The sequence below is a fragment of the Oncorhynchus mykiss genome, chromosome 11, assembly GCF_057628025.1.
Source record: "Oncorhynchus mykiss isolate SJ-2025 chromosome 11, ASM5762802v1, whole genome shotgun sequence".
Taxonomy (NCBI): Eukaryota; Metazoa; Chordata; class Actinopteri; order Salmoniformes; family Salmonidae; genus Oncorhynchus; species Oncorhynchus mykiss.
The window spans coordinates 84,273,723-84,417,901 of record NC_143032.1 but is presented as its reverse complement, the minus strand read 5'-3'; the positions used below and the strand labels follow the sequence as shown (position 1 = coordinate 84,417,901).

The following is a 144,179-nucleotide window of genomic DNA, read 5'->3' as shown; positions in this document are numbered from 1 at the left end:
AACAGTAGTATAACAGTAGTATAACAGTAGTATTACAGTAGTATAACAGTAGTAGTATTACAGTAGTATTACAGTAGTATAACAATAGTATAACAGTATTATTACATTATTATTACAGTAGTATAAGCGTAGTATAACAGTATTACAGTAGTATAACAGTAGTATTACAGTAGTATTACAGTAGTATAAAAATAGTATTACAGTAGTATAACAGTAGTATTACAGCAGTAGTATTACAGCAGTAGTATTACAGTAGTATAACAGTAGTATTACAGTAGTATAAAAATAGTATAACAGTAGTATTACAGTAGTATTACAGTAGTATACCAGTAGTATTACAGTAGTATTACAGTAGTATAACAGTAGTATTACAGTAGTATTACAGCAGTGGTATTACAGTAGTATTACAGCAGTTGTATTACAGTAGTATTACAGCAGTAGTATTACAGTAGTGTTACAGTAGTATTACAACAGTAGTATTACAGCAGTAGTATTACAACAGTAGTAGTATTACAGTAGTGTTACAGTAGTATAACAGTAGTATAACAGTAGTATTACAGTAGTATAACTTCTTATGGCTGCAATCCCGTTAACGGGAGCGATATGACACCAGCCAGTGAAAGTGCAGGGCGCCAATTTCAAAACATCACAAATCTCATAGTTAAAATTCCTCAAACATACATGTATCTCATACCATTTTAAAGCTATTCTCGTTGTTAATCCCACCACAGTGTCCGATTTCAAATATGCTTTACAGCAAAAGCACCTCAAACGATTATGTTAGGTCACCACATAGCAACAGAAAAACACAGCCATTTTTCCAGCCAAAGATTTTCCAGACAGAGTCACAAAAACCACAAATAGAGATAAAATTAATCACTAACCTTTGATCACCTTCATCAGATGACACTCATAGGACTTCATGTTGCACAATACATGCATGTTTTGTTTGATAAAGTTAATATTTATGAAAATCTGAGTTTACATTGGCGCGTTACTACATTCACTAGTTCCAAAAACATCCAGTGATTTTGCATAGCCACATCATTCAACAGAAATACTCATCATAAATGTAGATGATAATACAAGTTATACACATGGAATTATAGATTTACCTCTCCTTAATGCAACCGCTGTGTCAGATTTCAAAAAAACTTTACGGAAAAAGAAACCCATGCAATAATCTGAGACGGCGCTCAGAAGTAAAAATCACAATAGCCGCAACGATGGCGTCAACATAAACAAGAAATGACATGATAAATATTCCCTTACCTTTGATGATCTACATCAGAAAGCACTCCAGGAGTCCCAGGTCCACAATAAATGTTTGATTTGTTCGATAATATCCGTTATTTATGTCCAAATAACTTCTTTTGTTAGTATACATATAGTATACATATCCAAACGCTAATTCTGGTCAGCGTTACATCGGACAAAAACGTCAAAGAGTTATATTACAGGTCGAAGAAACATTTCAAACTAAGTACAGAATCAATCATTAGGATGTTTTTAACATATAGCTTCAATACAGTTCCAACCGGAGTGTAAGCGTGATCAGAAAATGGCTGCTTGATAGACACCTGATACATTCTGCTCTCATTCATTCCCACAACAACTTCATTGGGGTGAATACATACAAAGCTCAGATTTCTCACTTCCTGTTTTGATTTCTCCTCAGGATTTTGCCTGCCATATGAGTTCTGTTATACTCACAGACATCATTCAAACAGTTTTAGAAACTTTAGAATGTTTTCTATCCAATACTAATAATATTATGCATATATTAGCAGCTGAGACTGAGGAGCAGGCCGTTTACTTTGGGCAACTTATTCATCCAAGCTACTCAATACTGCCCCCCAGCAATAAGAAGATAACAGTAGTATAACAGTAGTATTACAGTAGTATAACATTAGTATAACAGTAGTATAACATTAGTATAACAGTAGTATAACAGTAGTATAACAGTAGTATTACAGTAGTATTACAGTAGTATAACAGTAGTATTACAGTAGTGTTACAGTGGTATAACAGTAGTATAACAGTAGTATTACAGTAGCATAACATTAGTATAACAGTAGTGTTACAGTAGTATAACAGTAGTATTACAGTAGTATTACAGTAGTATAACATTAGTATAACAGTAGTATTACAGTAGTATTACAGTAGTACAGTACATGTTTTAAAAACAAAACAAACAAAAAATATTTTGAAAATGTGTCATGAAAGATATGGAGTAAGTAATGAGAAACCTAGAGTAAACAAATGTTTTTGTCTCTATTCAATGTTGAACAATTCATTACTCACCCACTCCACTTACAATCAATCCAATCCCTTGAGATAGATTGGAGTGCCTAGTGTGTAGGGGCTAGGAGTTGATTTGGGATTTAACTTCCCTTCTTAACTCTCCCACTTACCTCTGTTTGGGGCAGGTCCATCGGGTGTTCTCTAAAGGCGTGGCCGGCCTGGAAGGAACCATTCAGCGGGGGGACAGTATCCTGTCCATCAACGGCAGCAGCTTGGAGGGGACGTCCCACGTAGAAGCCGTGTCCTGTCTCCACCAGGCTAGACTGTCCTCTCAGGTCCTGGTGGTTATTCGCAGGGGAAAGGACAGTGAAGGACAGATGTCCCCGAGACAACATGACCTGGCCCACCACACCGGAAGAAGCTACTCCCTGGGATGCAGAGAGAACCGGCCTGAGACGACTAGATCTGTTATGGGACTGGGAGGTACAGGATAGGAAACGTTAACATACTGCAAAGCCGGAGTGATCTGCACATTTTTTTTTGTAGCTTTCAAATAGGCACATTCTTCTCCTATACCCTGCAACTCTTCCCTGAGTCCTTGGTGTACAGGAGATGTGTTTTTTTGCAAACGGGTAAACTAATGGTTAATAAACAACTCTTAAGGGCTCATAACATTATATTTTCCAGAATTACGTTCTGTCTGTTTTATTTGTTCCCTGGTTTTAGATCTAGTAGGACTTGTTTACTCTCGGTATGGTTGTTCTAAGTCCGTGTAATGCCATTAATCACATCATAAGACCAATTTTTAAGTCTTAAACAAAGAAAACGAACAAGTTTAGATTTAATAGCATATTTAGAAAGAGAGGAGTGAATTGGTCTAGTAATGTTTCTGCCTAGTGCTACAGCACGCCATGGCAGAGTTCACTAAACAACTGACACCCAATGACATAACATACATTACATACATAACATACATTACATACATAACATACATTACATACATAACATACATAACATACATAACATACATAACATACATAACATACATAACATACATTACATACATAACATACATAACATACATTACATACATAACATACATTACATACATAACATACATTACATACATAACATACATAACATACATAACATACATAACATACATAACATACATAACATACATAACATACATAACATACATTACATACATAACATACATAACATACATAACATACATAACATACATTACATACATAACATACATTACATACATAACATACATTACATACATTACATACATTACATACATAACATACATAACATACATAACATACATAACATACATAACATACATAACATACATAACATACATAACATACATTACATACATAACATACATAACATACATTACATACATAACATACATTACATACATAACATACATTACATACATTACATACATTACATACATTACATACATTACATACATTACATACATTACATACATAACATACATAACATACATAACATACATAACATACATAACATACATTACATACATAACATACATAACATACATTACATACATAACATACATTACATACATAACATACATTACATACATAACATACATAACATACATAACATACATTACATACATAACATACATTACATACATAACATACATAACATACATAACATACATAACATACATAACATACATAACATACATAACATACATTACATACATAACATACATTACATACATTACATACATTACATACATAACATACATAACATACATTACATACATAACATACATAACATACATAACATACATAACATACATAACATACATAACATACATTACATACATAACATACATAACATACATTACATACATTACATACATAACATACATAACATACATAACATACATTACATACATAACATACATAACATACATTACATACATAACATACATAACATACATAACATACATTACATACATAACATACATAACATACATAACATACATAACATACATTACATACATTACATACATAACATACATAACATACATTACATACATAACATACATAACATACATTACATACATTACATACATAACATACATAACATACATAACATACATAACATACATAACATACATAACATACATTACATACATAACATACATAACATACATAACATACATTACATACATAACATACATAACATACATTACATACATAACATACATAACATACATAACATACATTACATACATAACATACATAACATACATAACATACATTACATACATAACATACATAACATACATTACATACATAACATACATAACATACATAACATACATTACATACATTACATACATTACATACATAACATACATAACATACATAACATACATTACGTTACATACAAACAATTACATTTACATTAATCATGATATCTTTCTGTGCAGATATATTGAAGCAACATCTCAAGACATCAGACAGGATGTTAAAGCTTGGTCACAAATGGATCTTCCAAAGCTGAAATAAATAATTCTCTTTACTAATTTTTTTAAATTGGGTATGACCCTACAAGCTTGGCACACCTGTATTTGGGAGTTTCTACCATTCTTCTCTGCAGATCCACTCAAGCTCTGTCAGGTTGGAATGGGGAGCGTCGCTGCACAGCTATTTTCAGGTCTCCCCAGAGCTGTTAGATTGGGTTAATGTCTGGTCTCTGGCTGGGCCATTCAAGGACATTCAGAGACTTGTCTCGAAGCCACTCCTGTGTAGTCTTGGCTGTGTACTTAGGGTCATTGTCTTGTTGGAAAGTGAACCTTTGCCCCAGTCTGAGGTCCTGTGTGCTCTGGATCTCTCTGTTCTCTGCTCCGTTCATCTTTCCCCTCGATCCTAACTAGTCTCTCAGTCCCTACCGCTGAAAAACATCCCAACAGCATGATGCTGCCATCACCATGCTTCACCGTAGGGATGGTGCCAGGTTTCCTCCAGACGTGACGCTTGGCATTCAAGCCAAAGAGTTCAATCTTGGTTTCATCAGACCAGAGAATCTTGTTTCTCATGGTCTGAGACCTTTAGGTGCTTTTTAGCAAACTCCAAGCGAGCCTTTTACTGAGTAGTGGCTTCCGTCTGGCCACTCTACCATTAAGTCCTGATTGGTGGAGTGCTGCGAAAATGGTTGTCCTTCTTGAAGGTTCTCCCATCTCCACAGATGAACTCTGGAGCTCCGTCAGAGTGACCGTTGGGCTCTTGGTCACCACTCTGACCAAGGTCCTTCTTTCCCAATTGCTCAGTTTGGCCGGGCGGCCAGCTCTAGGAAAATTCTTATATTTAAGAATGATGGAGGCCACTGTGTTCTTGGGGACCTTCAATGCTGCAGAAATGTTTTGGTACCTTACCCCAGATCTGTGTCTCGGAGCTCTACGGACAATTCCTTTGACCTCATTTTTGCTCTGACATGCACTGTCAGCTGTGGGACCTTATATAGACAGGTGTGTGCCTTTCCAAATCATGTCCAATCAATTAAATTTACCACAGGTTGACTCCAATCAAGTAGTAGAAACATCTCAAGGATGATCAATGGAAACAGGATGCACCTGAGTTCAATTTTGTGTCTCAGAAAATTTCAATAAAAAAAATTAAAACCTGTTTTCGTTTTGTAATTATGGGGTATTGTTTGAAGATTGCTGAGCATTTAAAAAAAATTGTCATCCATTTTAGAATAAGGCTGTAATGTAACAAAATGTTGAAAAAGTCAAGGAGTCTGAAAACTTTCTGAATGCACTGTATGCCGGACTCTGACATTGCTTGTTCTGATATTTCTTTCATTCTTTATTTTTACTTCATGGATTATGTGTGCATTGTTTTTGTATTGCTAGGTATTACTGCACTGTTGGAGCTACAAACACAAGCATTAGGTATTACTGTACTGTTGGAGCTACAAACACAAGCATTAGGTATTACTGTACTGTTGGAGCTAGAAACACAAGCATTAGGTATTACTGCACTGTTGGAGCTACAAACACAAGCATTAGGTATTACTGCACTGTTGGAGCTACAAACACAAGCATTAGGTATTACTGCACTGTTGGAGCTAGAAACACAAGCATTAGGTATTACTGTACTGTTGGAGCTACAAACACAAGCATTAGGTATTACTGTACTGTTGGAGCTAGAAACACAAGCATTAGGTATTACTGCGCTGTTGGAGCTAGAAACACAAGCATTAGGTATTACTGCGCTGTTGGAGCTAGAAACACAAGCATTAGGTAATACTGCACTGTTGGAGCTAGAAACACAAGCATTAGGTATTACTGTACTGTTGGAGCTAGAAACACAAGCATTAGGTATTACTGTACTGTTGGAGCTAGAAACACAAGCATTAGGTATTACTGTACTGTTGGAGCTAGAAACACAAGCATTAGGTATTACTGTACTGTTGGAGCTACAAACACAAGCATTAGGTATTACTGTACTGTTTGAGCTACAAACACAAGCATTAGGTATTACTGCACTGTTGGAGCTAGAAACACAAGCATTAGGTATTACTGTACTGTTTGAGCTACAAACACAAGCATTAGGTATTACTGCACTGTTGGAGCTAGAAACACAAGCATTAGGTATTACTGCACTGTTGGAGCTAGAAACACAAGCATTAGGTATTACTGCACTGTTGGAGCTAGAAACACAAGCATTTAGTTAGATATTACTGCACTGTTGGAGCTAGAAACACAAGCATTAGGTATTACTGCACTGTTGGAGCTAGAAACACAAGCATTAGGTAATACTGCACTGTTGGAGCTAGAAACACAAGCATTATGTATTACTGCACTGTTGGAGCTAGAAACACAAGCATTAGGTATTACTGCACTGTTGGAGCTAGAAACACAAGCATTAGGTAATACTGCACTGTTGGAGCTAGAAACACAAGCGTTAGGTATTACTGTACTGTTGGAGCCAGAAACACAAGCATTAGGTATTACTGCACTGTTGGAGCTAGAAACACAAGCATTAGGTATTACTGCACTGTTGGAGCTAGAAACACAAGCATTAGGTATTACTGCACTGTTGGAGCCAGAAACACAAGCATTAGGCATTACTGCACTGTTGGAGCCAGAAACACAAGCATTAGGTATTACTGCACTGTTGGAGCCAGAAACACAAGCATTAGGTATTACTGCACTGTTGGAGCTAGAAACACAAGCATTAGGTATTACTGTACTGTTGGAGCTAGAAACACAAGCATTAGGTATTACTGCACTGTTTGAGCTAGAAACACAAGCATTAGGTATTACTGTACTGTTGGAGCTACAAACACAAGCATTAGGTATTACTGTACTGTTGGAGCTAGAAACACAAGCATTAGGTATTACTGTACTGTTGGAGCTACAAACACAAGCATTAGGTATTACTGTACTGTTGGAGCTAGAAACACAAGCATTAGGTATTACTGCACTGTTGGAGCCAGAAACACAAGCATTAGGTATTACTGTACTGTTGGAGCTACAAACACAAGCATTAGGTATTACTGTACTGTTGGAGCCAGAAACACAAGCATTAGGTATTACTGTACTGTTGGAGCCAGAAACACAAGCATTAGGTATTACTGCACTGTTGGAGCCAGAAACACAAGCATTAGGTATTACTGTACTGTTGGAGCCAGAAACACAAGCATTAGGTATTACTGCACTGTTGGAGCCAGAAACACAAGCATTAGGTATTACTGTACTGTTGGAGCTACAAACACAAGCATTAGGTATTACTGCACTGTTGGAGCTAGAAACACAAGCATTAGGTATTACTGCACTGTTGGAGCTACAAACACAAGCATTAGGTATTACTGTACTGTTGGAGCTAGAAACACAAGCATTAGATATTACTGTACTGTTGGAGCTAGAAACACAAGCATTAGGTATTACTGTACTGTTGGAGCCAGAAACACAAGCATTAGGTATTACTGTACTGTTGGAGCTAGAAACACAATCATTAGGTATTACTGCACTGTTGGAGCTAGAAACACAAGCATTAGATATTACTGTACTGTTGGAGCTAGAAACACAAGCATTAGGTATTACTGTACTGTTGGAGCCAGAAACACAAGCATTAGGTATTACTGTACTGTTGGAGCTAGAAACACAAGCATTAGGTATTACTGTACTGTTGGAGCTAGAAACACAAGCATTAGGTATTACTGTACTGTTGGAGCTACAAACACAAGCATTAGGTATTACTGCACTGTTGGAGCCAGAAACACAAGCATTAGGTATTACTGCACTGTTGGAGCTAGAAACACAAGCATTAGGTATTACTGCACTGTTGGAGCTAGAAACACAAGCATTAGGTATTACTGCACTGTTGGAGCTACAAACACAAGCATTAGGTATTACTGCACTGTTGGAGCTAGAAACACAAGCATTAGGTATTACTGTACTGTTGGAGCTAGAAACACAAGCATTAGGTATTACTGTACTGTTGGAGCTAGAAACACAAGCATTAGGTATTACTGTACTGTTGGAGCTAGAAACACAAGCATTAGGTATTACTGTACTGTTGGAGCTAGAAACACAAGCATTAGGTATTACTGTACTGTTGGAGCTAGAAACACAAGCATTAGGTATTACTGTACTGTTGGAGCTACAAACACAAGCATTAGGTATTACTGTACTGTTGGAGCTAGAAACACAAGCATTAGGTATTACTGTACTGTTGGAGCTACAAACACAAGCATTAGGTATTACTGCACTGTTGGAGCCAGAAACACAAGCATTAGGTATTACTGCACTGTTGGAGCTACAAACACAAGCATTAGGTATTACTGCACTGTTGGAGCCAGAAACACAAGCATTAGGTATTACTGCACTGTTGGAGCTACAAACACAAGCATTAGGTATTACTGTACTGTTGGAGCCAGAAACACAAGCATTAGGTATTACTGTACTGTTTGAGCTAGAAACACAAGCATTAGGTATTACTGTACTGTTGGAGCTAGAAACACAAGCATTAGGTATTACTGTACTGTTGGAGCTAGAAACACAAGCATTAGGTATTACTGTACTGTTGGAGCTAGAAACACAAGCATTAGGTATTACTGCACTGTTGGAGCTAGAAACACAAGCATTAGGTATTACTGTACTGTTGGAGCTAGAAACACAAGCATTAGGTATTACTGCACTGTTGGAGCTAGAAACACAAGCATTAGGTATTACTGCACTGTTGGAGCTAGAAACACAAGCATTAGGTATTACTGTACTGTTGGAGCTAGAAACACAAGCATTAGGTATTACTGTACTGTTGGAGCTAGAAACACAAGCATTAGGTATTACTGTACTGTTGGAGCTAGAAACACAAGCATTAGGTATTACTGCACTGTTGGAGCTAGAAACACAAGCATTAGGTATTACTGTACTGTTGGAGCTACAAACACAAGCATTAGGTATTACTGTACTGTTGGAGCTAGAAACACAAGCATTAGGTATTACTGTACTGTTGGAGCTACAAACACAAGCATTAGGTATTACTGCACTGTTGGAGCTAGAAACACAAGCATTAGGTATTACTGTACTGTTGGAGCTAGAAACACAAGCATTAGGTATTACTGTACTGTTGGAGCTACAAACACAAGCATTAGGTATTACTGTACTGTTGGAGCTACAAACACAAGCATTACGCTGCACCTGAAATAACATCTGCAAATCAATGTACGCGACCAATAAACGTTGATTTGATTTGATTTAGAGGACGGTTGTCCTGCAAACAGAGAAGTAATGAACTTCTCTGCCATTTTGTTTGATATAGATGTTAACCAATCAGCATTCAACATTAGACCCACCCGTTGTATAATATTGTATCAATAACCATGTTTGATAGAGACGTTAATCAAAACTCATTTTCTCATTAACCATTATCAGAAAAGGTTTTTTGTTTCATAACCACACGTCAAATCATATGTTATTTGTCACGTACACATGGTTAGCAGATGTTAATGGTTACATACACATGGTTAGCAGATGTTAATGGTTACATACACATGGTTAGCAGATGTTATTGGTCACATGGTTAGCAGATGTTATTGGTCACATGGTTAGCAGATGTTATTGGTCACATGGTTAGCAGATGTTATTGGTCACATGGTTAGCAGATGTTAATGGTTACATACACATGGTTAGCAGATGTTATTGGTCACATGGTTAGCAGATATTATTGGTCACATGGTTAGCAGATGTTATTGGTCACATGGTCAACAGATGTTAATGGTCACATGGTTAGCAGATGTTATTGGTCACATGGTTAGCAGATGTTAATGGTCACATGGTTAGCAGATGTTAATGGTCACATGGCTAGCAGATGTTATTGGTCACATGGTTAGCAAATGTTATTGGTCACATGGTTAGCAGATGTTATTGGTCACATGGTTAGCAGATGTTATTGGTCACATGGTTAGCAGATGTTATTGGTCACATGGTTAGCAGATGTTAATGGTCACATGGTTAGCAGATGTTAATGGTCACATGGTTAGCAGATGTTAATGGTCACATGGTTAGCAGATGTCATTGGTCACATGGTTAGCAGATGTTATTGGTCACATGGTTAGCAGATGTTAATGGTCACATGGTTAGCAGATGTTAATGGTCACATGGTTAGCAGATGTTATTGGTCACATGGTTAGCAGATGTTAATGGTCACATACACATGGTTAGCAGATGTTAATGGTCACATACACATGGTTAGCAGATGTTAATGGTCACATACACATGGTTAGCAGATGTTAATGCGAGTGTAGCGAAATGCTTGTGCTTCTAGTTCTGACAATGCAGTAATAACCAACGAGTAATCTAACCTAACAATTCCAAAACTACTACCTTATACACAAGTGTAAGGGGATAAAGAATATGTACATAAAGATATATGAATGAGTGATGGTACAGAACGGCATAGGCAAGATGCAGTAGATCGTATCGAGTGCAGTATATACATATGAGATGAGTATGTAAACAAAGTGGCATAGTTAAAGTGGCTAGTGATACATGTATTACATAAAGATGCAGTAGATGATATAGAGTACAGTATATACATATACATATGAGATAAATAATGTTGGGTATGTAAACATTATATTAAGTAGCATTGTTTAAAGTGGCTAGTGATATATTTTACATCAATTCCCATTATTAAAGTGGCTGGAGTTGAGTCAGTGTGTTGGCAGCAGCCACTCAATGTTAGTGGTGGCTTAACAGTCTGATGGCCTTGAGATAGAAGCTGTTTTTCAGTCTCTCGGTCCCAGCTTTGATGCACCTGTACTGACCTCGCCTTCTGGATGGTAACGGGGTGAACAGGCAGTGGCTTCAGTTCCTAAAACCAAAGCGCTATTTGCATAGAGCTGACATGATTCCTGCGGGACTGGGTGCTCACTGTGCCTCTGTGTGTTCCCATAGTGGTGGAGGTGGGTCCTGACGGGGCTCTGAGGGTGGAGCTGCTGAAGACGTCAGCTGGTCTGGGCTTCAGTCTGGAGGGGGGCAAAGCCTCGGCACACGGAGACCTACCCCTCAACGTTAAACGAGTCTTCAAAGGTCAGCCAACACACACACACACAAAGGAACACACACACAGGAACGTAAGTATACACACACCCAATACCTTGGTCTTTATTCCTATGGTGGTATGGCAGTGTGGCCACCAGAGGGGGCATTTCCCCAGCATGGCAGTCAAAACAGACACGGTCAGTGAGTTTGTCTGCCAATACAGACTTTCCAGAGAGGAGAGGAGAGGAGAGGAGAGGAGAGGAGAGGAGAGGAGAGGAGAGGAGAGGAGAGGAGAGGAGGGGGAGAGGAGGAGAGTAGGGGGAGAGGAGGAGAGGAGAGGGAAAGGAGGGGGAGAGGAGGAGAGGAGAGAAAAGATGAGAGGGAGAGGAGGAGAAGAGGAGAGGAGGGGGAGAGGAGGAGAGGGGGAGAGGAGGAGAGGAGGCGAAGAGGGAGAGGAGAGATCCTGTGTAGACAGCTGGGTTGGGTTACATGTAGGGGAGAGATTCCATGGCGTAAGAGAGCTTTCAGAATCCTACACTATCTATTACAACAAGGTTTTATAGATCCAACATTTAAGTACTCAGGTATCATGCATTATGATACAGTTATAATTCATTATGATAGTTATCATGCATTATGATAGTTATAATGCATTATGATACAGTTATGATGCATTATGATACAGGTATAATGCATTATGATACTGTTATAATGCATTATGATACAGGTATAATGCATTATGATACAGGTATAATGCGTTGTAATACTTGTCATGACCATTTATGACCCATTATAACGTCTGATCATAATGAACCCCAACCTCCTCTAGGTGGTGCTGCGGAGCTTTCGAGGGTGGTGGACGTGGGGGACGAGGTACTGGAGGTCAACGGACGCTCGCTGCAGGGCCTCATGCATTACGACGCCTGGAGCATCATCAAGGCTGTCAGCGAAGGCCCCGTGCAGCTGGTCATCAGGAAACCGCGGACCTCTGTATGACCGTCACACAACAGACATATAGAACTAAAATGAAGAACCAGACGTACCTCGTAGAACACGAATGTCAGCTCGAGGTGACATAATATATAATCCAGGATTTTTGTACGACAGACATACAACAGACATATCTCAGAGAACTATACATATAGCTACGGTGGCTGAAATTTTATTATCATGACATATTCTGATGAAACGGACAGACATTGCCAAGTGGTTATTTTGTTAAAGCAGACTGCAATTAGGTCCGGAATGTCAAATGGAGTGTCAAAACCAGATCGTGGAGCATGAGGCATTCTTTCTTTTATTATAGTGTTTTATACAGGAGGACAAGAGGCTATTATGGTGTCTTATACAGGAGGACGAGATACTATTATAGTGTCTTATACAGGAGGACGAGACACTATTATAGTGTTTCATACAGGAGGACAAGAGGCTATTATGGTGTCTTATACAGGAGGACGAGATACTATTATAGTGTTTTATACAGGAGGATGTTAGACTATTATAGTGTTTTATACAGGAGGACAAGAGGCTATTATGGTGTCTTATACAGGAGGACGAGATACTATTATAGTGTCTTATACAGGAGGACAAGAGGCTATTATGGTGTCTTATACAGGAGGACAAGACACTATTATAGTGTTTTATACAGGAGGACAAGAGGCTATTATGTTGTCTTATACAGGAGGACGAGATACTATTATAGTGTCTTATACAGGAGGACAAGACACTATTATAGTGTTTTATACAGGAGGATATTAGACTATTATAGTGTTTTATACAGGAGGATATTAGACTATTATAGTGTCTTAAACAGGAGGATATTAGACTATTATAGTGTTTTATACAGGAGGACAAGAGGCTATTATAGTGTCTTATACAGGATGATATTAGACTATTATAGTGTTTTTATACAGGAGGACAAGAGAGACTAGTATAGTGTTTTATACAGGAGGATATTAGACTATTATAGTGGTTTATACAGGAGGATATTAGACTATTATAGTGTTTTATACAGGAAGACGAGAGGCTAATATAGTGTGTTTTACAGGAGGATAAGAGAGTGTCTTTATGGTGACATCTTGGAATATCTCTACAAGGTGTGGAAAGCGTTCCACAGGGATGCTGGCCCATGTTGACTCTACAAGGTGTCGTTCCACAGGGATGCTGGCCCATGTTGACTCCAATGCTTTCCCACAGTTGTGTCAAGTTGGCTGGATGTCCTTTGGTTGGTGGACCATTCTTGATACACACGGGAAACTGTTGAGCGTGAAAAACCCAGCAGCGTTGCAGTTCTTGACACAAACTGGTGCGCGTGGCACCTACTACCATACCCTGTTCAAAGGGACTTAAATCTGCTGTCTTGCCTATTCACCCTCTGAATGGCAATCACACACAATCCATGTCTCAAAGGCTTAAAAAGTCCTTCTTCAACCGGTCTCCTCCTCTTCATCTACACTGATTGAAGTGGATTTAACAAGTGACATCAATAAGGATCATAGATTTCACCTGGATTCACCTCGTCAGTCTATGTCATGTAAAGAGCAGGTGTTCCTAATGTTTTGTACACTCAGTGTTGTATACTAGTATAACTGCTGTTGTTTATAATCAACTGCCGTTTGTGTGCAATCAGCTCAATCAGACTTCACTACAGCAAAAGTTTTATCTTTTTCTCTCTTAAAATGTGATTATTTTATGAATAAAATTAAATTGTCACTTTGCCTTTAAAACCTTTACCTCTTATTTGAACCAACCTTATTTTATGTCAAGGTATCGGTCAGTGTACCCTGTAGGTATCCGTCAGTTTACCCTGTAGGTATCCGTCAGTGTACCCTGTAGGTATCCTCTCAGTTTACCCTGTAGGTATCGGTCAGTTTACCCTGTAGGTATCCGTCAGTTTACCCTGTAGGTATCATCTCAGTTTACCCTGTAGGTATCCGTCAGTGTACCCTGTAGGTATCCTCTCAGTTTACCCTGTAGGTATCCGTCAGTTTACCCTGTAGGTATCCTCTCAGTTTACCCTGTAGGTATCGGTCAGTTTACCCTGTAGGTATCCTCTCAGTTTACCCTGTAGGTATCATCTCAGTGTACCCTGTAGGTATCCATCAGTTTACCCTGTAGGTATCCTCTCAGTTTACCCTGTAGGTATCATCTCAGTGTACCCTGTAGGTATCGGTCAGTTTACCCTGTAGGTATCATCTCAGTTTACCCTGTAGGTATCGGTCAGTTTACCCTGTAGGTATCCATCAGTGTACCCTGTAGGTATCCTCTCAGTGTACCCTGTAGGTATCCTCCCAGTTTACCCTGTAGGTATCCTCTCAGTTTACCCTGTAGGTATCACCTCAGTGTACCCTGTAGGTATCCATCAGTTTACCCTGTAGGTATCCTCTCAGTGTACCCTGTAGGTATCCTCTCAGTTTACCCTGTAGGTATCATCTCAGTGTACCCTGTAGGTATCCGTCAGTTTACCCTGTAGGTATCCTCTCAGTTTACCCTGTAGGTATCCTCTCAGTGTACCCTGTAGGTATCCTCCCAGTTTACCCTGTAGGTATCCTCTCAGTTTACCCTGTAGGTATCGGTCAGTTTACCCTGTAGGTATCGGTCAGTTTACCCTGTAGGTATCCGTCAGTTTACCCTGTAGGTATCGGTCAGTTTACCCTGTAGGTATCCTCTCAGTGTACCCTGTAGGTATCGGTCAGTTTACCCTGTAGGTATCCTCTCAGTTTACCCTGTAGGTATCCTCTCAGTGTACCCTGTAGGTATCCTCTCAGTGTACCCTGTAGGTATCGGTCAGTTTACCCTGTAGGTATCCGTCAGTTTACCCTGTAGGTATCGGTCAGTTTACCCTGTAGGTATCCTCTCAGTGTACCCTGTAGGTATCGGTCAGTTTACCCTGTAGGTATCCTCTCAGTTTACCCTGTAGGTATCCTCTCAGTGTACCCTGTAGGTATCGGTCAGTTTACCCTGTAGGTATCATCTCAGTTTACCCTGTAGGTATCCATCAGTGTACCCTGTAGGTATCCTCTCAGTTTACCCTGTAGGTATCCTCTCAGTTTACCCTGTAGGTATCATCTCAGTTTACCCTGTAGGTATCCTCTCAGTTTACCCTGTAGGTATCCTCTCAGTTTACCCTGTAGGTATCCGTCAGTTTACCCTGTAGGTATCCTCTCAGTTTACCCTGTAGGTATCCATCAGTTTACCCTGTAGGTATCCGTCAGTTTACCCTGTAGGTAGCCTCTCAGTTTACCCTGTAGGTATCCGTCAGTTTACCCTGTAGGTATCCGTCAGTGTACCCTGTAGGTATCCTCTCATTTTACCCTGTAGGTATCCGTCAGTGTACCCTGTAGGTATCCGTCAGTTTACCCTGTAGGTATCCTCTCAGTTTACCCTGTAGGTATCGGTCAGTTTACCCTGTAGGTATCCTCTCAGTTTACCCTGTAGGTATCCATCAGTTTACCCTGTAGGTATCCGTCAGTTTACCCTGTAGGTATCCGTCAGTGTACCCTGTAGGTATCGGTCAGTTTACCCTGTAGGTATCCTCTCAGTTTACCCTGTAGGTATCCGTCAGTTTACCCTGTAGGTATCCTCTCAGTTTACCCTGTAGGTATCCTCTCAGTTTACCCTGTAGGTATCCTCTCAGTTTACCCTGTAGGTATCCGTCAGTTTACCCTGTAGGTATCCGTCAGTTTACCCTGTAGGTATCCGTCAGTTTACCCTGTAGGCATCCGTCAGTTTACCCTGTAGGTATCCTCTCAGTTTACCCTGTAGGTATCCTCTCAGTTTACCCTGTAGGTATCCTCCCAGTTTACCCTGTAGGTATCCTCTCAGTTTACCCTGTAGGTATCATCTCAGTGTACCCTGTAGGTATCCATCAGTTTACCCTGTAGGTATCCTCTCAGTGTACCCTGTAGGTATCCTCTCAGTTTACCCTGTAGGTATCATCTCAGTGTACCCTGTAGGTATCCGTCAGTTTACCCTGTAGGTATCCTCTCAGTTTACCCTGTAGGTATCCTCTCAGTGTACCCTGTAGGTATCCTCCCAGTTTACCCTGTAGGTATCCTCTCAGTTTACCCTGTAGGTATCGGTCAGTTTACCCTGTAGGTATCGGTCAGTTTACCCTGTAGGTATCCGTCAGTTTACCCTGTAGGTATCGGTCAGTTTACCCTGTAGGTATCCTCTCAGTGTACCCTGTAGGTATCGGTCAGTTTACCCTGTAGGTATCCTCTCAGTTTACCCTGTAGGTATCCTCTCAGTGTACCCTGTAGGTATCCTCTCAGTGTACCCTGTAGGTATCGGTCAGTTTACCCTGTAGGTATCCGTCAGTTTACCCTGTAGGTATCGGTCAGTTTACCCTGTAGGTATCCTCTCAGTGTACCCTGTAGGTATCGGTCAGTTTACCCTGTAGGTATCCTCTCAGTTTACCCTGTAGGTATCCTCTCAGTGTACCCTGTAGGTATCGGTCAGTTTACCCTGTAGGTATCATCTCAGTTTACCCTGTAGGTATCCATCAGTGTACCCTGTAGGTATCCTCTCAGTTTACCCTGTAGGTATCCTCTCAGTTTACCCTGTAGGTATCATCTCAGTTTACCCTGTAGGTATCCTCTCAGTTTACCCTGTAGGTATCCTCTCAGTTTACCCTGTAGGTATCCTCTCAGTTTACCCTGTAGGTATCCGTCAGTTTACCCTGTAGGTATCCTCTCAGTTTACCCTGTAGGTATCCATCAGTTTACCCTGTAGGTATCCGTCAGTTTACCCTGTAGGTAGCCTCTCAGTTTACCCTGTAGGTATCCGTCAGTTTACCCTGTAGGTATCCGTCAGTGTACCCTGTAGGTATCCTCTCATTTTACCCTGTAGGTATCCGTCAGTGTACCCTGTAGGTATCCGTCAGTTTACCCTGTAGGTATCCTCTCAGTTTACCCTGTAGGTATCGGTCAGTTTACCCTGTAGGTATCCTCTCAGTTTACCCTGTAGGTATCCATCAGTTTACCCTGTAGGTATCCGTCAGTTTACCCTGTAGGTATCCGTCAGTGTACCCTGTAGGTATCGGTCAGTTTACCCTGTAGGTATCCTCTCAGTTTACCCTGTAGGTATCCGTCAGTTTACCCTGTAGGTATCCTCTCAGTTTACCCTGTAGGTATCCTCTCAGTTTACCCTGTAGGTATCCTCTCAGTTTACCCTGTAGGTATCCGTCAGTTTACCCTGTAGGTATCCGTCAGTTTACCCTGTAGGTATCCGTCAGTTTACCCTGTAGGCATCCGTCAGTTTACCCTGTAGGTATCCTCTCAGTTTACCCTGTAGGTATCCTCTCAGTTTACCCTGTAGGTATCCTCTCAGTTTACCCTGTAGGTATCCATCAGTGTACCCTGTAGGTATCGGTCAGTTTACCCTGTCGGTATCCATCAGTTTACCCTGTAGGTATCCATCAGTGTACCCTGTAGGTATCCGTCAGTTTACCCTGTAGGTATCCTCTCAGTTTACCCTGTAGGTATCCTCTCAGTTTACCCTGTAGGTATCCGTCAGTTTACCCTGTAGGTATCCTCTCAGTTTACCCTGTAGGTATCCTCTCAGTTTACCCTGTAGGTATCCTCTCAGTGTACCCTGTAGGTATCCATCAGTTTACCCTGTAGGTATCCTCTCAGTTTACCCTGTAGGTATCCATCAGTTTACCCTGTAGGTATCCTCTCAGTTTACCCTGTAGGTATCGGTCAGTTTACCCTGTAGGTATCCTCTCAGTTTACCCTGTAGGTATCGGTCAGTTTACCCTGTAGGTATCCATCAGTTTACCCTGTAGGTATCCTCTCAGTTTACCCTGTAGGTATCGGTCAGTTTACCCTGTAGGTATCCTCTCAGTTTACCCTGTAGGTATCGGTCAGTTTACCCTGTAGGTATCCATCAGTTTACCCTGTATCTTGTCACCTAAATCCTCACACTGACCCAATGTGACACCTACAGTACCTGTGTCAGAGACTCACCTCTTTCTGCATCGTTGGAAGATAACTCTATTTGAAAGCTGAGTTGGATTAGAGCTACGGCGTTACGCTACTGGAGTTGAGTTGGATTAGAGCTACGGCCTTACGCTACTGGAGTTGAGTTGGATTAGAGCTACGGCCTTACGCTACTGGAGTTGAGTTGGATTAGAGCTACGGCCTTACGCTACTGGAGTTGCATTGTACGGTACTTAATGTGCGTGCATGGTGTGAATATCGGGTTCCAATCCAATGCTCTAAACCTGATATTTGAAAACAAGACATTTTAGAAATGAATTGAAATTATTCATTTTAATGATTAAGTATAGAGTGTGTTGAAGTTTCTACTTTATCCATATTTATAACATGTTTTTTATCTCCTGAAATTCCACACCATTGATTTAACGTGTCTTGCTGTTAAAGATGTTGAAAGATATACAGTACAGAGTAACCACATGTGATTTCCGTTTTTAGTTCTCTCTCTGAAATACAACAGAACCTGATGTCCCACCATTCATGTGACATGTCTGGTAGGTTACTGTAAATGTGACATGTCTGGTAGGTTACTGTAAATGTGACATGTATGGTAGGTTACTGTAAATGTGACATGTATGGTAGGTTACTGTAAATGTGACAAGTATGTTACTGTAAATGTTACATGTATGGTATGTTACTGTAAATGTGACATGTATGGTATGTTACTGTAAATGTGACATGTCTGGTAGGTTACTGTAAATGTGACATGTCTGGTAGGTTACTGTAAATGTGACATGCATGGTAGGTTACTGTAAATGTCACATGTATGGTAGGTTACTGTAAATGTCACATGTATGGTAGGTTACTATAAACGTCACATGTATGGTAGGTTACTGTAAATGTGACATGTCTGGTAGGTTACTGTAAATGTGACATGTCTGGTAGGTTACTGTAAATGTGACATGTCTGGTAGGTTACTGTAAATGTGACATGTATGGTAGGTTACTGTATCTGGCAGGGTTCAAACCGTGTATTACAATACCCACAGCTCTTACATTCTGAAGCACAACTCTTGTTTCAGAACGCTGGTTGTAAATACTGTCTCGTGTTTCTGTACATTTGAATTAGGCTGACTTGATCGTCTTTCCATTGGTTTAGTGTCAATTTAAACTGTCATTTTGAATTGTATGACTGCAAGGTATGTTTAGATTTTTGTTGGTGTACGTATGATCATTAACGCATATTGTCGTGCAGCACGATATACACTTGGAGAATTTGTACATTACAGGGCTATTTTAACGGCAATGGTTGAAAAATATGACATTGCTCAGAATATCGCTCTAATCTTGGGTTTTAATGCGGTTGATTTAATAAAATAAATGATATTCTGTTGCTGTAAAAGGAACTGATCTGCTGTTGAATATCTTCTGATAATGGTGGTTAACAAAAAGCTACAACAAACTTTTGGTCAATTCAGGTTTTTCTTCTACTTTGTTCGTGTTCTTTTAATGTGTACATTATTATTATTATTATATATTTTTTTTTTGCGTTTGGTTTTGATATTACATACAGACAGGAAATCCAAGTTTGCTCACTTACATGAGTGGTCAAAAGTAGCGCACTACATAGGGAATAGGATGCCATTTTGAACTAAATTAGAGTAGATTAATACGTTGTGTGTGTGTGGCAAGGAACATAGTCCCTGTGGTGCAGGGTAGGCAACCCTGTTCCTAAAGGGCCTCAGGTACAGCAGGATATGGTTCCAACTACGCGCCACATCTGACCAACTGAACTAATTGATCAGTTCAGTGATTGCCTAAATTCATCACACCTGGTCTTCTAGGTTGGTTAAATCCAAACATGAAGTGCCTGCGGGAGGGTTGCCTTACCCTACTGTGGTGCTATGATAAAGGCCCTATTCAGGAAGTTTCTCATAAATGGCTAATACAGTCTTGTGACCGCTGACCTGGATTTGAATGCTAGTCGGTGTCACCTTTCACACAGCACCAGGACCTGTAGTATTAAAGCATCTCACAGTAGGAGTGCTGATCTAGAATCAGTGTATGCTTTTACATCATAATAAGTAAGATTACAGTATATGGACAGGATCGATCTGATCCTAGATCAGCACTTATATTCTAGTTTCTTGGATGTGGTATTTCTGTAAAAAAAAAAAAAAAAATGTACTTGGGAATATTTTTGTACAAATCTGAATCGGTAATGTACACATTTTCAGTGTCATTAAAGCGTGTTCAATTGTCTAATTTAACTGTGCACTGTCTGTGTAATGGTTTTCTTCCGTTGAAGGAGAGGACCAAAGCGCAGCGTGGTAAGTGTCCATGGTATTTATTTAAACACATAGTGCCTTGCGAAAGTATTCGGCCCCCTTGAACTTTGTGACCTTTTGCCACATTTCAGGCTTCAAACATAAAGATATAAAACTGTATTTTTTTGTGAAGAATCAACAACAAGTGGGACACAATCATGAAGTGGAACGACATTTATTGGATATTTCTAACTTTTTTAACAAATCAAAAACTGAAAAATTGGGCGTGCAAAATTATTCAGCCCCTTTACTTTCAGTGCAGCAAACTCTCTCCAGAAGTTCAGTGAGGATCTCTGAATGATCCAATGTTGACCTAAATGACTAATGATGATAAATACAATCCACCTGTGTGTAATCAAGTCTCCGTATAAATGCACCTGCACTGTGATAGTCTCAGAGGTCCGTTAAAAGCGCAGAGAGCATCATGAAGAACAAGGAACACACCAGGCAGGTCCGAGATACTGTTGTGAAGAAGTTTAAAGCCGGATTTGGATACAAAAAGATTTCCCAAGCTTTAAACATCCCAAGGAGCACTGTGCAAGCGATAATATTGAAATGGAAGGAGTATCAGACCACTGCAAATCTACCAAGACCTGGCCGTCCCTCTAAACTTTCAGCTCACACAAGGAGAAGACTGATCAGAGATGCAGCCAAGAGGCCCATGATCACTCTGGATGAACTGCAGAGATCTACAGCTGAGGTGGGAGACTCTGTCCATAGGACAACAATCAGTCGTATATTGCACAAATCTGGCCTTTATGGAAGAGTGGCAAGAAGAAAGCCATTTCTTAAAGATATCCATAAAAAGTGTTGTTTAAAGTTTGCCACAAGCCACCTGGGAGACACACCAAACATGTGGAAGAAGGTGCTCTGGTCAGATGAAACCAAAATTGAACTTTTTGGCAACAATGCAAAACGTTATGTTTGGCGTAAAAGCAACACAGCTGAACACACCATCCCCACTGTCAAACATGGTGGTGGCAGCATCATGGTTTGGGCCTGCTTTTCTTCAGCAGGGACAGGGAAGATGGTTAAAATTGATGGGAAGATGGATGGAGCCAAATACAGGACCATTCTGGAAGAAAACCTGATGGAGTCTGCAAAAGACCTGAGACTGGGACGGAGATTTGTCTTCCAACAAGACAATGATCCAAAACATAAAGCAAAATCTACAATGGATGGTTCAAAAATAAACATATCCAGGTGTTAGAATGGCCAAGTCAAAGTCCAGACCTGAATCCAATCGAGAATCTGTGGAAAGAACTGAAAACTGCTGTTCACAAATGCTCTCCATCCAACCTCACTGAGCTCGAGCTGTTTTGCAAGGAGGAATGGGAAAAAATTTCAGTCTCTCGATGTGCAGAACTGATAGACATACCCCAAGCGACTTACAGCTGTAATCGCAGCAAAAGGTGGCGCTACAAAGTATTAACTTAAGGGGGCTGAATAATTTTGCACGCCCAATTTTTCAGTTTTTGATTTGTTAAAAAAGTTTGAAATATCCAATAAATGTCGTTCCACTTCATGATTGTGTCCCACTTGTTGTTGATTCTTCACAAAAAAATACAGTTTTATATTTTTATGTTTGAAGCCTGAAATGTGGCAAAAGGTCGCAAAGTTCAAGGGGGCCGAATACTTTCGCAAGGCACTGTAAACTGAACACTCCATACAAAAACAACAAACGTAACGTGAATAACCAAAACTGAAAACAGTACAGTGTGGTGTGAAACACAGACACGGAAACAATCACCCACAAACAAACAGTGAAACCCAGGCTACCTAAATATGATTCTCAATCAGAGACAACTAACGACACCTGCCTCTGATTGAGAACCATACTAGGCCGAACACAGAAAAACAACCTAGACACACAAAACATAGAATGCCCACCCAGCTCATGTCCTGACCAACACTAAAACAAGGAAAACACAAAAGAACTATGGTCAGAACGTGACAGTCTGGAGGTATGTGTTCAATTAACATGTTAAAACTTTCAGTTCAAGTCTTCTTTTTCCTTGAAATCACCTTTTCTAAACTCAGTTTATTATTCTAGAAGTAAATTTTTCTAGAAATAGATTTTTCTAGAAGTAGATTTCAAGAGAGTGAAGACTTGTTAGAGTAAGCACGTCATTCAGCCTTCAGGTCATTCAGCCTTCACGTCATTCAGCCTTCACGTCATTCAGCCTTCACGTCATTCAGCCTTCAGGTCATTCAGCCTTCACGTCATTCAGCCTTCACGTCATTCAGCCTTCACGTCATTCAGCCTTCACGTCATTCAGCCTTCACGTCATTCAGCCTTCAGGTCATTCAGCCTTCACGTCATTCAGCCTTCAGGTCATTCAGCCTTCACGTCATTCAGCCTTCAGGTCATTCAGCCTTCACGTCATTCAGCCTTCACGTCATTCAGCCTTCACGTCATTCAGCCTTCATGTCATTCAGCCTTCAGGTCATTCAGCCTTCACGTCATTCAGCCTTCAGGTCATTCAGCCTTCAGGTCATTCAGCCTTCAGGTCATTCAGCCTTCACGTCATTCAGCCTTCAGGTCATTCAGCCTTCAGGTCATTCAGCCTTTACGTCATTCAGCCTTCAGGTCATTCAGCCTTCACGTCATTCAGCCTTCAGGTCATTCAGCCTTCACGTCATTCAGCCTTCACGTCATTCAGCCTTCAGGTCATTCAGCCTTCAGGTCATTCAGCCTTCACGTCATTCAGCCTTCAGGTCATTCAGCCTTCAGGTCATTCAGCCTTCAGGTCATTCAGCCTTTATTTAACCAAGACAGAGCCTGGACTTTAGAAACCAATTTAATTTAGCAGATCCTCTCATCCTCTTGGGCTCCCGAGTAGCGCAACGGTCTAAGGCACTGCATCTCGGTGCTTGGGGTGTCATTACTGGTTCGATTCCAGGCTGTATCACAACTAGCCGTGATTGGGGTGCACAATTGGCCCAGCGTCGTCCTGGTTCTGGTTTGGCCGGGGTAGGCCGTCTTGGTAAATAAGAATTTCTTAACTGACTTGCCTAGTTAAATAAAGGTAAAATCAAATCCATAGTGACTGAAATTTAGGAGGGATGGAAGGGCCAAGAGACCAGAGGTGGCAGAGTGGAGTACTTGGGTTGGGGTGTAAGGGTTTGAGCACAGCCTTAAAGTAGGGAGGGGAAGTTCTTCTTGCTGCTCTGTAGGCAAATACCATGGTCTTGTAGTGAATACGAGCTTTGCCTGGAAGCCAGTGAAGTGTGCGGAGGAACAGGGTGACTTAGAGAAAACTTAGGAAGGTTGAACACCAGGCGGGCTGTGGTGTTCTGGATAAGTTACAGGGGTTTGATGGTAGAAGCGGGGAAACCAGCAAATCAGCGAGATGCAGTAGTCTAGACTGGAGATGACAAGTGCCTGGATTAGGAATTGCACCGCTTCGTGTGTGAGGAAAGGTGATACTCTATGGCTGTTGTAGAGCATGAACCGGCAGGGGCGAGTCACTTGTTTGAGTTGTTCTGTGTGGGTGGGACCCGTGGACTCAATAGACTTGAGTGAATGAGGAGTGGATGTCGTCAACCTTCTTTTCAAAGGGGTTGACAAAGTAATCCGCAGAGAGGGAGGAGGCGGGGGTGGAGGATTAAGGAGGGAGAAGAAGTTGGAAAAGAGTTTCCTAGGTTTAGAGGCAGAAGCTTGAAATTTAGAGCGATAGGAAGTGGCTTTAACAGTGGATACAGAGGAAGAGAAGGTAGAGAGGTGGGAGTGAAAGGATGAAAAGGCCTCCAGAAGTTTAGTTTTCCTCCATTTTTGCTCAGCTGACCACAGCCCTGTTTGGTAAGCTCCCCATGAGTCACTCGGCCACGGAGCAGGAGGGGAGGGCCCAGTCAGCCGGGAAGAAAGGGTACAGTGCAAGTCATAGGATGTAGAAAAGGAGGAGAGTAGGGTCAAAGAGGCAGAATCAGGAGACCGGAGCGAGAAGGATTTAGCAAAAGGGAGCGATAATAGGATAGAAGAGGAGAGAGTAGTGGGAGAGAGAGAAGAGTGCGACTAAATTTAGACAGTACTAAATACTAACACTAATTTCTAATTGCCTTGCAGAGATGAAACCACTCCCCCTCCATAAAAGCTACTAATTATTAAAACAACAACAATCACAAATTGCACTGCCCCTTGATCCTGGTTGATGTGTCAACAATCAGCTGCAAGTTATGAGCAGTTAGCAGTTCACACCAAGTAGGGTACTGGGAAGACAGTCAGCAGTTCACACACCACGTAGGCTACTGGGAAGACAGTCAGCAGTTCACACACCATGTAGGATTCTGGGAAGACAGTCAGCAGTTCATAAAGTAGATTGTCCTAGCTAGCTTGCAAAAAGACAGTGCTAGACAACAACAGATTAAGACAAAAATGATATCAGGAGTCCTTTAGCCTATAGAATGAACCCCTGCCAGTTAATTCAATACTGTAGACAATTTGACTGAGATTATTAATAATGGCGCCGAAGGGGACGGCTGCCGTTTTACGGGCTCCTAACCGACTGTTCTACTGTGTGTTTTTCTGCATTGTTTTTAACTTATTTTGTACATAATGTTGCTGCTACCGTCTCTTATGACCGAAAAGAGCTTCTGGATTCAGAACAGCGATTACTCACCTCGAACTGGACGAAGAACCAAATCCCTGTCAACGTGCCATCACTGGAAAATAAACTGGATGATCTCCACTCGAAACTATCCTACCAACGGGACATTAAAAAATCTAATATATTATGTTGACGCGTGGCGTGACACTTGGCATTCAGACCAGAGAATCTCGTTTCTCATGGTCTTAGAGTCTTTAGATGCCTTTTGGCAAACTCCAAGCAGGCTGTCATTTGCCTTTTACAGAGGAGTGGCTTCCGTCTGGCCACTCTACCGTGAAGGCCTGATGCTGCCGAGATGGTTGTTCTTCTGGAAGATTCTCCCATCTCCACAAAGGAACTCTGGAGCTCTGTCGGAGTGACCATCAGGTTCTTGGTCACCTCCCTGACCAAGGCCCTTCTCCCCCGATTTCTCGGTTTAGCCGGGCGGCCACCTCTAGGAAGAGTCTTGGTGGTTCCAAACTTCTTCAAATTAAGAATGATTGAGGCCACTGTGTTCTTGGGGACCTTCAATATGGCAGAAATGTTTTGGTACCCTTCCCCAGATCTGTGCCTCGACACAATCCTGTCTCTGAGCTCTATGGACAATTCCTTCGACATCACGGTTTGGTTTTTGCTCTGACATGGGCTGCATTTCAAACTTATTAAAGACACACCCTCGTCCACTTATCCTCTCGCCTTATGCCCTTGGGGGTGTTGGGGTAGGGTCCTTGTTCCTTGTCAATCATTGGCTTATTGGTGAAATCAGCAGTCAGATAATATATTCTTTAAGTAAATCAATCAAACCTTTATTAATGCAATTGCAGACAGAAGTTGACAACAGAAACACAGCACGTATGTTTCAGAGTAAATTCTGCAAAATAAAAAAAGGTCAAAGTTGCTTTAATATACTTGCAGTCGAGTGATGTAACTGCCTACATCAACACCTTCTACTCATGAGACGAAGCCCATGCATATACAGTTATACATACTCGCATGAGAAAGCAATAGTCCAGTGTTTTCTAAGGGCTCAGCAGTAATGTTATATTCCCGTGTGGCTTACAGTGAGTGGTATGTTTGATTTATCTCTTATCTATTTACTCCCCTGCAGAGGTCTGTGTCTATGTATCGCTTTTAGCCTTGAGGCGCTTTCTCACAGACACCCTGTTTTGACTGCACACACATCCCCCAGACCGTTTCTTATAAGAGGCAGAGACTAGAAAATAACTGTGGAACAATATTAAACCTTATACTGCTTAAATTGTTAATCTGTAGTCCAGGACCCTATAAATGTAGTGTCGGAGGGTCTTATAACCATTTCCCTTCTATTAATACAACACAAGCATAATCAATTATTATAATACATCAATCATTTGTTGCAGCCCCTATCATGACCCCAAGGTGACCCACATCAGGGGAATCCCTGTCACCATCTTGGATGTCGGTCCAAAGGAAAACAAGGGAAGTTTGTAACGTAAGCCCCTCAACCCTCGTTTTTTGATCTAGCTTGCGAGTGTACAATTATTTTCACTCCGTGGCCTGAAACGCCCCATAATTCAATTCGCATTGTTTGTACATTCGCTAAGAAAAGTCAGCCGAAACTTTGAATCTCAACTTCAATATGGATAAGTCGACATACAAGTGTAAGTGAAAATTGTGCTACTAATGCACATGACGGCACATACACGTCTCGCAAAAAGTAAATATGTTTTTGTTTGGTTATCTTTTGGAGATTGTACAAATAAAACATTTTCCTTCTTCAGAAGTTCCAGCTAATTAATTAGCTAGCTATCATACAGTAGGCAGGTTAACGTTAGTTAGCTAATTATTTTGCGAGCTATCATACAGTAGGCAGGCTAACATTAGTTAGCTAATTAATTATCTAGCTATCATACAGTAGGCAGGCTAACATTAGTTAGCTAATTAATTAGCTAGCTATCATACAGTAGTCAGGCTAACGTTAGTTAGCTAATTAATTAGCTAGCTATCATACAGTAGGCAGGCTAACGTTAGTTAGCTAATTAATTAGCTAGCTATCATACAGTAGGCAGGCTAACGTTAGTTAGCTAATTAATCAGCTAGCTATCATACAGTAGGCAGGCTAACGTTAGTTAGCTAATTAATTTTGCTAGCTATCATACAGTAGGCAGGCTAACGTTAGTTAGCTAATTAATCAGCTAGCTATCATACAGTAGGCAGGCTAACGTTAGTTAGCTAATTAATTAGCTAGCTATCATACAGTAGTCAGGCTAACGTTAGTTAGCTAATTAATTAGCTAGCTATCATACAGTAGGCAGGCTAACGTTAGTTAGCTAATTAATTAGCTAGCTATCATACAGTAGGCAGGCTAACGTTAGTTAGCTAATTAATTTTGCTAGCTATCATACAGTAGGCAGGCTAACGTTAGTTAGCTAATTAATTAGCCAGCTATCATACAGTAGGCGTATATTAATAATGATATATTTAATATAAGTAGACATGCACTCGTAATTGACTGTAGCCCATATCAAGCACCCACAAGCTCCCGGCGGCTGGAAACACAATCATCACGGGATGAACGAGTGATGACTTTCCGGGCAAGTGCAGTCCATCTATAAAAATCATTCCTTCCTCCCTCGTTCTGCAAGTGTCCACTTCACTTGAGGGCTGAGGGGATGGTCTTTTAAGTGTTTGGAATGCAGCCATGCACTGTCAACTGTGGGACCTTGTATAGACAGGTGTCTGCCTTTCCAAATCATGTCCAGCCTATTGAATTTACCACAGGTGGACTCCAATCAAGTTGTAGAAACAGCTCAAGGATGATCAATGGAAACAGAATGCACCTGAGCTCGATTTCGAGTCTCATAAAACTTGCTTTGTGGTCTAAATGTAAGATGATGATTAGGCATAAGGTTAGCAGTGTGGTTAAGGTTAGGTTTCAAATCTGGTTTTAAAAAGAGCAGTGGTGGAAATAGGCGGGGTTTATGACTTTGTGGCTGTGGTAACTAGCGACGACCTTAGTTGGAGTTAAAGCGATGTTGGTTTCACTTTAAGACTAGCAGTCGGCTCATAGTTTTAGCACAGATGGAACAATGAGCCAGATATTTCACCGGATATATAAATATGAATCATCCGGTTGGCGTTTCCAAATATGGCAATAAATGGAAGCCCAGTGTCCGGTTAGTTGAAGAACATATCGCGAGATATTATTTTGGCCGAAATTCTGCACATTTTCTCATCACTGAAACATTTGATCTCTTACCGGTTATCGATTTACAAAATGTGAATCTGTAACAAACCGAGTGGAATGCTTTTTGCAGACTTTACCCTTTGCCAGAAGTTTTTTTCTTTCTCTCCATTTTAATTGAATGCACACGCCAACATCACAGAGTAGGCGTTCCCCATCGGAAAAATCCAAATAAATGCCAGAGGATCTCACTAACTGGCGTTTGTTCGGCCCGTTATGATTCATTTGCCTTCATTGGAAACGACAGGCTCAGGTCTATCTTGGTTAATAACAATCTTTGATCTTAGCTTTACAGATCGCCATTATTGGGTTTAGCAGTGGAATAGCGATTAAGAGTGCAGACTGGGGCTTTAGGAGTAAAAGTGGAACAGGCTATTTTAATGAAATCCATCGAAGTGCGGAACTACTACTACTGCCGACTCCTGCTGTATAATAGTATCATCATCGGTTGTTATTCGAGATGATATCCGCTACGAGCTGAAACGAAACGGTACGAAGATCGGACACCTGGAATACAACCAAAGCAGAATCAACCAGCCAGCCCAGCTCCATCGAACATTCAGTTTACTGGAAATACATCAGTCCTTTGATGGGATCTTATTTTGCCTTTATTAGAGAAGAGAAGCCATTCCCGTGGGGTTTATTTCATGGGGATGTGTTCAAGACAAGAGAGAATACAAAAAGACGTCAACATCGTAATTCAAAGGTGCAAGGCAGAGAAAGACTGCCTTTTCTCTGGTGAGTGTGTCTGTGTACAGTAGTGGAACGGTACGTGTTCCACCCAGGTTAATAAAGCCGTATGTTGATACACACACACACACACTCATCCGTTTCGTTCTTGTCCTCGATAGCAAAAAAACATCAAAAGCATCTTCTAGACACAGTTGTCAACATCACAAATGAATCTAATTATTGACCGACATTTTATTTGATAGGTGTGTGCGGTGATTAAATTGGTCAAGCCTAAAGTGTCTTGAGTTATCATTACATTTTGGTGTGGCAAAATATTAGACCATGGTACGGAAAGTTTTTATTTTTTAAATGTGACTAATTATTTGAAACATTTTAAAATAGAATGGAGTAGAAAAACAACATTAATATGCTTGTCATGATGACACGGCTTTGGTTCAACATCCCTACAGATTGACGGACAGCCATAATATTGATGACACCAGCCGTAGCTAGTCTATTCGCCTATCGACGTTAGTTGTACCGGACGTAGGCTAACGGTTGTGTAAACTTATACTGACACATATTAACGCAACAAATAAAGTGTTGGTCCCATGTTTCATGAGCTGAAATAAAATATCCCAGAAATGTTTCTAATGCACTAAAATCTTATTTCTCTCAAATGTTGTGCACAAATTATTTTTTACATCCATGTTAGTGAGTATTTATCCTTTGCCAAGATAATCCATCCACCTGACAGATGTCGCATATCAAGAAGCTGATTTAACAGCATGATCATTATACAGGTGCACCTTGTGCTGGGGACAAGTTGTGGGAGCGTGCATATTGGCAGGCTGACAGCAAGAATGTCCACCAGAGAATTAAATGTTAATTTCTCTATCATAAGCTGCCTCTAATGTCTTTTTAGAGAATTTGTCAGTATGTCCAACAGTTCGGTGTCGTAACCAACTTCAGTGGGTCAATGCTTACCTTCGATGGCCACTGGCCTCGCTGGAGAAGTGTCCTCTTCACGGATGAATCCTGGTTTCAACTGTACCGGGAAGATGGCAGACAGCGTGCGTGTATGACATCATGTGGGTGACGTCAACGTTGTGAAGTGTGCCCCATGGTGGGGTGGTATGGGCAGGCAGAAGCTACGGTCAACAAACAGTTGCATTTTATCGATGGCTATTTGAATGCACAGAGATACCGTGACGAGATCCTGAGGCCCGTTGTCATGCCATTCAGCCACCGCCATCACCTCATGTTTCAGCATAATGCACGGCCCCATGTAACGCAAGGATCTGTACACAATTCCTGGAAGCTGAAAATGTCCCAGTTCTTCTATGGCCTGCATACTCACCAGATATGTCACCCGTTGAGCATGTTTGGGATGCTCTGGAGTTTCCGCCAATATCTAGCGTCTTCACAGTCATTTGAGGAGTGGGACAACATTCCACAGCCTGATCAACTCTATATGAATGAGATGTGTCGTGCTACATGAGGCATAGTTAAATAAAGGTGTTGTGCTCCATAGCCTAGTTAAATAAAAACAAAATGGTGGTCACATCAGATACTGACCACACCCTTACCTTTAAAAAAAAAAAAAGTATCTTTGACCCGTAATGCATATCTGTATTCCTAGTCACGTGACATCCATAGATTAGGGCCTAATTCATTCATTTATATGAACCGTAACTCTTAGTAAAAACGTTGAAATTGTTGCATGTTGTGATTTATATTTTTGTTGAGCCAACAATTTTTTTACCTCCTTTTTATATATTTTGTCCATCAGTGGGCACCCCCTTTCAATGTTTCCATGGAAACTGCATTTGTTGAAAGGGGACTTTCCTCCCCCCTTTCTTCTCCCTGTGGCCTGGCATAGCAGTGGCTTGGTTAATAACCCTCTTTGGTTTCTGTTCTGACCGGTTCTGTTTCCCCTGTTATTTATTTCAGATTTCAGATACTCTGACGCCACCTTCACCTTCACCTATTCCAAAGGCTCCAGAAGGTACAGTACAACGTTCAGAGAATTACACTTCCTGTATCTTACTGGGTCATGGCTTGTCTACTGGTTGTCATCAGGGCTGGTTGTTTACACTTCCTGTATCTTACTGGGCTTGTCTCCTGGTTGTCATCAGGGCTGGTTGTTTACACTTCCTGTATCTTACTGGGCTTGTCTACTGGTTGTCATCAGGGCTGGTTGTTTACACTTCCTGTATCTTACTGGGCTTGTCTACTGGTTGTCATCAGGGCTGGTTGTTTACACGTTCTGTATCTTACTGGGCTTGTCTACTGGTTGTCATCAGGGCTGGTTGTTTACACTTCCTGTATCTTACTGGGCTTGTCTCCTGGTTGTCATCAGGGCTGGTTGTTTACACTTCCTGTATCTTACTGGGCTTGTCTACTGGTTGTCATCAGGGCTGGTTGTTTACACTTCCTGTATCTTACTGGGTCATGGCTTGTCTACTGGTTGTCATCAGGGCTGGTTGTTTACACGTTCTGTATCTTACTGGGCTTGTCTACTGTTTGTCATCAGGGCTGGTTGTTTACACTTCCTGTATCTTACTGGGCTTGTCTACTGGTTGTCATCAGGGCTGGTTGTTTACACGTTCTGTATCTTACTGGGCTTGTCTACTGGTTGTCATCAGGGCTGGTTGTTTACACGTTCTGTATCTTACTGGGCTTGTCTACTGGTTGTCATCAGGGCTGGTTGTTTACACGTTCTGTATCTTACTGGGCTTGTCTACTGGTTGTCATCAGGGCTGGTTGTTTACACTTCCTGTATCTTACCTGGCTTGTCTACTGGTTGTCATCAGGGCTGGTTGTTTACACTTCCTGTATCTTACTGGGCTTGTCTACTGTTTGTCATCAGGGCTGGTTGTTTACACTTCCTGTATCTTACTGGGCTTGTCTACTGGTTGTCATCAGGGCTGGTTGTTTACACTTCCTGTATCTTACTGGGTCATGGCTTGTCTACTGGTTGTCATCAGGGCTGGTTGTTTACACGTTCTGTATCTTACTGGGCTTGTCTACTGTTTGTCATCAGGGCTGGTTGTTTACACTTCCTGTATCTTACTGGGCTTGTCTACTGGTTGTCATCAGGGCTGGTTGTTTACACGTTCTGTATCTTACTGGGCTTGTCTACTGGTTGTCATCAGGGCTGGTTGTTTACACGTTCTGTATCTTACTGGGCTTGTCTACTGGTTGTCATCAGGGCTGGTTGTTTACACTTCCTGTATCTTACCTGGCTTGTCTACTGGTTGTCATCAGGGCTGGTTGTTTACACTTCCTGTATCTTACTGGGCTTGTCTACTGGTTGTCATCAGGGCTGGTTGTTCAGCTGGGTTTTTCATATGAATGATGTGTGTTTGCTGGGGTGAGGGGGGCTGGACCGTTGGACCTACCTTTAAATCCACTTGACAGTCCCCCTGTGAGGCACAAATTAACTACCAGGACTGCCCTCCTTCAGGCCTGTAATTCATTGGATATATATGCTAATTTTAAATGATGCTGTTGAGGTCTGAACCTACAGTACCTAACTGTTGCTCACTGGAACAGCACCATTATCGATGAGACTGGTCCCAGGCCCTGATAGATTTAGGTATGTCTGGTATATGATAAGACTTCATTTTCGTGAAGTCTTCTAATATAGTTGACTGTAGTCGTTATTACATCCTAGACTTGGGTAGAGTTGATTCTGTAGTCGTTATTACATCCTAGACTTGGGTAGGGTTGACTCTGTAGTCGTTACTATATCCTGGACTTGGGTAGGGTTGACTCTGTAGTCATTACTATATCCTGGACTTGGGTAGGGTTGACTCTGTAGACATTATTATGTCCTGGACTTGGGTAGGGTTGACTCTGTAGACATTACTATATCCTGGACTTGGGTAGGGTTGACTCTGTAGTCATTACTATATCCTGGACTTGGGTAGGGTTGACTCTGTAGACATTATTATGTCCTGGACTTGGGTAGGGTTGACTCTGTAGTCATTACTATATCCTGGACTTGGGTAAGGTTGACTGTAGTCGTTACTATATCCTGGACTTAGGTAGGGTTGACTGTAGTCGTTACTATATCCTGGACTTGGGTAGGGTTGACTCTGTAGTCATTACTATATCCTGGACTTGGGTAGGGTTGACTCTGTAGTCATTTAAAAAATGTCTTCCTGATCTGAAACTCGTGCTAGATGTTAATAAAACCACAGTTGTGTCATTCTCTAGGTTTCGTAATACTGACCCTGGGTACCTGCGTATTTTGCACATTTTAAATGGAGTCCAAATTGAGCAAGTTACCCATCTTTTAAATTTTTATAATGACTTATTAATGACTATTTTTGATTGACGATAAGCTCTCTCTTTTTTAAAACGCACATTGAAATGCTGAGCATATAGTTTGGTTTCTTTTTTTGTAGAAAGAATTCCTGCCTCACTTTGAAAAGTAGAAGGAAGATTGTTCAAGCAAACTCTTCTCCCAGTAGTTGATTATGGTGATCTAATCTCCATGCATTCTGCAGTCTCTGTTTTTAAAACCTTCAGACTCAGTCCATCACTCAGCATTGTGGTTTACCACTGGGGACAGTTTTTTCTCATTCACATCACTGCATTTTGTATAGTTCTGTTGGCTGGCAGTCTGACTTCCAGAAGGGCATTTTGTATGTGAAGCACTTCTTCAGAGACTCCCCCCACTACCTCAGCTCCCATATTAATTGGAGATCCAGCCCTCCCCCTGGCTGGTTCTGGGTGTCCTGCGGGTCTCCACTGAGCTGGGGGGGGGGGGGGGGGGAATACTTGTTTTTATTCCCCCTGCTCGTGGAATAGCCTTTAGGCCACCTTGAAGCTGGACTCGCTGATCTCCATTGGCCAGTTTAGATCCATTCTGAGGGACATAATGTGATCGTTTTTTTTGATTCATCTTGTTTTTATTGTGTTGTTGTTGTCCCCCCCCCCCCCCCCCCCCCCGGTAGGGTCAACTCTGTAGTTACCCAGAATGTGATATGGTTGAAATGGGAAATCTCTCTGTATGGTGACGCAAGTCTTTTAGATGTTGTACACACAAACTTTATCTTCAATGTTATATTCCATTTTGTTGCAAGTGATACCTCTCTGGCCATTCCACAGGTAGCTGCCAAAATAAAGGAAACACTTGTGTAAACAAGGGATACAAAGTATATTGAAAGCAGGTGCTTCCACACAGGAAGTTCCAGACACTTGTATAATCTATGCCAAGGTGCCAAGGTGAAGGAGGATGTGTTCAACCCTCAGTTCCCGAAGCTTCTCTATTCCGTGTGTTTTGTAGCCTGATAGAGTTTACCCAGGATCGGATCCACTCTTTGCGTCCGTGAACTTACACCTCTCTGTTCTTCGTGGCCTTTCTCTGCTGGAGATCTGTTGGCGGATTGGATTGTCTGACTGACCGACTGACTACCACCTTTTTGTATACGGTATTTCATTTGTTTTGATATGACATATACGGTGATGATTTGTGTAGTTAGTTGTAGTTGAGGACTTAGTAAGAGTTGATACGCTTTAAAGTTCTGTGGTAAAATAATTGTTTTATTGATTGTATGGTTTAATACCGGGTTTACGCTACACGGAATGAACGGACAAACATTGCGTGACTAAGGTCACGGGAGTTCCCTGAACTCCTTTACCGGGCTGGACTCCTTTTTTAAATTTTTAAATTCAAAATTTTTATTTTTTTAGGCCCGAGGTACAGGACATTTCTGGAGGAACCAGAACTCATTGTGTTATATTATGTGTGTGTGTGTAATAATTTATGTTGGTAATACAACCCACTCAAAAGAATATAGTTGTTTTTGAAGTTCTTTCTAATGTTTTAAGGGTTTCTGAAAAGTTTATTTCCATCCTGACTTTTGCATAAGTCCTTTGTATTGGTGTAGACTTGACGGACCAGATGGGACTCATTCCCTCCCAAACCAAAAGGAGAAACCAATGTTTTCTGGCACCCCTATAAATAATAACCTCAAGTCAAAACCCTTACAAGACGGGTGTGTTTATGAGAGTGAGGGAGACCGACAGGGGTGTGTTTATGAGAGTGAGGGAGACCGACAGGGGTGTGTTTATGAGAGTGAGGGAGACCGAGAGAGAGGTGTGTTTATGAGAGTGAGTGAGAGAAGTGTTTTTATGAGAGTGAGGGAGGGAGACAGAGAGAGGTGTGTTTGAGAGTGAGACAGAGTGTGAGGAAGGGAGGGTGTGTGTTTGAGTGAGACAGAGAGTGAGAAAGAGAGGGTGTGTGTTTATGAGAGTGAGTGAGAGAGGTGTGTTTGAGAGTGAGTGAGAGAGGTGTTTATGAGAGTGAGGGAGACAGAGAGAGAGGTGTGTTTATGAGAGTGAGACAGAGTGTGAGGAAGGGAGGGTGTGTGTTTATGAGAGTGAGACAGTGTGAGGAAGGGAGGGTGTGTGTTTAAGAGAGTGAGACAGTGTGGAAGGGAGGGTGTGTGTTTATGAGAGTGAGGAAGGGAGGGTGTGTGTATGAGAGTGAGACAGAGAGTGAGGAAGAGAGGGTGTGTGTTTATGAGAGTGAGACAGAGAGTGAGGAAGAGAGGGTGTGTGTTTATGAGAGTGAGACAGAGTGTGAGGAAGGGAGGGTGTGTGTTTATGAGAGTGAGACAGTGTGGAAGGGAGGGTGTGTGTTTATGAGAGTGAGGAAGGGAGGGTGTGTGTATGAGAGTGAGACAGAGAGTGAGGAAGAGAGGGTGTGTGTTTATGAGAGTGAGGAAGGGAGGGTGTGTGTTTATGAGAGTGAGACAGAGAGTGAGGAAGAGAGGGTGTGTTTATGAGAGTGAGACAGTGTGGAAGGAAGGGTGTGTGTTTATGAGAGTGAGGAAGGGAGGGTGTGTGTTTGAGTGTGAGGAAGGGAGGGTTTGTGTGAGAGAGAGTGAGGAAGAGAGGGTTTGTGTGTATGAGTGAGACAGTGTGAGGAAGGGAGCGTGTGTTTATGAGTGTGAGGAAGGGAGCGTGTGTTTATGAGTGTGAGGAAGGGAGGGTGTTTATGAGTGTGAGGAAGGGAGGGTGTGTGTGAGACAGTGTGTGAGGAAGGGAGGGTGCGTGTGAGACAGTGTGTGAGGAAGGGAGGGTGTGTGTGAGACAGTGTGTGAGGAAGGGAGGGTGTGTGTGAGACCGTGTGTGAGGAAGGGAGGGTGTGTGTTTATGAGAGTGAGGAAGGGAGGGTGTGTGTATGAGTGTGAGGAAGGGAGGGTGTGTGTGAGACAGTGTGTGAGGAAGGGAGGGTGTGTGTGAGACAGTGTGTGAGGAAGGGAGGGTGTGTGTGACAGTGTGTGAGGAAGGGAGGGTGTGTGTGAGACAGTGTGTGAGGAAGGGAGGGTGTGTGTGAGGAAGGGAGGGTGTGTGTGAGACAGTGTGTGAGGAAGGGAGGGTTTGTGTGTATGAGAGTGAGACAGAGAGTGAGGAAGAGAGGTGTGTGTTTATGAGTGTGAGGAAGGGAGGGTGTGTGTGAGACAGTGTGTGAGGAAGGGAGGGTGTGTGTGAGACAGTGTGTGAGGAAGGGAGGGTGTGTGTGAGACAGTGTGTGAGGAAGGGAGGGTGTGTGTGAGACGGTGTGCGAGGAAGGGAGGGTGTGTGTGAGACAGTGTGCGAGGAAGGGAGGGTGTGTGTGAGACAGTGTGTGAGGAAGGGAGGGTGTGTGTGAGACAGTGTGTGAGGAAGGGAGGGTGTGTGTGAGACAGTGTGTGAGGAAGGGAGGGTGTGTGTGAGACAGTGTGTGAGGAAGGGAGGGTGTGTGTGAGACAGTGTGTGAGGAAGGGAGGGTGTGTGTGAGGAAGTGTGTGAGGAAGGGAGGGTGTGTGTGAGGAAGGGAGGGTGTGTGTTTATGAGTGTGAGGAAGGGAGGGTGTGTGTGAGGAAGGGAGGGTGTGTGTGAGGAAGGGAGGGTGTGTGTGAGACAGTGTGTGAGGAAGGGAGGGTGTGTGTGAGACAGTGTGTGAGGAAGGGAGGGTGTGTGTGAGGAAGGGAGGGTGTGTGTGAGGAAGGGAGGGTGTGTGTGTGTATGAGAGTGAGACAGTGTGTGGAAGGGAGGGTGTGTGTGAGGAAGGGAGGGTGTGTGTGATGAAGGGAGGGTGTGTGAGACAGTGTGTGAGGAAGGGAGGGTGTGTGTGAGGAAGGGAGGGTGTGTGTGAGGAAGGGAGGGTGTGTGTGAGGAAGGGAGGGTGTGTGTGAGACAGTGTGTGAGGAAGGGAGGGTGTGTGTGAGACTGTGTGTGAGGAAGGGAGGGTGTGTGTGAGACAGTGTGTGAGGAAGGGAGGGTGTGTGTGTGAGGAAGGGAGGGTGTGTGTGAGGGAGGGTGTGTGTGAGACAGTGTGTGAGGAAGGGAGGGTGTGTGTGAGACAGTGTGTGAGGAAGGGAGGGTGTGTGTGAGACTGTGAGGAAGGCAGGGTGTGTGTGAGACAGTGTGTGAGGAAGGGAGGGTGTGTGTGAGACAGTGTGTGAGGAAGGGAGGGTGTGTGTGAGACAGTGTGTGAGGAAGGGAGGGTGTGTGTGAGACAGTGTGTGAGGAAGGGAGGGTGTGTGTGAGGAAGGGAGGGTGTGTGTGAGGAAGGGAGGGTGTGTGTGAGGAAGGGAGGGTGTGTGTGAGACAGTGTGTGAGGAAGGGAGGGTGTGTGTGAGGAAGGGAGGGTGTGTGTGAGGAAGGGAGGGTGTGTGTTTATGAGTGTGAGGAAGGGAGGGTGTGTGTGAGGAAGGGAGGGTGTGTGTGAGGAAGGGAGGGTGTGTGTGTGAGGAAGGGAGGGTGTGTGTGTGAGGAAGGGAGGGTGTGTGTGTGAGGAAGGGAGGGTGTGTGTGAGGAAGGGAGGGTGTGTGTGAGGAAGGGAGGGTGTGTTTCTGCGTTAATTGAAGAGTAAAGTTTAATGTAGTGTTTTCCCTTGCTGATATAATGACATGCCTGTGTCATGCCTGTGTCATGCCTGTGTCATGCCTGTGTCATGCCTGTGTCATGCCTGTGTCTCACAGGAGGTTGGTGGCACCTTAAATGGGGAGGACTGGCTCGTGGTAATGGCTGGAGCGGAGTCAGTGGAATGGTATTAGACACACGGATTCTAAAAGTACACTACCTGGGTAGTACAATGTCTCAGATAGGGTTCCACATGGCCTCAGGTTCTAAGAAGGGTGATGACTGGCAGGAACCGTCAAGCTGTTTAAAATAAAATAAAAACCACAATGCTTGTTGTCTTGTCGTTCATCTGGCAGTACTTTATTTCAAAAGGACCTGTAAGGGCCGGTTGACAGACATCAGTCACTCTGAAGCAGACAGTTTTTCCAAAGTGCATCGAAAGCAATGAGGCCTTTTTTTTTGTTTCTCAACCAAGACTCTTCTTCCTGTCGTGTGTGTGTGTGTGTGTGTGGACTCTGTGTCATTATGGTAGAACAGGGAAGTCACATGTTTCCTGTCTACTGTAACATTCAGACACTTGTGAGAAACATCTGAAGTCTACTCTGAAAAGAAGGTTCTTTAATTGGCTTGTCCCCGAGAGCCGTTGTCTTTTTTTAAAATGTGTATTTTTTCCCATATATAGACACACCCTATGTGTTTTAATAAAAAATCAACTATATGTATTGAACTTGTCTTTTTTTTAAGCACACAGTTTGATTAAATAATTAAGAGGGAGCCAGAGATCAAGATAACCTGACCCCTCCTCATGCTGCTGGCCTTCGCTGATTCTGCCTGCCTACCATTTCTACTGATCTCTGTGCCAGTTATAATTTATAATAGTCTATCTCAAAATCATTATCATGTGGTTAGCCTACATTCAATTAAGAATTATACGAATCTAAACGTAACTGTGTAAAAATAGCATACATAAAGCCAACAAATAGAAACATTGCACCCTGTGGGTAGAAAATATCCTGATTTAAAATAAATATGTATGGGATATACATCACATTGGCTATGCATGGCCTGTCTGCAATCAACTTGAAACATTGTATCAACTGTGTCTGGCCTGAACGCTAGCAAACTTGCAGCATTTTATAAAATATTCTGTGCCCTCAGTTTCCTTTGCCAGTGAGCTCGGGACAGACACAGCTGTGGACTATTTGTGGAAAGGGATAAGAAGTAATCAGGTATTCTGTGACGTTTCCACTGGATCAGAGCAGTAACTGTTTTTAAATACGTTTGAGGAACCTTAGTCACTGGGGGTGCCTGTGTTTTGCGACAGCAGTGCCTACTACTACGATTTCGAAATCGACGTCGGCAACCGGATCCTGTGAAGCGCGGGAGTGGGCGGATTTCCTCGTCCTTCTCGCCAGCCGTGATTTTGGACAGCTTCACGGTAAGAAATGTGACCGTTCCTGGTGAAAAAACAATGTCCTATATCCCAGAGCTGGAGTAAATGACATTACTAAGCTGCTCCTGAATGGACTACGTCAGGACATGGACATTGATTCTATCGTAGTCCATTTGGGTTCTAATGACATAATGAAGGGCAGCTCTGAACAGTTGAAACTGGATTTTCAAAAGAGCTTATTGACTTCTCTGCTAGACACTAATAAAAGACCCATCACATCTGGCCCTGTGCCCTTCTCTGAATCGTGGCATTGAACGCTTTAGCAGGATTCTTTCTCTTCACTAATTGGCTACGTGATTATTGCAGCTCCATGGGTTTAACGTTTGTTGAAATAATGTAATCAAACATTGTACATTAACCGTTAATTTCCATTACCTCTAATGTAGGCTACTACTGGTGATCTGAGGAATTGATCAACACTAACAATCAAAGGGCAAACAATTCACGTTCTGGAGAAACAGACCGGTGTCTCCTGTGCCATGATTCATTTATTTTGTTGTCTATTTGCATGACTAAATACTTCTCGGTCAACCAACAGCCTATTGACCAAACAATCGACCGCTTGACTAAATGAGGGGTCAGTCCTAGTTCTTAAATGGTTCTTCCTCTGGTCTTAAAGGTAAACTCTCAATTATTTTATTTATTATTTAAAAACATTATTATTATTATTTTTTAAGAACCTTTAGTTAAACGTGGGGTTCTTGACGTGGCCTCTACGGTTTTCCAGAATAACCCTTTTCATGGCACACAGCAAATTGACCAGTGTTAACTAGTGTTGATTTTGCTGTGTAGCATTTCTAGTGTTGATTGAAGAGTTAAATTTAACACTCAGTGGTGTAAAAAATAACCCCAGTGTTGGTGTTAATAACCAGAGTTCAACCAAAACCATGCTCGGTGTTATCTTGCAGGTTGATATCCTTTCTTACATTTTCTAGATATTGAAACAAAATTTAAAAAAAAATTGCATTGATTTTAATCTTATTCTACTCATATATATAAATGACATGCATTTTTCTAAACTATTTCAATCTGTTACTTGGACTTATTGCAACCGTAACCGAAATGTTTGTCTTTGTTTAGATGTTTTAAGGGCTGGGAGGGGTTATAGGGCAGTGTTATAGGGCTGGGGGATAGGACTGGGCTGGGCTATAGGGCTGCTCTCATATCATAGTCTTCCCAACCCTGGCAGTCATTGTGAATAAAAAAATATATATCCAAATGTTGGATTTTCTCAGGCTGGATTCCAATAGGAATTACACATCACTTTGCCATCCAGAGTAATGTGACGTGCAGGGATAAGAAGTAATAATATATTTAATATTGATTAATTATTGTAATAATGGAGCTGGTCATCGACCAGTGATCTTTGCGAACGCGAATAATACTGAAACTCGAGGTGTTTATATAGAAACCCCCAAAAACGTCTTATTCATGGTTGGTTCCACCCCTCCCCGGCAGATCTGGGCATCATAAGCTCCCTTGTTTTCTTCTCGTGGCTCTGTGTATGGGGTGTGTGAGGTCATAGTGTACAAACAAACTATAGCGTTACTCCTTTCTGCTGATTGACTTGTCAATGACGCTCAAGCTCAGTCTCTGTTCACTTCATATCACTACACAGCTGTGCCCGTGGAAGATAGCAAAAAGAACAGGATGGACTGAAGAACTGTGGTCACTCTGAGAGGCTCTTCGTCTTTATGCCGTGTGACCAAGTTACTCAAAAGCAAAGACGATTGGAACATTACAGGTCCATCCTGTTCCTCAAGTTTATCTCTATCCCATGGCCTTGACCATAAGCCCAGACCAGCGGCAGGGAGTGAACATTGAAAAGGGGAACCATATTTAATCAAAACAACAGCATTGGTAGAATATACATGTCTTACTATTGTTAATATTAATAGTTAACAATTATATGCTTAAACAAATCAGGTAAATATGTAATTTTACACACACAGAGAGGGACTACGCTAGCATCTGTCTATAGTATACACTACGCCGATGTCTGAGGAACGTATGTCATCGTTGGATTAAGACATTAGCTGCTGACTGAGTTGTCATTTCATCAAGTCAAATTCTGTCACTCCAAACTTTCAGAGTTTTTGATTAGCAGCAATCAACGGGTCCTGTCACTTCGAAGATTAACAGGGTCCCACTGGCTCCCTAGCCAGATCTAGTGTTTTTAAAATGCCCTTCAGATGGTCTCTGCTGGCTTTAGCCTCCCAGGTAGACAACAAACGGCCCAGACTTCAACAGTGCTTTGGCCCTGCGAATGTGAGGGAGGCAAGGGAGCAGTGTCTGTTGTGGTCAGACAACTGATTTTTAAGACGCTGGGACAACAAACTGAAGAAAGCAGTAATGTGGAACAGGAACAGTAGGTTGTTCTGGGTGACAAGACTAAATCAGATCCTACATTTATCTACAGCACACAGACACAACCTCTTCTCCTGGAAGCGTGCATCAATAGCCTTTTCAGTCCAACCCTCTTCCTGGAGATCTACAGTCCTGTAGGTTTTCAGTCCAACCCTCTTCCTGGAGATCTACAGTCCTGTGGGTTTTCAGTCCAACCCTCTTCCCGGAGATCTACAGTCCTGTAGGTTTTCAGTCCAACCCTCTTCCTGGAGATCTACAGTCCTGTGGGTTTTCAGTCCAAGCATTGCCTTTAAATTGTTTATCTTGGGTCAAGCGTTTTGGGTAGCCTTCCACAAGCTTCCCACAATAAGTTGGGTGAATTTTGGCTCATTCCTCCTGACAGAGCTGGTGTAACTGAGTCAGGTTTGAAGGCCTCCTTGCTCGCACACACTTTTTCAGTTCTGCCCACAAATTTTCTATGGAATTGAGGTCAGGGCTTTGTGATGGCCACTCCAATACCTTGCCTTTGTTGTCCTTAAGCCATTTTGCCACAACTTTGGAAGTATGCTCGGGGTCATTGTCCATTTGGAAGACCCATTTGCGACCAAGCTTTAACTTCCTGACTGATGTCTTGAGATGTTGCTTCAATACATCCACATAATTTCCCTTTCTGATGATGCCATCTATTTTGTGAAGTGCACCAGTCCCTTCTGCAGCAAGGCACCCCCACAACATGATGCTGCCACCCCCGTGCGGTTCACGGTTGGGATGGTGTTCTTTGGCTTGCAAGCCTCCCCCTTTTTCCTCCAAACATAACAATGGTCGTTATGGCCAAACAGGTCTATTTTTGTTTCATCAGACCAGAGGACATTTCTCCAAAAAGTATGATCTTTGTCCTCATGTGCAGTTGCAAACCGTAGTCTGGCTTTTTTATGGCGGTTTTGGAGCAGTGGTTTCTTCCATGCTGAGCGGCCTTTCAGGTTAGGTCGCTATAGTACTCGTTTTACTGTGGATATAGATACTTTTGTACCTGTTTCCTCCAGCATCTTCACAAGGTTCTTTGCTGTTGTTCTGGGATTGAGTTGCACTTTTCACACCAAAGTACGTTCATCTCTAGGAGACAGAACGCATCTCCTTCCTGAGCAGTATGACAGCTGCGTGGTCCCATGGTGTTTATACTGTACTATTGTTTGTACAGATGAACGTGGTACCTTCAGGCGTTTGGAAATTGCTCCCAAGGATGAACCAGACTCGTCTGATTGGCTGATTTCTTTTGATTTTCCCATGTTGTCAAGCAAAGTGTCACTGAGTTTGAAGGTAGCCCTTGAAAAACATCCACAGGTACCCCTCCAATTGACTCAAATGATGTCAATTAGCCTATCAGAAGCTTCTGAAGCCATGACATGCTTTTCTGGAATTTCCCAAGCTTTTTAAAGGCACAGTCGACTTAGTGTATGTCAACTTCTGACCCACTGGAATTGTGATACAGTGAATTATAAGTGAAATAATCTGTCCGTAAACAATTGTTGGAAAAATGACTTGTGTCATGCACAAAGTAGATGTCCTAACCGACTTGCCAAAACTATAGTTTGTTAACAAGAAATGTGTTGAGTGGTTGAAATGCTTATGTTGGAGTCATTAAAACTCGTTCATGTAAACCTCTGACTTCAACTGTATTTAACCAGTGTATTGGGCCATGGGATGGTTTTTCAATACCGTTGAGACCATTTTCATTTCAGTTTTTTTAATACATGTAAATATTTGTAGCTACTTTTTTTAAGTAAATACCCGAGGTCACTCTTCATTTTAAGGAGATAAAGAAGGTTGTGTTCTTCATTTCACCTGTCCTCAGCCCTGTGGTGTTTTGTTTACAACAAATAACAATAACGATGTGAGCCGTTCCATCACTTGCTGTGGTGCGCATCAGGTGATCTAGTTACATTATAGGAATTCGCAACTAAATAGCTAGAGACCTTTTTTATAACTATTTAGTTAACTGTTTGAAATGTGGTAAATGCTCTGCAGTGGTGCATTTGGTTTGCTAATGTGTAATGAGCATAACAAGATGCATTTTAGTGGTTAGCTTCTTCCATTTATTAATCTTCTCTTGGTAACAGCAGAGAATCCCCTCCTGGATCAAGAGCCTTGTTGTCTAATTATTTGTTTTGTGCGTGCAGCAAACTGTGAGTGACATTTTGTATAGTTTTGGTCAGAGACGATAAAATGTTGGCAATGCGTTCGTTAGCTTTTAGTTATCATTCTCTATAGGATTTTACATGTACTTGTTAGCATTGCTAACCTTCGGATTACAGAGCCTCAGTGGTGTTTGAAAACAGCGCCCCTTGTGTTGATTGTTTTTTATAAGATAAGTTTAATGCTAGCTAGCAACTTACCTTGGCTCCTTGCTGCACTCGCATAACAGGTGGTCAGCCTGCCGCACAGTTTCCTCGTGGATTGCAATGGTAATCAGCTATAATCGGCATCCAAAAAATACAGATTATAGATTGTTATGAAACTAGAAATCGGCCCTAATTAATCGGCCATGCCGGTCGACCTCTAGTCTGAGCACTGATAAAGGGATTGTGCGTTCCTGCTGTAACTCGGGCAGTTGTTGTTGCCATCCTGTACCTGTCCCGCAGGTGTGATGTTCGGACGTACCGATCCTGTGCAGGTGTTGTTACATGTGGTCTGCCACTGCGAGGATGATCAGCTGTCCGTCCTGTCTCTCTGTAGTGCTGTATTAAGCATCTCACAGTACGAACATTGCAATTTATTGCCCTGGCCACATCTGCAGTCCTCATGCCTCCTTAGGCATGCTGCAAGGCACGTTCACGCAGATGAGCAAGGACCCTGTGCATCTTTCTTTTGGTGTTTTTCAGAGTCAGTAGAAAGGCCTCTTTAGTGTCCTAAGTTTTCATAACTGTGATCTTAATTGCCTACCGTGTGTAAGCTGTTAGTGTCTTAATGACCGTTCCACAGTTCATTAATTGTTTATGGTTCATTTTTACAAATTATCTTTGAAAGACAGGGTCCTGAAAAAGGGACGTTTCTTTTTTTGCTGAGTTTAGTTAGCTGCTGGCTAGCTAGTTAATCAATGTTCCGAGTCAGAGCAAGCTTAGCTAGCTAGTTATTCAATGTTCTGAGTCAGAGCAAGCGTAGCTAGCTAGTTAATCAATGCTCTGAGTCAGAGCAAGCGTAGCTAGCTAGTTAATCAATGCTCTGAGTCAGAGCAAGCGTAGCTAGCTAGTTAATCAATGCACTGAGTCAGAGCAAGCGTAGCTAGCTATACAGCCTGATACCAGTGATGGTGTAGGCCTTAATCTGCATGTTGTTTGTGCAACATAATCTTCTAAATCAAACCGAAATAGGCAAAGAATGAATATGTTAGCAACATGAAGTAGCTAAGAGATTAATGTACTGCACTGTGACCATCAGCCAGCCATCGCTGGCTTGCATCCGGTACTGCAGTATGTCACCGTCAGCCAGACATCGCTGGGTCGTGGAGTATGGGGGTGGGGGTGGGGGTGGGGTGGGAGTGAGGAAATGGGCCAAAGGGGGGCTGGCTGCCAATGCGCCTGATGATCCATTGAGCCACACAGAGCCGCTCAGGCTTCCAGTTTCACCGGCTCCAGTGTTAAGTCAACCAGGAACTATTGCGTCAGGTTCATTTAGGATCTTATTGAAGCCTACACACTCAAATCACAGGAGAGATACAGTAATACAGTAATGCACTGGTTTATAAGCCCAACTGGTTTCTGGGTATTTTTTTTCTTCCGTTTACTGTAACTCCTGATATCTACTGTTCACACCTGCCTCGTTCTGTCACTCTGACAACTGTTGACGTGAAAGGGGGCTTTTGTAAAGGAATTTGATGGATGATAACGGTGATATTATGTGGTAATGTTTCCTCTCTTCTCCCTCAGGGTGTCGTACTCTGTGCACGTCTCTGATGACTACCCAGGTAAGAGACTGCGTCTTCACTGTCTCGACATGAGCTCACTGTGTGTCTCTGCATGGCTGTCGTCCATTATACTACCACGAGATGTAATGACAGTCTTATGAAGGATTCATAGAAACAAATAAGTTGACTAGCGTTTTTTTTTTTAAGTGCCCAGTGTGAGAAGTCTTGTCATATTCACAGAGATGTACCCAGCTCACCATCTAGGTATGATGTGATCATATTATCATGTCTTATATTATATCCTGAGCTGCCATCATGCATGATATTAGTTGACTGACCCCTGACCTCTAACCTCAGGCTTGAGTGACTCACATCGGGACTCAGTGCTTGGGAGCGTCCAATAAGACCATGGCACTTGTTGTACAAGGCCTCCGTAGAGTCTAAAACTATAGAGTATCCATCCGCTCTGGCACCCTATTCCCTATATATTGCTCCTAGGACTCTGGCACCCTATTCCCTATGTAGTGCCCCTAGGACTCTGGCACCCTATTCCCTATATATTGCTCCTAGGACTCTGGCACCCTATTCCCTATGTAGTGCCCCTAGGACTCTGGCACCCTATTCCCTATATATTGCCCCTAGGACTCTGGCACCCTATTCCCTATGTAGTGCCCCTAGGAATCTGGCACCCTATTCCCTATGTAGTGCCCCTAGGACTCTGGCACCCTATTCCCTATGTAGTGCCCCTAGGAATCTGGCACCCTATTCCCTATGTAGTGCCCCTAGGACTCTGGCACCCTATTCCCTATATATTGCCCCTAGGACTCTGGCACCCTATTCCCTATGTAGTGCCCCTAGGACTCTGGCACCCTATTCCCTATATAGTGCCCCTAGGACTCTGGCACCCTATTCCCTATATATTGCCCCTAGGACTCTGGCACCCTATTCCCTATGTAGTGCCCCTAGGACTCTGGCACCCTATTCCCTATGTAGTGCCCCTAGGACTCTGGCACCCTATTCCCTATGTAGTGCCCCTAGGACTCTGGCACCCTATTCCCTATATAGTGCCCCTAGGACTCTGGCACCCTATTCCCTATATATTGCCCCTAGGACTCTGGCACCCTATTCCCTATGTAGTGCCCCTAGGACTCTGGCACCCTATTCCCTATATAGTGCACCTAGGAATCTGGCACCCTATTCCCTATGTAGTGCACCTAGGAATCTGGCACCCTATTCCCTATGTAGTGCCCCTAGGACTCTGGCACCCTATTCCCTATATAGTGCCCCTAGGACTCTGGCACCCTATTCCCTATATAGTGCCCCTAGGACTCTGGCACCCTATTCCCTATGTAGTGCACCTAGGAATCTGGCACCCTATTCCCTATGTAGTGCCCCTAGGACTCTGGCACCCTATTCCCTATGTAGTGCCCCTAGGACTCTGGCACCCTATTCCCTATGTAGTGCCCCTAGGACTCTGGCACCCTATTCCCTATATAGTGCCCCTAGGACTCTGGCACCCTATTCCCTATATAGTGCACCTAGGAATCTGGCACCCTATTCCCTATGTAGTGCCCCTAGGAATCTGGCACCCTATTCCCTATGTAGTGCCCCTAGGACTCTGGCATCCTATTCCCTATATAGTGCCCCTAGGACTCTGGCACCCTATTCCCTATATAGTGCACCTAGGAATCTGGCACCCTATTCCCTATATAGTGCCCCTAGGACTCTGGCACCCTATTCCCTATGTAGTGCACCTAGGAATCTGGCACCCTATTCCCTATATAGTGCACCTAGGAATCTGGCACCCTATTCCCTATGTAGTGCCCCTAGGACTCTGGCACCCTATTCCCTATATAGTGCCCCTAGGACTCTGGCACCCTATTCCCTATATAGAGCCCCTAGGACTCTGGCACCCTATTCCCTATATAGTGCCCCTAGGACTCTGGCACCCTATTCTCTATATAGTGCCCCTAGGACTCTGGCACCCTATTCCCTATATAGTGCCCCTAGGACTCTGGCACCCTATTCCCTATATAGTGCACCTAGGAATCTGGTCAAATGTAGTTCACTACAAAGGGAATATAGTCAAAATGTATTTGTCAGATGTTATCTTCCCAATGATGCAGTGGAGCTCTATACAGGAAGTACCAGATCAATGTGGAGCTCTATACAGGATGTACCAGATCAATGTGGAGCTATATACAGGAAGTACCAGATCAATGTGGAGCTCTATACAGGAAGTACCAGATCAATGTGGAGCTCTATACAGGATGTACCAGATCAATGTGGAGCTATATACAGGAAGTACCAGATCAATGTGGAGCTATATACAGGAAGTACCAGATCAATGTGGAGCTATATACAGGAAGTACCAGATCAATGTGGAGCTATATACAGGAAGTACCAGATCAATGTGGAGCTATATACAGGAAGTACCAGATCAATGTGGAGCTATATACAGGAAGTACCAGATCAATGTGGAGCTATATACAGGAAGTACCAGATCAATGTAGAGCTATATACAGGAAGTACAAGTACCAGATCAATGTGGATCTATATACAGGAAGTACCAGATCAATGTGGAGCTATATACAGGAAGTACAAGTACCAGATCAATGTAGAGCTATATACAGGAAGTACAAGTACCAGATCAATGTGGATCTATATACAGGAAGTACCAGATCAATGTGGAGTTATATACAGGAAGTACAAGTACCAGATCAATGTGGATCTATATACAGGAAGTACCAGTACCAGATCAATGTGGAGCTATATACAGGGAGTACCAGTGCCAGATCAATGTGGAGCTATATACAGGAGTACCAGATCAATGTGGAGCTATATACAGGGAGTACCAGATCAATGTGGAGCTATATACAGGGAGTACCAGATCAATGTGGAGCTATATACAGGGAGTACCAGATCAATGTAGAGCTATATACAGGGAGTACCAGTACCAGATCAATGTACAGCTATATACAGGGAGTACCAGATCAACGTAGAGCTATATACAGGGAGTACCAGTACCAGATCAATGTAGAGCTATATACAGGGAGTACCAGTACCAGATCAATGTAGAGCTATATACAGGGAGTACCAGTACCAGATCAATGTAGAGCTATATACAGGGAGTACCAGATCAATGTAGAGCTATATACAGGGAGTACCAGTACCAGATCAATGTAGATCTATATACAGGGAGTACCAGATCAATGTAGAGCTATATACAGGGAGTACCAGTGCCAGATCAATGTGGAGCTATATACAGGGAGTACCAGATCAATGTGGAGCTATATACAGGGAGTACCAGATCAATGTTGAGCTATATACAGGGAGTACCAGATCAATGTAGAGCTATATACAGGCAGTACCAGATCAATGTAGAGCTATATACAGGGAGTACCAGATCAATGTGGAGCTATACATGACTGACTTCATGTCTTAAAGTAATGCTGGACTGTCGTTTCTCTTTACTTATTTGACCTGTTCTTACCATAATATGGACTTGGTCTTTTACCAAATAGGGCTATCTTCTGTGTAACAACCCTACCATGTCACAACACAACTGATTGGCTCAAACGCATTAAGAAGGAAAGAAATTCTACAAATTAATTTAATTTAACAAGGCACACCTAATTAATTGAAATGCATTCCAGGTGACCACCTCATGAAGCTGGTTGAGAGAATGTCAAGAGTGTGCAAAGATGTCATCAAGGCTAAGGGTGGCTATTTGTTGAACACTTTGTTGGTCACTACATGATTCCGGATGTGTTTTGATGTCTTGATATTCTACAATGTAGAAAATAGTAAAAAATAAAGAAAAACCCTTGAATGAGTAGGTGTTCTAAAACCCTTGAATGAGTAGGTGTTCTAAAACCCCTGAATAAGTAGGTGTTCTAAAACCCCTGAATGAGTAGGTGTTCTAAAACCCCTGAATGAGTAGGTGTTCTAAAACCCCTGAATGAGTAGGTGTTCTAAAACCCCTGAATGAGTAGGTGTTCTAAAACCCTTGAATGAGTAGGTGTTCTAAAACCCCTGAATGAGTAGGTGTTCTAAAACCCCTGAATGAGTAGGTGTTCTAAAACCCCTGAATGAGTAGGTGTTCTAAAACCCCTGAATGAGTAGGTGTTCTAAAACCCTTGAATGAGTAGGTGTTCTAAAACCCTTGAATGAGTAGGTGTTCTAAAACCCTTGAATGAGTAGGTGTTCTAAAACCCTTGAATGAGTAGGTGTTCTAAAACCCTGGAATGAGTAGGTGTTCTAGAACCCTGGAATGAGTAGGTGTTCTAAAACCCTGGAATGAGTAGGTGTTCTAAAACCCTTGAATGAGTAGGTGTTCTAAAACCCTGGAATTAGTAGGTGTTCTAAAACCCTGGAATGAGGAGGTGTGTCTAAAACCCTGGAATGAGTAGGTGTTCTAAAACCCTGGAATGAGTAGGTGTTCTAAAACCCTGGAATGAGTAGGTGTTCTAAAACCCTTGAATGAGTAGGTGTTCTAAAACCCTTGAATGAGTAGGTGTTCTAGAACCCTGGAATGAGTAGGTGTTCTAAAACCCTTGAATGAGTAGGTGTTCTAAAACCCTTGAATGAGTAGGTGTTCTAGAACCCTGGAATGAGTAGGTGTTCTAAAACCCTGGAATGAGTAGGTGTTCTAAAACCCTGGAATGAGTAGGTGTTCTAAAACCCTGGAATGAGTAGGTGTTCTAAAACCCTGGAATGAGTAGGTGTTCTAAAACCCTGGAATGAGTAGGTGTTCTAAAACCCTGGAATGAGTAGGTGTTCTAAAACCCTGGAATGAGTAGGTGTTCTAAAACCCTGGAATGAGTAGGTGTTCTAAAACCCTGGAATGAGTAGGTGTGTCTAAAACCCTGGAATGAGTAGGTGTTCTAAAACCCTGGAATGAGTAGGTGTTCTAAAACCCTTGAATGAGTAGGTGTTCTAGAACCCTGGAATGAGTAGGTGTTCTAAAACCCTTTAATGAGTAGGTGTTCTAAAACCCTTGAATGAGGAGGTGTTCTAAAACCCTTGAATGAGTAGGTGTTCTAAAACCCTTGAATGAGTAGGTGTTCTAGAACCCTGGAATGAGTAGGTGTTCTAAAACCCTTGAATGAGTAGGTGTTCTAAAACCCTTGAATGAGTAGGTGTTCTAGAACCCTGGAATGAGTAGGTGTTCTAAAACCCTGGAATGAGTAGGTGTTTTAAAACCCTGGAATGAGTAGGTGTTCTAAAACCCTGGAATGAGTAGGTGTTCTAAAACCCTTTAATGAGTAGGTGTTCTAAAACCCTGGAATGAGTAGGTGTTCTAAAACCCTGGAATGAGTAGGTGTTCTAAAACCCTGGAATATGTAGGTGTTCTAAAAACCTGGAATGAGTAGGTGTTCTAAAACCCTGGAATGAGTAGGTGTTCTAGAACCCTGGAATGAGTAGGTGTTCTAAAACCCTGGAATGAGTAGGTGTTCTAAAACCCTGGAATGAGTAGGTGTTCTAGAACCCTGGAATGAGTAGGTGTTCTAAAACCCTGGAATGAGTAGGTGTTCTAAAACCCTGGAATGAGTAGGTGTTCTAAAACCCTGGAATGAGTAGGTGTTCTAAAACCCTGGAATGAGTAGGTGTTCTAGAACCCTGGAATGAGTAGGTGTTCTAAAACCCTGGAATGAGTAGGTGTTCTAAAACCCTGGAATGAGTAGGTGTTCTAAAACCCTGGAATGAGTAGGTGTTCTAAAACCCTTGAATGAGTAGGTGTTCTAGAACCCTGGAATGAGTAGGTGTTCTAGAACCCTGGAATGAGTAGGTGTTCTAAAACCCTGGAATGAGTAGGTGTTCTAAAACCCTTGAATGAGTAGGTGTTCTAAAACCCTTGAATGAGTAGGTGTTCTAGAACCCTGGAATGAGTAGGTGTTCTAAAACCCTTGAATGAGTAGGTGTTCTAAAACCCTTGAATGAGTAGGTGTTCTAGAACCCTGGAATGAGTAGGTGTTCTAAAACTTATGACCGGTAGTGTAGGTATGTACAGTACCAGTCAAAAGTTTGGACACGCCTACTCATTCAAGGGTAGAAGTTGTCTTGGAGTCTGTTATACGGAGAGCTTGATGCACTGGTACAATTTGTTCACCCTGCTACTGCCCGGCAGTCTATGTCTTGGCTGGCTGGAGTCTTTGGCAATTTTTCAGGGCCTTTGACACCAATATAGAGGTCCTGGATGGCAGGGAGCTCGGCCCCAGTGATGTACTGGGCTTTTCCGCACCCCACTCTGTCGCGGTTTGTTGTCAAGGGCAGTGAATTTGACCACACTATCCTACCATCTATATTATTTGTAGCTGTCTATTTACCACCTCAAACCGATGCTGGCACTAAGACTGCACTCAACAAGCTGTATAAGGCCATAAGCAAACAATAAAATGATCATCCAGAAACAGCGCCCCTAGTGGCCGAGGACTTTAATGCAGGCACACTTTAATCCGTTTTACCTCATTTCTACCAGCATGTCACGTCTAACCAGAGGGGGAATAAACTCTAGACTACCTTCACTCCACACACAGAGACGTGTACAAAGCTCTCCCTCACCCTCCATTTGGCAAATCTGACCATAATTATATCCTCCTGATTCCTGCTTAAAAGCAAAAACTACAGCAGGAAGTACCAGGGACTCGCTCAATACGGAAGTGGTCAGATGACACGGATGCTACGATACAGGACTGTTTTACTAGCACAGACTGGAATATGTTCTGTGATTCATCCAATGGAGGAGTACACCACCTCAGTGCATCGACGACGTCGTCCCCACAGTGACTGTACATAGCCCAACCAGAAGCCATGGATTACAGGCAACATCCACACCGAGCTAAAGGCTAGAGCTGCCGCTTTCAAGGAGCGGGACACTAATCCGGATGCTTATAAGAAATCTCACTATGCCCTCAGACGAACCATCAAACAAGCAAAGCGTTAATACAGGACTAAGATTGAATCCTACTACACCGGCTCTGACGCTCGTCGAATGTGCAAGGCTTGAAAAATATGTTGGATTACATGGCGAGCTGCCAAGTGATGCGAGCCTACCAGATGAGCTAAATGCCTTTTATGCTTGCTTCGAGGCAAGAAACACTGAAGCATGCATGAGCACCAGCTGTTTTGGACGACTGTGTGATCACGCTCTCCGTAGCCGATGTGAGCAAGACCTTTAAACAGGTCAACATTCACAAAGCCGCTGCGTCAGACGGATTACCAGGACTCAATGCATGCGCAAACCAACTGGCAAGTGTCTTCACTGACATTTTCAACCTCTCTCTGACCGAGTCTGTAATACCTACTTGTTTCAAACAGACCACCATAGTCCCCGTGCCCAAGAAAGTGAAGGTAACCTGCCTAAATGATTACCGCCCCATAGCACTCATGCTGGTAACCATGAAGTGCTTTGAAAGGCTGGTCATGGCTCACATCAACACCATCATCCCAGACAACCTGTACCCACTCCATTTCTTCCCACCTGAAAAGGAACACCTATGTGAGAATGCTGTTAATTGACTACGGCTCGGCATTCAACACCATAGAGCCCACAAAGTTCATCACTAAGCTAAGGACCCTGGGACTAAACATATCCCTCTGCAACTGGATCCTGGACCTCTTGACAGACCGCCACCAGCTGGTAGTGGTAGGCAACAACACATCTGCCACTGTGATTCTTAACACTGGGGCCCCTCAGGGGTGGGTGCTTGGTCCCCTCCTGTACTCCTTGTTCATCCACGACTGTGTGGCCAAGCACGACTCCAACACCATCATTAAGTTTGCTGTCGACACAACAGTGGTAGACCTGATCACCGAAAAACGATGAGACAGCCTATAGGGAGGAGGTCAGAGACCTGGCACTGGGGTGGCAGGACAACAACCTCTTTCTCAATGTGAGCAAGACAACGGAGCTGATCGTGGACTATAGGAAAAGGAGAGCCAAACAGGCCCCCGTTAACATCGACGGGGCTGAAGTGGAGCGGGTCGAGAGTTTTAAGTTCTTTGGATTCCACATCACCAACAAACTGTCATGGTCCAAACACACCAAGACAGTTGTGAAGAGGGCACTACAACACTTTTTCCCCCTCAGGAGACTGAAAAGTTTTGGCATGGGTCCCCAGATCCTCAGAAAGTTATACAGCTGCACCATCAAGAGCATCCTGACTGGTTGCATCACCGCCCGGTATGGCAACTGCTCGCCATCTGACCGAATGGCACTACAGAGGGTAGTGCGTACGGCCCAGTACATCACTGGGGCCAAGCTTCCTGAAATCCACAACCTCTATACTAGGCGGTGTCAGAGGAAGGCCCGAAAAATTGTTGAAGACTCCAGTCACTCAGTCTCTCTGCTACTGCATGGCAAGCGGTGCCGGAGCTCCAAGTCTAGAACCAATAGGCTCCTTAACAGCTTCTATGCACAAGCCATAAGACTGCTGAACCAATATTCAAATGGCCACCCGGACTATTTACATTGACCCCGCCCACCTCTGTTTTTACACTGCTGCTACTCACTCTTTATTATCTATGCATAGTCACTTTAAAAATGACCTCAACTAACCTGTACTCCCTCACATTGACTCGGTATTGGTACTCCCTGTATATAGCCTATTGTTATGTAATTTTCGTGGTATTTAAAAAACGTGTTTTTTTAACTTAAGTTTATTAAGTAAATATTTTATCAACTCTATTCCTTGAACTGCATTGTTGGTTAAGGGCTTGTAAGTAAGCATTTCACTGTTGTATTCGGCGCACGTGACAAATACAATTTGATTTGATGCAGCCAGTCGATGGTGCAGCTGTAGAACTTTCAGCCTCCTGAGGGGAAGACCCTGTTCTCGACTGTGTTGTGTTTGTCCCAATGGTTCCAGCGGTTCCTCACTGTTGTCCATGCAAGAGATGTTGTTATAGCTAGAACGACCATAACCAATCAGAGCTGCAGTAGCCCTATATGCAAATAGACATGCTTACAGTATATGCCTCTGTGCCATTCACTTTGAACTGGACTGTGTTTACAGCATGAGCGGTGATGGGTAAATGCTCTTGTTTTGAGATGAAAGCGAAAGCTACATGTAGTTATAGATCATTTGACCATTTGTTCATATCCTTTGCTAGTTAGTGAGTTATTAGCCCAATTCTAGAAACTTTTTCGTCAGCAAAAGAGGAGTGATAGCTTCCTACAAGAGCACAAAACGTGTAGATGTCAAGACATCTTTGAAAAGGGAGTCAGAGAGCTTTCTTTTTGTCTTAAAGGGGCAGTTTTGTATTTTGAGTAACCCAATATGCAGAGAATAGTATAATTTGTCTGATACTCTGTAATAACGGTATGGGAATAATGCATTTTATTTTGTAAAGTGGTCTCTTGCATCAAACACTGCAACATTTTCAGTCACTTCCTTGTTTAAAAGAGAAGTGGGTTAACCGGTTAATGTCAAGCCCTGCATGCTTTTTTTCAAGAATCTCTTGGAATGTAGGCCTACAGTACATGTAACACCACATATTGGCTGCTACTGTAGGTTGAATGATAAAACAGCTATTGTTTTAAATGTGTTGGGATGCATTTTTTCCCATTGTTTTTGATGAATGGCCACTCTGGTAGGCCTACATTATGATCACATAGCCACAGTAGCCTACTTGGCCACTGTTAACTACAACTGTAACTTAAAGTGGGTAAAGCCTCAATGTTTACAGGAAACGCACACTGGAAGTTGCACAGAATTTTCACAATGTTCAAGTTTGTAGACCTGAATGTTGACCAGTGTGGGGAAAAAAAACAAGGAAACATTGGTGATGACTAGGTGACATTTTGGGGAATATTCAGAGTTGGAAACTTTCTGTGGGAATTAACAGAAATATATGCAAATTAATTTTAATACTATTTAAATGTATTGTTTTTTTGCATTGGATATGTTTACCATATCATATGGAGATAGAAACAAACTTTTTACATCATATCATAACTACACATAATTGCAAATGAGTAAATCCTTCCATTAGAAATTTAAAAAACAATTTAGTTACGAATTGAACTTTAATTAAATGAGTTGACTCTTCACATGGGATGATTTCACTGTACAACAAAAGGGAATATTGAAGGATCCCCAACGATCCATCGCATCTCCCAAAAGCGTTTTCAACATCTGTAAAATTATAGTATAGAAAATAAAGCTTTGGTTGTCTTTCTCTCAGGCTTCCATGTCTTCTCCCTGGACCTCCTCAAGGTCCAGCTCTTGAACATTAGACTCTGGGGCCTCATCTTCACTGTCGCTTTCCAACCTTGGCTCAAAAAGCCTCAAATTTGCTCGGATGGCCACCAATCTTTCAACCCTTGTATTGGTCAGCCTGTTGCGTGCTTTGGTGTGTGTGTTCCCAAACATGGACTAGTTGCTCTCTGAGGCGACTGTTGTTGGTGGGATTTGGAGGATGATGGAGGCAACAGGGGAAAGAGCCTCAGATCCACAAAGTCCCTTCCACCAGGTGGTTGATAAGATGTTTGGCACGACTGCCATACTGCATCTCCATCCCAAAGACTTGCTTGAAAGTGTACTTCGCCAGACTGCCAAGAACCTTGGACTTTATGAATTTATTTGCAAATTATGGTGGAAAATAAGTATTTAATTTAACCTTTATTTAACTAGGCAAGTCAGTTAACCTCAAATTCTTATTTACAGTGCCTTGCGAAAGTATTCGGCCCCCTTGAACTTTGCGACCTTTTGCCACATTTCAGGCTTCAAACATAAAGACATAAAACTGTATTTTTTTGTGAAGAATCAACAACAAGTGGGACACAATCATGAAGTGGAACGACATTTATTGGATATTTCAAACTTTTTTCAAAAATCTAAACCTGAAAAATTGGGCGTGCAAAATTATTCAGCCCCCTTAAGTTAATACTTTGTAGCGCCACCTTTTGCTGCGATTACAGCTGTAAGTCGCTTGGGGTATGTCTCTATCAGTTTTGCACATCGAGAGACTGAATTTTTTTCCCATTCCTCCTTGCAAAACAGCTCGAGCTCAGTGAGGTTGGATGGAGAGCATTTGTGAACAGCAGTTTTCAGTTCTTTCCACAGATTCTCGATTGGATTCAGGTCTGGACTTTGACTTGGCCATTCTAACACCTGGATATGTTTATTTTTGAACCATTCCATTGTAGATTTTGCTTTATGTTTTGGATCATTGTCTTGTTGGAAGACAAATCTCCGTCCCAGTCTCAGGTCTTTTGCAGACTCCATCAGGTTTTCTTCCAGAATGGTCCTGTATTTGGCTCCATCCATCTTCCCATCAATTTTAACCATCTTCCCTGTCCCTGCTGAAGAAAAGCAGGCCCAAACCATGATGCTGCCACCACCATGTTTGACAGTGGGGATGGTGTGTTCAGCTGTGTTGCTTTTACGCCAAACATAACGTTTTGCATTGTTGCCAAAAAGTTCAATGTTGGTTTCATCTGACCAGAGCACCTTCTTCCACATGTTTGGTGTGTCTCCCAGGTGGCTTGTGGCAAACTTTAAACGACACTTTTTATGGATATCTTTAAGAAATGGCTTTCTTCTTGCCACTCTTCCATAAAGGCCAGATTTGTGCAATATACGACTGATTGTTGTCCTATGGACAGAGTCTCCCACCTCAGCTGTAGATCTCTGCAGTTCATCCAGAGTGATCATGGGCCTCTTGGCTGCATCTCTGATCAGTCTTCTCCTTGTATGAGCTGAAAGTTTAGAGGGACGGCCAGGTCTTGGTAGATTTGCAGTGGTCTGATACTCCTTCCATTTCAATATTATCGCTTGCACAGTGCTCCTTGGGATGTTTAAAGCTTGGGAAATATTTTTGTATCCAAATCCGGCTTTAAACTTCTTCACAACAGTATCTCGGACCTGCCTGGTGTGTTCCTTGTTCTTCATGATGCTCTCTGCGCTTTTAACGGAAATCTGAGACTATCACAGTGCAGGTGCATTTATACGGAGACTTGATTACACACAGGTGGATTGTATTTATCATCATTAGTCATTTAGGTCAACATTGGATCATTCAGAGATCCTCACTGAACTTCTGGAGAGAGTTTGCTGCACTGAAAGTAAAGGGGCTGAATTATTTTGCACGCCCAATTTTTCAGTTTTTGATTTGTTAAAAAAGTTTTAAATATCCAATAAATGTCGTTCCACTTCATGATTGTGTCCCACTTGTTGTTGATTCTTCACAAGAAAATACAGTTTTATATCTTTATGTTTGAAGCCTGAAATGTGGCAAAAGGTCGCAAAGTTCAAGGGGGCCGAATACTTTCGCAAGGCACTGTATCTAGTTGACTGTGATATACGGGTTACGAGTACTTATCTAGTTGACTGTGATATACGGGTTACGATTACTTATCTAGTTGACTGTGATATATGGGTTATGAGTACTTATCTAGTTGACTGTGATATATGGGTTATGAGTACTTATCTAGTTGACTGTGATATATGGGTTACGAGTACTTATCTAGTTGACTGTGATATACGGGTTACGAGTACTTATCTAGTTGACTGTAATATACGGGTTACGAGTACTTATCTAGTTGACTGTGATATATGGGTTACGAGTACTTATCTAGTTGACTGTGATATACGGGTTATGACCACTTATCTAGTTCAACGTGATACAGTTGAAGTCGGAAGTTTACTACATACACTTAGGTTGGAGTCAATAAAGCTCATTTTTCAACCACTCCACAAATTTCTTGTTAACAAACTATAGTTTTGGAAAGTCTGTTAGGATATCTACTTTGTGCATGACACAAGTAATTTTTCCAACAGTTGTTTACAGACAGATTAATTCACTGTATCACAATTCCAGTGGGTCAGAAGTTTACATACACAAAGTCGACTGTGCCTTTAAACAGCTTGTAAAATTCCAGAAAATGATGTCATGGCTTTAGAAGCTTCTGATAGGCTAATTGACATAATTTGAGTCAATTGGAGGTGTACCTGTAGATGTATTTCAAGGCCTACCTTCAAACTCAGTGCCTCTTTGCTTGACATCATGAGAAAATCAAAAGAAATCAGCCAAGACCTCAGAAAAACAATTGTAGTCCGGTTCATCCTTGGGAGCATTTTCCAAACACCTGAAGGTACCACGTTCATCTGTACAAGCAATAGTACACAAGTATAAACACCATGGGACCACGCAGCCGTCATACCGCTCAGGAAGGAGACGCGTTCTGTCTCCTAGAGATTAATGTACTTTGGTGCGGAAAAGTGCAAATCAATTCCAGAACAACAGCAAAGGACCATGTGAAGATGCTGGAGGAAACAGGTTCAAAAGTATCTATATCCACAGTAAAACGAGTCCTATATCGACATAACGTGAAAGGCCGCTCGGCAAGGAAGAAGCCACTACTCCTAAACCGCCATAAAAAAAAGACAGACTACGGTTTGCACCTGCACATGGGGACAATGTCCCCTGATGTGATGAAACAAAAATAGAACTGTTTCACCATAATGGCCATTGTTGTATTTGTAGGAAAACGGGGGATTCTTGCAAGCAAAAGAACACTATCCCAACCTTGAAGCATGGGGGTGGCAGCATCATGTTGTGGGGGTGCTTTGCTGCAGGAGGGACTGGTGCATTTCACAAAATTGATGGCTTCATGAGGCAGTAAAATTATGTGGATATATTGAAGCAACAATCTCAAGACATCAGTCAGGAAGTTAAAGCTTGGTCGCAAATGGGTCTTCCAAATGGACAATGACCCCAAGCATCCTTCCAAAGTTGTGGCAAAATGGCTTAAGGACATCAAAGTCAAGGTATTGGAGTGGCCATCACAAAGCCCTGACCTCAATCCTTTAGAAAATGTGTGGGCAGAACTGAAAAAGCGTGTGCAAGCAAGGAGGCCTACAAACCTGACTCAGTTACACCAGCTCTGTCAGGAGGAATGGGCCAAAATTCACGCAATTTATTGTGGGAAGCTAGTGGAATGCTACCCGAAACGTTTGACCCAAGTTAAACAATTTAAAGGCAATGCTACCAAATGCCAATTGAGTGTATGTAAACTTCTGACCCACTAGGAATGTGATGAAAGAAATAAAAGCTGAAATAAATCATTCTCTCTACTATTATTCTGACATTTCACATTCTTAAAATGAAGTGGTGATCCTAACTGACCCAAGACAAATTTGCTAGGATTAAATGTCAGGAATTGTGAAAAACTGAGGTTAAATGTATTTGACTCAACTTCCCGACTTGAACGGTATATGAGTTATGAGCACTTATCTTAGTTAGCCTCCAAATTAAGTGTCTTCTTTCTTCTTTTCCCAATCCAGACAATACATACGTGTCAAACTCTGAGAACGAGGATGAAGTTCTAGTCACCAGAGACCAGATCCCCGTCATCTTCCACAGGATAGCAACAGGTTTGTTTGCTTTTCAGACTGTCTGTAGTCTCTCTGTCGTCACTCTGCTGTCGTATCTCTGTTTATCAGACTGTCCGTAGTCACTCTGCTGTCGTATCTCTGTTTATCAGACTGTCCGTAGTCACTCTGCTGTCGTATCTCTGTTTATCAGACTGTCTGTAGTCTCTCTGTCGTCACTCTGCTGTCGTATATCTGTTTATCAGACTGTCCGTAGTCACTCTGCTGTCGTATCTCTGTTTATCAGACTGTCCGTAGTCACTCTGCTGTCGTATCTGTTTATCAGACTGTCTGTAGTCACTCTGCTGTCGTATCTCTGTTTATCAGACTGTCCGTAGTCACTCTGCTGTCGTATCTCTGTTTATCAGACTGTCTGTAGTCTCTCTGTCGTCACTCTGCTGTCGTATCTCTGTTTATCAGACTGTCTGTAGTCTCTCTGCTGTCGTATCTCTGTTTATCAGACTGTCCGTAGTCACTCTGCTGTCGTATCTCTGTTTATCAGACTGTCCGTAGTCACTCTGCTGTCGTATCTCTGTTTATCAGACTGTCTGTAGCCACTCTGCTGTCGTATCTCTGTTTATCAGACTGTTTGTTGGTATAGCAGATACTTAGATGAACAGACGTCCTGGCTAACTGTGTATTGTTTTGTTTTTGTGTGTGTGTGTGTGTGTTTTGTAAACAGAGATTAGGGTCAATAATGACGCCAACTGCTGCCTGTCCATCAAGTCCAAACATCAGATAGACAAGAATCAGGTGAGATGTACATCACTGATTTAATAAGACATTATAAAAGCTCCAAGCAAGTCATTAAGCATTATAACGTCAGCTATTTAATATCAAGTTTATAGAGAACTTTTTCAGTGTGAACTAGTATGTAATAACAGGTATAATAGTATGTAATGTGTAACTATATAGTATTATGTAATAACTATAATAGTATGTAATAATGGGTAAGAACTGTTTAGTGTATAAATGTTAACTGCATGGTAGTATGTAATGACTATTAGTGTGTAATGTGTAGCAATGTGTGTAGTGGTGGAATTGTAATAGTGGTGGAATATTATAGTGGTGTAATATTATAGTGGTGTAATATTATAGTGGTGTAATAGTGTAGTGGTGTAATAGTGTAGTGGTGTAATAGTGGTGTAATATTATAGTGTTTAAATATTATAGTGGTGTAATAGTATAGTGGTGTAATATTATAGTGGTGTAATATTATAGTGGTGTAATATTATAGTGGTGTAATAGTGTAGTGGTGTAATAGTGTAGTGGTGTAATAGTGTAGTGGTGTAATATTATAGTGGTGTAATAGTATAGTGGTGTAATATTATAGTGGTGTAATATTATAGTGGTGTAATAGTGTAGTGGTGTAATAGTGTAGTGGTGTAATATTATAGTGGTGTAATATTATAGTGGTGTAATAGTATAGTGGTGTAATAGTATAGTGGTGTAATAGTGTAGTGGTGTAATAGTGTAGTGGTGTAATAGTGTAGTGGTGTAATGGTGTAGTGGTGTAATAGTGTAGTGGTGTAATAGTATAGTGGCGTAATAGTGGTGTAGTGGTGTAATAGTGTAGTGGTGTAATAGTGTAGTGGTGTAATAGTGTAGTGGTGTAGTGGTGTAATAGTGTAGTGGTGTAATAGTGTAGTGGTGTAATAGTATAGTGGTGTAATAGTGGTGTAGTGGTGTAATAGTGTAGTGGTGTAATATTATAGTGGTGTAATAGTGGTGTAGTGGTGTAATAGTGTAGTGGTGTAATAGTATAGTGGTGTAATAGTGGTGTAGTGGTGTAATAGTGTAGTGGTGTAATAGTGTAGTGGTGTAATAGTATAGTGGTGTAATAGTGTAGTGGTGTAATAGTATAGTGGTGTAATAGTGTAGTGGTGTAATATTATAGTGGTGTAATAGTGGTGTAGTGGTGTAATATTATAGTGGTGTAATAGTGTAGTGGTGTAGTGGTGTAATAGTATAGTGGTGTAATATTATAGTGGTGTAATATTATAGTGGTGAAATAGTGGTGTAGTGGTGTAATATTATAGTGGTGTAATAGTGTAGTGGTGTAATAGTGTAGTGGTGTAATAGTATAGTGGTGTAATATTATAGTGGTGTAATAGTGTAGTGGTGTAATAGTATAGTGGTGTAATATTATAGTGGTGTAATAGTGTAGTGGTGTAATAGTGTAGTGGTGTAATATTATAGTGGTGAAATATTATAGTGGTGTAATAGTGTAGTGGTGTAATAGTGTAGTGGTGTAATATTATAGTGGTGAAATATTATAGTGGTGTAATATTATAGTGGTGTAATAGTGTAGTGGTGTAATATTATAGTGGTGAAATATTATAGTGGTGTAATATTATAGTGGTGTAATAGTGTAGTGGTGTAATAGTGTAGTGGTGTAATATTATAGTGGTGTAGTAGTGTAGTGGTGTAATAGTGTAGTGGTGTAGTGGTGTAATAGTGTAGTGGTGTAATATTATAGTGGTGAAATATTATAGTGGTGTAATAGTATAGTGGTGAAATATTATAGTGGTGTAATAGTATAGTGGTGTAATATTATAGTGGTGTAATAGTGTAGTGGTGTAATAGTGTAGTGGTGTAATATTATAGTGGTGTAATATTATAGTGGTGAAATATTATAGTGGTGTAATAGTGTAGTGGTGTAATAGTGCAGTGGTGTAATATTATAGTGGTGTAATATTATAGTGGTGAAATATTATAGTGGTGTAATAGTGTAGTGGTGTAATATTATAGTGGTGTAATAGTATAGTGGTGTAATATTGTAGTGGTGTAATAGTGTAGTGGTGTAATATTATAGTGGTGTAATATTATAGTGGTGTAATAGTGTAGTGGTGTAATATTATAGTGGTGTAATAGTGTAGTGGTGTAATATTGTAGTGGTGTAATAGTGGTGTAATAGTGGTGTAATATTATAGTGGTGTAATAGTATAGTGGTGTAATAGTGTAGTGGTGTAATAGTGTAGTGGTGTAATAGTGTAGTGGTGTAATATTATAGTGGTGTAATATTATAGTGGTGAAATATTATAGTGGTGTAATAGTATAGTGGTGTAATATTATAGTGGTGTAATAGTATAGTGGTGTAATATTATAGTGGTGTAATAGTGTAGTGGATTAATATTATAGTGGTGTAATAGTATAGTGGTGTAATATTATAGTGGTGTAATAGTGTAGTGGATTAATAGTGGTGTAATAGTATAGTGGTGTAATAGTATAGTGGTGTAATAGTTTAGTGGTGTAATAGTATAGTGGTGTAATAGTATAGTGGTGTAATAGTATAGTGGTGTAATAGTATAGTGGTGTAATAGTTTAGTGGTGTAATATTATAGTGGTGTAATCGTTTAGTGGTGTAATAGTGGTGTTATAGTATAGTGGTGTAATAGTGGTGTAATATTATAGTGGTGTAATAGTATAGTGGTGTAATATTATAGTGGTGTAATAGTGTAGTGGTGTAATAGTGTAGTGGTGTAATAATAGTGGTGTAATATTATAGTGGTGTAATAGTGTAGTGGTGTAATAATAGTGGTGTAATATTATAGTGGTGTAATCGTTTAGTGTTGTAATAGTGGTGTTAAAGTGGTGTAATATTATAGTGGTGTTGTGGTGTAATAGTGATGTAATAGTGTGTAGTAACGCTGTGATAGTGTGTAGTAACGCTGTGATAGTGTGTAGTAACGCTGTAATAGTGTGTAGTAACGATGTGATAGTGTGTAGTAACGCTGTGATAGTGTGTAGTAACGCCGTAATAGTGTGTAGTAACGGGTGTAGTAACTCATAGTGTGTAGTGACTGTGATAATGGGTGTACTAACAGTGTAATAATGGGTTTAGTAACTAATAGCGTGTAGTAACATGTGTAGTAAATGTGTAATAATGGGTGTAGTAACTAATAGTGTGTAGTAACAGGTGTAGTAACTGTAATAATGGGTGTGGTAACGGTGTAATAGTGTGTAATAATGGGTGTAGTAATGGTGTAATAGTGTGTAGTAACGGGTGTAGTAACTGTAATAATGGGTGTAGTAATTAAGTGTGTAGTAACAGGTGTAGTAAAGGTGTAATAGTGTGTAATAATGGGTGTAGTAACTAATAGTGTGTAGTAACGGGTGTAGTAACTGTAATGGGTGTAGTAACTAATAGTGTTTAGTAACAGGTGTAGTAAAGGTGTAATAGTGTGTAACGGCTGTAGTAACTAATAGTGTGTAGTAACAGGTGTAGTAACTGTAATAATGGGTGTAGTAACGGTGTAATAGTGTGTAATAATGGGTGTAGTAACTAATAGTGTGTAGTAACAGGTGTAGTAACTGTAATAATGGGTGTAGTAACGGTGTAATAGTAACAGGTGTAGTAACTGTAATAATGGGTGTAGTAACGGGTGTAGTAACTAATGGGTGTAGTAACTAATATTGTTTAGTAACAGGTGTAGTAATGGTGTAATAGTGTGTAATGGGTGTAGTAACTAATAGTGTGTAGTAACAGGTATAGTAACTGTAATAATGGGTGTAGTAACGGTGTAATAGTGTGTAATAATGGGTGTAGTAACTAATAGTGTGTAGTAACAGGTGTAGTAACTGTAATAATGGGTGTAGTAACGGTGTAATAGTGTGTAATAATGGGTGTAGTAACTAATAGTGTGTAGTTACGGGTGTAGTAACTGTAATAATGGGTGTAGTAAAGGTGTAATAGTGTGTAATAATGGGTGTAGTAACTAATAGTGTGTAGTAACAGGTGTAGTAACTGTCATAATGGGTGTAGTAACGGTGTAATAGTGTGTAATAATGGGTGTAGTAATGGTGTAATAGTGTGTAGTGACGGGTGTAGTAACTGTAATAATGGGTGTAGTAATTAAGTGTGTAGTAACAGGTGTAGTAAAGGTGTAATAGTGTGTAATAATGGGTGTAGTAACTAATAGTGTGTAGTAACGGGTGTAGTAACTGAAATGGGTGTAGTAACTAATAGTGTTTAGTAACAGGTGTAGTAAAGGTGTAATAGTGTGTAACGGCTGTAGTAACTAATAGTGTGTAGTAACAGGTGTAGTAACTGTAATAATGGGTGTAGTAACGGTGTAATAGTGTGTAATAATGGCTGTAGTAACTAATAGTGTGTAGTAACAGGTGTAGTAACTGTAATAATGGGTGTAGTAACGGTGTAATAGTGTGTAATAATGGGTGTAGTAACTAATAGTGTGTAGTAACAGGTGTAGTAACTGTAATAATGGGTGTAGTAACGGTGTAATAGTAACAGGTGTAGTAACTGTAATAATGGGTGTAGTAACGGGTGTAGTAACTAATGGGTGTAGTAACTAATATTGTTTAGTAACAGGTGTAGTAATGGTGTAATAGTGTGTAATGGGTGTAGTAACTAATAGTGTGTAGTAACAGGTATAGTAACTGTAATAATGGGTGTAGTAACGGTGTAATAGTGTGTAATAATGGGTGTAGTAACTAATAGTGTGTAGTAACAGGTGTAGTAACTGTAATAATGGGTGTAGTAACGGTGTAATAGTGTGTAATAATGGGTGTAGTAACTAATAGTGTGTAGTTACGGGTGTAGTAACTGTAATAATGGGTGTAGTAAAGGTGTAATAGTGTGTAATAATGGGTGTAGTAACTAATAGTGTGTAGTAACAGGTGTAGTAACTGTCATAATGGGTGTAGTAACGGTGTAATAGTGTGTAATAATGGGTGTAGTAATGGTGTAATAGTGTGTAGTGACGGGTGTAGTAACTGTAATAATGGGTGTAGTAATTAAGTGTGTAGTAACAGGTGTAGTAAAGGTGTAATAGTGTGTAATAATGGGTGTAGTAACTAATAGTGTGTAGTAACGGGTGTAGTAACTGAAATGGGTGTAGTAACTAATAGTGTTTAGTAACAGGTGTAGTAAAGGTGTAATAGTGTGTAACGGCTGTAGTAACTAATAGTGTGTAGTAACAGGTGTAGTAACTGTAATAATGGGTGTAGTAACGGTGTAATAGTGTGTAATAATGGGTGTAGTAACTAATAGTGTGTAGTAACAGGTGTAGTAACTGTAATAATGGGTGTAGTAACGGTGTAATAGTGTTTAACTTCTTATGGCTGAGATCCCGTTACCGGGAGAGATGTAACAACAACCAGTGATAGTGCAGTGAGCCATATTCAAAAGAACAGAAATCTCATAATTTAAATTCCTCAAACATACATGTATCTTATATCGTTTTCAAGGTAATCTTGTTGTTAATCCCACCAGTGTCCGATTTCAAATAGGATTTACGGAGAAAGCACCACAAACGATTATGTTAGGTCACCAACAACTCACTAAAATACACAGCCAATTTTACCAGCCAAAGAGAGAGAGAGAAAAAGCACAAATAGAGATAAAATTATGATGATCTTCATCAGATGACACTCATAGGACTTCATGTTACACAAAACATGCATGTTTTGTTTGATAAAGTTCATATTTATATCAGAAAATCGGAGTTTACATTGGCACGTTAGATTCACTAATTCCAAAAACATCCAGTGATTTTGCATAACCATATCATTCAACAGAAATACTCATCATAAATGTAGATAAATACAAGTTATACACATGGAATTATAGATATACCTCTCCGTAATGCAACCGCTGTGTCAGAATTTAAAAAAACTTTACTGGAAAAAGAAACCCATGCAATAATCTGAGACGGCGCTCAGAAGTAAAAATCACAATAGCCGCAACGATGGCGTCAACATAAACAAGAAATGACATGTTAAATATTCCCTTACCTTTGATGATCTACATCAGAAAGCACTCCAGGAATCCCAGGTCCACAATAAATGTTTGTTTTGTTCGAAAATGTCCATTATTTATGTCCAAATACCTTCTTTTGTTAGCGAGTTTGGTATACATATCCAAACGCTAATTCTGGTCAGCGTTATATCAGACAAAAACTTCAAAAAGGGATATTACCGGTCAAAGAAACATTTCAAACTAAGTACAGAATCAATCATTAGGATGTTTTTAACATATAGCTTCAATAAAGTTCCAACCGGAGTATTCCTTTGTGTCTTCATGAGCAATGGAACGCAAGTGACTACCATGAGGAATAAACATGATCAGAAAATGGCTGACTGCCAGACACCTGACTGATTCTGCTATCATTCACTCCCGCAACATCATAGAAGTCTCATTATAATTTATATTGACGGTTGACATCTAGTGGAACCCCTAGGCAGTGCAACATCATTCATATCTCAAGGGGATTTCATTGGGGACTCTGGTGAATACATACAAAGCTCAGATTTCTGACTTCCTGTTTTGATTTCAACTCAGGATTTTGCCTGCCAATATGAGTTCTGTTATACTCACATACATCATTCAAACAGTTTTAGAAAATTTAGAGTGTTTTCTATCCAATACTACTACGAAAATGCATGTATTAGAAACTGAGACTGAGGAGCAGGCCGTTTACTTTAGGCACCTTATTCACCCAAGCTACTCAATACTGCCCCCCCCCCTCCCAGCCATAACAGTTAATAACGGGTGTAGTAACGGTGTAATAGTGTGTAATAACATGTCTAACTTCCCCCAGTGCCACTATGCCATAGAGGAGGACTCTGAGGGGGATGCTGACTCTGAGGAGTTTTACTATGGAGGTCAGGTAAGCATCAAGCCTCATCTCCTCCATAACAACTGCTAGAACTTATCAAACCAATAGATCGCAAGTGTTCAGCCCTCTCTTAGCTACAGAGGCAGTAGATTTCTTAGGGCAGGTTTCCCCAGACTCAAATTAAGCTTAGTCCTGGACTAAAAAGCACTTTGGAGAATTTTGTTTTTTCTTAGTCCGGGTCAAGGCTTAATCTGTGTCCAGGAAACCACCCCGTAGCTACAGTGGCAGTAAGTAGAACTCCTTATATCGAGTGAGAGACTAAGGAGAAGGCAGAAATCAAAGGTCCAGACCTCCCCTGGCTTCTCCACCTGAGTCCATGGCAGATTTCCCTAAAGTGGTCCTAGACTCATCAAGTATATAAAGCTCTTTTATATTTTCAGTCCGCTCACTCAGAAAGAGACCCGAGGCTGCTCATTCACCGTAGTGGGACGTTTCTGTCACCAAAATGAAATGACTTTCCATATGGAAATATACGGCTGTTCTGATGAGCGACGGCTGCCTCTCTCTCTCTCTCGCTCTCGCATCGTCTCTTTCCTTCCTTCTCCTCCTAACTGTTGATTGGTGAACTTTGTTTCGGCCTCTTGTGACAAAGCGACAGTTTCTGAAGTTTGTTTGAGTGATTAGTCAGTTTCTGTGAGAGTAGCGAGTCTGTTTTAAAGATTGTGATTGATGCCTCCGGTCGGTCACGAAGCAATCTGGACTAAATTTATGTTGCTTGCTTCTGGGTTGCTCCATGTGTAACCCTCAAACAATTTCCCCCTGCAAATTAGTTGCATTGCATCGCCAGCGATAGAAATCAATCCTATTTCACTCAATTGTCTGTATGCAATGTCCAATCAGTGAGCAGAAAAAAGTTCACATGACACGTCATATCGTTCCGTTCTGAACTCCGACCCAGTTGTCATGCCAACACAGGTGTCGGTGCTGCCGCAAAGCAGGACGAAAAGAGACATGCCAAATGGGAAATGTATAAAAAAAAAAAAATCCTAGACCGCATGGCTAGTCGTGGTTTATGTATATGGTCTGGCAGTCAATAAATGTGTCATTTTAAAAGTGAAACTAGACCTTTTCTCTGTCCAGTTTCAGCTGACATTGTTCCAACATGACTACAGCTAGCTAGCTTAGCTTACTAGCTTGGTAAAACATTGTTTTGGGCAACATTTTTGGCTAGCTATCTAAATTGTACAATCAGCATTTTGTGTCTCGATGCTGTTACAATTACCAGACATTTGGCTAAGCAAATCATTTATGAAATCATGTGATGTATGATAGAATTGGATGTTGCTTGCAATTGACATTTTTGTTTGAATTGCTTCGTGTATCAGCATGTCACTTGGGAGTGTGCATCTGCAACTTAAATTGCGTCCAAATTGTTTCGCGTGACAGGCTTTAGAATTTAATGCCGTTGCAAAGTCAGGCACCGTAATATGGCCGTCTTCCTCTGAGGGGTCATGTGTGTGGGGGTGTGAGGGGGGGGTATTGTGTGTGTGTGTGGGAGGAGGGGGGGTATTGTGTGTGTGTGGGGGGGTATTGTGTGTGTGTGTGGGTATTGTGTGTGTGTGTGTGGGGGGTGGGGGGGTATTGTATGTGTGTGTGGGGGGTGGGGGGGTATTGTGTGTGTGTGGGTATTGTGTGTATGTCGGGGGGGGGTGTATTGTGTGTGTGTGTGGGGGGGTGTGTGTGTGGGGGGGGTATTGTGTGTGTGTGGGGGGGGGGTGTATTGTGTGTGTGTGTGTGTGTGTGTGGGGGGGGGTATTGTGTGAGTGTGTGTGTGTGTGTGTGTGTGTGGGGGGGTGTATTGTGTGTGTGTGTGGGGGGAGGGGTATTGTGTGTGTGTGCCCTGTGGTGAGGCTTTGGGAAACGTGTGTGTGTGTGCCCTGTGGTGAGGCTTTGGGAAACGTGTCACGTCAGCAACACATTATATATGGGCCCTATTGGCTATTCTTTAAAAGCTTCTAGATAAAACACTCCTTATTAACCTCCTAGATTGGAGGGTAACTCGTGGGTTTTTAATTTACATAATGTTGAAGCTGTCATAAACAATTACAGAGTGAGTAGGACCTTGTTTCATACACCTGTGATGATTGATATTCTTTGGATCTTTGATTATGTAGTATGGGGAGAAGGCAGGGATGTCATTTTAAGGATGTTGGGCTCTAGCCAGTCGACCACCATTTCTTTTAATAGCCCATGTACAAAATATGCCATAGGATATTTGAAAAGACAAAAATGGAATTTGCCAGTGTCAAAATGTAATGTTTTCTACTAGCCTGGTCTGAAAAGTACTAGCCTCAGGCTAGTTTAAAATCCATTAATGGTTGTTGGCCTAGATAATGTTTACTTGATGTCAGTAGGTAGTTATTGTTTTCTTTATCAATAACATAACCAATGGTTTAAATAGGGGAGTGCTGATCTCATCATACCAGTAATCGTATGTTTTTACAACTTGATTAGAGTCCACTTTTGGTAAATTCGATTGATCGGACATGATTTGGAATAGCACAGTGCATGTCAGAGCAAAAAAAAACAAGACACGAGGTCGAAGGAATAGTCCTTAGAGCTCCGAGACAGACTTGTGTCGAGGCACAGATCTGGGGAAGACTCTTCCTAGAGCTGGCCGTCTGGTCAAACTGCGCAATCGGAGGAGAAGGGCCTTGGTCAGGGAGGTGACCGAGAACCTGATGTTCACTCTGACAGAGCTCCAGATTTCCTCTGTGGAGATGGGAGAACCTTTCGTGAAGGACAACCATCTCTGCAGCACTCCACCAATCAGGCCTTTATGGTAGAGTTGGCCAGTAGGAAGCCACTCTTCAGTAATAGGCAAATGACAGCCTGCTTGGAGTTTGCCAAAAGGCACCAAATACAGGTGTGACAAGCTTGTAGCGTCATACCCAAGAAGACTGGAGGCTGTAATCGCTGCCAAAGGTGCTTCAACAAAGTACTGAGTAAAGGGTCTGAATACTAATGTAAATATGATACTCTGCTGATTGTACATTTGTACAATCAAAATAAACATTTTTTATTTTGTAATGACATGTCGCTCGGTCAACATGCCTGGCCCAGTAGAAATAATAATAGCAAGCATGGGCTTGGATCACTACATTTAATTTGTATTATTTTTATTTCACCTTTATTTAACCAGGTAGGCCAGTTGAGAACACCTTTATTTAACCAGGTAGGCTAGTTGAGAACACCTTTATTTAACCAGGTAGGCTAGTTGAGAACACCTTTATTTAACCAGGTAGGCTAGTTGAGAACAAGTTCTCATTTGCAACTGCGACCTGGCCAAGATAAAGCATAGCAGTGTGAACAGACAACACAGAGTTACACATGGAGTAAACAATTAACAAGTCAATAACACAGTAGAAAGAAAAGAAAGAGTCTATATACATTGTGTGCAAAAGGCATGAGGAGGTAGGCGAATAATTACAATTTAGCAGATTAACACTGGAGTGATAAATGATCAGATGGTCATGTACAGGTAGAGATACTGGTGTGCAAAAGAGCAGAAAAGTAAATAAATATAAACAGTATGGTGATGAGGTAGGTAAATTGGGTGGGCTATTTACCGATATACATAATGACAGATGTGGTCAGGAATGCAATAAGTATACAGAAAGACGAAGTAGTCCTGCTGAACAACGCCAAGTAGACAGACCAAAACAACCATATGGACTCAGTTGACAGGAAGTAACTCGATTTGAACAAAAAATGACCTAGCTATGGATTCTGATTCATGCATGATGTTTGGAGAAGGAGAGACTTGTGTCCTGAGACAGTGACCGAAACAGTCTGTTGTCTGTCTGGGGAAATGAGAGCAGAGGAGGAGTGGCTTGTTCTAAGCCAATTGTGACAGCAGGCTCAACTGACACCCCCGCCCTGTTTCTTTACAGACAGAAGAACTAGCCAATAGTTGTTGAGAGAACACAGTGCTTCATACTGTTTGAGTGAAAGAGAGATGTTTGCTGGCACTCATAATTACTAAAAATACTTGTCATAATTTTATTTCGGGAAAATTCTCAATATCCGTTACGATACTCGTTTTGTTTGAGTACTTGACACACCCCTAGTTTTAAAGCAAATAATTATGACACATTAACTCATGTGGACTTCATGTTTAATGTGTCTGGACAGCTCTAGGAGACTTCATGTTTAATGTGTCTGGACAGCTCTAGGAGACTTCATGTTTAATGTGTCTGGACAGCTCTAGGGGACTTCATGTTTAATGTGTCTGGACAGCTCTAGGAGACTTCATGTTTAATGTGTCTGGACAGCTCTAGGAGACTTCATGTTTAATGTGTCTGGACAGCTCTAGGGGACTTCATGTTTAATGTGTCTGGACAGCTCTAGGAGACTTCATGTTTAATGTGTCTGGACAGCTCTAGGAGACTTCATGTTTAATGTGTCTGGACAGCTCTAGGAGACTTCATGTTTAATGTGTCTGGACAGCTCTAGGAGACTTCATGTTTAATGTGTCTGGACAGCTCTAGGAGACTTCATGTTTAATGTGTCTGAACAGCTCTAGGAGACTTCATGTTTAATGTGTCTGGACAGCTCTAGGAGACTTCATGTTTAATGTGTCTGGACAGCTCTAGGAGACTTCATGTTTAATGTGTCTGGACAGCTCTAGGAGACTTCATGTTTAATGTGTCTGGACAGCTCTAGGAGACTTCATGTTTAATGTGTCTGGACAGCTCTAGGAGACTTCATGTTTAATGTGTCTGGACAGCTCTAGGAGACTTCATGTTAATGTGTCTGGACAGCTCTAGGAGACTTCATGTTTAATGTGTCTGGACAGCTCTAGGAGACTTCATGTTTAATGTGTCTGGACAGCTCTAGGAGACTTCATGTTTAATGTGTCTGGACAGCTCTAGGAGACTTCATGTTTAATGTGTCTGGACAGCTCTAGGGGACTTAATCTGTCTGGACAGCTCTAGGAGACTTCATGTTTAATGTGTCTGGACAGCTCTAGGAGACTTCATGTTTAATGTGTCTGGACAGCTCTAGGAGACTTCATGTTTAATGTGTCTGGACAGCTCTAGGGGACTTAATGTGTCTGGACAGCTCTAGGAGACTTCATGTTTAATGTGTCTGGACAGCTCTAGGGGACTTAATGTGTCTGGACAGCTCTAGGAGACTTCATGTTTAATGTGTCTGGACAGCTCTAGGGAGAATTTGTTTGTTGATATTCCAGTGAATATATTGGATTTCATTTAGCTCCTCCCAGAAATTGAACCGGCCAATGAAATAGAACAGGAGATGACACAGTGAGTTAGCTGGTTGTTTATACAGTTTGTCTCCCAAATGGCATCCTTATCCCTATGTAGTGCCCTCGTTTTTACTACTCTAGTCAAATGTAGTGCACTACATAGGGAATAGGGTGCTTACATGGGACAAAGACAGTCCTGCTCAGTGAAACTTTTTTGTTCTCCACGGGTATTTGGAGCGTTCAGATGAAAGATTAAAGCATACCCACTTGGCACAGATTTCAACGTCTAGTTTTGATACAATTTTGGTTGAATTCATCGTGAAATTCACAAAGAAAAATCACAATGTCATTGGATTTATATTAAAAGTTGAGTGAAAAAAATATATACCATTTCCTTTACATTGATTTGACTTTTTACAAATACAATCAGTTTTTCCACGTTGATTCAACATCATCACATTGAGTTTAGTTGTTGAAATAACGTGGAAACAACATTGATTCAATCAGTTTTGCACAGTGGGTATACAAACGGATTATTGTTCTGCTGTAGGTTGATCTTGCCAGACAAAAGCACAAAATGTCCTTAGCAGTTGATTGGTCGTGTTTTGGTTCTCTTTAGAAAACTGTCCAATCATGACATTTTAGTGGAAGGGGGAGGGCAAAGGACCGCACTTAAAAAAAAAAAAAAAAAAAAAAAAGCCTTTCAGGTCTCCCCTCTGAGTCCGGTTCCTTTCTAGGTATCGTCCTTCTAGGGAGATTTTTGCTGTTCACTGTGATTGTCTTTACTGTGAAGAGGTTTGACTATACTGCTGATGGGTGGGTGACGTCTCTCTCTGGTAGGTGAACTCTGATGGCGAGCTCCACAAGCACCCCCAGTTGGAGGTGGACCTGGCTGCGGTCCGGGAGATGTACGGACACCACGCAGTATCTCTCAGGTAATAATAATGTACAGGGACACCACGCAGTATCTCTCAGGTAATAATAATGTACAGGGACACCACGCAGTATCTCTCAGGTAATAATAATGTACAGGGACACCACGCAGTATCTCTCAGGTAATAATAATATACAGGGACACCACGCAGTATCTCTCAGGTAATAATAACATACAGGGACACCACGCAGTATCTCTCAGGTAATAATAACATACAGGGACACCACGCAGTATCTCTCAGGTAATAATAACATACAGGGACACCACGCAGTATCTCTCAGGTAATAATAATATACAGGGACACCACGCAGTATCTCTCAGGTAATAATAACATACAGGGACACCACGCAGTATCTCTCAGGTAATAATAACATACAGGGACACCACGCAGTATCTCTCAGGTGACAATAATATACAGGGCATTCGGGAAGTAGTCAGACCACCTTGACTTTTTCCACATTTTGTGACGTTACAGCCTTAATCTAAAATTGATTAAATAAATGAAAAATCTTCATTTGATCTACGCACTACCCCATAATGACAAAGCGAATATACGTTCATTTTTTATTTTTTTGCAAGTTTATACAAAATTCAAAACACCTTTTGCCATGAGACTCGAAATTGAGCTCAGGTGCATCCTGTTTCCATTGATCATCCTTGAGATGTTTCTACAACTTGATTGGAGTCCACCTGTGGTCAATTCAATTAATTGGACATGATTTGGAAAGGCACATATCTGTCTATATAAGGTCCCACAGTTGACAGTGCATATCAGAGCAAACACCAAGTTGTGAGATTGAAGGAATTGTCCGTAGAGCTCCGAGACAGGATTGTGTTGAGGCACAGAGCTGGAGAAGGGTACCATAAAATGTCTGCAGCATTGAAGGTTCCCATTCTTAAATGGAAGACGTTTTGAACCACCAAGACTCTTCCTAGCGCTGCCCAGCCAAACTGAGTGATCCGGAGGAGAAGGGCCTTTGGTCAGGGACTTCTGGCCAACGTGACACAACTGTGGAATGCATTGGAGTCAACATGGGCCAGCATCCCTGTGGAATGGGGAGGGTAGTGGGGGGGGTGAGTCAGTGTGGTTGGTGGTGTATGGCAGGGCCTACTGGATGACTCATCACAGAGTAGAGAGCTGGTCTTCCAGGGGGGGGTGTGTGTGTGTGTGTGTGTGTGTGTGTGTGTGTGTGTGTGTGATCACCATTCTATGCTGAGAATAAGATATGAAAGGATAGCTGTGCTGAATAATGCATTTTCATTGTAATGCTGATATACGACTTCAAACATGTTTTCAAGATGCAAAAAGCTCTCGATCAGCCTCTTTGTGGCATTTCTATGTTTGAGATATCAAAGTAGCCAAGGGACAATGCGGAAATCTCCCATGTTTTCAACGACATGCATGTTGACTCTGACTGAAGGTGTCTTTATGTGACGATAGAGAAGTGAAATCTGTTCATCTTCCTAACCTGTCGTAGGGAATACGGTGCCATCGACGATGTGGACATTGATCTCCACATCGACGTCAGTTTCCTAGATGTAAGTATTATGGTTTTATTACCTACCGTTCCTTTCATGTTGTCCGTTTTGATCTGATGAGCTTAACGCTGGCATTTCAAATTTATTTGACTATTTTGAAAAAATTGAGAAATGTAATTCAGGCACACAAGTGGATTGACCCCATGTTAACCGTGTAGGTCTGCACCCTAAAATAGCATGGTTTAATGGATTGACCCCATGTTAACCGTGTAGGTCTGCACCCTAAAATAGCATGGTTTAGTGGATTGACCCCATGTTAACCGTGTAGGTCTGCACCCTAAAATAGCATGGTTTAATGGATTGACCCCATGTTAACCGTGTAGGTCTGCACCCTAAAATAGCATGGTTTAATGGATTGACCCCATGTTAACCTTGTAGGTCTGTACCATTTAGATAACATGGTTTTAATGTATTGACCCCATGTTAAAATAATAATGTTAAAATAATAAAAAATCTAATCAAATTTGTCACGTACACATGGTTAGCAAATGTTAATGCGAGTGTAGCGAAATGCTTGTTGCTTCTAGTTCCGACAATGCAGTCGTAACCAACGAGTAATCTAACCTAACAATTCCACAACTACTACTTTATACACACAAGTGTAAAGGGATAAAGAATATGTACATAAAGATATATGAATGAGTGATGGTACAGAACGGCATAGGCAAGATGCAGTAGATGGTATCGAGTACAGTATATACATATGAGATGAGCATGTAAACAAAGTGGCATAGTTTAAAGTGGCTAGTGATACATGTATTACATAAAGATGCAGTAGATGATATAGAGTACAGTATATACATATACATATGAGATGAGTAATGTAGGGTATGTAAACAAAGTGGCATAGTTAAAGTGGCTAGTGATACATGTATTACATAAAGATGCACTAGATGATATAGAGTACAGTATATACATATACATATGAGATGAGTAATGTTGGGTATAGAGGTCGACCGATTAATTGGAATGGCCGATTAATTAGGACCGATTTCAAGTTTTCATAACAATCGGAAATCGGTATTTTTGGGCGTCGACTTCCGATTATTTTTTTATTTAACATTAAAAAATATATATTTTTTAGACCTTTTATTTAACTAGGCAAATCAGTTAAGAACACATTCTTATTTTCAATGACGGCCTAGGAACTGTGGGTTAACTGCCTTGTTCAGGGGCAGAACGACAGATTTTCACCTTGTCAGCTCAGGGGTTCCATTCTTGCAACCGCACAGTTAACTAGTCCAACGGTCTAATCATTGCACTCCACGAGTAGCCTGCCTGTTACGCGAATGCAATAGAAGCCAAGGTAAATTGCTAGCTAGCATTAAACTTATCTTATAAAAAACAATCAATCATAATCACTAATAATAACTACTGATCCAGTTTAGCAGGCAATATTAACCAGGTGAAATTGTGTCATTTCTCTTGCGTTCATTGCATGCAGAGTCAGGGTATATGCAACAGTTTGGGCCGCCTGGCTCATTGCGAACTAATTTGCCAGAATTTTACGTAATTATGACATAACATTGAAGGTTGTGCAATGTAACAAGAATATTTAGACTTAGGGATGCCACCCGTTAGATAAAATACCGAACGGTTCCGTATTTCACTGAAATAATAAACGTTTTGTTTTCAAAATGATAGTTTCCGGATTCGATCATATTAATGACCAAAGGCTCGTATTTCTGTGTGTTATAATGTTATAATTAAGTCTGATTTGATAGAGCAGTCTGACTGAGCAGCAGCAGGCCCGTAATCATTCATTCAAACAGCACTTTCATGCGTTTTGCCAGCAGCTCTTCGCAAGCACAGCACTGTTTATGACTTCAAGCCAATGTGAAATGGCTAGCTAGTTAGCTGGGTGTGCGCTAATACTGTTTCAAGCGTCACTCGCTTTTAGATTTGGAGTAGTTATTCCCCTTGCGCTGCGGCTTTGGTGGAGCGATGGGTAACGATGCTTCGAGGGTGGCTGTTGTCGATGTGTTCCTGGTTCGAGCCCAGGTAGGGGCAAGGAGGGGGACGGAAGCTATACTGTTACACTGGCAATACTATAGTGCCTATAAGAACATCCAATAGTCAAAAGGTATATGAAATAGAAATGGTATAGAGAGAAATAGTCCTATAAGTAGTATAATTAACTACAACCTAAAACCTCTTACCTTGGAATATTGAAGTCTCATGTTAAAAGGAACCTCCAGCTTTCATATGTTCTCATGTTCTGAGCAAGGAACTTCAACGTTAGATTTTTTACATAGCACATATTGCACTTTTACTTTCTTCTCCAACACTTTGTTTTTGCATTATTTAAACCAAATTGAATGTTTCATTATTTATTTGAGGCTAAATTGATTTTATTGATGTTTTATATTAAGTTAAAAATGAGTGTTAATTCAGTATTGTTGTAATTGTCATTATTATATATAGAAATAAAAAAATCGTCCGACTAATTGGTATCGGCGTTGAAAAATCATAATCGGTCGACCTCTAGTAGAGTATGTAAACATTATATTAAGTAGCATTGTTTAAAGTGGCTAGTGATATCTTTTTCATCAATTTCCATTATTAAAGTGGCTGGAGTTGAGTCAGTGTGTTGGCAGCAGCCACTCAATGTTAGTGGTGGCTGTTTAACAGTCTGATGGTCTTGAGATAGAAGCTGTTTTTCAGTCTCTCGGTCCCAGCTTTGATGCACCTGTACTGACCTCGCCTTCTGGATGATAGCGGGGTGAACAGGCAGTGGCTCGGGTGGTTGTTGTCCTTGATGATCTTTATGGCCTTCCTGTAACATCGGGTGGTGTAGGTGTCCTGGAGGGCAGGTAGTTTGCCCCCGGTGATGCGTTGTGCAGACCTCACTACCCTCTGGAGAGCCTTACGGTTGTGGGCGGAGCAGTTGCCGTACGGTGATACAGCCCGACAGGATGCTCTCGATTGTGCATCTGTAGAAGTTTGTGAGTGCTGAGGTTGGACAGGCGCTGCTGCGCCTTCTTCACGACGCTGTCTGTGTGGGTGGACCAATTCAGTTTGTCCGTGATGTGTACGCCGAGGAACTTAAAACTTACTACCCTCTCCACTACTGTCCCGTCGATGTGGATAGGGGGGTGCTCCCTCTGCTGTTTTCTGAAGTCCACAATCATCTTCTTTGTTTTGTTGACGTTGAGTGTGAGGTTATTTTCCTGACACCACACTCCGAGGGCCCTCACCTCTTCCCTGTAGGCCGTCTCGCCGTTGTTGGTAATCAAGCCTACCACTGTAGTGTCGTCCGCAAACTTGATGATTGAGTTGGAGGCGTGCATGGCCACGCAGTCGTGGGTGAACAGGGAGTACAGGAGAGGGCTCAGAACGCACCCTTGTGGGGCCCCAGTGTTGAGGATCAGCGGGGTGGAGATGTTGTTACCTACCCTCACCACCTGGGGGCGACCTGTCAAGAAGTCCAGTACCCAGTTACACAGAGCGGGGTCGAGACCCGGGGTCTCGAGCTTGATGACGAGCTTGGAGGGTACTATGGTGTTAAATGCTGAGCTGTAGTTGATGAACAGCATTCTCACATAGGTACTACTCTTGTCCAGATGGGTTAGGGCAGTGTGCAGTGTGGTTGAGATTGCATCGTCTGTGGACCTATTTGGGCGGTAAGCAAATTGGAGTGGGTCTAGGGTGTCAGGTAGGGTGGAGGTGATATGGTCCTTGACTAGTCTCTCAAAGCACTTCATGATGACGGAAGTGAGTGCTACGGGGCGGTAGTCGTTTAGCTCAGTTACCTTAGCTTTCTTGGGAACAGGGCGAATGGTGACAGCAGACTGGGATAGGGATTGATTGAATATGTCCGTAAACACACCAGCCAGCTGGTCTGCGCATGCTCTGAGGACGCGGCTGGGGATGCCGTCTGGGCCTGCAGCCTTGCGAGGGTTAACACGTTTAAATGTTTTACTTACCTCGGCTGCAGTGAAGGAGAGTCCGCAGGTTGTGGTTGCGGGCTGTGTCAGTGGCACTGTATTGTCCTCAAAGCGAGTCTGTCTGGGAGCAAGACATCCTGGTCCGCGACGAAGCTGGTTTTCTTTTTGTAATCCGTGATTGACTGTAGACCCTGCCACATACCTCTTGTGCCTGAGCCGTTGAATTGCGACTCTACTTTGTCTCTATACTGACGCTTAGCTTGTTTGATTACCTTGTCTTGCAATCAAACAAGCCAAACAACACTATGTTAAAAAGAAAAGAATAGAAGAAGACATGTTTTTGATTTTGTTTTGGTCGCAGGAGGAAATAGCCCTGGCGTGGGACGTGATCCGCAGGGAGCCAGTGATCGTGCGTCTCCACTGCTCTCTGACACAGTACCTGAATGGACCGGTCCCCACGGTGGACGTATTCCAGGTGTCGACTAAAGACCGGTTTGGACTGGGACATCAGATGAAGAAGTAAGTGACAGATGGTTCTAATATCACGTGTTTCAACACCTAGAGAGTTCAGTGGAATTGCTTGCATGCATTTCAATCTCTCAATTAATAGATACAATTACTTAATTCTTTAGAGTTGAGAGAGAGAGAGAGCGGGGTGATAATCGGACATATGGAATTGTTTTAAAATGGGCATACTATGTTTCACTTGGCTATTTGATTTTGAATTTTAGGAATATTACTTATATACTTTAGGTATATAAGAAAAATATATATAAATATACAGTACCCGTTTGGACACACCTACTCATTCAATGTTTTTCTATATTCTACATTGTATAACACATATGGAATCAAGTAGTAACCAAAAAAGTGTTAAATAAATCCAAATATATTTTTCAATGTGAGATTCTTCAAAGTAGCCTCCCTTGGCCTTGATGACAGCTTGACATTCTCTCAACCAGCTTCATGAGGTAGTCCCCTGGAATGCATATCAATTAACAGGTGTGCTTTGTTAAAAGTTAATTTGTGGAATTTCTTTCCAATCAATTGTGTTGTGACAAGGTACGGGTGGTATACAGAAGATATCCCTATTTGATAAAAGACCAAGTCCATATTATGGCAAGAACAGCTCAAATAAGCAAAGAGAAACGACAGTCCATCATTACTTTAAGACATGAAGGTCAGTCAATACAGAACATTTCAAGAACTTTGAAAGTTTCTTCAAGTGCAGTCACAAAAACCATCAAGCGCTGTGATGAAGCTGGCAGTCATGAGGACCGCCACGGGAAAGGAAGACCCAGAGGATAAGGATAAGTTCATTAGAGTTGCCTGCACCTCAGATTGCAGCCCAAATAAATGCTTCCCAGAGTTCAAGTAACAGACACATCTCAACATCAACTGTTCAGAGACTGCGTGAATCAGGCCTTTATGGTCAAAATTCTGCTAAGAAATCACTACTCAAGGACACCAACAAGAAGACTTGCTTGGGCCAAGAAACACGAGCAATGGACCTTAGACTGGTGGCAATCTGTCCTTTGGTCTGATGAGTCCAAATTTGTAATTTTTGATTCCAACTGCCTTGTCTTTGTGAGACGCAGAGTAGGTGAACGAATGATCTCCACGTGTGTGGTTCTCACCGTGAAGCATGGAAGAGGAGGTGTGATAGTGTGGGGGTGCTGTGCTTTGGTGAAACTGTCAGTGATTTATTTAGAATTCAAGGCACGCTTAACCAGCATGGCTACCACAGCATTCTGCAGCGATACGCCACCCTGTCTGGTTTGTTTGTCAACAGGACAATGACCCAAAACACACCTCCAGGCTGTGTAAGGGCTATTTAACCAAGGAGAGTGATGGAGTGCTGCATCAGAGAACCTGGCCTCCACAATCCCCCAACCTCAACCCAATTGAGATGGTTTGGGAATAGTTGGACCACAGCGTGAAGGAAAAGCAGCCAACAAGTGCTCAGCATAATATTCTATGGGAACTCCTTCAAGACTGTTGGAAAAGCATTCCTCATGATGCTGCTTGAGAGAATGTCAAGAGTGTGCAAAACTGTCATCAAGGCAAATGGTGGCTACTTTGAAGAATCTCAAATATTAAAATATATTTTGATTTGTTTAACACTTGTTTTGGTTACTGCATGATTCTATATGTGGAATTTCATAGTTTTGATTATCTTCTACATTGTAGAATAATAGTGAAGACAAAAAACCCTGTGAATGAGGAGGTGCTGAAACTTTACTACTATGGCCCATAGAAATGCGTTCATAAATAGCAAGAACTGAAGGTCAAACAATGTATGATAAGCAACCAGGTTTAGAAGTGTCTGTCATAAATAAATATATAAAGTACAGTGTATTCAGACCCCTTGATTTTTTCCACATTTTCTTACGTTACAGCCTTATTCTAAAATTTATAAAATTTAGTTTTTCCTCAATCTACAAGCAATACCATAATGACAAATTTTTTTTGTTGCAAATTTAGTACAAAAATACAAAACTGATATCACATTTACATAAAATTACAAGACCATTTACTCAGTAATTTGTTGAAGCACCTTTGGCAGTGATTACAGCCTTGAGTCTTCTTGGGTATGACGCTACAAGCTTGGCACACCTGTATTTGGGGAGTTTCTCCCATTCTTCTCTGCAGATCCTCTCACGCTCTGTCAAGTTGGATGGGGAGCGTCGCTGCACAGCTATTTTCATGTCTCTCCAGATATGTTCGATCAGGTTCAAGTCCAGGCTCTGGCTGGGCCACTCAAGAACATTCAGAGACTTGTCCAGAAGCTACTCCTGCATTGTCTTGGCTGTGTGCTTAGGGTGGTTGTCCTCTTGGAAGGTGAACCTTCAACCCAGTCTGAGGTCTTAAGCACTCTGGAGCAGGTTCTCATCAAGGATCTTTCTGTACTTTTCTCCGTTCATCTTTCCCTCGATCCTGACTAATCTCCCAGTCCCTGGCGCTGAAAAACATCCCCACCGCATGATGCTGCCACCACCATGCTTCACCGTAGGGATGGTGACAGGTTTCCACCAGATGTGATGCTTTGCATTCAGGCCAAATAGTTCAATCTTGGCTTCATCAGCCCAGAGAATCTTGTTTCTCGTTTGTCTGATAGTTCTTTAGGTGCCTTTTGGCAAACTCCAAGCGGGCTGTCATGTGCCTTTTACTGAGGAGTGGCTTCCGTCTGGCCACTACTATAAAGGCCTGATTGGTGGAGTGCTGCACAGGTGGTTGTCCTTCTGGAAGGATCTCCCATCTCCACAGAGGAACTCTAGAGCTCTGTCAGTGACCATCGGGTTCTTGGTCACCTCCCTGACCAAGGCCCTTCTCCCCCGATATCTCGGTTTGGCCAGGCGGTCAGCACTAGGAAGAGTCTTGGTGGTTCCAAACTTCTTCCATTTAAGAATGATGGAGGCCACTGTGTTCTTGGGGACCTTCAATGCCGCAAACTCCAATCAAGTTATAGGAACATCTCAAGGAAGATGTATGGAAACAGGGATGCACCTGAGCTCAATTATATTCTCATAGCAAAGGGTCTGAATACTTATGTAAATAAGGTATTTCTGTTTTCTTTTCTTTTTAAAAAATAAATTAGCACATTTTTCCCCCCCAAAAAACTGTTTTCGCTTTGTCATTATGGGGTATTGTGTGTAGATAGATTTTAGAGTACGGCTGTAACTTAACAACACATGGGGAAGGGGTCTGAATACATTCTGATGGCAGTGTAGGTGGCAATATTTCACCGCAGAGGCGGAAGTGCGAAACTGGTGGATTGAGACGCATCCAATAAAACAACAAAAAACAACAACAACAACAACATCTCTTAAATGCATGGATTTTTATGGGTATTGTTTTGTTATGTAACTACGCACTGGTGTGTCAATCCAAACCTGTGGGGTTTTCATTTTTTATACAACTAGATACAGTTCTCAATAGTTGAAATTAGTGCAGACAAGGAAATGTCTTTCTTTGAAGGAAATGAGCCCGAATCTGTTGAATTGTGGATCCCTTCATTGGATAACACGTTTGTTTCTTCTCTCTTCTCTCTACAAAGATAATGTAGATGTTACATCATTCCCCCCCCCTCCCCTCTCTCTATTCTCTCTACAAAGATAATGTAGATGTTACATCCTTCCCCCCCCCCCCCCCCCCCCACCCCCTCTCTCTTCAGGATAATGCAGACGTTTGTCACCCTGCAGTGGAAACTCCAAAGTGAAGAGAAACTCAACTGCTCTCGCAACAAAAACAAGGGCGACAAGAAGGGCAAATCTCCCCTCCACATCTTCTCGACCCTCCGCAGGTCAGAGAAACATCATAATAATGACATTTTATGTCTAACATAATTATCGATTTGAAACCTGTCTGTCACTGTAATTAAACTACAGACATTTCTTGTTCCTTACCACATAGGCACTTACTGTATCTGAAAGGATCAGATAGGTATGATATGGTAGTATCTCCACTTTGCTCTCTGATTGGTTAGGCAGAATTGAGCCTGGGTTTACTCTCTCCGTTCCCATCATTTGTGTATATTGGACAATAAAGTTATCTTCGTCTTCAGATCTCCCAGCTACCCGCCTCCCGGCTGTGTCAAGAGCAAAAAGAAGCTGAAGCCAGAACAAGATGGCGTCTCTAAATCCCACCGCCTTCTCCGACGGACTTACACCAGCACCGCCAAACAGCAGGTGGAGGTGGACGGCTGCGGCCCCGGGACCAAGACTACCCACCGTCTCCTGGGCCTTTCCCTGTCCAGCGGAGACCCCCGTATGGACCACGGAGGAGGGCCCGGACCACTGCCCTTCAAACCCCACCGCCTGGGCAGGCCCTGCATGGCTGTGGTCAAACCAGAGGACCTCCGACCCGCTCCCCATAAGCTCCTGCCTCGCTCGTGCTCTGGCGACCCCCGCTGTGAGCATGCGGGAGTGGGAGGAGGTGGGGGAGGGGGTGTAGGTAGTCTTGGGGGAGGTAGTGTTGGGGGAGGTAGTGTTGGGGGAGGTAGTCTTGAGGGAGGTAGTCTTGGGGGAGGTGTTGGTGGGCTGGGCCCGAGTGGTGGTGGAGGGGGTAGTCTTGGGGGAGGTGTTGGTGGGCTGGGCCCGAGTGGTGGTGGAGGGGGTAGTCTTGGTGGATGTAGTCTTGGTGGAGGTAGTCTTGGGGGAGGTTTAAAGCACCACAGGCTGCTCAGTAGGTCGTGCTCTGGTTCTATCAGGACGGAGGAGCTGGATGGACTGAAACACCACCACCTCCTCAGCAGGTAAGATGAGAACATATTAACATAACATCCCCAAAGATAACATATTAACGTAACATCCCCAAAGATGACATATTAGCGTAACATCCCCAAAGATGACATATTAACGTAACATCCCCAAAGATAACATATTAACGTCACATAGTACTTTATTGATCCCCAAAGGAAGGAACATTTGTTGGCACCAGATGATACATAAATACGCAAAAACAAACACTAAAGCAGCAACTCATGTTACCGCAGGTCCTACTGCCTCATCAATGCATGTTACTGCAGGTTCTACTACCTCATCAATGCATGTTACTGCAGGTTCTACTGCCTCATCAATGCCTCCATGTTACCTCAGGTCCTACTGCCTCATCAATGCCTCCATGTTACCTCAGGTCCTACTGCCTCATCAATGCCTCCATGTTACTGCAGGTCCTACTGCCTCATCAATGCCTCCATGTTACTGCAGGTCCTACTGCCTCATAAATGTCTCCATGTTACCTTAGGTCCTACTGCCTCATCAATGTCTCCATGTTACCTCAGGTCCTACTGCCTCATCAATGCCTCCATGTTACCTCAGGTCCTACTGCCTCATCAATGCCTCCATGTTACCTCAGGTCCTACTGCCTCATCAATGCCTCCATGTTACCTCAGGTCCTACTGCCTCATCAATGCCTCCATGTTACCTCAGGTCCTACTCCAGCAGTACCAAGATGGGCAAAGCAGCGGACATCTTCAAGGACTCTGTGTCTCTGTCTGAGGGGAGGCGGCTCTCTCTTACCTCAGGGCTCATCGGGATCCTCGCCCCCTCGCTCGCCACGCCAACGCCGGTCAGTAAGGCTGCTGGTGATTGGTTGATCCGAAAGGCATCCTCTCATGATTGGTTGATCTTGATTTGTCATTAGAAACAGGGATTGTTGACCTTTTTTTGGATCACAGGCAGGTAACAAACTTCCCTCTCTTCCTTTACAGCCAAACAATGGAGCCAAGTCCATACCAATAAAAGACAGAGGTTTCCTCGTCCAGGTAAATACTCCCTGAATTTCACCTGAGCTCTTCTTCTATCAATAATATGTTTTGTAAACGTTTACTTCAAGCAAATGTGTACATGTAGAATGAGTTGACATGTGTTATAGGCATTTATCATGTCCTCTAATCATGTCTTCTGTCAACAGACCATGGAATATGCTGAGCAGAGGATTCCGGTCCTGAACGAGTTCTGTGTGGTGTGTGACGAACCACATGTGTTCAGGAACGGACCCATGCTCCGAGTGAGTACTGTACACACATACTAACACACAGTACAAGAAGAGAGAAGAAGAAAACAGAGCTATATTCAGTTCAGCCCATACAGCTAAATGTAACCAGACCCCCCCCCCCGTAAGGTTTTAATAAAGCAGGGATGGGCAACCCGGTCCCAGCTAACACACCTGACTCCAATAATCACCTAATCACGATCTTCAGTTTAGAATGCAATTTGATTAATCAGCTGTGTTTGTCAGGGATGGAGAACAAGAGTGACACCAATCAGACCCTGGAGGACTGGAGTTGCCCACTCCTGTTTTAAAGCATGATGTGATGTTGGCACCAACCAGAGAATTACTCAGTCCTAATGATACAACTATAGGTCACTGTCCTGAGTCCTAATGATACAACTATAGGTCACTGTCCTGAGTCCTAATGATACAACTATAGATCACTGTCCTGAGTCCTAATGATACAACTATAGATCACTGTCCTGAGTCCTAATGATACAACTATAGGTCACTGTCCTGAGTCCTAATGATACAACTATAGGTCACTGTCCTGAGTCCTAATGATACAACTATAGGTCACTGTCCTGAGTCCTAATGATACAACTATAGATCACTGTCCTGAGTCCTAATGATACGACTATAGATCACTGTCCTGAGTCCTCCTAATGATACAACTATAGGTCACTGTCCTGAGTCCTAATGATACAACTATAGATCACTGCCCTGAGTCCTAATGATACAACTATAGGTCACTGTCCTGAGTCCTAATGATACAACTATAGGTCACTGTCCTGAGTCCTAATGATACAACTATAGGTCACTGTCCTGAGTCCTAATGATACAACTATAGATCACTGTCCTGAGTCCTAATGATACAACTATAGGTCACTGTCCTGAGTCCTAATGATACAACTATAGGTCACTGTCCTGAGTCCTAATGATACAACTATAGGTCACTGTCCTGAGTCCTAATGATACAACTATAGATCACTGTCCTGAGTCCTAATGATACAACTATAGATCACTGTCCTGAGTCCTAATGATACAACTATAGATCACTGTCCTGAGTCCTAATGATACAACTATAGATCACTGTCCTGAGTCCTAATGATACAACTATAGGTCACTGTCCTGAGTCCTAATGATACAACTATAGATCACTGTCCTGAGTCCTAATGATACAACTATAGATCACTGTCCTGAGTCCTAATGATACAACTATAGATCACTGTCCTGAGTCCTAATGATACAACTATAGGTCACTGTCCTGAGTCCTAATGATACAACTATAGGTCACTGTCCTGAGTCCTAATGATACAACTATAGGTCACTGTCCTGAGTCCTAATGATACAACTATAGGTCACTGTCCTGAGTCCTAATGATACAACTATAGATCACTGTCCTGAGTCCTAATGATACAACTATAGGTCACTGTCCTGAGTCCTAATGATACAACTATAGGTCACTGTCCTGAGTCCTAATGATACAACTATAGGTCACTGTCCTGAGTCCTAATGATACAACTATAGATCACTGCCCTGAGTCCTAATGATACAACTATAGATCACTGCCCTGAGTCCTAATGAAACAACTATAGGTCACTGTCCTGAGTCCTAATGATACAACTATAGGTCACTGTCCTGAGTCCTAATGATATGACTGTAGGTCACTGTCCTGAGTCCTAATGATACAACTATAGATCACTGTCCTGAGTCCTCCTAATGATACAACTACAGGTCACTGTCCTGAGTCCTAATGATACAACTATAGATCACTGTCCTGAGTCCTAATGATACAACTATAGATCACTGTCCTGAGTCCTCCTAATGATACAACTATAGGTCACTGTCCTGAGTCCTAATGATACAACTATAGATCACTGTCCTGAGTCCTAATGATACAACTATAGGTCACTGTCCTGAGTCCTAATGATACAACTATAGATCACTGTCCTGAGTCCTAATGATACAAAAAATAGGTCACTGTCCTGAGTCTTAATGATACAACTATAGATCACTGTCCTGAGTCCTAATGAAACAACTATAGGTCACTGTCCTGAGTCCTAATGATACAACTATAGATCACTGTCCTGAGTCCTAATGATACAACTATAGATCACTGTCCTGAGTCCTAATGATACAACTATAGATCACTGTCCTGAGTCCTAATGATACAACTATAGATCACTGTCCTGAGTCCTAATGAAACAACTATAGGTCACTGTCCTGAGTCCTAATGATACAACTATAGATCACTGTCCTGAGTCCTAATGATACAACTATAGATCACTGTCCTGAGTCCTCCTAATGATACAACTATAGGTCACTGTCCTGAGTCCTAATGATACAACTATAGATCACTGTCCTGAGTCCTAATGATACAACTATAGATCACTGTCCTGAGTCCTAATGATACAACTATAGATCACTGTCCTGAGTCCTAATGATACAACTATAGGTCACTGTCCTGAGTCCTAATGATACAACTATAGGTCACTGTCCTGAGTCCTAATGATACAACTATAGGTCACTGTCCTGAGTCCTAATGATACAACTATAGATCACTGTCCTGAGTCCTAATGATACAACTATAGGTCACTGTCCTGAGTCCTAATGATACAACTATAGGTCACTGTCCTGAGTCCTAATGATACAACTATAGATCACTGTCCTGAGTCCTAATGATACAACTATAGGTCACTGTCCTGAGTCCTAATGATACAACTATAGGTCACTGTCCTGAGTCCTAATGATACAACTATAGGTCACTGTCCTGAGTCCTAATGATACAACTATAGATCACTGTCCTGAGTCCTCCTAATGATACAACTATAGGTCACTGTCCTGAGTCCTAATGATACAACTATAGGTCACTGTCCTGAGTCCTAATGATACAACTATAGATCACTGTCCTGAGTCCTAATGATACAACTATAGATCACTGTCCTGAGTCCTAATGATACAACTATAGATCACTGTCCTGAGTCCTAATGATATGACTATAGATCACTGTCCTGAGTCCTAATGATACAACTATAGATCACTGTCCTGAGTCCTAATGATACAACTATAGGTCACTGTCCTGAGTCCTAATGATACAACTATAGATCACTGTCCTGAGTCCTAATGATACAACTATAGGTCACTGTCCTGAGTCCTAATGATACAACTATAGATCACTGTCCTGAGTCCTAATGATACAACTATAGGTCACTGTCCTGAGTCCTAATGATACAACTATAGATCACTGTCCTGAGTCCTAATGATACAACTATAGATCACTGTCCTGAGTCCTAATGATATGACTATAGGTCACTGTCCTGAGTCCTAATGATATGACTATAGGTCACTGTCCTGAGTCCTAATGATACAACTATAGATCACTGTCCTGAGTCCTAATGAAACAACTATAGGTCACTGTCCTGAGTCCTAATGATACAACTATAGGTCACTGTCCTGAGTCCTAATGATACAACTATAGATCACTGTCCTGAGTCCTAATGATACAACTATAGGTCACTGTCCTGAGTCCTAATGATACAACTATAGATCACTGTCCTGAGTCCTAATGAAACAACTATAGGTCACTGTCCTGAGTCCTAATGATACAACTATAGGTCACTGTCCTGAGTCCTAATGATATGACTGTAGGTCACTGTCCTGAGTCCTAATGATACAACTATAGATCACTGTCCTGAGTCCTAATGATACAACTATAGGTCACTGTCCTGAGTCCTAATGATACAACTATAGATCACTGTCCTGAGTCCTAATGATACAACTATAGATCACTGTCCTGAGTCCTAATGATACAACTATAGATCACTGTCCTGAGTCCTAATGATACAACTATAGGTCACTGTCCTGAGTCCTAATGATACAACTATAGATCACTGTCCTGAGTCCTAATGATACAACTATAGATCACTGTCCTGAGTCCTAATGATACAACTATAGGTCACTGTCCTGAGTCCTAATGATATGACTATAGGTCACTGTCCTGAGTCCTCCTAATGATACAACTATAGGTCACTGTCCTGAGTCCTAATGATACAACTATAGATCACTGTCCTGAGTCCTAATGATACAACTATAGGTCACTGTCCTGAGTCCTAATGATACGACTATAGATCACTGTCCTGAGTCCTAATGATACAACTATAGATCACTGTCCTGAGTCCTAATGATATGACTATAGGTCACTGTCCTGAGTCCTAATGATACAACTATAGATCACTGTCCTGAGTCCTAATGATACAACTATAGGTCACTGTCCTGAGTCCTAATGATACAACTATAGGTCACTGTCCTGAGTCCTAATGATACAACTATAGATCACTGTCCTGAGTCCTAATGATACAACTATAGGTCACTGTCCTGAGTCCTAATGATACAACTATAGGTCACTGTCCTGAGTCCTAATGATACAACTATAGATCACTGTCCTGAGTCCTCCTAATGATACAACTATAGGTCACTGTCCTGAGTCCTAATGATACAACTATAGGTCACTGTCCTGAGTCCTAATGATACAACTATAGATCACTGTCCTGAGTCCTAATGATACAACTATAGGTCACTGTCCTGAGTCCTAATGATACAACTATAGATCACTGTCCTGAGTCCTAATGATACAACTATAGATCACTGTCCTGAGTCCTAATGATACAACTATAGATCACTGTCCTGAGTCCTAATGATACAACTATAGATCACTGTCCTGAGTCCTAATGATACAACTATAGGTCACTGTCCTGAGTCCTAATGATACAACTATAGGTCACTGTCCTGAGTCCTAATGATACAACTATAGATCACTGTCCTGAGTCCTAATGATACAACTATAGATCACTGTCCTGAGTCCTAATGATACAACTATAGGTCACTGTCCTGAGTCCTAATGATACAACTATAGGTCACTGTCCTGAGTCCTAATGATACGACTATAGATCACTGTCCTGAGTCCTAATGATACAACTATAGATCACTGTCCTGAGTCCTAATGATATGACTATAGATCACTGTCCTGAGTCCTAATGATACAACTATAGATCACTGTCCTGAGTCCTAATGATATGACTATAGATCACTGTCCTGAGTCCTAATGATACAACTATAGATCACTGTCCTGAGTCCTAATGATACAACTATAGATCACTGTCCTGAGTCCTAATGATACAACTATAGGTCACTGTCCTGAGTCCTAATGATACAACTATAGATCACTGTCCTGAGTCCTAATGATACAACTATAGATCACTGTCCTGAGTCCTAATGATATGACTATAGGTCACTGTCCTGAGTCCTAATGATACAACTATAGGTCACTGTCCTGAGTCCTAATGATACAACTATAGGTCACTGTCCTGAGTCCTAATGATACAACTATAGGTCACTGTCCTGAGTCCTAATGATACAACTATAGGTCACTGTCCTGAGTCCTAATGATACAACTATAGATCACTGTCCTGAGTCCTAATGATACAACTATAGATCACTGTCCTGAGTCCTAATGATACAACTATAGATCACTGTCCTGAGTCCTAATGATACAACTATAGATCACTGTCCTGAGTCCTAATGATACAACTATAGGTCACTGTCCTGAGTCCTAATGATACAACTATAGATCACTGTCCTGAGTCCTAATGATACAACTATAGATCACTGTCCTGAGTCCTAATGATACAACTATAGATCACTGTCCTGAGTCCTAATGATACAACTATAGATCACTGTCCTGAGTCCTAATGATACGACTGTAGGTCACTGTCCTGAGTCCTCCTAATGATACAACTATAGGTCACTGTCCTGAGTCCTAATGATACAACTATAGATCACTGTCCTGAGTCCTAATGATACAACTATAGGTCACTGTCCTGAGTCCTAATGATACAACTATAGGTCACTGTCCTGAGTCCTAATGATACAACTATAGATCACTGTCCTGAGTCCTCCTAATGATACAACTATAGGTCACTGTCCTGAGTCCTAATGATACAACTATAGGTCACTGTCCTGAGTCCTAATGATACAACTATAGATCACTGTCCTGAGTCCTAATGATACAACTATAGGTCACTGTCCTGAGTCCTAATGATACAACTATAGATCACTGTCCTGAGTCCTAATGATACAACTATAGGTCACTGTCCTGAGTCCTAATGATACAACTATAGATCACTGTCCTGAGTCCTAATGATACAACTATAGGTCACTGTCCTGAGTCCTAATGATACAACTATAGATCACTGTCCTGAGTCCTAATGATACAACTATAGATCACTGTCCTGAGTCCTAATGATACAACTATAGATCACTGTCCTGAGTCCTAATGATACAACTATAGATCACTGTCCTGAGTCCTAATGATACAACTATAGATCACTGTCCTGAGTCCTAATGATACAACTATAGGTCACTGTCCTGAGTCCTAATGATACAACTATAGATCACTGTCCTGAGTCCTAATGATACAACTATAGATCACTGTCCTGAGTCCTAATGATACAACTATAGATCACTGTCCTGAGTCCTAATGATACAACTATAGGTCACTGTCCTGAGTCCTAATGATACAACTATAGGTCACTGTCCTGAGTCCTAATGATACAACTATAGATCACTGTCCTGAGTCCTAATGATACAACTATAGATCACTGTCCTGAGTCCTAATGATACAACTATAGGTCACTGTCCTGAGTCCTAATGATACAACTATAGGTCACTGTCCTGAGTCCTAATGATACGACTATAGATCACTGTCCTGAGTCCTAATGATACAACTATAGATCACTGTCCTGAGTCCTAATGATATGACTATAGATCACTGTCCTGAGTCCTAATGATACAACTATAGATCACTGTCCTGAGTCCTAATGATATGACTATAGGTCACTGTCCTGAGTCCTAATGATACAACTATAGGTCACTGTCCTGAGTCCTAATGATACAACTATAGGTCACTGTCCTGAGTCCTAATGATACAACTATAGATCACTGTCCTGAGTCCTAATGATACAACTATAGGTCACTGTCCTGAGTCCTAATGATACAACTATAGATCACTGTCCTGAGTCCTAATGATACAACTATAGATCACTGTCCTGAGTCCTAATGATACAACTATAGATCACTGTCCTGAGTCCTAATGATACAACTATAGATCACTGTCCTAATGATATGACTATAGGTCACTGTCCTGAGTCCTAATGATATGACTATAGATCACTGTCCTGAGTCCTAATGATACAACTATAGATCACTGTCCTGAGTCCTAATGATACAACTATAGGTCACTGTCCTGAGTCCTAATGATACAACTATAGGTCACTGTCCTGAGTCCTAATGATACAACTATAGATCACTGTCCTGAGTCCTAATGATACAACTATAGGTCACTGTCCTGAGTCCTAATGATACAACTATAGATCACTGTCCTGAGTCCTAATGATACAACTATAGATCACTGTCCTGAGTCCTAATGATACAACTATAGATCACTGTCCTGAGTCCTAATGATACAACTATAGGTCACTGTCCTGAGTCCTAATGATACAACTATAGATCACTGTCCTGAGTCCTAATGATATGACTATAGGTCACTGTCCTGAGTCCTAATGATACAACTATAGATCACTGTCCTGAGTCCTAATGATACAACTATAGATCACTGTCCTGAGTCCTAATGATATGACTATAGGTCACTGTCCTGAGTCCTAATGATACAACTATAGGTCACTGTCCTGAGTCCTAATGATACAACTATAGGTCACTGTCCTGAGTCCTAATGATACAACTATAGGTCACTGTCCTGAGTCCTAATGATACAACTATAGGTCACTGTCCTGAGTCCTAATGATACAACTATAGATCACTGTCCTGAGTCCTAATGATACAACTATAGATCACTGTCCTGAGTCCTAATGATACAACTATAGATCACTGTCCTGAGTCCTAATGATACAACTATAGATCACTGTCCTGAGTCCTAATGATACAACTATAGGTCACTGTCCTGAGTCCTAATGATACAACTATAGGTCACTGTCCTGAGTCCTAATGATACAACTATAGGTCACTGTCCTGAGTCCTAATGATACAACTATAGGTCACTGTCCTGAGTCCTAATGATACAACTATAGATCACTGTCCTGAGTCCTAATGATACAACTATAGGTCACTGTCCTGAGTCCTAATGATACAACTATAGGTCACTGTCCTGAGTCCTAATGATACAACTATAGGTCACTGTCCTGAGTCCTAATGATACAACTATAGATCACTGTCCTGAGTCCTAATGATACAACTATAGATCACTGTCCTGAGTCCTAATGATACAACTATAGATCACTGTCCTGAGTCCTAATGATACAACTATAGATCACTGTCCTGAGTCCTAATGATACAACTATAGGTCACTGTCCTGAGTCCTAATGATACAACTATAGATCACTGTCCTGAGTCCTAATGATACAACTATAGATCACTGTCCTGAGTCCTAATGATACAACTATAGGTCACTGTCCTGAGTCCTAATGATACAACTATAGGTCACTGTCCTGAGTCCTAATGATACAACTATAGATCACTGTCCTGAGTCCTAATGATACAACTATAGATCACTGTCCTGAGTCCTAATGATACAACTATAGGTCACTGTCCTGAGTCCTAATGATACAACTATAGATCACTGTCCTGAGTCCTAATGATACAACTATAGATCACTGTCCTGAGTCCTCCTAATGATACAACTATAGATCACTGTCCTGAGTCCTAATGATACAACTATAGGTCACTGTCCTGAGTCCTCCTAATGATACAACTATAGGTCACTGTCCTGAGTCCTAATGATACAACTATAGGTCACTGTCCTGAGTCCTAATGATACGACTGTAGGTCAGGGCTTTGTATACCAGTAGTACTTGTGGTAGACTGACTGTGGCTGTTTCTGACTCATTTAACCCAAAACAACCTACTTGCTAACAAGCAGCACACCCATTACTATCTATATATATGAGTTAGAGGGAGAAAATGTGCTATAACGCTAAACAAGAGATCTATCTGAATGATCCTATGTGGTGTGTCCAGCCCACCGTGTGTGAGCGGGAACTGTGTGTGTTTGCCTTTCAAACACTGGGGGTGATGAACGAGGCAGCCGACGAGATCGCCACAGGGGCTCAGGTATGCGCGCACACACACGAGACACACACACACACACACACACACACACACACAGCTGGCTAAGTGTCCGTCTCTGTTTCCTAGGTGGTGGACCTGTTGGTGTCCATGTGTAGGTCTGCTCTAGAGTCTCCCAGGAAAGTGGTCATCTTTGAGCCATATCCCTCTGTGGTGGATCCATGTGACTCCCAGGCACTGGCCTTCAACCCCCGGGTATGGTGTACTAACCCTGAACCTACTAACAGCCTTAGGTCTTCAACCCCCGGGTATGGTTTACTAACCCTGAACCTACTAACAGCCTTAGGCCTTCAACCCCCGGGTATGGTTGACTAACCCTGAACCTACTAACAGCCTTAGACCTTCAACCCCCGGGTATGGTTTACTAACCCTGAACCTACTAACAGCCTTAGACCTTCAACCCCCAGGTATGGTTATTAACCCTGAACCTACTAACAGCCTTAGACCTTCAACCCCCGGGTATGGTGTACTAACCCTGAACCTACTAACAGCCTTAGGCCTTCAACCCCCGGGTATGGTGTACTAACCCTGAACCTACTAACAGCCTTAGGTCTTCAACCCCCGGGTATGGTTTACTAACCCTGAACCTACTAACAGCCTTAGGCCTTCAACCCCCGGGTATGGTGTACTAACCCTGAACCTACTAACAGCCTTAGGTCTTCAACCCCCGGGTATGGTTGACTAACCCTGAACCTACTAACAGCCTTAGGCCTTCAACCCCCGGGTATGGTTTACTAACCCTGAACCTACTAACAGCCTTAGGCCTTCAACCCCAGGATATAGCTTTTATCAGCAGTAATTTGATGAATTCCCGCAATAAATCCACCCCCCCCCCCCACAAAAAATATAAGATTTATAAGACTAATCCATATAGAGACCATTTAGTTGAATATGCAGAGGACTTTAGTTGTTGTTGGTAGATCCTTGCTGAGTTTCACTGTGTCCTTTTCTGAAGTGGTTCATACTGCCTGTGATCCATGATGCTTGTGGTTCATTTCAGAAAAAGGACTATGACCGAGTGATGAGAGCCCTTGACAGTCTCACCTCTATCAGAGAAATGTCCCAGGTAACTAACCCTAACCCTTGACCCGTAGCTCTATCAGAGAAATGTCCCAGGTAACTAACCCTAACCCTTGACCCTTACTTCTATCAGAGAAATGTCCCAGGTAACTAACCCTAACCCTTGACCCTTAGCTCTATCAGAGAAATGTCCCAGGTAACTAACCCTAACCCTTAGCTCTATCAGAGAAATGTCCCAGGTAACTAACCCTAACCCTTGACCCTTACCTCTTCATCGTGTTTAGGACCTAATTCGTCATGTCTCTCATCCCCTCCTATGTCTCCCCTGTGTGTGTGTGTTAGTGTGTTAGTGTGTTAGTGTGTGTGTGTGTGTGTGCTGTCCCGTTGTACCCATTGAGCCAGTGGTGTTAAATCAAGGTTGTTTCTCTACAGGCACCTTACCTGGAGATTAAGAGGCAGATGGACAAGCATGATCCTTTAGCTCACCCCTTACTGACATGGTAAGAGACCCCTTACTGCCATGGTAAGAAACCCCTTACTGCCATGGTAAGAAACCCTTTACTGACATGGTAAGAAACCCCTTTACTGCCATGGTAAGAAACCCCTTACTGACATGGTAAGAGACCCCTTACTGCCATGGTAAGAAACCCCTTACTGCCATGGTAAGAAACCCCTTTACTGCCATGGTAAGAAACCCCTTTACTGCCATGGTAAGAAACCCCTTTACTGACATGGTAAGAAACCCCTTTACTGACATGGTAAGAAACCCCTTTACTGCCATGGTAAGAAACCCTTTACTGACATGGTAAGAAACCCCTTTACTGCCATGGTATGAGACCCTTTACCGCCATGGTAAGAGACCCCTTACTGCCATGGTAAGTAACCCCCTTACTGCCATGGTAAGAGACCCCTTACTGCCATGGTAAGAGACCCCTTACTGCCATGGTAAGAGAACCCTTTACTGCCATGGTAAGAGACCCCTTACTGCCATGGTAAGAAACCCCTTACTGCCATGGTAAGTAACCCCCTTACTGCCATGATAAGAGACCCCTTACTGCCATGGTAAGAGACCCTTTACTGCCATGGTAAGAAACCCCTTTACTGACATGGTAAGAAACCCCTTTACTGCCATGGTAAGAGACCCTTTACTGCCATGGTAAGATACCCTTTACTGCCATGGTAAGTAAACCCCTTACTGCCATGGTAAGAGACCCCTTACTGCCATGGTAAGAGACCCTTACTGCCATGGTAAGAGACCCTTACTGCCATGGTAAGAGAACCCTTTACTGCAATGATAAGAAACCCCTTACTGCCATGGTAAGAAACCCTTTACTGCCATGGTAAGAAACCCCCTTACTGCCATGGTAAGAAACCCCTTACTGCCATGGTAAGAAACACTTTACTGCCATGGTAAGAAACCCCTTACTGCCATGGTAAGTAACCCCCTTACTGCCATGGTAAGAAACCCCTTACTGCCATGGTAAGAGACCCCTTACTGCCATGGTAAGAGACCCTTTACTGACATGGTAAGAAACCCCTTTACTGAGTCCCAAAATCAAAAAAAGCTTTCCAAATTGTTTTATGTTATTTATTCATTTCAAGAGGCAAAAGGAGCAAAACCAATGTTTCCGGCTGTTAGGCCATTGTCAGCCTGCAATTCAATCAGTAGTCAGAGACATTGACTGTCATATTGAATGTACAGTTAGACCAGGACATGAGACAGTGGATTCATACATTCAACAGAAGAGAACGTGTGAATGACAGTTTAAGTATGTAACAACAGGTCAATCTAACAGTAGAAGGAGTTATTGTATTGCAAACTGTTCATGTCTAATGTAACCCATTTTGTTTTTCTCTCTAGGGTAATATGCAGTAACAGGTCACACATCGTCAAACTACCAGTAACCAGAGTGAGTTTTATACATCATTAGAGGAGATTACATTTTTAAAACAATAATAATAATAATGATTTTACCTTTTATTTAACTTGGCAAGTCAGTTATATATTTTACAATGAAGGCCTACCGGGGAACAGCGGGTTAACTGCCTTGTTCAGGGGGCAGAACGACAGAACCTTGTCAGCTAGGGGATTCGATCTTGCAACCTTCCGGTTACTAGTCCAAAGCTCTAACCACTAGGCTACCTGCTGGTTACTAGTCCAACGCTCTAACCACTAGGCTACCTGCTGGTTACTAGTCCAACACTCTAACCACTAGGCTACCTGCTGGTTACTAGTCCAAAACACTAACCACTAGGCTACCTGCTGGTTACTAGTCCAACACTCTAACCACTAGGCTACCTGCTGGTTACTAGTCCAACACTCTAACCACTAGGCTACCTGCTGGTTACTAGTCCAACGCTCTAACCACTAGACTACCTGCTGGTTACTAGTCCAACCCTCTAACCACTAGGCTACCTGCTGGTTATTAGTCCAACACTCTAACCACTAGGCTACCTGCTGGTTACTAGTCCAACACTCTAACCACTAGGCTACCTGCTGGTTACTAGTCCAACACTCTAACCACTAGGCTACCTGCTGGTTACTAGTCCAACCCTCTAACCACTAGGCTTCCTGCTGGTTACTAGTCCAAAGCTCTAACCACTAAGCTACCTGCTGGTTACTAGTCCAACGCTCTAACCACTAGGCTACCTGCTGGTTACTAGTCCAAAGCTCTAACCACTAGGCTACCTGCTGGTTACTAGTCCAAAGCTCTAACCACTAGGCTACCTGCTGGTTACTAGTCCAACACTCTAACCACTAGGCTACCTGCTGGTTACTAGTCCAACACTCTAACCACTAGGCTACCTGCTGGTTCCTAGTCCAAAGCTCTAACCACTAGGCTACCTGCTGGTTACTAGTCCAACACTCTAACCACTAGGCTACCTGCTGGTTACTAGTCCAACACTCTAACCACTAGGCTACCTGCTGGTTACTAGTCCAAAGCTCTAACCACTAGGCTACCTGCTGGTTACTAGTCCAACACTCTAACCACTAGGCTACCTACTGGTTACTAGTCCAACACTCTAACCACTAGGCTACCTGCTGGTTACTAGTCCAAAGCTCTAACCACTAGGCTACCTGCTGGTTACTAGTCCAACACTCTAACCACTAGGCTACCTACTGGTTACTAGTCCAACACTCTAACCACTAGGCTACCTGCTGGTTACTAGTCCAAAGCTCTAACCACTAGGCTACCTGCTGGTTACTAGTCCAAAGCTCTAACCACTAGGCTACCTGCTGGTTACTAGTCCAACACTCTAACCACTAGGCTACCTACTGGTTACTAGTCCAACACTCTAACCACTAGGCTACCTGCTGGTTACTAGTCCAAAGCTCTAACCACTAGGCTACCTGCTGGTTACTAGTCCAACACTCTAACCACTAGGCTACCTACTGGTTACTAGTCCAACACTCTAACCACTAGGCTACCTGCTGGTTACTAGTCCAAAGCTCTAACCACTAGGCTACCTGCTGGTTACTAGTCCAAAGCTCTAACCACTAGGCTACCTGCTGGTTACTAGTCCAACACTCTAACCACTAGGCTACCCTGCTGCCCCACTAGATGGAACTAGAGTTACTGAAAAACTACAAATAAAAAAAATATATATATATATGGTTAAGTCTGGCTTAATCTTAATCTCTTTAGACATTATATAATATGTATGGTTATTAAGTCTGGCTTAATCTTAATCTCCCTAGACGATGTAATATCTATATGTATCGTTATTAAGATGTAATATATCTCTGATGGTATTTTCTCGTCCGGCGTTAGGTCTTTTCTGGGTGTTCCTGTGAAGTCCTAAGACAGGCTGATTTATAGAATGAAGTCACACGACATGGGCTCCCGAGTGGCGCAGCGGTCTAAGGCTTCACTACAGACCCTGGTTCAATCCCGGGCTGTATCACAGCCGGCCGTGATCCGGAGTCCTATAGGGCGGCGCACAATTGGCCCAGTGTCGTCCGGGTTAGGGGAGGGTTTGGCCGGGGTAGGCCGTCATTGTAAAATAATAATTTGTTCTTAATTGACTTGCCTAGTTAAATTAAGGTTAAATAAAATGTTTATAAAAATAGGCTGATTATAGAGTGAGGTGAGAAGACAGGCTGATTGAGAGAAGACAGGCTGACTGTAGAGTGAGGTGAGAAGACAGGCTGATTGTAGAGTGAGGTGAGAAGACAGGCTGATTGTAGAGTGAGGTGAGAAGACAGGCTGATTGTAGAGTGAGGTGAGAAGACAGGCTGATTGTAGAGTGAGGTGAGAAGACAGGCTGATTGTAGAGTGAGGTGAGAAGACAGGCTGATTGTAGAGTGAGGTGAGAAGACAGGCTGATTGTAGAGTGAGGTGAGAAGACAGGCTGATTGTAGAGTTGTGAAGAACAGAGAACCGAAAAGGAGAGAGTGAATGTGGTGTCCCAAATCGCACCCTATTCCCTATATTGTGCACTACTTTATACTACAGCCCTATTCCCTATATAGTGCACTACTTTATACTACAGCCCTATTCTCTATATAGTGCACTACTTTATCCTACAGCCCTATTCCCTATATAGTGCACTACTTTTTACCTGCTCTATATAGGGACTAGGGTGCCCTTTGGGACACCTGTGACGTGTTGTTGTCTCCTGTCTCTCTGTCACGACTGCAGCAGTTGAAGTTCATGCACACCCCGCACCAGTTCCTTCTACTCAGCAGTCCTCCTGCCAAAGAGTCCAACTTCAGAGCTGCCAAAAACCTCTTTGGGAGTACCTTCGCTTTCCAGTATGTTCCCCCTTTTTTTCATCATATATATATATATATATAACAGAGGGGGGGGGGGTTAGTACAAAACCAGTTAACTTTGATAAACAACTGGAAATAACTAGATTTGTTGGGTCATTTTAAGAAAGTTAAATATAGAGATTTGTTTTTGGTTGTTGAGTCAATTTAGACCATGCCCATTTTAAGTTTAACTATCAAAAAATAAATATATATATATAATGTTATTTCAGGATATGTTGGTAACGTTAGCTGGTCTTCCTTTGTATCATTCATATGCTCATGAAGGCACACAGTGCACTCAATGTTTTTGAAGTTTAAAAAAAAAAAATCTTACACTTGTTTTAAAAGTACTTCAGTCGTACACTATGTTTCTGAAACATGTTGTTTTTATAATCACTGCTATTTTCAGTTGGAGAATTAACTTTTATTTGATGAACACAGTAGATCATGTATTGGATAATTAATAATGACCTTTTCTCTGATCAGTGGTTCTCACATAGAGAATTGGCACTCCATTTTGAGAAACGGTTTGGTGGTTGCATCCAACACAAGACTTCAGGTAAAAATATATATCTTCAAATCCAATAATTGTTTATCAGCCTTTTAAAAAGCACAATCTGTGATTTCAACTGCCTGAGACTACTGTGTATGGTAAACAGTAGGTCTGAGGTAAATGTAATAACTCTTCAAGACCTGAACACAAACAGCATTCACTCCAAACCACACTGTTACTAGAGCTGTGATGACACCAGTATTGCAATGTTTTTTTCCCCGAGACAAAAATGAAAACATGAAGCAGGCAACCTGTTGGTCCTTTTAGTATGTAACATATATATTGTGTGTGTGTGTGTGTGTGTGTAGCCTGGATAATAAATACATGTAATTGTGGATGACAACGTGTTTGTTTTCCAACACTAAGGCTGTTTTTCCTTAAACATGTTAAATCTGCTTTGTGTTTTGTATCGCAATACTGGTATCGTCCCGGCCCTAACCTTTACCATACATATTTAAAATATGTTGCATATATTTTGCACGTTATCTCTGCAGACCAAACACCTCTAATAGTTGTGGTTGTTGTCTGTCGGCAGCTCCATGGCGCCATCTACGGGAGTGGGATCTATATCAGCCCAATGTCAAGCATATCATTTGGTTACTCAGGTACCCAGAAAACCTACAGGAACTTTGTCATTCATTTTAACAGGTAGACTCAGCGAAATGACGTTGACACTAACAGCGCCGCAGATATTGAGATGAGCGAGATGCAAGACTTCGCTGTCACGCAGTATCTGTACGGTTTGGCTTTTAAGAGAGGTTACAGCGTGGTCGCCAGGGCACCAAAACAGAGGGACAAGTTGAGCCTCGCGCTTCAACGCTCTTAGTAGTTGCGGAAATTGACCCCCCCTTTATGCTATTTACTTTGTGCGTCTGTCATATCGCTGAGCCATTAATACGTGAATTACAAATTGTGTGACGGAGTCTGTTGTCCTACCAGGGTAGTTAAAGTTATGTGTGACTGAGTCTGTTGTCCTACCAGAGTAGTTAAAGTTATGTGACTGAGTCTGTTGTCCTACCAGGGTAGTTAAAGTTATGTGATGACTGAGTCTGTTGTCCTACCAGGGTAGTTAAAGTTATGTGATGACTGAGTCTGTTGTCCTACCAGGGTAGTTAAAGTTATGTGTGACGGAGTCTGTTGTCCTACCAGGGTAGTTAAAGTTATGTGACTGAGTCTGTTGTCCTACCAGAGTAGTTCAAGTTATGTGACTGAGTCTGTTGTCCTACCAGGGTAGTTAAAGTTATGATGACTGAGTCTGTTGTCCTACCAGGGTAGTACCAGGGTAGTTAAAGTTGTGTAATGGAGTCTGTTGTCCTTCCCAGGTAGTTAAAGTTATGTGTGACGGAGTCTGTTGTCCTACCAGGGTAGTTAAAGTTATGTGTGACTGAGTCTGTTTTAAACGTGCCCCATTTTCAGAGCAGAGCAGTGTCTGATTTGCAGACCAACTGTTGTCCTGATTGTTATTATAACATCTCTCCCATTCAGGGATGAACAAAAGACAGCTGAAAGTTACTTCGAAGGACGAAACTGCTACAAACAAGACCAACTTACAGGTAATCATAATGAAAACTCCCCCAAACTTCTGTATAGTACAGTGTTAAAACTGGTGTAAACTGGGGGGAAACGAACGTTGTGTTAAACCTGGTGTTAACTGGAGGGAAACGAACGTTGTGTTAAAACTGGTGTAAACTGGGGGGAAACGAACGTTGTGTTAAAACTGGTGTAAACTGGGGGGAAACGAACGTTGTGTTAAAACTGGTGTAAACTGGGGGGAAACGAACGTTGTGTTAAAACTGGTGTAAACTGGGGGAAATGAACGTTGTGTTCACTTCTGTACAGTGTTAAAACTGGTGTAAACTGGGGGAAATGAACGTTGTGTTCACTTCTGTACAGTGTTAAAACTGGTGTAAACTGGGGGAAACGAACGTTGTGTTAAAACTGGTGTAAACTGGGGGAAATGAACGTTGTGTTCACTTCTGTACAGTGTTAAAACTGGTGTAAACTGGGGGAAATGAACGTTGTGTTAAAACTGGTGTAAACTGGGGGAAATGAACGTTGTGTTAAAACTGGTGTAAACTGGGGGAAATGAACGTTGTGTTCACTTCTGTACAGTGTTAAAACTGGTGTAAACTGGGGGGAAATGAACGTTGTGTTCACTTCTGTACAGTGTTAAAACTGGTGTAAACTGGGGGGAAATGAACGTTGTGTTAAAACTGGTGTTAACTGGGGGGAAATGAACATTGTATTCACTAGAGTTGTGTCCTTTTGCAGTCAACAAAGAAAGGACAGCAGCCCCAGTTTTTGCAAAGTCGGAACCTAAAGTGCATAGCCTTATGTGAAGGTAGGTATGTGTGCTCTGGGCTGGAGTAACCACAGAACAACCATGGAGACATTAACTTATAACACATACAGTGTCTTCAGAATGTATTCACACCCCCGGGACTTCTTTCACATTTTGTTTTGGTACATTCTGAATTTAAAATGGATTAAAAAAAAATTATAATGTTTTTTTCATTTCTTTTTTCAAATAAATGTCACTGGCCTATACACAATTACCCATAATGTCAAAGTGGAATTATGTTCTTCGAAATGTGTTACAAATTAATTTTTAAAAAATGAAACGCTGAAACGTCTTGTGTCAATAAGTATTCGACCCCTTTGTTATGGCAAGACATAATATGTTCAGGAGTACAAATATGCTAAACAAGTCCCATAATAAGTTGCATGGTCTCACTATGTGTGCAATAATAGTGTTTAAAACATGATATCTCATCTCTGTACCCCACACATCCAATCATATGTAAGGTCCCTCAGTCGAGCAGTGAATTACAAACACTGATTCAACTACAAAGACCAGGGAGATTTCTCTATGCCTTCGCAAACAAGGGCACCTATTGGTAGATGGGTAAAAAAATAAAATAAAAAGCAGAAATGTAATATCCCTTTGAGCATGGTGAAGTTATTAATTACACTTTGGATGGTGTATCAATACACCCAGTCACTACAAAGATACAGGCGTCCTTCCTAACTCAGTTGCCGGAGAGGAAGGAAACCACTCAGGGATTTCACCATGAGACCAATGGTGACTTTAAAACAGGTACAGAGTTTAATGGCTGTGATAGGAGAAAACTGAGGATGGATCAACAACATTGTAGTTATTCCACAATACTAACCTAATTGACAAGAGAGAAAAGAAAGAAGCATTTACGGGATTAAAAGTATTCCAAAATATGCATCCTGTTTGCAACAAAGTAATACTGCCCCAAAAATGTGGCGAAGCCATTCACTATTTGTCCTGAATATAAAGTGTTATGTTTGGGGAAAATCCAATACAACAAATTACTGAGTACCACTCTACACATTTTCAAGCATAGTGGTGGCTGCATCATGTTATGAAAAGCTTGTAATTGTTAAGGACTGGGAAGTTTTTCAGGATAAAAAATTAACGGAATGTAGCTAAGCACAGACATAATTCTAGAGGAAAACCTGGTTCAGTCTGCTTTCCACCAGACACTGGGAGATGAATTCACCTTTCACAATAGCAATAACCTAAAACAAATTTTATGTAATCCATTTTGAATTCAGGTTGTAACGCAACAAAATGTGGAATAAGTGGCTACTACACTCTGAAGCCACAGCATGTGAACTCTATTTTAATATATGTGTACATAAAGAGTTTATTTCCAAAATGAAATATTTCACATCTCTGACTTTTTCATCAAAGTATTGCTTACCTGTGTGTACAATATTCCTATTCACAGATTTTTTTTTAAAATTCATATTTTCAAATATGTATTCAAATGTTTTTTTCACAAAACGCTACAGATGTATGTAGGATCTTAATTTGAGCCAGTGTGCTACGTCATGAAAATAATCCCGCAGCAACAGGAAATGTGAATTATGTGGATTATAATTAAGGTTTGACCTTTTTTTTTTTTAAGGACAAATAAAGTCTTACATTTTAAAGTGGAAATTATAACTTTAGAAGCCTTTTTAAAAATCGAATACACTACAAGGTTGCATTTCCTACTGTGCAAGGAAATTCTCAGCAACAAAAATGATCAAATTAAAATCCTACATCTGAATAGATCCATTGTTTAGCTGGAACAGAATGTTGGTTTCCTGTATAATTGACTGGGATATGTGGTTATCTTTAGCATCTGCTAAATGTAAATGTTTTGCATACAGATCTCATTACTGTATTGAATTGGGAGAAAAAAATATTACAAATGTATTATTTGAACAGTTCTTTATTAAAAATGTAGTTATTTTTACATTTGACTGTGTAAAACCGAGCAGTACTACTTATTTCTCTGAGAGTGAGGTGGATGTACCGTATAGAGTTTTGCCAAACAAAATGATTATTTGTCTCTCTGAAATTAAACCAAGTGGTACGATTTTAAACAAACACAACTGTCATTGAACAAACACCATGCCATGATTAGATAGTGAGGGGGGGGGACAAGATTTAATTTCAGAATTTCTTTAAACAATAAATGTTAATTTACTAAATAAATAAACATTTCTGAAAATGAACATATAGCATTGTTTTTGCAATAAACTCTTTGTCCTCTTAACAGTAATCACATCCCCTGACCTGCACAAACATGGAGACATCTGGGTCGTTCCCAACACTGATCATGTCTGTACACGCTTCTTCTTCGTGTAAGTAGGCTTAAACAGTATTCCTTGCAGTAGTTACTGGACGGTATGCCCTTTATTGACATCCCTTACAGTCGTCTCCAATTCATCAAAGCAGACTAGGGGTTAGGGTAGTAGACTAGGGGTTAGGGTAGTAGACTAGGGGTTAGGGTAGTAGACTAGGGGTTAGGGTAGAAGACTAGGGGTTAGGGTAGTAGACTAGGGGTTAGGGTAGTAGACTAGGGGTTAGGGTAGTAGACTAGGGGTTAGGGTAGTAGACTAGGGGTTAGGGTAGTAGACTAGGGGTTAGGGTAGTAGACTAGGGGTTAGGGTAGTAGACTAGGGGTTAGGGTAGTAGACTAGGGGTTAGGGTAGTAGACTAGGGGTTAGGGTAGTAGACTAGGGGTTAGGGTAGTAGACTAGGGGTTAGGGTAGTAGACTAGGGGTTAAGGTAGTAGACTAGGGGTTAGGGTAGTAGACTAGGGGTTAGGGTAGTAGACTAGGGGTTAGGGTAGTAGACTAGGGGTTAGGGTAGTAGACTAGGGGTTAGGGTAGTAGACTAGGGGTTAGGGTAGAAGACTAGGGGTTAGGGTAGTAGACTAGGGGTTAGGGTAGAAGACTAGGGGTTAGGGTAGTAGACTAGGGGTTAGGGTAGTAGACTAGGGGTTAGGGTAGTAGACTAGGGGTTAGGGTAGTAGACTAGGGGTTAGGGTAGAAGACTAGGGGTTAGGGTAGTAGACTAGGGGTTAGGGTAGTAGACTAGGGGTTAGGGTAGTAGACTAGGGGTTAGGGTAGTAGACTAGGGGTTAGGGTAGTAGACTAGGGGTTAGGGTAGAAGACTAGGGGTTAGGGTAGAAGACTAGGGGTTAGGGTAGTAGACTAGGGGTTAGGGTAGAAGACTAGGGGTTAGGGTAGAAGACTAGGGGTTAGGGTAGAAGACTAGGGGTTAGGGTAGTAGATCTGGGGTTAGGGTAGAAGACTAGGGGTTAGGGTAACAGACTAGGGGTTAGGGTAGTAGACTAGGGGTTAGGGTAACAGACTAGGGGTTAGGGTAGTAGACTAGGGGTTAGGGTAGAAGACTAGGGGTTAGGGTAGTAGATCTGGGGTTAGGGTAGAAGACTAGGGGTTAGGGTAACAGACTAGGGGTTAGGGTAGTAGACTAGGGGTTAGGGTAACAGACTAGGGGTTAAAGGTCCTTTACAGAAAATGGATGTTTATCAAAGTGGTCTGTTATTAAAGAAATAACACATACCAGTATTTGATAATACAAGTGAATAAACATTTACGTTTGACATTTTACAAGAGTCTTATTAATAGCTGGAGTTCCCTCAGGGAATTATGTTCTATGGGGGGGTTGGTACTGAGAAGTGGTGTTCTTGTGTGATTCTTCTTCTGGTCCAGTTATGAAGATGGTCAGGTGGGGGATACGAGCATCAACACACAAGACGCTGGCATCCATCGAGAAATCCTACGAGTCATCGGCAACCAGACTGCCACGGGATGAACAACACAGCAATACTGCTGCCTCTCCTCCTCCACCTCTCAGCTCAAAGCTGGATTTTTTTTGAGCTGCGGAGGCCCATCGTACCAAGTGTTTCCTTCCGATCAACGCAGAGAACACACAAACAACTTCAAAGTTTGAAACCTCAGCACACACATGTACAACTGAAACGCAACAGAACTCGAGGGAAGAACACATTTTTGCTAAGTTTCTAAATACTATGAAGAATCCTGCTTTTCCTGAAGACACAGTACGTCTCTGTTTGACTGATTGGGACGATTTCATTTTTTTTGTAGAGAACGTTTAAAACGGTAAAACTCTTTGGTGAATATTTTGAGACTTTTTGCTAGTAGATATGGGCCTTTTCGGGGAAAAATAACTAGGAAAAAGTTCCTTCCTGTCTAGGAAAAAGGTCCCATCCATCTGACCTGGTTTACTATAGAGTTGTACCTTTTTAAAGTACAATGTATACTGAAGGTGTTGACATGCACTGTTTCTTAATGTCATACAACTGGTTCATAACCTAAAAAACTACAACTTATTTCCCACCTTATTATTTTGTGTGTGTGTGTGTGTGTGTGTGTGTGTGTGTACAGACACACAGTACCAGTCAACAGTTTGGACACCTACTCATTCCAGGGTTTTTCTTTATTTTTACTATTTTCTATATTGTAGAATAAGTGAAGATGTCAAAACTATGAAATAACACATATGGAATCATGTAGAAACCAAAAGTGTTAAGTACATCAAAATATTTTATGAGATTCTTCAAAGTAGCCATCCTTTGCCTTGATGACATCGTTGCATTCTCTTGGCATTCTCTCAACCAGGTTCACCTGGAATGTTGGAAAAGCAATCTTGAAGGAGTTCTCACATATGCTGAGCACTTGGCTGCTTTTCCTTCACTCTGCTTTGGGATTTGTTGGACAGCATCTGGTTGAGGTCGAGTGATTGTGGAGGCCAGGTCATCTGATGCATCACTCCATCACTCTCCTTCTTGGTCAAATAGCCCTTGCACAGCCTGGAGGTGTGTGGGTTATTGTCCCGTTGAAAAACAAATGATAGTCCCACTAAGCCCAAACCAGCAGAATGCTGTGGTAGCCATGCTGGTTAAGTGTGCCTTTGAATTCTAAATAAATCACACAATGTCACCAGCAAGCACCATCACACCTCCTCCATGCGTCACGGTGGGAACCACACATGTAGAGATCAACCGTTCACCTGCTCTGCGTCTCACAAAGCCACAGCAGTTGGAACCAAAAATCTCATTTGTACTCATCAGACCAAAGGCCAGATTTCCACCAGTCTAATGTCCATTGCTAGTGTTTCTTGGCCCAATCAAGTCTCTTCTTATTATCGATGTCCTTTAGTAGTGGTTTCTTTGCAACAATTCGACCATAAAGGCCTGATTCACGCAGTCTCCACTGAACAGTTGATGTTGAGATGTGTCTGTTACTTGAACTCTGTGAAGCATTTATTTGGCTTGCAATTTCAGAGGCTGGTAACTCTAATGAACTTATCCTCTGCAGCAGAGGTAACTCTGGGTCTTCCTTTCCTGTGGGGGTCCTCATGAGAGCCAGTTAACTCTAATGAACTTATCCTCTGCAGCAGAGGTAACTCTGGGTCTTCCTTTCCTGTGGCGGTCCTCATGAGAGCCAGTTTCATCATAGTGCTTGATGGTTTTTGCGACTGCATTTGAAGAAACTTTAAACTTTAAAATTCCTTGACATTTTCAGTATTCACTGACCTTCATGTCTTAAAGTAATGATGGACTGCCGTTTCTCTTTGCTTATTAGAGCTGTTCTTGCCAAATAGGTATTTTACCAAATAGGGCTATCTTCTGTATACCACCCCTACCTTGTCACAACAGAACTGATTGGTTCAAACGCATTAAGAAGGAAAGAAATTCCACATTCACTTTTAACAAGGCATACCTGTTAATTGAAATTCATTCCAGATGAAGCTGGTTGAGAGAATGCCAAGAGTGTGCAACGCTGTCATGGCAAAGGATTTATTTAACACTGTTTTGGTTACTACATGATTCCATAGTTTTGATGTCGTCACTATTATTCTACAATGTAGAAAAACCCTTGAATGAGTAGGTGTGTCCAAACTTTTGACTGGTACTATGTATATATAACATGGAATGGTTACCAATATAGCGTGTGTGTGTGTATATACGTTATATTGGTAACCATTCCATGTAGACTGAGGCACACAGCAAAATAATGAGTAGAATCGACATTGTCAGGATTGAATACATTTGAGTAGAATCAACATTAAGGTCAGGGTTCAATACATTGAGTAGAACCGACATTAAGGTCAGGGTTCAATACATTGAGTAGAACCGACATTAAGGTCAGGGTTCAATACATTGAGTAGAACCGACATTAAGGTCAGGGTTCAATACATTGAGTAGAACCGACATTAAGGTCAGGGTTCAATACATTGAGTAGAACCGACATTAAGGTCAGGGTTCAAGACATTGAGTAGAATCGACATTAAGGTCAGGATTCAATCAGGACTGCGGACGATCCGCATTTTAGTGCAGTTGACATTTTAAAGGTGATTTCCCATTCGAGGCCGACATCTGCAGCGTTTACTTAGGCCATCTCCTCGATCGTGGTAACATTGCCTTTAAATGGTGCATAGCCCAAAATGGCCGTTCGGACCCTGACCCTGGTGTAAAGACCCTTGACTGACATGTCGTCACAAAAATGAGCAGAAATGTATGCTGTGTTAATTTAGGAAAGTAGATCCATTTCCTTCACATATCATAACAAGAAATGTATATATTGGTTTCTTCTCCTTTTATAAGGGGGGGGGGTCTACTGGTTTTACAATGGGGAAGACTTTGATTCCAGTCAAGAATAGATACATATTACAGTATGGATGTGATACATTTGTCAATTCACACAGTTACGTACCTCTCACAACCAGTTCCAACACCTATTTTCAAATATAAAATAAAACATTTCAGATTGATATTTGTACTTTTGATTTAAAAACTATGGGTGGATTGTATAATCGACACCCCAATTTAAAATAACATTTTAAAATAGTTTCCTTTTGTTCTATACATATAAAGCATTGGTGTTTGCTGCTGTTGTTTATATATATATATATATATATATATATATTGCTGTGATTTCAATGACCAATCAGAGCTCAGATTGATGTATTCTAACCCTTATGTTAATTGTAAATTATATATTTCTAAGAATGGATGTTAGTTTAAAGTCAACATTGGTCATAGAGGACACCAACCACTCTGTACATGATACAAGTCTTAAGTTTCCTAGCAAAAAAAACCAACAGTACTGTAAAAAACAGGTCATATATTATTTTATATTATATATTATTATTTTTAATAAAACAAAAATTAATGACTAATGATTTTCCCATTTTAAATATACGTCAGGTTATTGTAACAAATATAAACACCAGTTCATTAGCAACGCGTTGTTCGTTTTTGTATTCCATAATTCAGTGGCCAAATCACATTAATATTGTTTTAAATACCGGTCGTTGGAATAGTAACACGAACCGGATCAGCACACAGGTGGACGGACGTTGGTTTCGTGACTTTGGTTTTATTGAGATTCCAAAGGCGTTGTGTCACTAACACGTTGTTCATAATCTGTATTACTGACATTTTATAAGGATATCTTGACATTTTTTTTTTTTTAGCAGTACCACAGTGTCATGTATCTAATGAAGAAGGGTATACTGTTGCAACTGGAAGCACATAAATCAAGTGCACCAAGGGATGACGTCATGAATATCAATTAACATAAACATTTTTTTTTTTTTTTTAAAAGCAACTCAAAAGTACAAACTTAAGTCAAATATTTCACAGGAAATGTTAATCAGTTGGAGATGTATATGACGGTCAGTGGTATACTTGGATTTTTGATCTCTTTTATCTGGATGTTTTTTGTATTTTATTTAATTTTTTTTTAAGTATTATGTTATTATGCTACTTATCATTTGGTGCCTTATAGACATGAATTAATGGTAATATAACAATACATACTGAATATATTGTCACAACAACAAGGCCAAATATTTTCTGTATTCAGTTTTTATGGCTTTTTCTTCAAATGAATTCAGCTTTTTTTGGGGGGGGGGGGGCTTTTTACAAGTTATGAAAATAGTAGCTTATGTACTTGTTTATGTTCAATAAATTAAAAGAAGAAACCACAATTTGTTAATTTCTTTTACTCCGAATGGTTTCTGTGAGTGGGAGATGGGGGGTTCTTTACTCTGAATGGTTTCTGTGAGTGGGAGATGGGGGGGGGGAAGGGGGGTTCTTTTTCTGTAATTTTATTACATCTTAAACTCAGTGTATTTCTTAGTGTTGTTTTCTTTTGAGTGACAGCCTACAAATAAAAATTTGGTCAAGTTTTTTTTTTTTTTAGCACGTTGGCACGTAGGGCACACTGAGTGGGGGCACCTTGTTAGTATGTGTTACACTTATGCTGGTTACCATCTCGTTAGTGGTAAGTTGGTTTCGGTGATATTTAAGAGTGGCTAGCCCAGTGCTCTAGTTGTCTTCAGAGAAGTGGAGGGTTAACACCTTTTAGTTGCCGATCCCTGTGTGATTTCTAGACAAACATTCCTTTGTCTGATCTTCCCTGTTTTTTTGTTTTTGTTTTGCTCACCTTTTTGGTTTGTTGCCCGTCTTTTAGAGTTTGGTGTGTGGCCTTTTGTTTGCCTCTTCTTGGGCAGATCTAGTGGGCGCTCACGGTGGGTGACATTAGCACGGTGGGTGTCGTTAGCACGGTGGGTGTCGTTAGCACGGTGGGTGTCGTTAGCACCATGCCCATGACTGTCTTTCAGAACCCCTCCTAAAACCTGTTTTGTTCTGATTATCAGTGACTGTTAAGTACCCCTTCGGTTTTAGTGACATTATTTTGTTACGTTTCCCCAACAAGAAAAACCATCTTCATTTCACAAGAGTTAACCTGAAGCAGCTGTGTGTACCACATGTATTTGTGACCTCTCTTTCTTCATTCTTGCATATCGGTAGTTGCGTGACATGCAGATGACATGTCAATAGATTCCTTTGACCTTCAGTTCATCCTGTAGACGTCTCAGGTAGTCGGGGTCAGGGTATCCATAGCTGGGAAACCATAAAAATTGTTTTTTTTAAAACCTTAAGTTCATAACGACTGTCCCCCTTTTGAGTTTGTACTTCCTATAATGGAATTTAAGGTAACGCTTCTATCTCGCAGATCTAATGCAGTATGATGCCGTTATAATGCATTGACAGACATGTTATGAGAATGTATAACCCCCTTTATAATTACGCAATAAGGCCCAGGGGGTGTGGTATATGGACAATATAGAAGGTTGGTGGCACCTTCATTGAGGAAAATGGGCTTTGTGGTAATGGCTGGAGCGAAATACATGGAATGATATCAAATACATCAAACATACGGTTTCCATGTGTTTGATTCCATTCCATCCGCTCCGTTCCAGCCATTATTATGAGCCAGCCTCCCCTGGCTGATTTAACATGACGCGACGCGGAGTGCCTGGACACAGCCCTTAGCCGTGGTATATTGGCCATATACCACAAACCCCCTCCGAGTTGCCTTATTGCTATTATAAACTGGTTACCAATCAGAACAGTAAAAATACATGTTTTGTCACACCTGTGGTATACGGTCTGATATACCACGGCCGTCAACCAATCAGCATTCAAGGATCGGACCACCCAGTTTATAAAATGTCTTGTAATTAGCTCATTATGCGTGTAAGTCATGCATTGCAACATGTAACCCGTTCTACAGAATGGAGTGCATCCATCCATACTGTACTAACCAACTGGTGCCTCCGCTCCTGGAGGTTTTATGGTGGATGTCGTTCCACGTGACCATGTTTTCCATGCCTGTGGTGGAAGATCGGCCAATAGTGAACGTGAGTCGCTGGTCGAAGGCCCTCTTCAGGAGAGCCAGAACATTCCTGCCCTCCGAGGAATCTGGGAGATACGCTGTACGGGATGCACCCTGGTAAGTCTGACCTGGGTTGGGATGCTCCTCCTATGTGACCAGATCAGTATTAGTATAACAGAAGAGGATCGACATGAGCAAGATGGCTTTGTGTAGATTTGCGCATCTTGATCACGTAAAAAGGGTGGGTGCTTGGGATTCTGGCCATCGTCTCGCTGAAGGAAGGACATTCGCTAGGAAGGATGAAAACTAGGAAAGGATGGAAACTAGGAAAGGATGGAAACTAGGAAGGATGAAAACTAGGAAAGGATGGAAACTAGGAAAGGATAAACTAGGAAAGGATGAAAAAATACACAGCACTGCTAGATATGTGCCCGTGGTAGAGTAGTGGCTTTGTATGTAGTTTGAATGTTTAACTCGCTTACCTTCTGTATTCCACTTGGAATGTGGTACTGAATCACGATTGTTCCATACTTCTCATATCCAGACAAAGAAGATCTTTCCTTAGTAACAGCCATAGTCCCGCCCTTTGGCTGCGTCCCCTTCAGTTCCCCATAGACTGCCCCACAGGTTGGACAGACAGGTTTGGTCTTGAACGCCTCCTCCAGACAGCCTCTACAGAACGAGTGTTTACATGCCAACGTCTTCTTTCTGTCCTCTTTAATGGTGTCCAGACAAATCGGACATGACTCTAATTCTTTGTCGTCCGATTGCTTGTTGCGTGTAGTACCAGAGGCTCGGGGGCTAACTCTCTGGGGTGTCAGGGGTCGTTGTGATGTCACAGGGGAACTGGAACCGTGCCGTAGAAAATCCTCCAACATCACAATATGCATGTAGCGCCCTGTCACTGTAATATTGTCTTTACTGGGGCCTCCTTCAATCAAAAGTTCTGGAAACTGTCCCTGCAAGCTTTTGTAGTATTGTGGATCCAAACTGTAAGTCTTCACTTTCAGATCTGTAGCGAGTCTCTGATAGAACGTGATAAAGCGCTCTCTGGCGAAATGAACCCGAACCGGGTCTTTTCCGTGGCTTTGAAAGGTCACCAGCATTTTGTCCCGAGGTTTACGAATTAAGACGTCTTCCCCTTGGATTCTCTTCAACTCCTTTGAGCATCTCTGTTGGATGAAATCCCAAACGGCTCCAACTATCGCCACTGGTTTCACTGGACTAGGTGACCGAGGACGCTGTTGGTGACGAAGAGGACTGTCTCTGAGATTGGGGGCGGCACATCTGTCTAGACTTGACATCTTCACAAACAGGTCCTCTATTTCATCAAATGATCCCCGCACTTCGTAGTGCAAGGTTCTTGTAACGCGGTTACCACATCCAGTGAGAAGGTACTTCACCTGGTTGGGCTCTTTGAAAGTGTTAGGATCTACAGTGAGAGTGACATCTGAAAATACCTGAAAAACACGAAGCATTCAGCGAGTTCAATACGTAAATGAGTGTGACATAAATAGCACAATGACAGATGGCTCATTACGAGACCTTTATCTGACCAAACCTGCACTGTAAAATGCATCTAGTTCTTTCAACGAAATACTAATAAATAAATACAATTGTTTACTCAACTTTTCAGTCAAAGGGTTAGCTGAACTTAACATTTTTAGGCAAAAAAATTCAGTCAACTTAAAAACATGTGTTCACTCAAATTGTCTCATATGTTCATTCAATTAGAAATTATCATTTGGGCATCTTACCAAAAAAAAGAGGCTATGGACATAAGAGTTGCAAAGAAAAAGCCATATCTCAGACTGGCCAATAAAAAGAAAAGATTAAGATGGGCAAAAGAACACAGACACTGGGACAGAGGACCTCTGCCTAGAAAGCCAGCATCCCAGAGTCACCTCTTCACTGTTGACGTTGAGACTGGACAGAGGAACTCTGCCTAGAAAGCCAGCATCCCAGAGTCACCTCTTCACTGTTGATGTTGAGACTGGTGTTTTGCGGGTACTATTTAATGAAGAAGCCAGTTAGGGACTTGTGAGGCGTCTGTTTCTCAAAACTAGACATAATAATGTACTTGTCCTTTTGCTCAGTTGTGCATTAGCTAACACAACGTGACATTGGAACACAGGATAGCTAACACAACATGCCATTGGAACACGGGATAGCTAACACAACGTGCCATTGGAACACGGGATAGCTAACACAACGTGCCATTGGAACACGGGATAGCTAACACAACGTGCCATTGGAACACGGGATAGCTAACACAACGTGCCATTGGAACACGGGATAGCTAACACAACGTGACATTGGAACACAGGATAGCTAACACAACGTGCCATTGGAACACAGGATAGCTAACACAACATGCCATTGGAACACAGGATAGCTAACACAACGTGCCATTGGAACACAGGATAGCTAACACAACGTGCCATTGGAACACAGGATAGCTAGCACAACGCGCCATTGGAACACAGGATAGCTAACACAACGTGCCATTGGAACACGGGATAGCTAACACAACGTGCCATTGGAACACGGGATAGCTAACACAACGTGCCATTGGAACACAGGATAGCTAACACAACGTGCCATTGGAACACGGGATAGCTAACACAACGTGCCATTGGAACACGGGATAGCTAACACAACGTGCCATTGGAACACGGGATAGCTAACACAACGTGCCATTGGAACACGGGATAGCTAACACAACGTGCCATTGGAACACAGGATAGCTAACACAACGTGCCATTGGAACACGGGATAGCTAACACAACGTGCCATTGGAACACGGGATAGCTAACACAACGTGCCATTGGAACACGGGATAGCTAACACAACGTGCCATTGGAACACGGGATAGCTAACACAATGTGCCATTGGAACACGGGATAGCTAACACAACGTGCCATTGGAACACGGGATAGCTAACACAACGTGCCATTGGAACACGGGATAGCTAACACAACGTGCCATTGGAACACGGGATAGCTAACACAACGTGCCATTGGAACACGGGATAGCTAACACAACGTGCCATTGGAACACGGGATAGCTAACACAACGTGCCATTGGAACACGGGATAGCTAACACAACGTGCCATTGGAACACGGGATAGCTAACACAACGTGCCATTGGAACACAGGATAGCTAACACAACGTGCCATTGGAACACGGGATAGCTAACACAACGTGCCATTGGAACACGGGATAGCTAACACAACGCGCCATTGGAACACGGGATAGCTAACACAACGTGCCATTGGAACACGGGATAGCTAACACAACGTGCCATTGGAACACGGGATAGCTAACACAACGTGCCATTGGAACACGGGATAGCTAACACAACGTGCCATTGGAACACGGGATAGCTAACACAACGTGCCATTGGAACACGGGATAGCTAACACAACGTGCCATTGGAACACGGGAGTGATGGTTGCTGATAATGGGCCTCTGTACACCTGTGTAGATCAGCCGTTTCCAGCTACAATAGTAATTTACAACATTTAACAATGTCTACAATGTATTTCTGATCAATTCGATGTTATTTGGAATGAACAAAAAAAAAGTGCTTTTCTTTCATAAACAAGGACATTTCTAAGTGATGCCAAACTCCTGAACGGTAGTGTATATGTTAAAAGCACTGTGTGTTTGTAACCAGTGCTTAACTTGGACTGAAATCGGTTCCGGTACTTATTTTGGATGCCGGTACTGTTTATATATAGATGCAGGAGCTCCACAACACTTTTGAGCTAATATTCTATAAGAGTAACAGGAACTCAAGCAGTAGAAAATGTTATGTGCCGGTCAAGAACCGCGTGTAACGTTACCTTTTTTTTTTAGTTAAGATGCTTAAATAATAATGTATAGTTTTATGAACCAACACGTTTTAAATTGAAGTTTTCTCAAATTTGAGCGAAAGTTGGCCTAACTAAATATTTTTAGTTCAGGTAACACTTGGCCCAAAACGTTCAGTATAGAAAATAAAAAGACTGAAACCAGTTACTTAATAATAATTAGTTGAAACAACTAGATTTGTGGGTGTTTTTTTTACAGTGTGGCTAAAACTGGTTTCCACCTGCATTTTGATGAACAACTACAGTCTATCACGAGGCAATATACCTGGGTTGGGTTTCGCTAAAAGCATGGTAGCATTAAAATCATATTTGGTCCATTTACTTCCAATGTTATTAAGCTGATATTAGTGCTCCGATGAACCATTTCGGTCGACCATAGAGCTCGATAGAGCCAAAACGGACTCAAATCCACACGGTAACGTTACACTGTGTTTGGGAATCTTCGATTACATAAATGAGTAGATCGAAATGTAATGAGCCAGTTTAAATGCGTTTTAACTATAAATACTAGTTCATATAGGCTAGATTAGAATGTTGTTTTTTCTTAATTTTATTTTTAGGGTACACATACATACCTCTTTCAATGACGCATTTGCCATGGTGCAAGTATGTTGTTGTGCGTCCTTCGTTGCTATGAGGTAGAGCCAACTAACTTTCCTGTTCCCGGGGTTCGCTAAATCTACTTCTGCAGTATATAGGAACAAATTATCAAGGCTGTATTGTCTTTACCATAGCAATCTATTTGATCGATGTCCGTCGTTTTATTCTTGAGTCGCATTCAGCATTTTTCAAATTTGAAACCGATCGTAAACTGTCCAACCATTTAGTTTCGTTTTGATAAAGGGGAGTGATCTCTTGTGTTCATCCCAGATCAGCTGCTCCGCTTCTCTTCGTCCGCTAGAGGACAGTAGAACACTGTATATACCCTCTTCACAGAGACTTCTCTTTAAGCGAGATGGTGCTGTACTCCACAGAAGTGACAGCAGGTATCGTCATCATTTCTATTTACACTGGGATCTTATTTGTTTAACATTGCTTTCATTGATTATTTCGTCGATGCGCTACAATGCTAAATCACATAGCCTTACACATGTTTTAAATTCGGGTAAAGATAGTTGGCATATTAGATTGGCTAGAATTGAATGTCATTTGGATAAACCAGCATCCCACAAACAAAACATCACATGAAACTATATTTAATGATCTGTATGAGTGTTTCCCTTATCTATGTTTTTTTTATTTATTTTTTATTTTTTAGTGAACAAATCTGATAAACCCGCAATATTGGCAACACTGAGAGACAGATCTCTGTATGCAAATCAGCTGTTTTGGTGACACACTTTTTCTATTCTGGCCGGTAATGATATGGTGCTCTCAGTAACTTAAAATTAATGATACGGTACTCGACTAAGAGTGAGGCTCTGCAATTGAATCGGCGCAGTATTCACAGACACGCCACCTGCACTAGGACTGCCACTGAATGAAAGACTCTAAATTAAGTCTCCATATAAGAAGACGAGAGCACAGAGATTTTAGGCAGCATTTCTAAAAAAAAAAAAAATTGGAGACTGCCTGACCGGAACAGAGATCACAGTATGTATGTTTGTAGCCTATTGTATACATGCCGCGGGCGGTTTAGACTGTGGAGCATGGGGCTATTGCAATGGATGGAGTCGGAAAGATTATGAGTTGAGTTTTGTAAGGGACAATTTTATCCTCAAGGTTTATTTAGCCTATTCAGATTCGTTGAAGACTAATTGTCTTTTAATAACCTCAAAATTGTTTTTGTGTTGTCCTCAAATGTCTGCAATTTCTGTATTGTAGTAATAACACGAAGTATGTTTTAACAATGTGTTATCTTGTGATTCTATTCGGTAGTATTTTGTCATTTTAATCCTGATAATGCATCCTATGTGATAATAATTTTAGAGAGCGCTGTAGACTTTTTTTCATAGTAAAAAAAAAAAATCTAGCTATTAAATTATAATAATTTATAAAATTATGTAACATGCTTTATACCACTTGTTTGTAAGGGGAAAAAAAATACTATATTTAAATTTAAAGGATGTGAATTCTTTAATACATCTAAATGTTTGGTCAATAGTTGATTTTATAATTAATATTTTGTGCTTAAAGAATACATGCATTAAAATACCCCCAAAAAATATAAATCAATCTTCTGTTTATGTCAATGTCATACCTCAAATGCAAACGGAACTTGAGAAAACCTTAGCACAAATGTCAAGGTGTAGTACCTTGTTACCGAAAATGTGCTAGTTATCGGTAACAAATATTTTGGTTGGCAAAATAAAAAAGATTTTAGCCATTCATTTGTATGGCGTCATTGTACTGTAACTCTATATTGCATACTGGATAATGAATATGGAAATAACAACGGATATATTTCTTGACAGTCACCTTTTTTTCTAAATAAATAAGCTACAATATAATGAAACAATCTTGTCATGTATTTATCTCCAAATAATATGTATCAACATTAAAGACATATTACTTTAACTTTTCATTTTGATTTGTAGATAAATGATTAGCCTGTAATATTATGAATTATTAGAACAAGTATTGTTACTATCATTAATGTATAATTATTATTCAGCCGTTTTAACAATTGAAAATCCAAGATATCAAATAACAATTGAAAATCCAAGATAATAAAAATTGAAAATCAAAGATATCAAAAGCATTACGCGATATGGACATTCGGGTATGTACATCGCTAGCCTACCATCTGTGAATAAGTAGCCTAGGCCTATTCAGATACTTTAAGCCGAGGTAGGGTATCTCATCTAGACACACACCCAACCATCTGACGCTGCGGATGAAAATGATGCATGGATTGGAAAAAAAGACCAGCATTATTTTTGATCCGTCCTGTCCTGACATGATGGCAGATTTATGTATCTCTCTTTCTATATTGATTTGCGCATCTCGCAGGATACAGCATCTTTCCAGTCGCTGACTCTACAGACCCGTTCACATTCAGAACACAACAACTTGAATTGAGAACTAAAAAGACACCCATGTGACACTTTGCTGCCTCTCGTGAACGAAATATCAGCCCACGCATTTATGCAGCCAGCCAGACAGCCCAGCGCCCACCATACAATACACCACTGTGGATTTAATAGCAGTGAAAGTATTATGTCGAATCGGATTGAGGGAGATTTAGACATCTGTCTAATGCAGCCAATAGAATGTACATTAGTAATATTGAACCAAGGGAGGGACGCCGGTGGCGGATCCAACAAGGATTAAGTACAATTCATAATCTGCCAAGGGAAAACGGCAATGCTGATTGAGAGCATCCAGGCGGCACGGCATGGCAGGGATGAAACGGGAAAATAGTTCACGTCCCCAAGAGGCTCATGGCAGGGATGACACGGGAGAATAGTTCACATCCCCAACAGCCTCATGGCAGGGATGACACGGGAGAATAGTTCACATCCCCAACAGCCTCATGGCAGGGATGACACGGGAGAATAGTTCACATCCCCAACAGCCTCATGGCAGGGATGACACGAGAGAATAGTTCACGTCCCCAACAGCCTCATGGCAGGGATGACACGGGACACTGGAGCATCATAGTTCACATCCCCAACAGCCTCATGGCAGGGATGACACGGGACACGGGAGCAGCATAGGTCACATCCCCAACAGCCTCGTGGCAGGGATGACACGGGAGCAGCACAGTTCACATCCCCAACAGGCTCGTGGCAGGGATGACAAGGGAGCAGCACAGTCAATTCCATATCCTGAACAGCCCTACTGCTGATTTCCAACTGGCTGATATCAGGTTACATTAAAAAAAATGGAGAAAACGGAAAACATCTAGCTGTCATGTGAAACGCCTAGCTGTCTTATTCACTGTGTGTTCTTATGGGGAAACTATAAAGTATAATATCCGCTTTATTTAGAAATTCGGTTTATATTTCGAAAAGTGCTTTAATTTAGTTAATCAAATATCCGAAATACTAAATGGCGTCAACATCTCAAGTGCACAGACCTCTGTTGCTGCGTGTGTTGACCAACTAAAAGGAACGAAAGGAGAATACAATTTACCCACAATAAACAACGCTTTATTGTTCCCAAATTAATGTTTAATTATCGATACTGTTCTACGAGTGGTTGAAAGGGAATTGATGCCGGTATAAAGGTCTAGGTGCCATGTGTAGCTGAATCAAAAAAAAAGGGTTGCCAGGCGAATCATTGGATTCCAGCCGCTGGTTGGAGCCAGGTCTCTCTGTTTGTCTGTTGCGCCAAAGCCAGGCTCGCCTCGACGCGTGTCAAACAATGGGTCTCTCTCTCTCTCTCTCTCTCTCTCTCTCTCTCTCTCTCTCTCTCTCTCTCTCTCTCTCTCTCTCTCTCTCTCTCTCTCTCTTTTTTTTTATAAACTGGATAGAGAGACAACAGTCACCCAGAACAGCCAGCCAGCCTCCAAGAACCCATCACTAATCCCATCTAGAGATGTCATGGGGCACACGTACTAATTACCTTGTTGTTATGACTCTGTTGTTGTTTTTTGTAACGGGTGGAAAATATTTTCATTGACACTTTGATTCAAGGTTCATAAAACTGTCAATGTCATTAGCAAAATTATCTTGTTTTCTGTTGTGAAAAGGCAGCTATAATTCCGTGTTTTTTTGACTATGAGCTACGGTTCATCCTCTGTTAAGCGTCCTTTGTGTGTTTGTTTATATCATATAGTAAACTAGGCTATACAGACATCAACATCGCACAATATATTGCTATTTTGTAGGCTTCACACTTAGTTGTCTAATTGCTTATATTAATGACGGCATATGGAAATGCACAACATATAATTTGTAATTAGACTTTTCTAATTGTCTATATCAAAATAACACAGTTGCTACAGGAGTAGGCCTAATAAACTTCACCATATTATTATGAAGTGTATATCTATGTTACTGCACTATATCTATTAGATATGAAGTGTGGATCTATGTTACTATATCTATTAGATATGAAGTGTAGATCTATGTTACTGTACTATTAGATATGAAGTGTAGATCTATGTTACTGTACTATATCTATTAGATATGAAGTGTATATCTATGTTACTGTACTATCAGATATGAAGTGTAGATCTATGTTACTATATATATTAGATATAAAGTGTATATCTATGTTACTGTACTATCAGATATGAAGTGTAGATCTATGTTACTATATCTATTAGATATGAAGTGTAGATCTATGTTACTGTACTATTAGATATGAAGTGTATGTTACTGTACTATATCTATTAGATATGAAGTGTATATCTATGTTACTACATCTATTAGTTATGAAGTGTAGATCTATGTTATTGTCTATATCTATTAGATATGAAGTGTATATCTATGTTACTGCACTATATATACAATATATGAAGTGTAGATCTATGTTACTATATCTATTAGATATGAAGTGTATATCTATGTTACTATATCTATTAGATATAAAGTGTATATCTATGTTACTGTACTATCAGATATGAAGTGTAGATCTATGTTACTATATCTATTAGATATGAAGTGTAGATCTATGTTACTGTACTATTAGATATGAAGTGTAGATATATGTTACTGTACTATATCTATTAGATATGAAGTGTATATCTATGTTACTACATCTATTAGTTATGAAGTGTAGATCTATGCTAATGTATATATCTATTAGATATGAAGTGTAGATCTATGTTACTGCACTATATCTACTAGATATGAAGTGTAGATCTATGTTATTGTGTATATCTATTAGATATACAGTGTAGATCTATGTTACTGTACTATTAGATATGAAGTGTAGATCTATGTTAATATATCTATTAGATATGAAGTGTAGATCTATGTTACTGTACTATTAGATATGAAGTGTAGATCTATGTTAATATAGCCATTAGATATGAAGTATAGATCTATGTTACTGTACTATTAGATATGAAGTGTAGATCTATTTTAATATAGCCATTAGATATGAAGTGTAGAATCTATGTTACTATATCTATTAGATATGAAGTGTAGATCTATGTTACTATATCTATTAGATATGAAGTGTAGATCTATGTAGATCTATGTACTGTATTAGGTATGAAGTATAGAGCTATGTTAATATATATATTAGATATGAAGTGTAGATCTGTGTTACTATATCTATTAGCTATGAAGTGCAGATCTATGGTACTATATCTATTTTACATGAAGTGCAGATCTATGGTACTATATCTATTTTACATGAAGTGCAGATCTATGGTACTATATCTATTTTACATGAAGTGCAGATCTATGTTACTATATCTATTTTGCATGAAGTGCAGATCTATGTTACTGTACTCTAAGACCTCAAAGCAGATAAAACAACAACACTCAATAAACGAACAAGTGGCTCTGTTCTTTCAATTACAGTTGCTAATTAACAAATGTTCACAATGCACTAATTACTGTTGCATGCTTATTTGTTTACAGCGCACAGACACAAGTGGTATTTATTGTTTTGAAATGCACTAACCTTAACCGACCCATACTAGAATGTTAAGATGTTACAATCACAATCAATGTTATTGGTTAATGTTAAGAGGTTAGCATGTCTTTCAAAAAACCTTACTTGTTAATTAAGCTAAATCTATTTTTTGGAGGAATTGCATTGATATTTAATATTATAATTTCGCCATTATTTTGAGCAATCAATATACAGTATATGTTTGCTGGAATGTAAATCTGTTCCAAATGAAAGAGGTGGTGGATTCTTTGAATTCCAAAATAATTCCAAATTGTCCAATCAGAAATGGTCACATCCAAAACAATTGACACCATAGAATATATAGAGGTGTCATCTTTGTGTCTGTTCTGTTATTGCCTCTGTGACAGAGCCATCGCGTTGTGCTCTGTCAACTGAGCTACAGAGGACAACCATGTGGCTAGTGGTCAAGTACAGAGTTTTGAGATGCATAGCCGACAGAGTGGCTCCAACCTCCAAGAGCCTAAACATTGATTTTTACAAAACATAAACGTCTATAATGTACTATACTGTACTGTACCCTACCTTGCACATCCACAAAAAGTTCTACAGCTGCACCATTGAGAGCATCTTGACTTAATGCATCACTGCTTGGTACGGCAACTGCACCGCCGTCGATCGCATGGTGCTACAGAGGGGGGTGCGGACAGCCCAGTACGTAGATATTGATTACTACTGATATTGATTACTGCTGATATTGATTACTGCTGATATTGATTACTGCTGATATTGATTACTGCTGATATTGATTACTACTGATATTGATTACTGCTGATATTGATTACTACTGATATTGATTACTGCTGATATTGATTACTACCGATATTGATTACTGCTGATATTGATTACTACTGATATTGATTACTGCTGATATTGATTACTGCTGATATTGATTACTGCTGATATTGATTACTGCTGATATTGATTACTTCTGATATTGATTACTACTGATATTGATTACTGCTGATATTGATTACTGCTGATATTGATTACTGCATTGTTGGGAAAGAGCAAGCAAAAAAGGCATTTCACTGTATTTGTGCACATGACAATAACATTTGAAACTACTGTACTCTACTATACTCTACTGTACTCTACTGTACTGTACTCTACTGTACTGTACTCTACTGTACTCTACTGTACTGTACTATACTGTACTGTACTCTACTGTACTCTACTCTACTGTACCCTACTCCACCTACTCTACTGTACTCTACTGTACTGTACTCTACTGTACTCTACTCTACTCTACTCTACTGTACTGTTTTATACTGTACTCTACTGTACTGTACTGTACTCTACTGTACTGTGCTGTACTCTACTCTACTCTACTCTACTGTACTGTACTGTACTGTACTGTACTCTACTGTGCTGTACTGTACTCTACTCTACTGTACTGTACTCTACTGTGCTGTACTGTACTCTACTGTACTCTACTGTACTGTAATATAATGTGCTCTACTCTACTCTACTGTACTGTACTCTTCTATACTCTGCTATACTCTATTGTGCTCGACTCTACTGTACTCTACTGTACTCTTCTCTACTGTACTGTCCTCTATTGTACTATACTCTACTGTACTCTTCTCTACTGTACTGTACTCTATTGTACTATACTCTATTGTACTCTATTGTACTGTACTCTGCTATACTCTATTGTACTGTTCTATACTCTGCTATACTCTATTGTACTCTACTGTATTCTACTCTACTGTATTCAGGTTTACTTTACTTTCTTACAATTGAAGAAAGGGCCCATGGACTTTTGATCTAGTAGTCCACTCAAGACCACATAAATTCAGTCTTTAAATTGTCATAGTCTCAACAACCGGGTCTGGATACTACCTTACCCTTCAGTTTACAAATGCTAGGCAATCCAATTTGAAGAGTGGAAGTGGAAGGATGTACATATTTTGAAGATTTCGCTGCATGCCCGTAATAAAAGCCCTGGTCAAAAGTAGTGCACTGAATAGGGAATATGGTGCTATTTGGAATGCATTATCCCACCATCCCTAGAATCATTAGAAATACATTATTATGAAGTGATGAGACATTATGATGAGACATTATGATGAGGTGATGAGACATTATGATGAGACATTATGATGAGGTGATGAGACATTATGATGAGGTGATGAGACATGATGAGACATTATGATGAGACATTATGATGAGGTGACGAGACATTATGATGAGATGATGAGGTGACGAGACATTATGATGAGACATTATGATGAGGTGACGAGACATTATGATGAGGTGATAAGACATTATGATGAGGTGATGAGACATTATGATGATGTGATGAGACATTGTGATGAGGTGATGAGACATTATGATGAGATGATGAGAAATTGTGATGAGGTGATGAGATGAGGTGAGGAGACATTATGATGAGGTGATGAGACATGGTGATGAGACCTTATGATGAGGTGATGAGACATTGTGATGAGGAGATGAGACATTGTAATGAGGTGATGAGACATTGTAATGAGGTGATGAGACATTGCGATGAGATGAGACATTATGATGATGTGATGAGACATTGTGATGAGGTGATGAGATGATGAGGTGTTGAGACATTATGATGAGGTGATGAGACATTATGATGAGATGATGAGGTGATGATACATTATTATGAGATCATGAGGTGATGAGACATTATGATGAGGTGATGAGACATTATGATGATACATTTTGATGAGGTGATGAGACATCATGATGAGATGATGAGACAGGATGATGAGGTGATGAGATGTGATGAGGTGATGAGACATTGTGATGAGATGTGATGAGATGATGAGACATTATGATGATGTGATTAGTGGATCAATGAGGTGATAAGTGATGTGGGAACATGGGGCTGGGCAAAGCCATTTTATTGACTATAGCTGACACTGGAACTATGGAGCCAGAGAGACAGCAGCATGGAGGCAGCTAATACAAGTCCTAAATTGCACCCTATTTCCTATATAGTGCACACATTTTGACCAGAGCCCCATTGGGAAGTTCACTACATAGAAAATAGTATGTCATTTGGGACACATCGAAGGAGATGCACCCGACTGCTTAATGAGTCAACATGATGATAATTAATGATAGCTAACTGATGCCAGTAGTGGCATGGCATAAATAAATAGATTCAATCTTCATAATGTGAATGCCAAGACGAGGACTGACTCTTCCGGCGGTTCATCATTTTTTTTTTTATATTCTCGAGAAGGTGTCTCGTTGCGTTGTGGGCTAGCTTTATCTGAATTTTAATTGGCTAATGATCAGTCATTATTGCATGGATACGATCAATCACACGGCTGATTTAGCAGGTGGGTAAGATACTGTAACAGAGCAATCAGCTGATTAATCTACATGATCTAACATTACAAAACAGGACAAAATTCTTAGTCTACCAACTATATAAACTGTGAAGAGACACACAAACAAAGGTACCACAACACATGCATATGCATGCATTGTGATATTGTTTTGTAGTGGTATCAAATGTTTGGTATTGTAGATATGTAGTGGTGTAATATTGTTATATAATGTACTGTTTTATATGTGATGTAAGTGCTTTAATGTGTTTGGACCCCAGGAAGAGTAGCTGGTGCCTTGGCAGGAACTAATGGGGATCCATAATAAACCCCAGGAAGAGTAGCTGCTGCCTTGGCAGGAACTAATGGGGATCCATAATAAACCCCAGGAAGAGCAGCTGCTGCCTTGGCAGGAACTAATGAGGATCCATAATAAACCCCAGGAAGAGTAGCTGCTGCCTTGGCAGGAACTAATGGGGATCCATAATAAACCCCAGGAAGAGTAGCTGCTGCCTTGGCAGGAACTAATGGGGATCCATAATAAACCCCAGGAAGAGTAGCTGCTGCCTTGGCAGGAACCAATGGGGATCCATAATAAACCCCAGGAAGAGTAGCTGCTGCCTTGGCAGGAACTAATGGGGATCCATAATAAACCCCAGGAAGAGTAGCTGCTGCCTTGGCAGGAACTAATGGGGATCCATAATAAACCCCAGGAAGAGTAGCTGCTGCCTTGGCAGGAACTAATGGGGATCCATAATAAACCCCAGGAAGAGTAGCTGCTGCCTTGGTAGGAACTAATGGGGATCCATAATAAACCCCAGGAAGAGTAGCTGCTGCCTTGGCAGGAACTAATGGGGATCCATAATAAACCCCAGGAAGAGTAGCTGCTGCCTTGGCAGGAACTAATGGGAATCCATAATAAATATAAATACAAATATAAAAGCAATAAGAAACTAATTTGCTGTTGTTCCCTTCAAAATAACCAGTAATTATATCACAGTAATTATATTACAGTAATCATATTACAGTAATTATATCACAGTAATTATATTACAGTAATTATGTTACAGTAATTATATTACAGTCATTATATTACAGTCATTATATTACAGTCATTATGTTACAGTAATTATATTACAGTCATTATATTACAGTCATTATGTTACAGTAATTATATTACAGTAATTATGTTACAGTAATTATATTACAGTCATTATGTTACAGTAATTATATTACAGTAATTATGTTAAAATAATTATATTACAGTCATTATGTTACAGTGATTATATTACAGTCATTATATTACAGTAATTATGTTCTAATATTCATGTTACAGTAATTATGTTACAGTAATTATATTACAGTAATCATATTTCAGTAATTATGTTCTAATATTCATGTTACAGTCATTATGTTACAGTAATTATATTACAGTAATTATGTTCTAATATTCATGTTACAGTCATTATATTACAGTAATTATATTACAGTCATTATGTTCTAATATTCATGTTACAGTCATTATATTACAGTAATTATATTACAGTAATTGTTCTAATATTCATGTTACAGTCATTATGTTACAGTAATTATATTACAGTAATTATGTTACAGTAATCATATTACAGTAATTATGTTCTAATATTCATGTTACAGTAATTATGTTACAGTAATTATATTACAGTCATTATGTTACAGTAATTATATTACAGTAATTATATTACAGTAATTATGTTCTAATATTCATGTTACAGTCATTATGTTACAGTAATTATATTACAGTAATTATGTTCTAATATTCATGTTACAGTCATTATATTACAGTAATTATATTACAGTAATTATGTTCTAATATTCATGTTACAGTCATTATGTTACAGTAATTATATTACAGTAATTATGTTACAGTTATCATATTACAGTAATTATGTTACAGTAATTATATTACAGTAATTATGTTCTAATATTCATGTTACAGTAAAAGAGAAATTGAAGTGATCTCTTGCGAGCATCCTGTGCTTGACGGAAAAACAACACATTCATCAAAATGTTTTAGTGAGCCTGTCAGGAGCGCTCAGATGACTCATCAAAATGTTTTAGTGAGCCTGTCAGGAGCGCTCAGATGACTCATCAAAATGTTTTAGTGAGCCTGTCAGGAGCGCTCAGATGACTCATCAAAATCCTGAGAGAATCTCCGTTCTATTCTCAGCTAGTTTAACCGGGAACCATGTGAAATGTAGAGATTCTGATGGGAAAACAGAAGTATAGAGCTAATCAAAGGGATATAGAGTATAAGTAGGATGAGGCCTGCTTGGATAGGGTACACCTAACGACTGAAAATGTATTGAGGTGAGGTGCTGACTTGCTGCACCCTCGACAACCGCTGTGTTTATTATTCTCTGACCCTGCTGGTCATCTATGAACATTTGAACATCTTGGCCATGTTCTGTTATAATCTCCACCCGGCACAGCCAGAAGAGGACTGGCCACCCCACATAGCCTGGTTCCTCTAGGTTTCTTCCTAGGTTCTGGCCTTTCTAGGGAGTTTTTCCTAGCCACCGTGCTTCTACACCTGCATTGCTTGCTGTTTGTGGTTTTAGGCTGGGTTTCTGTACAGCACTTTGAGATATCAGCTGAGGTAAGAAGGGCTTTATAAATACACTTGATTTGATTTGATATTGTAATTTTTTTTGGGGGGGAGGGGCATTTTGACAGTCTCAGAGAAAATCTTAGACCTTTACTATTCATGTGATCTCAAGATTTCACCATCTGCTATTGGGATGACACAAAATCTGTTTCTAAAATTAACACCAAACTAACTTTCATTTAGAACATGACTCTTTTAGTAGAATTTGAGATGAACGAGTAAAATCTGAAACTATACCGTGCTGTACAAGGCTCTTCAACTGCAGCTCCGACTGTTTTCACTGCGGTGTGTGTGTGTGTGTGTGTGTGTGTGTGTGTGTGTGTGTGTGTGTGTGTGTGTGTGTGTGTGTGTGTGTGTGTGTGTGTGTGTGTGTGTGTGTGTGTGTGTCACCACCAGACTAGCGTGTGTGTCACCAGAGTCACAGACAGGCCAAGCAGCTGGAGGATAGACAACAACCTGTGATTCGTGGGAATGGATGATTGTGCTGCTTGGGTTGACTCATAACCCGCCCTTCCCCATGGCTATATCCCCGGGGAAGGGCGGGTTTAGTGTCCTGATGTACTGTAAATATACTCTATCACATCTATAGGCTACATTGAGGTTTTTTAGTTTATAATTTGCCGTTAGTGCGTAGCGTCAGCTTTAGGGCATAACTGCAGCGCGTCAACTGCAAAATAATTTTAGGGCAGAAAAAGTTACCGTCGATCCACTGAGGCAACAAGGACAACGTCGGAGTTGAATTCAATAAGAGAAAAGCTACATAAGGAGAGTATCAAGGCACAAGGCGATACCCAAATGAAGACACAGGAGGCGGACGGTTGGAGTCTTACAATGTTTATTCATCCAAAAGGAGTAGGGAAGAGAATGGTCGTGGACAGGCAAAAAGGTCAAAACCAGATCAGAGTCCAGGAGGTACAGAGTGGCAGACAGGCTCGTGGTCAAGGAAGGCAGAATGGTCAGGCAGGCGGGTACAGAGTCCAGAAACAGGCAAGATTCAAAACCAAGAGGACTAGGAGAAAGGAGAATAGCAAAAAGCAGGAGAACGGGAAAACCGCCGGTTAACTTGGAAACATACAAGACGAACTGGCACAGAGTGACAGGAAACACAGGGATAAATACACTGGTACAGAGAGACATGAAACACAGGGATAAATACACTGGTACAGAGAGACATGAAACACAGGGATAAATACACTGGTACAGAGAGACAGGAAACACAGGGATAAATACACTGGGACAGAGAGACAGGAAACACAGGGATAAATACACTGGTACAGAGAGACAGGAAACACAGGGATAAATACACTGGTACAGAGAGACAGGAAACACAGGGATAAATACACTGGTACAGAGAGACAGGAAACACAGGGATAAATACACTGGCACAGAGAGACAGGAAACACAGGGATAAATACACTGGGACAGAGAGACAGGAAACACAGGGATAAATACACTGGTACAGAGAGACAGGAAACACAGGGATAAATACACTGGTACAGAGAGACAGGAAACACAGGGATAAATACACTGGTACAGAGAGACAGGAAACACAGGGATAAATACACTGGCACAGAGAGACAGGAAACACAGGGATAAATACACTGGGACAGAGAGACAGGAAACACAGGGATAAATACACTGGTACAGAGAGACAGGAAACACAGGGATAAATACACTGGTACAGAGAGACAGGAAACACAGGGATAAATACACTGGTACAGAGAGACAGGAAACACAGGGATAAATACACTGGTACAGAGAGACAGGAAACACAGGGATAAATACACTGGCACAGAGAGACAGGAAACACAGGGATAAATACACTGGTACAGAGAGACAGGAAACACAGGGATAAATACACTGGGACAGAGAGACAGGAAACACAGGGATAAATACACTGGCACAGAGAGACAGGAAACACAGGGATAAATACACTGGTACAGAGAGACAGGAAACACAGGGATAAATACACTGGGACAGAGAGACAGGAAACACAGGGATAAATACACTGGTACAGAGAGACAGGAAACACAGGGATAAATACACTGGTACAGAGAGACAGGAAACACAGGGATAAATACACTGGTACAGAGAGACAGGAAACACAGGGATAAATACACTGGCACAGAGAGACAGGAAACACAGGGATAAATACACTGGGACAGAGAGACAGGAAACACAGGGATAAATACACTGGTACAGAGAGACAGGAAACACAGGGATAAATACACTGGTACAGAGAGACAGGAAACACAGGGATAAATACACTGGTACAGAGAGACAGGAAACACAGGGATAAATACACTGGTACAGAGAGACAGGAAACACAGGGATAAATACACTGGCACAGAGAGACAGGAAACACAGGGATAAATACACTGGTACAGAGAGACAGGAAACACAGGGATAAATACACTGGGACAGAGAGACAGGAAACACAGGGATAAATACACTGGTACAGAGAGACAGGAAACACAGGGATAAATACACTGGGACAGAGAGACAGGAAACACAGGGATAAATACACTGGGACAGAGAGACAGGAAACACAGGGATAAATACACTGGTACAGAGAGACAGGAAACACAGGGATAAATACACTGGCACAGAGAGACAGGAAACACAGGGATAAATACACTGGGACAGAGAGACAGGAAACACAGGGATAAATACACTGGCACAGAGAGACAGGAAACACAGGGATAAATACACTGGCACAGAGAGACAGGAAACACAGGGATAAATACACTGGTACAGAGAGACAGGAAACACAGGGATAAATACACTGGTACAGAGAGACAGGAAACACAGGGATAAATACACTGGCACAGAGAGACAGGAAACACAGGGATAAATACACTGGCACAGAGAGACAGGAAACACAGGGATAAATACACTGGCACAGAGAGACAGGAAACACAGGGATAAATACACTGGCACAGAGAGACAGGAAACACAGGGATAAATACACTGGTACAGAGAGACAGGAAACACAGGGATAAATACCCTGGTACAGAGAGACAGGAAACACAGGGATAAATACACTGGTACAGAGAGACAGGAAACACAGGGATAAATACCCTGGCACAGAGAGACAGGAAACACAGGGATAAATACACTGGTACAGAGAGACAGGAAACACAGGGATAAATACACTGGCACAGAGAGACAGGAAACACAGGGATAAATACACTGGGGAAAATAAGCGACACCTGGAGGGGGTGGAGACAATCACAAGGACAGGTGAAACAGATCAGGGCGTGACGGAGAGAATAAAGAGAAGGGAGGGCCAGAACTGTAATGTTTGGGAAAGATTAGGTGTAGTTAGAGGATGATAGCAGTGCTGGCTATGTTATGAAGTAGTTAGAGGATGATAGCAGTGCTGGCTATGTTATGAAGTGGTAAGAGGATGATAGCAGTGCTGGCTATGTTATGAAGTGATAGGAGGATGATAGCAGTGCTGGCTATGTTATGAAGTGGTAAGAGGATGATAGCAGTGCTGGCTATGTTATGAAGTGGTAAGAGGATGATAGCAGTGCTGGCTATGTTATGAAGTGGTAAGAGGACGATAGCAGTGCTGGCTATGTTATGTGGTGTAGTAGTTAGAGGATGATAGCAGTGCTGGCTATGTTATGAAGTGGTAAGAGGATGATAGCAGTGCTGGCTATGTTATGTGGTGTAGTAGTTAGAGGATGATAGCAGTGCTGGCTATGTTATGTGGTAAAGTAGTTAGAGGATGATAGCAGTGCTGGCTATGTTAGGAAGTGGTAAGAGGATGATAGCAGTGCTGGCTATGTTATGTGGTGTAGTAGTTGGAGGATGGTAGCAGTGCTGGCTATGTTATGAAGTGGTAAGAGGATGATAGCAGTGCTGGCTATGTTATGAAGTGATAGGAGGATGATAGCAGTGCTGGCTATGTTATGAAGTGGTAAGAGGATGATAGCAGTGCTGGCTATGTTATGTGGTGTAGTAGTTAGAGGATGATAGCAGTGCTGGCTATGTTATGAAGTGGTAAGAGGACGATAGCAGTGCTGGCTATGTTATGTGGTGTAGTAGTTAGAGGATGATAGCAGTGCTGGCTATGTTATGAAGTGGTAAGAGGATGATAGCAGTGCTGGCTATGTTATGTGGTGTAGTAGTTAGAGGATGATAGCAGTGCTGGCTATGTTATGTGGTAAAGTAGTTAGAGGATGATAGCAGTGCTGGCTATGTTAGGAAGTGGTAAGAGGATGATAGCAGTGCTGGCTATGTTATGTGGTGTAGTAGTTGGAGGATGGTAGCAGTGCTGGCTATGTTATGAAGTGGTAAGAGGATGATAGCAGTGCTGGCTATGTTATGAAGTGGTAAGAGGATGATAGCAGTGCTGGCTATGTTATGAAGTGGTAAGAGGATGATAGCAGTGCTGGCTATGTTATGAAGTGGTAAGAGGATGATAGCAGTGCTGGATATGTTATGAAGTGGAAAGAGGATGATAGCAGTGCTGGCTATGTTATGAAGTGGTAAGAGGATGATAGCAGTGCTGGCTATGTTATGAAGTGATAGGAGGATGATAGCAGTGCTGGCTATGTTATGAAGTGGTAAGAGGATGATAGCAGTGCTGGCTATGTTATGTGGTGTAGTAGTTAGAGGATGATAGCAGTGCTGGCTATGTTATGAAGTGGTAAGAGGACGATAGCAGTGCTGGCTATGTTATGTGGTGTAGTAGTTAGAGGATGATAGCAGTGCTGGCTATGTTATGAAGTGGTAAGAGGATGATAGCAGTGCTGGCTATGTTATGTGGTGTAGTAGTTAGAGGATGATAGCAGTGCTGGCTATGTTATGTGGTAAAGTAGTTAGAGGATGATAGCAGTGCTGGCTATGTTAGGAAGTGGTAAGAGGATGATAGCAGTGCTGGCTATGTTATGTGGTGTAGTAGTTGGAGGATGGTAGCAGTGCTGGCTATGTTATGAAGTGGTAAGAGGATGATAGCAGTGCTGGCTATGTTATGAAGTGGTAAGAGGATGATAGCAGTGCTGGCTATGTTATGAAGTGGTAAGAGGATGATAGCAGTGCTGGCTATGTTATGAAGTGGTAAGAGGATGATAGCAGTGCTGGATATGTTATGAAGTGGAAAGAGGATGATAGCAGTGCTGGCTATGTTATGAAGTGGTAAGAGGATGATAGCAGTGCTGGCTATGTTATGAAGTGGTAAGAAGATGATAGCAGTGCTGGCTATGTTATGTGGTGATGATTGTGATGCGCAATACAAATTTCACAATGCAAATTTGACTGTACTGTTCAGATACAGTGGAGCAAAAAAGTATTTAGTCAGCCTCCAATTGTGCAAGTTCTCCCACTTAAAAATATGAGAGAGGCCTGTAATTTTCATCATAGGTACACTTCAACTATGACAGACAAAATGAAAATCACATTGTAGCATTTTTTATGAATTTATTTGCAAATTATGGTGGAAAATAAGTATTTGGTCACCTACAAACAATCAAGATTTCTGGCTCTCACAGACCTGTAACTTCTTCTTTAAGAGGCTCCTCTGTCCTCCACTCGTTACCTGTATTAATGGCACCTGTTTAAACTTATTATCAGTATAAAAGACTGAACCTCAAACAGTCACACTCCAAACTCCACTATGGCCAAGACCCAAGAGCTGTCAAAGGACACCAGAAACAAAATTGTAGACCTGCACCAGGCTGGGAAGACTGAATCTGCAATAGGTAAGCAGCTTGGTTTGAAGAAATCAACTGTGGGAGCAATTATTAGGAAATGGAAGACATACAAGACCACTGATAATCTCCCTCGATCTGGGGCTCCACGCAAGATCTCACGCCGTGGGGTCAAAATGATCACATGAAAGGTGAGCAAAAATCCCAGAACCACACGGGGGGACCTAGTGAATGACCTGCAGAGAGCTGGGACCAAAGTAACAAAGCCTACCATCAGTAACACACTACGCCGCCAGGGACTCAAATCCTGCAGTGCCAGACGTGTCCCCCTGCTTAAGCCAGTACATGTCCAGGCCCGTCTGAAGTTTGCTAGAGAGCATTTGGATGATCCAGAAGAAGATTGGGAGAATGTCATATGGTCACATGAAACCAAAATATAACTTTTTGGTAAAAACTCAACTTGTTGTGTTTGGAGGACAAAGAATGCTGAGTTGCATCCAGAGAACACCATACCTACTGTGAAGCATGGGGGTGGAAACATGCTTTGGGGCTGTTTTTCTGCAAAGGGACCAGGACGACTGATCCGTGTAAAGGAAAGAATGAATGGGACCATGTATCGTGAGATTTTGAGTGAAAACCTCCTTCCATCAGCAAGGGCATTGAAGATGAAACGTGGCTGGGTCTTTCAGCATGACAATGATCCCAAACACACCGCCCGGGCAACGAAGGAGTGGCTTCGTAAGAAGCATTTCAAGGTCCTGGAGTGGCCTAGCCAGTCTCCAGATCTCAACCCCATAGAAAATCTTTGGAGGGAGTTGAAAGTCCGTGTTGCCAAGCAACAGCCCCAAAACATCACTGCTCTAGAGGAGATCTGCATGGAGGAATGGGCCAAAATACCAGCAACATTGTGTGAAAACCTTGTGAAGACTTACAGAAAACGTTTGACCTCTGTCATTGCCAACAAAGGGTACATAACAAAGTATTGAGATAAACTTTTGTTTTTGACCAAATACTTATTTTCCACCATAATTTGCAAATAAATTAATTAAAAATCCTACAATAGAAACATAGACCTGTCTGAAAGGCCTGTCTAAAAGACCTGTCTAAAAAGGCCTGTCTAAAAAGGCCTGTCTAAAAGGCCTGTCTAAAAGGCCTGTCTAAAAAGGCCTGTCTAAGAGGCCTGTCTAAAAGGCCTGTCTAAAAGGCCTGTCTGAAAGGCCTCTCTAAAAAGGTCTAAAAAGGCCTGTCTAAAAAGGCCTGTCTAAAAGGCCTCTCTAAAAAGGTCTAAAAGGCCTGTCTAAAAGGCCTGTCTGAAAGGCCTCTCTAAAAAGGTCTAAAAGGCCTGTCTAAAAAGGCCTGTCTAAAAGGCCTGTCTGAAAGGCCTCTCTAAAAAGGCCTAAAAAGGCCTGTCTAAAAGGCCTGTCTAAAAGGCCTGTCTGAAAGGCCTGTCTAAAAGGCCTGTCTAAAAGGCCTGTCTGAAAGGCCTGTCTGAAAGGCCTCTCTAAAAAGGTCTAAAAAGGCCTGTCTAAAAGGCCTGTCTAAAAGGCCTGTCTAAAAGGCCTGTCTAAAAGGCCTGTCTGAAAGGCCTCTCTAAAAAGGCCTAAAAAGGCCTGTCTAAAAGGCCTGTCTAAAAAGGCCTGTCTAAAAGGCCTGTCTAAAAGGCCTGTCTAAAAGGCCTGTCTAAAAGGCCTGTCTGAAAGGCCTCTCTAAAAAGGCCTGTCTAAAATGGGGTGGTAAGGGTAGGGAACAACACATCTGCCACGCTGATCCTCAACACAGGGGCCCCTCAGGGGTGCATGCTCAGTCCCTTCCTGTACTCCCTGTTCACTCATGACTGCATGGCCAGGCACGACTCCAACACCATCATTAAGTTTGCCGATGACACAACAATGGTAGGCCTGATTACCGACAACGATGAGACAGCCTGTAGAGAGGAGGTCAGAGGCCTGGCAGTGTGGTGCCAGGACAACAACCTCTCCCTCAACGTGATCAAGACAAAGGAGATTATTGTGGACTACAGGAAAAGGAGGACCGAGCACGCCCCCATTCTCATCGACGGGGCTGTAGTGGAGCAGGTTGAGAGCTTCAAGTTCCTTGGTGTCCACATCACCAACAAACTATCATGGTCCAAGCACAGCAAGACAGTTGTGAAGAGGGAACGACAAAACCTATTCCCCCTCAGAAGACTGAAAATATTTGGCATGGGTCCTCAGATCCTCAAAAAGTTCTACAGCTGCACAATCGAGAGCATCCTGACTGGTTGCATCACTGCCTAGTATGGCAACTTCTTGGCCTCCGACCGCAAGGCATACGGCCCAGTACATCACTGGGGCCAAGCCTCCTGCCATCCAGGACCTCTATACCAGGCGGTGTCAGAGGAAGGCCCTAAAATTGTCAAAGATTCCAGCCACCCTATTCATTGACTGTTCTCTCTGCTACCGCAGGGCAAGCGGTACCGGAGCGCCAAGTCTAGGTCCAAGAGGCTTCTTTACTGCTTCTACCCGCAAGCCATAAGACTCCTGAACAACTAATCAAATGGCTCCCCAGACTATTTGCATTGCTCCATCTTTTACGCTGGTGCTATTCTCTGGTTATTATCTATGCATAGTTACTTTAACTACCTACATGTACATATTACCTCAATTACCTCGACACCGGTGAGTCAATGTGAAGGCTATATACAGCACATTGACTCTATACCGGTACCCCCGGTATATAGCCTCCACATTGACTCTGTACCGGTACCCCCTGTATATAGCCTCCACATTGACTCTGTACCGGTACCCCCTGTATATAGCCTCCACATTGACTCTGTACCGGTACCCCCTGTATATAGCCTCCACATTGACTCTGTACCGGTACCCCCTGTATATAGCCTCCACATTGACTCTGTACCGGTACCCCCTGTATGTAGCCTCCACATTGACTCTGTACCGGTACCCCCTGTATGTAGCCTCCACATTGACTCTGTACCGGTACCCCCTGTATATAGCCTCCACATTGACTCTGTACCGGTACCCCCTGTATATAGCCTCCACATTGACTCTGTACCGGTACCCCCTGTATATAGCCTCCACATTGACTCTGTACCAGTATCCCCTGTATATAGCCTCCACATTGACTCTGTACCGGTACCCCCTGTATATAGCCTCCACATTGACTCTGTACCGGTACCCCCTGTATATAGCCTCCACATTGACTCTGTACCGGTACCCCCTGTATATAGCCTCCACATTGACTCTGTACCGGTACCCCCTGTATATAGCCTCCACATTGACTCTGTACCGGTACCCCCTGTATATAGCCTCCACATTGACTCTGTACCGGTACCCCCTGTATATAGCCTCCACATTGACTCTGTACCGGTACCCCCTGTATATAGCCTCCACATTGACTCTGTACCGGTACCCCCTGTATATAGCCTCCACATTGACTCTGTACCGGTACCCCCTGTATGTAGCCTCCACATTGACTCTGTACCGGTACCCCCTGTGTATATCCTCCACATTGACTCTGTACCGGTACCCCCTGTATATAGCCTCCAAATTGACTCTGTACTGTAATACCCTGTATGTAGCCTCGCTATTGTTATTTTACTGCTGCTGTTTAATTATATGTTATTTTTATTTGTTATTTTTACTTTTTTTTCTTAAATCTGCATTGTTGGTTAAAGGGCTTGTAACTAAACATTTCACTGTTGTATGTGGTGCATGTGACAAATAAAAATTGATTTGATTCCTTTGGAGAATCAAGGTACAAGTTGCAGTAACATTAAGTTGTGGCAACACTTTATATTAAGTTGTGTCAACACTTTATATTAAGTTGTGTCAACACTTTATATTAAGATGTGGCAACACTTTATATTAAGTTGTGGCAACACTTTATATTAAGTTGTGGTAACACTATATATTAAGTTGTGGTAACACTTTATATTAAGATGTGGCAACACTTTATATTAAGTTGTTGTAACAATTTGTATTAAGTTGTGGTAACACTTTATATTAAGTTGTGGTAACACTTTATATTAAGTTGTGTCAACACTTTATATTAAGTTGTGGTAACACTTTATATTAAGTTGTGGCAACACTTTATATTAAGTTGTGGCAACACTTTTTATTAAGTTGTGTCAACACTTTATATTAAGTTGTGGTAAAACTTTATATTAAGTTGTGGCAACACTTTATATTAAGTTGTGTCAACACTTTATATTAAGTTGTGGCAACACTTTTTATTAAGTTGTGTCAACACTTTATATTAAGATGTGGCAACACTTTATATTAAGTTGTGGCAACACTTTATATTAAGTTGTGTCAACACATTTTATTAAGATGTGGTAACACTTTATATTAAGTTGTGGTAAGACTTTATATTAAGTTGTGGCAACACTTTATATTAAGTTGTGGCAACACTTTATATTAAGTTGTGTCAACACTTTTTATTAAGATGTGGCAACACTTTATATTAAGTTGTGGCAACACTTTATATTAAGTTGTGTCAACACTTTATATTAAGATGTGGCAACACTTTATATTAAGTTGTGGTAACACTATATATTAAGTTGTGGTAACACTTTATATTAAGATGTGGCAACACTTTATATTAAGTTGTTGTAACAATTTGTATTAAGTTGTGGTAACACTTTATATTAAGTTGTGGTAACACTTTATATTAAGTTGTGTCAACACTTTATATTAAGTTGTGGTAACACTTTATATTAAGTTGTGGCAACACTTTATATTAAGTTGTGGCAACACTTTTTATTAAGTTGTGTCAACACTTTATATTAAGTTGTGGTAAAACTTTATATTAAGTTGTGGCAACACTTTATATTAAGTTGTGTCAACACTTTATATTAAGTTGTGGCAACACTTTTTATTAAGTTGTGTCAACACTTTATATTAAGATGTGGCAACACTTTATATTAAGTTGTGGCAACACTTTATATTAAGTTGTGTCAACACATTTTATTAAGATGTGGTAACACTTTATATTAAGTTGTGGTAAGACTTTATATTAAGTTGTGGCAACACTTTATATTAAGTTGTGGCAACACTTTATATTAAGTTGTGTCAACACTTTTTATTAAGATGTGGCAACACTTTATATTAAGTTGTGGCAACACTTTATATTAAGTTGTGTCAACACTTTATATTAAGATGTGGCAACACTTTATATTAAGTTGTGGTAACACTATATATTAAGTTGTGGTAACACTTTATATTAAGATGTGGCAACACTTTATATTAAGTTGTTGTAACAATTTGTATTAAGTTGTTGTAACACTTTATATTAAGTTGTGGCAACACTTTATATTAAGTTGTGGTAACACTTTATATTAAGTTGTGGCAACACTTTATATTAAGTTGTGGTAACACTTTATATTAAGTTGTGTCAACACTTTTTATTAAGATGTGGTAACACTTTATATTAAGTTGTGGCAACACTTTATATTAAGTTGTGGTAACACTTTATATTAAGTTGTGGCAACACTTTATATTAAGTTGTGTCAACACTTTATATTAAGATGTGGCAACACTTTATATTAAGTTGTGGTAACACTATATATTAAGTTTTGGTAACACTTTATATTAAGTTGTGGTAACACTTTATATTAAGTTGTGGTAACACTTTATATTAAGGGATCTATTCAATCTGCATTGTGGAAGTTTAGCTTTACAGTGTAATTGAAATTTAACGTCGATATTTCTGCTTTAGCAGTCACTGTAAACACTGCATATTACTATAGCGGAATCTGTAATCCTTCAATTTTACAGACTGAATAGAGCCATAAATTGCGGTGACACTATATATTACGTTCCTGTTATACCTGTGGATTAACCCTGTAATTACTACAGCTCCTGTTATACCTGTGGTTTAACCCTATAATTACTACAGCTCCTGTTATACCTGTGGTTTAACCCTATAATTACTACAGCTCCTGTTATACCTGTAATTAACCCTGTAATTAGTACAGCTCCTGTTATACCTGTAATTAACCCTGTAATTAGTACAGCTCCTGTTATACCTGTGGATTAATCCTATAATTACTACAGCTCCTGTTATACCTGTGGATTAACCCTGTAATTACTACAGCTCCTGTTATACCTGTGGTTTAACCCTATAATTACTACAGCTCCTGTTATACCTGTGGATTAACCCTGTAATTACTACAGCTCCTGTTATACCTGTGGATTAACCCTATAATTACTACAGCTCCTGTTATACCTGTGGATTAACCCTGTAATTACTACAGCTCCTGTTATACCTGTGGATTAACCCTGTAATTACTACAGCTCCTGTTATACCTGTAATTAACCCTGTAATTACTACAGCTCCTGTTATACCTGTGGATTAACCCTGTAATTACTACAGCTCCTGTTATACCTGTGGATTAACCCTGTAATTACTACAGCTCCTGTTATACCTGTGGATTAACCCTATAATTACTACAGCTCCTGTTATACCTGTGGATTAACCCTATAATTACTACAGCTCCTGTTATACCTGTGGATTAACCCTGTAATTACTACAGCTCCTGTTATACCTGTGGATTAACCCTATAATTACTACAGCTCCTGTGATACCTGTGGTTTAACCCTATAATTACTACAGCTCCTGTGATACCTGTGGTTTAACCCTATAATTACTACAGCTCCTGTTATACCTGCGGATTAACCCTATAATTACTACAGCTCCTGTTATACCTGTGGATTAACCCTGTAATTACTACAGCTCCTGTTATACCTGTGGATTAACCCTATAATTACTACAGCTCCTGTTATACCTGTGGATTAACCCTGTAATTACTACAGCTCCTGTTATACCTGTGGATTAACCCTATAATTAGTACAGCTCCTGTTATACCTGTGGATTAACCCTGTAATTACTACAGCTCCTGTTATACCTGTGGATTAACCCTATAATTAGTACAGCTCCTGTTATACCTGTGGATTAACCCTGTAATTACTACAGCTCCTGTTATACCTGTGGATTAACCCTATAATTACTACAGCTCCTGTTATACCTGTGGATTAACCCTGTAATTAGTACAGCTCCTGTTATACCTGTGGATTAACACTGTAATTACTACAGCTCCTGTTATACCTGTGGATTAACCCTATAATTACTACAGCTCCTGTTATACCTGTGGTTTAACCCTGTAATTACTACAGCTCCTGTTATACCTGTGGATTAACCCTGTAATTACTACAGCTCCTGTTATACCTGTGGATTAACCCTGTAATTACTACAGCTCCTGTTATACCTGTGGATTAACCCTGTAATTACTACAGCTCCTGTTATACCTGTGGATTAACCCTATAATTACTACAGCTCCTGTTATACCTGTGGATTAACCCTGTAATTACTACAGCTCCTGTTATACCTGTGGATTAACCCTGTAATTACTACAGCTCCTGTTATACCTGTGGATTAACCCTGTAATTACTACAGCTCCTGTTATACCTGTGGATTAACCCTGTAATTACTACAGCTCCTGTTATACCTGTGGATTAACCCTGTAATTACTACAGTTCCTGTTATACCTGTGGATTAACCCTGTAATTACTACAGCTCCTGTTATACCTGTGGATTAACCCTATATTTACTACAGCTCCTGTTATACCTGTGGATTAACCCTGTAATTACTACAGCTCCTGTTATACCTGTGGATTAACCCTATATTTACTACAGCTCCTGTTATACCTGTGGATTAACCCTATAATTACTACAGCTCCTGTTATACCTGTAATTAACCCTGTAATTACTACAGCTCCTGTTATACCTGTGGATTAACCCTATAATTACTACAGCTCCTGTTATACCTGTGGATTAACCCTATAATTACTACAGCTCCTGTTATACCTGTGGATTAACCCTGTAATTACTACAGCTCCTGTTATACCTGTGGATTAACCCTATAATTACTACAGCTCCTGTTATACCTGTGGATTAACCCTATAATTACTACAGCTCCTGTTATACCTGTGGATTAACCCTGTAATTACTACAGCTCCTGTTATACCTGTGGATTAACCCTATAATTACTACAGCTCCTGTTATACCTGTGGATTAACCCTATAATTACCACAGCTCCTGTTATACCTGTGGATTAACCCTGTAATTACTACAGCTCCTGTTATACCTGTGGTTTAACCCTATAATTACTACAGCTCCTGTTATACCTGTGGATTAACCCTATAATTACTACAGCTCCTGTTATACCTGTGGATTAACCCTGTAATTACTACAGCTCCTGTTATACCTGTGGATTAACCCTATAATTACTACAGTTCCTGTTATACCTGTGGATTAACCCTGTAATTACTACAGCTCCTGTTATACCTGTGGATTAACCCTATAATTACTACAGCTCCTGTTATACCTGTGGA

The 144,179-nt window shown here is 41.3% G+C and overlaps 3 protein-coding genes across 16 annotated transcripts in view; 2 read left to right on the top strand and 1 right to left on the bottom strand.

The window, feature by feature from the left end:
* LOC110536484 (PDZ domain-containing protein 2) overlaps positions 1–14,523 on the top strand; it is a 291,837-nt gene extending 277,314 nt beyond the window's left edge. For 5 of the 6 annotated variants that reach the window (XM_036936523.2, XM_090191265.1, XM_090191266.1 and 2 more), the window contains 3 exons: positions 2,430–2,727; positions 11,711–11,845; positions 12,627–14,523. In XM_036936523.2, coding sequence (XP_036792418.2) covers positions 2,430–2,727; positions 11,711–11,845; positions 12,627–12,793 — 600 coding nt within the window. In that variant the 3' untranslated portion in view covers positions 12,794–14,523. Of the gene's footprint in view, positions 1–2,429; positions 3,206–4,681; positions 5,928–11,710; positions 11,846–12,626 lie in introns of those variants that run through there. The other variant, XR_016484730.1, reaches the window with a different exon arrangement.
* Positions 14,524–28,674: 14,151 nt separating this feature from the next.
* On the top strand, positions 28,675–112,067 carry LOC110535140 (poly (ADP-ribose) polymerase family, member 8). 7 transcript variants are annotated; one of them, XR_016484726.1, is made up of 27 exons: positions 28,675–29,608; positions 31,496–31,550; positions 46,133–46,170; positions 60,402–60,491; positions 61,171–61,241; positions 68,051–68,119; positions 74,178–74,272; positions 75,750–75,810; positions 80,059–80,216; positions 83,872–84,000; positions 84,262–84,951; positions 85,628–85,766; positions 85,909–85,962; positions 86,112–86,207; positions 95,283–95,375; positions 95,460–95,585; positions 96,391–96,456; positions 96,843–96,910; positions 98,272–98,320; positions 101,054–101,166; positions 101,653–101,725; positions 102,255–102,324; positions 103,205–103,272; positions 103,991–104,060; positions 106,300–106,384; positions 107,762–109,395; positions 109,475–112,067. XR_016484726.1 is itself a non-coding variant. In XM_090191261.1 (26 exons), exons 1-26 carry the CDS (start codon positions 29,518–29,520, stop codon positions 107,862–107,864), a joined length of 2,820 nt encoding a protein of 939 aa, XP_090047387.1. In that variant the 5' UTR covers positions 28,675–29,517; the 3' UTR covers positions 107,865–112,067. The 7 variants fall into 7 exon arrangements, 3 of the variants coding, with proteins under 3 accessions (XP_090047387.1, XP_090047388.1, XP_090047389.1); XR_016484727.1 differs by lacking the exon at positions 96,391–96,456; XR_016484728.1 differs by lacking the exon at positions 102,255–102,324.
* Positions 112,068–112,823: 756 nt separating this feature from the next.
* On the bottom strand, positions 112,824–118,705 carry si:dkey-3h3.3 (RING_Ubox and Deltex_C domain-containing protein). 3 transcript variants are annotated; one of them, XM_090191264.1, is made up of 5 exons: positions 118,213–118,555; positions 115,666–115,771; positions 114,244–115,221; positions 113,691–113,908; positions 112,824–112,986 (listed from the first exon to the last, which is right to left on the bottom strand). In XM_090191264.1, exons 3-5 carry the CDS (start codon positions 115,063–115,065, stop codon positions 112,917–112,919), a joined length of 1,110 nt encoding a protein of 369 aa, XP_090047390.1. In that variant the 5' UTR covers positions 115,066–115,221; positions 115,666–115,771; positions 118,213–118,555; the 3' UTR covers positions 112,824–112,916. The 3 variants fall into 3 exon arrangements, with proteins under 3 accessions (XP_090047390.1, XP_021477934.3, XP_021477933.3); XM_021622259.3 differs by lacking the exon at positions 115,666–115,771 and having other exon boundaries at positions 118,367–118,705; XM_021622258.3 differs by lacking the exon at positions 115,666–115,771 and having other exon boundaries at positions 118,213–118,529.
* Between the last annotated feature and the right edge of the window lie 25,474 nt (positions 118,706–144,179).

Excerpts from the sequence above, each read along its gene's own strand:
- LOC110535140 (XM_090191261.1), top strand. The coding sequence starts at position 29,518 with ATGGGGATGTGTTCAAGACAAGAGAGAATACAAAAAGACGTCAACATC. Across the intron at positions 29,609-31,495 it reads GAAAGACTGCCTTTTCTCTG|ATTTCAGATACTCTGACGCC; the intron begins GTGAGTGTGTCT and ends TATTTATTTCAG. Across the intron at positions 84,001-84,261 it reads ATCTTCTCGACCCTCCGCAG|ATCTCCCAGCTACCCGCCTC; the intron begins GTCAGAGAAACA and ends CTTCGTCTTCAG.
- si:dkey-3h3.3 (XM_021622258.3), bottom strand. The coding sequence starts at position 118,236 with ATGGCAAATGCGTCATTGAAAGAG. Across the intron at positions 113,909-114,243 it reads TTCCAAGTGGAATACAGAAG|GAGGAGCATCCCAACCCAGG; the intron begins GTAAGCGAGTTA and ends CTGGTCACATAG. Across the intron at positions 112,987-113,690 it reads AGGAGCGGAGGCACCAGTTG|CTATGGATACCCTGACCCCG; the intron begins GTTAGTACAGTA and ends ATGGTTTCCCAG.